The sequence below is a fragment of the Plecotus auritus genome, assembly GCF_963455305.1.
Source record: "Plecotus auritus genome assembly, chromosome: 2".
Taxonomy (NCBI): Eukaryota; Metazoa; Chordata; class Mammalia; order Chiroptera; family Vespertilionidae; genus Plecotus; species Plecotus auritus.
In genome coordinates this window covers 29,896,569-30,040,033 of record NC_137771.1, presented here as the reverse complement: position 1 = coordinate 30,040,033, position 143,465 = coordinate 29,896,569, and the positions used below count along the sequence as shown (strand labels likewise).

General features: G+C 45.0%; 6 protein-coding genes and 1 pseudogene across 8 annotated transcripts; 3 read left to right on the top strand and 4 right to left on the bottom strand.

Moving 5' to 3' along the window:
* Positions 1-6,400: 6,400 nt before the first annotated feature.
* On the bottom strand, positions 6,401-8,393 carry LOC308242708 (olfactory receptor 2A12-like; the record flags this gene model as incomplete). Its single annotated transcript, XM_080657110.1, has 2 exons — positions 6,401-7,350; positions 8,342-8,393. The coding sequence occupies 2 exons, from the start codon at positions 8,391-8,393 to the stop codon at positions 6,401-6,403; spliced, it is 1,002 nt and encodes a 333-aa protein (XP_080513236.1).
* A 14,453-nt stretch (positions 8,394-22,846) lies between these two features.
* On the top strand, positions 22,847-23,791 carry LOC308242266 (olfactory receptor 2A12-like; the record flags this gene model as incomplete). The annotated part of the gene is made up of 1 exon (XM_080656214.1): positions 22,847-23,791. One exon carries the CDS (start codon positions 22,847-22,849, stop codon positions 23,789-23,791), a length of 945 nt encoding a protein of 314 aa, XP_080512340.1.
* A 5,442-nt stretch (positions 23,792-29,233) lies between these two features.
* Positions 29,234-30,829, bottom strand: LOC308242707 (protein N-terminal asparagine amidohydrolase-like; annotated as a pseudogene). The gene is made up of 3 exons: positions 30,809-30,829; positions 29,788-30,256; positions 29,234-29,500 (listed from the first exon to the last, which is right to left on the bottom strand). The product of its transcript is annotated as a protein N-terminal asparagine amidohydrolase-like (transcript).
* A 31,068-nt stretch (positions 30,830-61,897) lies between these two features.
* LOC308242055 (spermine synthase-like) lies at positions 61,898-63,620 on the bottom strand. The gene has a single exon (XM_080655911.1). The coding sequence runs from the start codon at positions 63,413-63,415 to the stop codon at positions 62,318-62,320; it is 1,098 nt and encodes a 365-aa protein (XP_080512037.1). The 5' UTR covers positions 63,416-63,620; the 3' UTR covers positions 61,898-62,317.
* Positions 63,621-63,684: 64 nt separating this feature from the next.
* CFAP144 (cilia and flagella associated protein 144) lies at positions 63,685-78,871 on the top strand. Of its 2 annotated transcripts, none has more exons than XM_080655914.1 (5): positions 63,685-63,949; positions 66,620-66,679; positions 69,131-69,234; positions 72,378-72,527; positions 78,288-78,871. In XM_080655914.1, exons 1-4 carry the CDS (start codon positions 63,817-63,819, stop codon positions 72,486-72,488), a joined length of 408 nt encoding a protein of 135 aa, XP_080512040.1. In that variant the 5' UTR covers positions 63,685-63,816; the 3' UTR covers positions 72,489-72,527; positions 78,288-78,871. The 2 variants fall into 2 exon arrangements, with proteins under 2 accessions (XP_080512040.1, XP_080512039.1); XM_080655913.1 differs by having other exon boundaries at positions 78,130-78,768.
* Positions 77,869-85,884, bottom strand: EBNA1BP2 (EBNA1 binding protein 2). Its single transcript, XM_080655912.1, has 9 exons — positions 85,645-85,884; positions 85,474-85,557; positions 85,070-85,239; positions 84,401-84,524; positions 83,233-83,322; positions 81,323-81,398; positions 81,004-81,097; positions 78,268-78,430; positions 77,869-78,136 (listed from the first exon to the last, which is right to left on the bottom strand). The coding sequence occupies exons 1-9, from the start codon at positions 85,708-85,710 to the stop codon at positions 78,086-78,088; spliced, it is 918 nt and encodes a 305-aa protein (XP_080512038.1). The 5' UTR covers positions 85,711-85,884; the 3' UTR covers positions 77,869-78,085.
* Positions 85,885-86,303: 419 nt separating this feature from the next.
* On the top strand, positions 86,304-142,325 carry CFAP57 (cilia and flagella associated protein 57; the record flags this gene model as incomplete). Its single annotated transcript, XM_080655615.1, has 22 exons — positions 86,304-86,460; positions 89,263-89,579; positions 91,216-91,502; positions 93,988-94,195; positions 96,536-96,688; positions 97,641-97,780; positions 98,552-98,717; positions 100,822-100,935; positions 103,767-103,979; positions 106,108-106,281; positions 109,240-109,401; positions 113,349-113,504; positions 114,680-114,773; positions 115,389-115,579; positions 118,089-118,262; positions 119,254-119,412; positions 121,707-121,850; positions 126,995-127,111; positions 128,401-128,535; positions 128,612-128,755; positions 135,967-136,099; positions 141,940-142,325. 22 exons carry the CDS (start codon positions 86,304-86,306, stop codon positions 142,167-142,169), a joined length of 3,768 nt encoding a protein of 1,255 aa, XP_080511741.1. The 3' UTR covers positions 142,170-142,325.
* Between the last annotated feature and the right edge of the window lie 1,140 nt (positions 142,326-143,465).

The window sequence follows — 143,465 nt, the reverse complement described above, 5'->3', positions numbered from 1 at the left end:
CCCTTCCTCTCTGTAAAACATCAATAAAATGTATTAAAAAAAAAAAAAAAGATGTCTAGAAAAGCGCCAAATATCAGAAGTTAAACAACACATTTCTAAATAATTCACATATTAAAGAAGAATCACAAAGGAAGTCAGAAAATATTTTTAACTGACTGATAATGAAAAGACAACATGTTAAAATCTTTGAATGTAGCTATGGCAATGCTTAGGAGTTTAAGCACTTATATTTGAAAAGAAAAAAGGCCTTTAAAATATATTTTTTTTTTACCGAAATAAACTAAACAAAAAAAATCAATGAGATAGAAATGGACAAGCAGTAAAGAAAAACAATGAAACCAAAGCTAATCTTTGAAAGGTTCCATAAAATTGACAAACTCTAGTTAATTGGTAAAGAAACAAGAGAGAAAACAAATTATTAATATCAGAAAGAAATAGGAGATATCACACATGTCTTACAGATATTAAAAGAATAATAAGGTTATATTATAACCAGTTTTGTGCCAAAAAATGCAACAGCTAATGGACAAATTCCTTGAAAAATACAACATAGCAAAATAGACATGAGAGGAAACACAGAATCTGAATAGTCCTATGTGTATTAAAGAAATTAAATTCATAACAAACTTTTCCACAAAATAAAAAATAATAAACTGAATTTCATCAAAATTAAAAATATAATGAAAGACTCGTATCTAGAATAATAAAGAATTCCTACAAATAATTTCCACATATTTTTCGTATTATCTTAAGTCCTTTCTTGTTCTGAACTTCAGTTTCCTCATAAGACTAATAATCCAATCTCCTTCATAAGGCTGCTGTGAGAATTAAGTGAGTTTTGAGTTAATTACACAAAGCTCTTAGCATAGGACATGGAACATAATGGCAGTTCCATAAATGTTAGCTATCATTATTATAACCATCTCAATTATTACTGTAAGAGATCTGGAAAACCCAGGAGGCATGGCCACTGACTATTGGGACCATGTCATATCTACCAGCATGCCACAGTGAGGGCTCCCTGGTCGCCCCTAACTGCCCTCCCTGCAGGCCTGGTCACCCCTAAATGCCCTCCCCTGCAGTCCTGATCCCCCGCAACTGCCCTTCTCTGCCAGCCTGGTCACTCCTAACTGCCATCCCCTGTAGGCCTGGTCACCTCCAACTGCCTTCCCTGCAGGCTTGGTCCCCCCACAACTGCTCTCCCCTGCAGGCCTGGGTCCCCCAACTGCCCTCCTCTGCAGGCCTGGTCTCCCCCAACTGCCCTCCTCTGCCAGCCTGGTCACCCCTAACTGCCCTCCTCTGCAGGCCTGGTTCCCTCCCAACTGCCCTCCCCTGTAGGCCTGGTCCCCCCCAACTGCCCTCCCCTGCTGGCCTGATCGTGCTCCACTGCCCTCCGCTGCTGGCCATCTTGTGGAAGCCATCTTATGTCCACATGGGGGCAGCCATATTTGACCACATGGGGGCAGCCATCTTGTGTGTTGGAGTGATGGTCAATTTGCATATTACTCTTTTATTAGATAGGACTAGAGGCCCAGTGCATGAAATTCATGCAGGGGAGTGAGGGGGAGAGGAGACAGGGAGTCCCTCAGCCCGGCCTGCACCCTCTCACAATCTGGGACCGCTGTCACCAATAACCACTCTGCCTGCCTGCCTCATCACCCCTAACCACTCACCTGCCTGCCTCATCACCCCTAACTCCTCTGCCTGCCTGCCTGATTGCCCCTAACCCAGGGGTGGGCAAACTTTTTGACTCGAGGGCCACAATGGGTTCTTAAACTGGACCGGAGGGCCGGAACAAAAGCATGGATGGAGTGTTTGTGTGAACTAATATAAATTCAGAGTAAAGGAGCGGAGGGGAGAGCAAGAGAACCGGATAGAACAGCCGGATCTGGCCGGCGGGCCGTAGTTTGCCCAAGCCTGCCCTAACCACTCGCCTGCCTGCCTAACTGCCCCTAACCACTCACCTGCCTGCCTGATCATTACTAACTGCTCACCTGTGTGCCTGATCGCCCCTAACTGCTTGCCTGCCTGCCTCATCCCCCCTAAACCACTCCGCCTGCCTGCCTGATCGCCCCTAACCATTCACCTGCCTGCCTGATTGCCCTTAACCCCTCTGCCTGCCTGCCTGATCACCCCTAATCACCTCTGCCTGCCTGCCTGATTGCCCCTAAATGCTCACCGGCCTGCCTGATCATCACTAACTGCTTGCCTGTGTGCCTGATCGCCCCTAACCACTTGCCTGCCTGCGTCATCCCCCCTAACCACCCCACCTGCCTGCCTGATCACCCCTAACTGCTCGCCTGCCTGTGTGATCGCCTCTAACCACTCTCCTTTCTGCCTGATAACCCATAACCCCTCTACCTGCCTGCCTGATCGCCCCTAACTGCCTGCCTGCCTGATCACCCCTCACCACTTCTGCTTGCATGCCTGATTGCCCCTAACTGCTCGCCTGCCTGCCTGATCGCCCCTAACCACTTGCCTGCTTGCCTGATCCCCCCAACCACTCCACCTGTCTGCCTGATCACCTCTAATTGCTCGCTTGCCTGCCTGATCAGCCATAACCCCTCTGCCTGCCTGATTGTCCCTAACTGCTCACCTGCCTGTCTGATCACCCCTTACTGCTCGCCTGCCTGCCTGATCACCCCTAACTGTTTGCCTGCCTACCTGATCCCCACCCACCCACTCCGCCTGCCTGTTTGATCACCCCTAACTGCTTGCCTGCCTGCCTGATCACCCCTAACCACTCGCCTGCCTGCCTGATCACTCATAACCCCTCTGCCTGCCTGCCTGATTGCCCCTAACATCCTCTGCCTTGGCCCCTGCTGTGGTGGCTTTGTCTGGAAGGACATCCAGAATGACATCTGGAAGGTTGTTCAACTGTCCAGTCTAATTAGCATATTACGCTTTTATTATTATAGACTAGAGGCCTGGTGCACAAAATTTGTTCCCCAGGGGTGGTTCCCTCAGCCCCGCCTGCACCCTCTCCAATCCAGGTCCCCTCAGGAGATGTCCAACTGTCAGTTTAGGCCCGATCCCGCAGGGACATCCCTCTTGCAATCCGGGACTGCTGGCTCCTAATGGCCCGCCTGCCTGCCTGCCTGATCACCCCTAACTGCCTGCCTGCCTGATCGCCCCTAACCACCTCTGCCTTCCTGATTGCCTCTAACCAACTCTGCCTGCCTGCCTGATCACCCCTAACTGCTCCCCTGCTGGCCTGATCACCCCTAACTGCTCCCCTCCTGGTCTGATCACCCCTAACTGCCTCTGCCTCCACCCCTTCACCCGCGACCCAGGCTTCCCTACTCTGGCTGGCCACAGGCACCCGGGACCCAGGCTTCCCTCCCTCTGGCAAGTTGCAGGCTCCTGGGATCCTGAGTGGCTTCGCCCTGGCCCGGCTTTGTCAGGAAGGACGTCTGGAAGGTTGTCCGGAAGATGTCCGGTCTAATTAGCATATTACTCTTTTATTAGTATAGATAGCATCCTTGTCTTAGTACTTCTTGTCTCTCATCAACTACACTGAGACTTAGATTATCCATGCCTGCATCCACAGGACCTAGCATTAGGCCTGCCATACAGTAAACATCAATGGATGTTTGATGAATAATGAATGATGCCAACATCATGGCCAGCTTTCTTTTCTTCTGACAGGACAACAAATATTTTTCAAGTAATCTTTATTTCTTCCAGAAAAAAAAAAAAAAAAAAAAAGACAAAATATGCTGATTGTAGAAATTTTACAGACTAAAATATGACCAAAAATAAAAAAATTACTTATTATCTTACTACCCAGATGTATCCAGTGTTAACATGTTAATATACAGTTGACCCTAGTCAATTTTATAACACAGGTGTGAACGGCACGGGTTCACTTATACATGGATTTTTTTCCATTAAGTATAGTACATGGATTTTTCTTCCTTATGATTTTTTAAATAATATTTTCTTTTCTATAGCTTACTTTATTATAGGCATACAATATATAATACATACAACATACAAAATATGTGTTAATTGACTGTTTATGTTATCAGGAAGGCTTCTGGTCAACAGTAGACTATTAGTAGTTAAGTTTTTGGGAGTCAAAGTTATACATGGATTTTCAGCTCTGCAGAGGTCAGTGCCACTAACTCCTGAATTATTCAAGAGTCAACTACATATCCTTTCAGGCTTTTAAAAATGAATGTATGAATATTTTATAAAACTTGGATTAATCTTATATACACAATTTTAAATCTTGATTTCCCCACCTAACATTATATCATACTTTGCAATATAATTAAATATTGCTTCAAAAACATGATAGTACACAGTATTTGTTACATAATATTTACTAAAATTAAGATAGCTTATTTACAGCTGTTTCTAATAATTCTTTGATGAACACGCTTGTAGATAAAACTTTGCATTTCTGATTTTGTTCTTAGGACAAAGCCTTAGAAATAAAATTTCTGGACCCAAGTATATAGATCCTGTAAAGGTTCATGGTATATACTAGAGGCCTGGTGCTTGAATTCGTGCACCAGCTCTCCGACATCCCCTGAGGAGTCCTGGATTGCGAGTGGGCACAGGCCAGGCTGAGGTGCATGATCGGGGCCGGGGAGGGACACAATTGGTTGGCCAGTTGGGAAGGGACCACGGGAGGGCTTCAGGGCATGTCTGGCCCATCTTGCTCAGTCGGGATAGGCCAGACCCCAGCAGCAAGCTAATCTACCAGTCAGAGCGTCTGCCACCTGGTGGTCAGTGCATGTCATAGTGAGCGATTGAGTGGCCTTAGCATATCATTAGCATATTACACTTTGAATGGTTGAATGGATGACAGGAGGACTGGACACTTAGCATATTAGGCTTTTATTATATAGGATTGTTGCATGCTTTCCATTTGTTTATATTTTTATTAAATGAATATATGTAAAATTCTTAATTATATTAAACACATAAATGTTTAACCAATAGAGCCATAATTATTAGTATTATTACTCTTCACTTAACAAATATGTTGAGTGTGTACTATGTGGAAGACACTGCTTCTCTGGAAAGGTAGAACCAATGATATTCTTTTTAGCAATGAAAGTGTGGCTCAGTCTCACCAAATCCTTCCCAGCATTAAGTATCACCATTTTTCTAAATTTTGCTAGTTTGACAAATGACATTTTACTAATTCAATTCATGTTTATTAATAACAAAAGAAAATATTTTTCTCATATGATTATAGCTGAATAACAACATTTAATCCTTTTTACTTCCTCCCCTTTTTGTACCTGCCACTACTTCCTGCATTTTGCTATACCTAATTTATCAACTCTCCACTCATGGCAGTCAACTGGACAGTCATGGTCCCTGCCTCATAAAACTTGCTATCTAGCAGAGAACCCAGATGTTGCACCTCATGTCTTTATTATTATGAGGGAGAGGTATGGGATGGTTTGGAAGGCTAACTCACTCTGAAGGCTCAAGGAAAGGCTTCTTTGAGGAGCTGCAGTTTAAGCTAAGACCTGAGAATGAACAGTATAATGGGGTAGGATGGAGGTGGGATGGAGTTAATGGTGACAAAAGAAGGAATAGCTTATGTTGAAGCCCTGAAATGGGAAAGAGTATGGCACATTCAAGGCAAAGATGGAGTTCAGTTTACTGGGAATGAGGGGAGGAACACAGTGACCTGAGATGAGTCTGGGAAGGTCAGGGGGGGCCAGATTGCACCTGGCCTCAAGCCTTCCCAACTTATTTCCATATGCATATCTGAAGAAGCACACAAAGCCACTGCAATGACATTTCCTTGCTCTCCTCACTGGGCCAGGAATCCTCTGATGTCAGTGCCCTTGCCCTTCTCTCCACCTAACCTAATACTATGTGTGCAGTTTCCAGAAGGTAATGAGCCTTTTCAAAGATTCAGACACAGGCCATACCCCCAACCCCATTCCCTTTGTTTCAATAAAAGATTTTAATATCTAGATACCCATTTTTTGTTAACTACTAAGGCTCTAGAACAGCCTTGGGCAAACTACGGCCCGCGGGCCAGATCCGGCTGTTCTACCCGGTTCTCTTGCTCTCCCCTCCGCTCCTTTACTCTGAATTTATATTAGTTCACACAAACACTCCATCCATGCTTTTGTTCCGGCCCTCTGGTCCAGTTTAAGAACCCATTGTGTCCCTCGAGTCAAAAAGTTTGCCCACCCCTGCTCTAGAACAAAAGGGAACTAAAAGACTGATGCACCTGGAAGACATTTCCTGGTGTCCATCTATCAGCTAAATCATGGGCTAGCCCCCAAGGACCAGTATAGAGTTGAGATCGAGGCTGAGGGGAGTATGTACTGGTGCTACTGAGTCATGTGAATGAGTGTTTGAACATTGGCTGTACATCATAAGTCTTGTTTCTCTATCTCCATGCTATCCTCCCAGGGCCTCATTCTGGGTCCCTGCCCCAGCCTGTCACCTTGAGGAAAGCCCTCTTCACATCCTTGTTTCGGAGGCTGTAGATGATGGGATTGAAGAAAGCAGAGATGACATTGTAGAACAGGGCCAACTTTTTGTCCTCTTCTGGGGCAGCCTCAGAGCCAGGCTTCATGTACATGACCATGGCTGGCACACAGAACATGGTGACCACAGTGATGTGGGAGGCACAGGTGGAGAAGGCCTTCAGCCGCCCTTGGCCTGAACGGATCCTCAAGATGGCAATGAAGATATTGATGTAAATGACAAGGATAAGGGAAAGTGGAACCAGGATGACACTAAAGCCGAGAATGAAGTCTATCCGATCATTGACTGAGGTGTCTGCACAAGCCAGCTTTAAGATGGCTGGGACTTCACAGAAGAAATGGTTGATCTTGTTGGGGCCACAGTAGGGCAGACGCATGGCAAACACAGTGTAGACAAGAGCAGAGATGACACCCCAGAGTCCACAGAAAATGACCATTACCCCACACAGCCATGGGCTCATGATGACTTTGTACCTGAGTGGGTGGCAGATGGCCACGTACCTGTCTATAGACATGATGGCAAAAAGCCAGGATTCGGTGATGCCTAGCACCAAGAAAATGTACATTTGGGCTACACAGCTGGCAAAAGAGATGGTCTTCTTCTGGCTGGCCATATGTGCCAACATCTGGGGCACAGTTGTAGTGGTGTAGCTAAGATCCAATATAGAAAGGACGCTAATAAAGAAGTACATGGGTGTGTGGAGGTGCGAGTCCAGGCAGATGAGGATGGTGATTAAGCTGTTGCCCAGAATAATCAACAGGTAGGTCATCAGGAAAGCTGAGAAGAGCAGAGGCATGATCCTGGGACTGAAGGAGAAGCCCAGAAGGATAAATTCAGTCACATAGGACTGGTTAGATTTTGCATTGTGTTCTACTTCTAAAAAGAAAAAAAAAAAGGCACCAATTCAGACAGAGGTTTAGCTAAACTATGCACCAGGGTGAGGGCTACTGATGGGGTCAGGGTAGTGGTCAGTGTGATGAAACACCATGATCCTCCTCAGCATGACAGCCTATTTCACCCGCTCTTGCCTATTGCCACCACTCCCAGGAAATTTATGAAGAGAAAAGGGCTTTCACATCTGGTTTAGACTCTGTCTTTGACTCACCAGCAATTACCCATCTAAGCCTCAGTTTCCTCAGCTGTTAAATGAAGGCATTGGACTAGCTGATCTCTACTTCCCCTTAGTATCCTCTTCTCCTTAGTTAGGCAGCCAGATGTTTAGAAATAAATAGTAGCCAAAACCGGTTTGGCTCAGTGGATAGAGCGTCGGCCTGCGGACTGAAAGGTCCCAGGTTCGATTCCGGTCAAGGACATGTACCTTGGTTGCCGGCACATCCCCAGTGGGAGGTGTGCAGGAGGCAGCTGATCGATGTTTCTCTCTCATCGATGTTTCTAACTCTCTATCCCTCTCCCTTCCTCTCTGTAAAAAATCAATAAAATATATTTAAAAAAAAAAAAAGAAAGAAATAGTAGTGAACATACTCTATGAAATTTGGCAAATTTTAGTGTGAGAACCTACTTGGTCCTGTTGAAGACATCAATTTATTTTTCCACTCAAATTTTACCCAACACAGGTCATGGTGTGTTAGAAGGAATGCTGAGTTCTAAATCCTTGGCTCTATAATTTACTGAATAAATGACCTTGAGCAAGCCCTTTACCCAGCATTCTATCCCTTTGAGACTACTTCCTCGAGTACAAAATGAGAATAATGGTTGCTTTGTTACAAGTTTGCTGCAAGGATTGGGTGATATTTTGGCATGGAAAGCATCACACAGAAGGCCTAACATGTGGTCGATGCGTAATAAATGTTAGCTGCATTTCTGGAAGGTTCTCCACACACAGGACTGAGATTCAGGTCCAAATTACGCAAGGGAACATCCAGAGATACTCCATCATATACGATGACCACTGTTTTCATTCTCCCAGATGCCCACAGTCTGTTGCTTTTCATTCACATTCAAATGCTCAGTCTGAGCATTTCATTCACTTTTTTTAGCCTCTTACTGACTCTTAGGTCTTTCTCAACTTAAGTGCCCTGAGCCTTCTTTCTTCCTGAGGAATAGGGGGAGGACAGCCTTACTAAAGAGATGTCATGTGCATCATCAGTACTTAGGGAATGGGAGCAATCTCAGTGTTGTCAGTGTTATTCCTTTTCCAGTTTATCTGACTCAGCCTACTTGTTCTGCAGTCTGCTTGTTCTCCTTTGGAACATCATGAACTAGTCTTCATAAGAACCTGTGTCTACATTTAATGCATCAGATGGTTTCTTGACTTTGGCCAAAAGACTGAATACACTTTGAACTTCCTATATATGTTAGGTTTTTTTCTAGGACCTTCTCAGAGATTATTCAATAGCTTTCATTTAGCTGGCAGAAACTATTTTTATTAAATTCCTACCTTTCACCGAAGGTTGCATTGTCTCCCCAGGCTGGCCTTAGTTTCTGCGAAAAGTACAATGGGTTGGGCCTGGTAGTCTCGAAGGGAGAGAAACCACACAGCAGCATGGAAAGGGCTCGGGATTAGAGACAGCAGGTTCTGCTGGAATCCCAGCTCTGGCTTTATCTGCTATGTGACTTTGGGCTGTTAGCTCACTTGGTAGGCCTCAGTTTCTTTACCTGTGAAACAGAAATAAAAATACCTACTTTGAAAGCCACATTCTTCCTGGGAAGAAGAATTCCAACGATATAAGAATCTTCTACCTGAGGGCCAAGAATAAAAAAATGTGCTGCCATTTCTAACTTTTCTTTCCTTTTTTTGTTTTATTTTACACACAGCCAATGAATGGCTTGCTCTTTAAGAGTCTGATGATAAAGGGTGCTTGACCTGGTTGAACCACACACGAAGGCTGAGGGCAAGTGGAACACACTGTCTCTAAACCAGCGGCATGTGTCCAAGGGTGCTGCTCTGCAACCAGGACCCCTGGTGAGAAACTTGGGCTCCCTGAAGCCCTGAGTTCCCATCATCCTTCCCCCAACTCTCCTGAAAGTAAAACACTCTTCACTGGGAAGAAATTGCCTGACTCTCAGGTCTAGGAATCAGAAATCCCATGTGAGGGAAGACAAAGGTGACATCATTATCCACCATGATGAGCCTGGCCTCTGTACCTCCATTTGGGCAAAAAAAAATATAGAATTCAGCTTTTGGGCTGTACTTTACAATATACCTTGACACTCAGTCTCTCTTTGAGCCTCATGAGAGAGCCTCATGTTGACTCTGTGAGAAGTATAGGGCAGGGATCATTATCTTCATCTCACAAATGGAGAAAGGAGACTCAGAGAGGGAACATGTGGGAGAAACTGAATCTCACTCATTCTTCAGCTGCAGTAGGGTTTCTCACGAGCAGCAAAACCATAGCTAACCAAACCAGAACTCAACTTCTCTGAGTCCTCCATGTACTGAATGTTTTCTGGCTTTGATTCTCAAAAGGGAAAAGGAAATCATGAGGGCAAAGAATTTTTGGTTGGAAGAAATTGATGGCATCTCTAAGATCAATGCAGTCATACCAGCCAGAAACCTGGGGAAATCTCCTCATCTTCTTTCTCATCCCCATACATCCTATCTGTCCCCAGGTTCCATTGCCACCACCTCCAAAGTGCCTCTCATCCCCATCCATCCCCATACTTTCTGGTTCAGACACTGGCATCTCTCTCTCACTTGGATTTCACTTCAGTCCTCCAGCTGGGCCTTTGTCCAGCTCATCCTGGGCACTAGTTTGCAGAGCACTCTTTCTAAAACAAAAATGTGATGGAACAACTACTTCAATCTTTCAATGGCTCCCTTGCCTACAGGGCAAAGTCTAAGAAAGTTAGACCAATATCCTGGCTTCGCTCCTTAAAACCAGACCCAGTTTTGGTTATCAGACTCCAAGGCAGGCCAGGCACTTAGAAAAATCTCCAGCTACTGCAAGAGCTGAAGCAGAAAGCATCACAGTGGCCCAAGATGCCACATGCAGAGAGGAGACCTAGTAAGAAGATGGATCCCAGGTCAGCTCCTTGGACTCTGTCTGAGCTCAAGGCAGCAAGCCCACATTAACTTGGAAATTCCACAGTCGAGCACATCCCCACTGAGCAGCTCAGCTTGAACGTGCATGATTTTATTGTTTCCCACTGTAACCTCGTTACTTAACACAGAGCCTGGCACATATTAAGACCCAATAAATACTTACTGACCAGGAGACCCTGTGGAAAAAAAAAGAGAGAAAGAGAAAAGAGTATAGACATTCTCTCTTCCTATGCTTTTCCTTCCTGTTCTTCAGAGATGTGGAGAAAATGATGTGTGTCTCGAGGTCACAAGTCCCAGGAGAAATCAGGGCACAGGTTGTTTGAGGGAGGAAGGTTGAGAGAGTTGGCACCAATTGTCATGAATCTCTCTAGCATTTCTCTCAACTTCTATCTAAGCCAATAAATAATAATGTAAAATATTATTTTAAATAATAAATTCAACAATTTAATAACAATAATGTGCAATTATATATCATAATATAATTACTTTAATAATTCAATACATTATAGTATTATTGTTACTGCAAGAGCTTACTGTGTGCCAAGCACTATGATTTACTTTATTTTATCCCCATAACTGGGGTGTTGGTTGAAATATTTAACAATAAATGTGGGCACCCTCCAATCAGAACAAACACCTGTCAGAGGAAACAGAAGTTGTACCAGAATGCCTACAAGCTGACCATGAGCCTGCACAGAGCTACCCTGTGACGCAGGCATTATTGCTGTCCTCATTTTACACATAAGGAAAGCGGCGACACAACTTGCTCGGGGACACAGTGGTAGCTAACTGCAGTGCCTGTGCTCATAACCACCAGCTGACACTGTCTCTGAGTCTCTGTGAGAATGTGGTTGGACTGATCGCCTGAACACAGCTCCTCCCTCTTCCTCTGCCCCTTACTTGCTCACGTGCTTTCTCATTTCCTGCCTCCTCCAGGGTAGAAGCTGAAATAAAAGGGGGAAAGAGGACCGGAAATTGTGACCAAAAAGTGAAGTGACAGCTGACCAGGCCAAGCAGGTGCAAGGAGACAATAACGCCAGGCTGCTGGTGCCCACTCCGTGCACAGCGACACAGCCATGTGCTGACCCTCCCTGAGGCTGCTTGCCGCCCGCTGCCCTCCATACCATGGTCTGCTTCTTCACAGCGAGCTGCATGAGGGGAAGGTCAGAGGTCAGGCAGGTGATGCCAGAGCTGGCTCTTCCCCGTGGCCTGCCATGTCCAGCAGCCCCTGGAATTCTCAGTGCTGCCTGGGAAGAGAAGAGAGCATTGGTTCTGGGGTAACCGGGTGTATCCTCCTCTGAGGGCCAGGGGTCTGTCTGCTGGGCCAGGGGACAGATGGGGTGAGCCATGAAAGCCTGGCAGGATCCAGAGATCCTGGGAGACTGAAGACAGAGCAGGTGTACAGGGGGGTCTGAGGTGGCAGATCCCCACCTACAGGCAGCAAAAATGGACTAGAGCGTAGACCAGAGACCCAGACTGGGCAGAATAGAGACACAGAGGAACATCAGGAAGGATCAACGTACACAGATGGACACAGAGGACCAGCGTGGCAGGACAGAGTAGCACCGGACTGGAAAGAGATGGAAACTGAAGATAGAATCTGAGGGTCAGAGAGGGGCCTGGACCTGGGTCCAGGGAGCAGGTGCACCTCTGGGGCAGCTGCCGCCTTCACTCACCCACTCCTGCCAGAGCACACTTTACGTGGATTTCTGAAATGTGCAACCTCCCTAAGCACCCCATGCAGATGCTGCCTGCAGAGTAAGACCCTGCCCCAGTCCATGGCACTCCCAATCCTGGTCGCCACCTCCCAGCCTGTCCTGTACTGAGCTAAAAGCAAGTACTGGTCTCTGCTAACATCAATGATATGCTCTCTAAAGCTTCCCTCTGCCCCATGTCTGCCCCTCCACCCTCCCATTTCTCTCTTCTCCAGAATCCCATCTGCATTACAATGCAGCAGCCCTTACCTGGGCTATTTTTCCTTGTGAGGGTGTGTGGGGCTGTCTGAGTCGCCTTCTCGCCTCTTGATAAGCCCTTCTGCCCTGATCCTGCCCATCTTCCCCAAGCTGGATCCTCACCCTCATCCAATATCTTTAATTCCGGCTGCAGCCCCAGCAGACACTTCCCACTGACAGCACAGGGATGGCCCCGCCCTTCTGCTCAGCAAGAGCAACCTCTGGGGAAGCAACTGTGCACAAGAGACCCAGCAATTGTCATCAGACAGACTTTGTCACTGCGACCTGGTCAAGTCACGTAGGTTCCCAGAGCCTCAGCGTCCTCACTGTAAAACGGAGCTGTGCTCCCTATAGCATAATAATGCTGGCCATTTGGTTTGTTTTTATTTTGAGTAGTTATTATGGGCCAGATATTTGATATACACTAAATCCTCATAGCAGTACTATCCCTATTTTACAGATGCAGAAATGGAAGCTTGGAGCCTTAAAGAGGCTGTGCAGAGCTGGGATGCTGAACGCGGTTTTGTCTGGCCACACAGGCTGTGCTTCTACCCAGTGCTGAACCCGGTGTCATGATCTGGCACAAGCCGGACCAGAGGCAGGGAGACCGCTCGGGTGGGAAGAACAGAGATACATATGGAGGGGGAGGTCCAGACACAAGAGCAGCAACTTTTTAAAAAATATATATATATATTTTTTATTGAGTTCAGAGAGGAAGGGAGAGGGAGAGAGAGAGAGAAACATCAATGATGAGAGAGATCATTGATTGTCTGCTTCCTGCACGTCCCACACTGGGGATTGAGCCTGCAACCAGGGCATGTGCTCTGACCGGGAATTGAACTGTGATGTCCTGGTTCACAGGTAGATGCTCAACAACTGAGCTACACCAGCCAGGCAAGGGCAGCAACTTTTGAGGGCAGCAGACTCTTTTGGGGCTTCTGCTAGATCAGGGGTGGGCAAACTTTTTGACTCGATGGCCACAATGGGTTCTTAAACTGGACCGGAGGGCCGGAACAAAAGCATGGATGGAGTGTTTGTGTGAACTAATATAAATTTAAAGTAAACATCATTACATAAAAGGGTACGGTCTTTTTTTTTTATTTCAATAGTTTTATTCATTTCAAACATTTTAACACCAGCGTTGATGCTAATGTGCAGTGGTGCATGTTAACACAAATGCCCTGTAGCACGCATTTTTACAGGCGCAAGGGGGAGAAGCAAACGCAGCACAAAATGCATTTGTTTTGCCGCTAACACATGCGGTTAGTGGCCACGGTAGCGTTACTGATACCGCATCCGTATCAGCAAAAAAATGCAGCCGCAGCATGGCTAGTGTGACATGTCCTCCGTGTGTCTTTTTCCCTGCTGCGCGCGTCCGCAGTGGGAAAAAAAACTGCAGTGGATACAAGCCCTAAAAGCTGAAAGTTTTTGTTGTTTTATTAACAAGCAAGTCATTGTGATGTACAGAATGTGGGAAAAGGAAAAAATTGTGTTTGAGTAGAGCTCTTAATCTTACCTCAGAAAGGCTCTGATACTGTGCTCTCCAGGGGCGTGTCTCCCTACATCACCACGATAACATGTCTACGCATTCCCAGGGTGATGTCGGGAGACGCGTCCGCGGGCATTACAAGGAGCCTCTGGAAGATTGAGAGGTTGTTCCTTCTACTGAATGGGCGGATATAAATCCGCCCACTCAGAAGAAGGAGCTGCGGCCGTGTTTCCCCACGTTGCCATGTTAACACTGCTGCTGGTGAAGGAGCGGAGGGGAGAGCAAGAGAACCCTCCGCTCTTTCGGCTCCGCGGGCCGGATAGAACAGCCGAACGGGCCGGATCCGGCCCGCGGGCCGTAGTTTGCCCACGGCTGCACATTCTTCTGGGGTTAGGGAAGGAAAAGGGGAAAGGGACCGGCGTTTATTATACACCTTCATGTGCCCGACTCAGGCATCATTTCACTTAATTCTCCAACTGCTCTGTGAAAGAAGCATGTTATTTCCACTGTGTGGATGAGGACACTGAAGTTCAGAGGTGAAAAGACTTGTCCAAGGTCAAACAGCTGTTCGAGGCAGCTGAGATCCTGATCTAGGTCTGCCCGGTTGTAAAGTGCCTCCCACACACTTTGATTTGTGGGGGGGTAGTGGGGGGAGGGACAGATGGGTGGGCAGGTGACAGCCAAGACCACTCAAGTCCCTAGTGTGGGGATGGGGCCCCTCCTTCAGCTTTTCTGAGCCCCTCAAGTTGGACTCCAGTCTTTCTGAGAGTTCTGAGTTGTTCACGAGGCCTCTATCTGAGCTTTAAGGTTGCAAAGTCTGCGAGAGAAATAGAGAATCCTGCTTCCCAGTCTGGAGGCCATTCCCCTGTGGATTTTTTGAAACCCAGGATAATCTCTGCTGGAGTCTTCCCTGTTTTCTGAGCAAAGTAATCCATGTTCATCAGATAAAATTCATAATGACAGAAAGATAGAAAGAAGAACATAATTAACCTCTCTGGCCAGGGTGGTTCAGTGGTAGAGGGTCGGCCCACTTACTGAAGGGTCTCGGGTTTGATTCCTGGTCAAAGGCATGTACCTGGGTTGGCAGGTTTGATCCCTGGCCCAGGTTGGGTGCATGCAGGAGACAACCAATCAATGGGAGGCACATTGATGTTTTTCACTCTCCCTACTCCCTCCCTTCCACTTTCTCTGAAAATCAATGGAAAAAATATCCTCGGGTGAGGATTAACACACACACACAGAGAATTTAATTACCCTGTAGTTTCTCACATACAACAAAGAACATTTCTGTTACATTTCTCTTTTATTTTTTTCTATACCTAAATGAAAGTGGCTGCTTTCCTCACCCCACTGATATTATACTTCACATAGAATTTTAGTGTGACAGATACTAGTTGGTTGACTATTCATTTCCCCCTTCCTTGCTGATAAAACCATGTTCTTCCTGACAACACTTGTTTGGGGTAGTCAAGAGGTCATGAATGGTCCAAGCCCAAATGGCACTTCCATTTCTCCCTTACCCAGAATCCTTTCAGCTAAGGCAGTCATGGAACCTGGTCCTGTCCTGGTAGACAAAATGGGAACTCAGCTGAAGAGCTTATATGAAAATACTGATTTTCCTAACAAAAGGGATAGAGTGACTGTGATACAACCCCTTCCCCTAAGTCCTCTTTCTCTTACCAGGAATACAGACGTTGTGTCTGGAATCGGACAAGCCATCTCGAGTAGACCATGAGGAAGCAGGCTCAGAGAATCATGGGGGTTCCCTCACTAATGTTATCCAGCTGTGAACTAGCACAAGTAGTTGCTCACCTCAACTGCCTGTGATGTGGAGAAAATTAATTTCTGCATATTTAACCACTGCTAGTTGGATTTTCTGTTTTCAGCAGGAAAATCCTAACGAATTAAGCATTCTGCCTTAAAAAACAACAACAACAATATCATATGACGAGCATTTCACCCTGATCTCAGGTTTCAGTCTTTAGAACTGTGAGAAATAAGTGTTTGTTGTTTAAACCATCCAGTCTGTGGTATTCTGTATAGTTGCTCGTGCTGACAGAGGCCAAGATGGTAAGAATGCACAGAGCAAAACCCTAGAAAAAAGCACTGCCGAGAGAGAGAGAGAGAGAGAGAGAGAGAGAGAGAGAGAGAAAACATGAAAGCGCCCTGGAGTTCTGCAGGTGAGTACTGGTCAATCGGTGCATGTGTGTGAGGAAACCACTAGAGGACTGGGGAGAGGGGAAGGGGTGATTAGAAGGATAATAAGGGAATATTATAAATAACTTTATTTTAATAAATTAGATAACTTAGGTAAAACATTCAAATTCATTAAAAGATATTAAGTACCAAAGCTCATTTGAAAAGAAATAGATAACCTGTCTAGTCATATAGTTATTTTTCAAACTGAATCTGGAGTTGAGACCTTTTCACAAAGAAAAGTCCACACCTAGATGGATTCAGTCGTGAATTTTAGCAATTCTAAGGAAGAAAAGCTTGCAAGTCTGCATTAACTCTCCTAGAAAATTTAGGAGGAGGGAATAGTTCTCAACTCTTTCTGGGAGGCCAGCACCACTCTGATATGAAAACCAAAGGTATTACAAGAAAAGGAAATTGCAGACCCATATCCCTCATGAACACAAATGCAAAAATTCTCAACAAAATTTTAACTAATTGAATCCAACCACAATTTGGATATATATATATATATATATATATATATATATATATATATCTATATCTATATCTATATCTATATCTATATATATATTCCTCACACACCATGGCCAAGAGGAACGAGGTTGAGAGGCAGAAAAGCTTGCTGGAATGAAAACAGCTTCAAAGGGCACAGGTCTGGGTTCCAGCCCCATCTGGACCACTTCCCAGCTGTGTGACCTCAGAGGATGGTGGTGATGATGACCAAGGCGATGATTTCTCTTATTCCTTGAACACATGCTATGTTCAGTGTCATGTGCTTAAATACTTCACCTCACTTAATCCTCAGAACAATGTGAAGTTCATATTATTATCCAAATTTTACAGTTTAAGAAACTGAAGCTTAGCAAGGTCAAGTAACTTGCTTGATTTCCTAATAGAGACCAGACTGGGATTTGAACTCAGATTGGCATTGAATGAGACCACTGCTAAATGGTTGGCACAGCACTCTTAGACAAACTCCCTTACCTGCTTATTTATCTATAGACTAGAGGCCCGATGTACGGAATTCATGCAAGGGGCTTGGCCCTCGCAGCCCCGGCTTTGTCCGGAAGGTCGTCTGGATGGGTGTTCCGCTGTTCAGTCGTCCGGTCTCATTAGCATATTATGCTTTTATTATTATAGATGTGCAATCCCCTCTTGAACATGAAATCTCTGCTTCATGTTCAAGAGGTTCCTCCTTTTTGGGGGAGGAAGAAAATTACCACCACTGTTCCCTCTCACTTGCTTGAGGCATGTGTGGCCTGGGCAGGAGCCCTCCACTGCAATCCAGGCATCTGGGTTCCTGCCCCTGCTGCTGAGTGTTTTCTCCCCCTCCCCTACCCAGAGAAGAACTAGGCTGACCCCTAGGACTGCTCAGTTATTGCTGTCAGTACAGGACCTGCCATTGACTGAGCCCCTTCTGGTACCAGGACGTGTGCTAAGAACCTTACATGCACCTTCTTAACCCTCACAGCATTGTTCTCTGTTCTGATATGATGAAAGTTAGACTCAGAGAGGGAAAGTGACTTGCCCAAGGTCATATGGTGAGAAAGTGGTAGAGTCAGCATTCAACCACCAACCTGGCTTTTTTTCTTTCTGTATTGCACAACAAACCCTGGCTCTGTGTCTTGGGAGTTTCAGAACCCAAGTCTGGGTAAGGGGGTGATATAGAGAATAGGCAAATAGTCAAGAGAGGAAATACAGCAAGCTATATGACCATCCTGTGAAATATCTACTGCCTGTGCCCCTGGCTAGGGCTACCCCAGATCAGGTAGCTACCTGGCCCACAGCCCCTATATCTAGAGACCATAGAATGTCAAAACTCGGACACATTTTTAAGAGTGAAGGGGAGTATTTAAAACAATTACAGGAGCTAATTGATCTGCAACAGGAATAAACCAGAACTGTTTCATAAAAATTAAGATATGAGATCATCCTACCCAATCCCTTCCTTGACTGCCCTGCTGTCTCCCCACAGTTGGGGTTGACCACTGCGGCTGATATTTGTTAGACCTAAAAAATCCGAGTTGCATGAGTGAATGTGCTGTTTCTGGGGACCTAAGCAGTCACAGCCCCACACTCAGGGGAGGCAGCCAGTCCTGCTCAGCTCTGGACTTGCTCATCTTTTTGCTCCAGCTATACTAACAGGACTTGTTTGGACTTGGCCGTCAGAACCTGTCCTTTAAGATGACTTGCTGTGTCCAGGACCCCTCCACTTCCCAGGACTCATCCGTTCTTCACCTCAGGTCCCATCTAGTGACCCAGGCCCTAATCCTGCACGCAGACACTCTTTGGCCCTTGATTATCACTTGATCTGGATTCCTTATCACTGGCCTCTACCAAGGTAAAAGTATTCCCCATTGGCCTGAAGTCCCCCAGTTCCCAAACTGAACTTCACCTTGCCTTGAACTTGACCTTCGTCACCACACCCTACAGAAGTTAAATTCTACCTTGTATCTCTCATAGTTGGTCAGTGCCTTCCACCCATGAGGCAGGCTCTACCCAGTGAGCTCTGTCCAGCAGCAGTTAATGAGGCTGAGCCAGTCTCCTGCCTCAGGGATTCCAGAAGGAGCCAAGAGCGTACTTAGTTGGAGACAGTGTCCTCCAAGTGGGTCTGAGGAAGACTGTGCATCTGTCCTGGCCTTTGACCCCCTGGCTCCTACACAGCCTTATAGATGCCCTCCAGCCTGACTATACACACCCTGTAAACCAGTCCTGCACCTTGGCCATGGAGACACTGCAACAGAACCATTTGGAATCCGACTGATCTAGGTTCAAGTTCAGACGACACAATGTATCTGCTATGTGGTGTGAACAAGCCACTTAATTCTCTGAAACTCTCTGTGCCTCCTGATCTATCAAATGGCTTACTGACCTTGTTGTGAGGATTAATTGCCTGGCATAGCCTCTGATAAGAGTAAATGTTCGACAGTAAGTAGTTATGCTGCAGTAATAGGTTTGGTAGCATGTATATCATCATGAGGTGTGTGGCCTTGGATAACAGGTTTCAATAGTGGTAGTTATGAGGATATTGATAGCTATTGGCAGTATTTATATAATCTATAATCAAGCCATCGGTGTACCTCTACTAGGTGTGTGACCTTGAATAAAATGCTTGAGGACATAAAAGACACAGAAAGGTGCGTGGAGAGGACACAAAGCACATCTTAGTATTATCACCTTGTCACACAGAAATGTGCCGCTCGGCCATAGGACTCCTCCCTCCTCTAAGCCTCAGTGGGAAGAAAGTTCAGTCCCCGAACGGAAACCTCACAAGGATGTCCAGCTCATTTGCTCTCGGGGCCACTCCTGAAATGCCTTGGGGACATTAACTTCCTGGCTGTGTTTTTCATCTTCCCAGAGTCTCTGTGCTGCATTTACCAGCATGGACAGGGAAGCCTCAGGGCTTCTCAGGATTGGAAATCCACTCTCCAACCCCATTCTGATAAAAGAAGGCCCTGGGTCTGCCTGCTGGGAGACACACTTAGGAGAGGCGCACATCTCCCATGTAGGGCACCGTGCCAAGGAGCGGGGTGAACTGCTTTCTGCCACAGAGCACAGAGCAAGAGAAACCAGGCTGATGCTGCCGCAGGAGTGAAGGAGGCGACTCAAGCAGAAGAACAGGGTGCTGGTCATTTGCAGGTGAGACTGAGGGAGGGGATGGGAGAGTTTCCTTTCCTGGGCATCCCTAAGAATGGACAAAAGATCCCACCCTAGTCTCTGCCCACTCACTGGGGGAGGAGAGAAGGGTGTACCTGCCCTCGCTGAGCAGGAGTGGGGTCTCCAGCACACTTCCCCAGATTTGCACACATCCTTCTCAGGAGGACCCTCACCCCTGGTGCACCCCGATGAGCCATCTGCTCCCTTCTTCTTTACCAGAATTGCAGAGCCAGGGAAGGAGCAGGGATGCAATGGCTGATGGAGAAAGGAGAGTGGATATGAATATGGCATTTTCCTGGTATGAGGTTTTGATGTAATTGTTTCTTCATGGGTGCCTTTGAGAGAGTGGCAGAGTGCAGTGGATAAGAGCCCACCACCAGAGACCCGGGATTTAGACCTGGTCCTGCTGTGTACTAACTTGGCAGAAGGCAGAGCAGAATTTGGTGTTGAAGCAGAGAAAATTAGCACTGAAACAGGACTCCAAAAGCGGTCTGCTGATCCCTGTTAGATCTGTGGAGAGATCTAAATGAGGCAGACAGCCTCTGCCTACAACCTGGCTGAGAAAATAGTACATGAAATCTACAAGACCAGGCTGGTGGGTAAGGAGGAGGAAACCCTGAGCTGAGCCTTGAAGGTTGGTGGGATGTGAAGCAGAAGAGAGGATTATGGAAACATTCAAGCAGATAAATACTTAAGGAAAAGGTGGTGGAGATCTGCCTGGCATATATTCCAGAACTGAGAAAGGTGGCTTGGAAGGTCTTTGGCTCAGAGAGGAGGCCGCCCCAGCTGCCCAGACTGGGATCCTTTTGGCGGTTATGCTCTTAAGAACATGGCTCAGAAGTTTCAGAGGTACTGGTGAATCACAGGCTTGAAAATTGGTTAGAACCAGATGGGAAAGGCCTTAAATTCCAGCCTAAGGAGGCATGAGAAAGGGCATGAGAGATGAACTAGTACCTGCTGATGGGTGCACCAGGAAAAGAGGCCAGTAAGAGGCCACAGAAAATGTCCAGGTCTGGATTGTGAACTGGTGGGTAGGAGGGTGTGAGCAGCCCTATCATCCTGGATTCAGGGTTTGCCATTTGCACTGCTGACCAATCCTTATTTCTTTAAAGTGTCTCTTCTCAATGTCTAAGACTCTGAGCTTCCCTAGTTCTCCTCCTCCCTTGATAAATATGGCTTCTCTGGGACATTTTTTTTCATCCAATTATTGATGTTTCCTAAAGCTCAGACCAGGGGTCCTCAAACTTTTTAAACAGGGGGCCAGTTCACTGTCCCTCAGACCATTGGAGGGCCGGACTATAGTTTTTTAAAAAAAAAAAACTATGAACAAATTCCTATGCACACTGCGGGCCCAGGACGAGTTGGCTGCTAAGCAGGACAGGCAGCGGCACCCGGCGGGCCGGATAAATGTCCTCGGCGGGCCGCATGTGGCCCGCGGGCCGTAGTTTGAGGACCCCTGGCTCAGACCATCTTCTTTTGCCCGTACAGCCTCAGATTGTCACCATCATCCTGCAGCAATCAGTCCCCACAATCATGTTTTTAACCCTGTCTCCTGGAATCTCAGAAGCTTGAAAATGCTGTGACAGTTCCTCTCCCTTCCCTCTACTCTTCCTTCCACTCAGCTTCTCATGACCTAAATTGCTACCATTCACTGGGCACTTTCAATAAACCAGGTATATTTCATGTACTCTCCACTATGGAGGAGGTATTATAGATGGCAAACATGAGACTCTGAGAGGCTAAGTGACTTGCGAGTAGGTAAAAAGGCTTCAAGACTCAGGTGCATTGACCCCTGAATCTATGCTCTATGCACTCTCCTATGCTCTGATGGCATGTCTCCAGCTCCCAGAAGGCATCTCCTGCCAACACAATCCTGTTCAGCTGACTGCTCAGCTCCCCTTGGTGCTCATGGCATTGATGCAGTCATAGATTACAGCCTGGCATTACTGCTATCAAAGAATAGCAGAGCCAGAAGGGTCCTTTGGAGTGGTCAAGTCCAACAACTTCACTTAAACATGGGGCTTTGAAGTTCACAGAGAGCTATGGAGTTACCCAAGATCACACAGCAAAATCAGGGCAGAGTCAAGACCAGCCCCTCGCTCTTCTGATTTCCAGACTCATTCTACTTATACTAACCCCTTTTACTTGCCTAGTGTTTATATATATATTGCAAAATGTCTTGACCTACAGTATTTCATATGCTCCTTGCCATTCCTCTGTGCCATAGATGTGTTACCTCTGTCTAACAGATGATGAGACAGGCTAATGGAGGTGAAGAGACTTGCCTGAGGTCACACAGCTGGGTAAGTGACAACCACGGAACATTCAGGAAGAGCTGAATTTAAAATGTGGTCCTGGGTGGTAATTGTTAGGACTCAGAAGAGAATCCCACAGATATCTAAGCATAAGAAACAAAGTTCAGACAGGCCTTAGGGGCTGGAGGTAGCAAGTCTGGAAGCAGAATCACTCTCTCGGCTGCTCAGGGCTGTGAGGTCTCCTTCTCTGCTTCCCAGCATGCCTACTATTTTATCATCAATGCAAGACCTCCCTTTTTCTTCTCTATAGCTTCAGCTCCCCTGTGATTTTGAGTTACCATTGCACCAGCTTTGCATTGACAGTATCTTAGCCACCCATAGCCCACTGACAGACTTTTAGTGTCATAATTTTAAATTCTAAGCAGAGAATTGTCTTCCAGCTTGGGACAAGTGTACATCCTTAATAGAATTCGGCAGTGGCCAGGGGTTGGCTGGGTCCCCTGCTTCAAACATGGCCACCTGATGCCTTCTGTGGGTGAGGGTGGTTTCCAGGGAAGGGTCTATGGGCAGTCAGACAGCCTATATTCTATTAAGGTCCGAATCCAGAGCTTCTGACTTATTTCCCAGTGCCAGGACTGCCCTAGCTTCCTTTCCCTTTTCATCCAACTCAACAAAGGTTTAACCAAATCTTTTTTTGTGTGTGCAACTTTCTGTGCAAGATGCTGTGTGTGTGACTCAACTTCTATCAACTCTGTCCTCCCTCCCACAAGGCCAAGGACAGAACAGGGAAGTTCTGTTTGTCTTTAATAAGTAGATCACCATGCAGAGCCTTGGCAAAAAGAACTACAGCTCTGTATCCGAGTTCATTCTCCTTGGCTTCTCCAGTGAGTCACAGGTCAGAATGGCCCTGTTCACTTTCTTCCTCCTCCTCTACCTCATCACCCTTCTGGGCAATGGACTCATCATCACCCTGATCTACCTGGATTCACACCTCCACACACCCATGTATTTCTTTCTCAGTATCCTCTCCTTGGTGGACATGAGCTATGTAACCACCACCATGCCCCAGATGTTGGTTAATATGGTGTGTCCAAGGATGACTATCTCTTGGGGAGCTTGTGTAGCCCAGATGTTCATCTTCTTGGTCCTGGGCATTGCTGAGTGTGTCCTCTATGCCATTATGGCCTATGACAGGTATGTAGCCATTTGCTTCCCCCTTCACTACACCCTACTCATGAGCCGTCCCGTTTGTATCAAGATGGTCACAGTCTGTTGGTCCATAAGCATAGCTGGGGCCTTTATCTACACTGTCTTCACCATGCGTCTGCCTTATTGTGGTCCCTACAAGATTAACCACTTCTTCTGTGAGGTCCCTGCTGTTCTAAAGTTGGCCTGTGCGGACACATCACTCAATGACCAGTTGGATTTCACCTTGGGTTTCATCCTGCTTTTGGTCCCACTCTCCCTCATCCTGGCCTCTTATGTTCGCATCTTTATCTCCATCTTGAGAATCCGTTCATCCCAAGGGAGGCTCAAGTCCTTCTCTACATGTGCTTCCCATGTCACTGTAGTCACCATGTTCTATGGGCCAGCCATGATCATGTACATGAGGCCTGGCTCCTGGTACAACCCAGAGCGGGACAAGAAGCTAGCCCTGTTCTACAATGTTGTCTCTGCCTTCCTTAACCCCATCATCTATAGCCTCCGGAACAAGGATGTAAAGGGGGCCCTTCTGAAAGTGCTTGGAAGACAGATGGCTCAATGACCTAGGATCTTTCAGAGTTGTCCAGACTCATGATGGAGCTCATGTGGTTTCATAAAAATACATCAGTTCTGATCACTCTGAGCCTTCCTGAGTTTGTAAGCAGCTGGGAGAGGGTGTGGCCATCCCTAAACTGAAGATCTCATTGGTTGGAAAACTTTCAGCTGCCACCACCCAATGACTCAGTTAAATAGTGAAAGCAAAGGATTTCTTCTACAAAGACTATATCTTTATGGCTCAAGGCCATTGCTTTATTGCTTTATTGCTTTTCCTGGTCGTTTTTTTGCCTTTGAAAATTTATGTCAGTGCAATATGATCACAGCCAAATGTTTAACATATGTACATGCTTTTCCACAGTGTAAAGGATTTGGGGATGAAAATGGCATAAAGAGGAGACAGATTATGCAGGAAGACAGTCTTGCCTTACTGTCTGCCATGCATTTATAGATAATATTTAGCATTGCTTTTTGCACTAGATGTTATAAAATCTAAGCTACAGTTATTTTAGACATAGCTGTGTAACTGTGTGGCAAATAATTGATCTGGTCTGGACTCAGCTTGTGAAACGGAATCTGACCTGATTTACATTTTAAATCTTTTTTAAAGGATGAAATAATTACAGAGAAAAATTGAAGTGTTCTTCGAATATTACCAACTCCCCTGAATCAATCACTATGATTAAACCAACGTTTATTCAATGTATTTTTAAGTTTTTGCTACATACAATTGTATCAATGAACAATATAAAGAATTATTCTTGTATAAGTTTAATTTAATTTTTTTAATGGTAACATAAGGTCAGTATCAATCTGACAAAATTTTAATTCAACATCGTGGTTCTGACATCCACTCATTTGATAATAATAGGCCTAGCTTATTCCCTTTGACAAGCATTTGAATATACCACACTTTATTTATCTACTATTGAACACTTGTTTATTTCCAATTTTTCACTGTTTAAATAATTCTGCAACTAATGTCTTTGGACATTTTTCCATATATAAATATTTTTTCTAGGATTTATGTATATTGGACTTTGAATATTGTAGAATAAAAGGAAATTTAAATTTACTAGATACTCCTAAATTATTCTTCCAAGTAATTACACCAATCTACACCTTTCATTCCTATTAATACTTGATATTGTGTATATATCTCAAACATCCTAATTTTCTTGTCTATGGCATAGATGGAAAGTGGCAACATTATTTTTTGTTTCATTTGTATTTCCCTAGTTGCTGGAGAATCTAACTTCTTTTGATAAGATTGTTTGTAGTATTGTCAAGTGAGTATAGTGGGTTCTGAAGTCAGACTTATGTGTTCTAATCCCAACTCTACCTACCCTTTACTAACTCAGTGATGATGGGAAAGTTTCCTCTTCTGGTAATGAAAAGAAAATACCAGGTAGTATACACTTCAGAGGGTTGTTGGAAGTATTAATAAGATAATACATGTAAAACACTTATCACAGTAACAAATGTTAAGTGTTCAATAATATATTATTTGCCTTTTCTTGACTTGTAGTTTGTTATATACATTTCGGATATTAATTATTTGTCTATTATATGCATTGAATATGTATTCTTTTAGCTAATTATTTGTTTTTTCTTTTTAATTGCAAAAGTCAGAGACAAACAAAAGGAAGAAAATGAAAAATGACCATTACCTTAGACCTGGAGATAACTACTGTTAACATTTTAGTGTTTATATTTCAGAGTTTAAAATTTATTAAGTGCTTGTATTAATATTTTTGAAGCTATATATTATAATACAATTGTTAAACAATTTATTATTTGTTTTCATGATTTTAAAAATTGAATTATAAGGTATGTATTCTTATGTAACTTGATTTAATCACTCAACAATAGGTTTGGGTATGTATCCATGTTGGTTTATTTTTACTGCTGAAGAATATTTTTTCACTTTCTTTTGATATATAGTGTAGACAGCGCCTGGGAAGGCACATGGGCATTTCTTTAATTATTGTCAGCTGAATCCAAGGCGACAGGCAAAGCCGCGTCTTGGACACACATCTTACCAAAAAGGCGGATGTGTTATCAGCACTGACTCTTACCTTCGCCCAGGTGTCGGGGTAGTGGGACTTTGATATGTAAATCCAGTCAAGCACCAGGAATGCTCGGGCCTACTCAAGAATGCAAATAATCTCATTTTGTCTTGACATTTTGGTGAAACTTCCTGGTATTTGGGATATAAAATAAACTTGCTGGATTGGCTCTGGGTCATTGTCTCTCCAGCAGAAGAGGGCAGTGGTCCCACCAGGCTCCCAGCCTTTTCCTTCCATTTTATGTCTTGTCTCTTTCTTTCTTTTTTTTCTCAATCCCCAGCCGCCTCCACTCAGAACCGGTTCATCTCTCTTTCCATGCTGGACGTGGAAAAGGGAGACCCCGCCATAATATAGAATAGAATAATAACTTAATAAATAGAATTCTTAGTGAACTTATGAATTTTTTCTTTGTTTTTTCTTTACATCAAAAATTTCCCTGAGCCTATTAATTCATGAAGAAACACATGTTAGGATTAGTTCAAGGAATAATTTGACTTATAGAAATTTATGTTTTCTACTGAACATTTGCATTGTTTTGAATATGGATCATTTCATTACTCTAGATAGGAATAATTTGCATTGCTATAGTTTTCTATAACTTCACAACTACACCTGCAGAACTGTAAAATGACCTAGTCCATATAAGGTCAATTAAAGGAGTGCACCCCTATAAAGTCAGATAATCCTCAGAGGATCTGCTAGGCAACACCAAGAGGGCCTTTTTGCAAGTCTTAGATTATGTTTTTCTGACAATATTCACCCTTATGATCTTTTCTTTAAAATAAATCTTCATTGTTCAGATTATTACAGTTGTTCCTGGAAGTCTATTTCTTTCACCAGGTAGGGAAGTTTTCTGTCATTATTTCTTCAAATAGGTTTTCAATATCTTGCTCTCTCTCTTCTTCTGGCACCCCCATAATTCGGGTGTTGGTACACTTGAAGTTGTCCCAGAGGCTCCTTACACTATCTTCATATTTTTGGATTCTTTTTTCTTTTTCTTTTCCAGTTGGGTGTTATTTGTTTCTTCGTATTTCAAATCTTTAGTGTTTATATTTCAGAGTTTAAAATTTATTAAGTGCTTGTATTAATATTTTTGAAGCTATATATTATAATACAATTGTTAAACAATTTATTATTTGTTTTCATGATTTGTCTTGCAATCCTCTAGTCTGCTGTTGGATCTCTGTATATTATTCTTTATTTCAGTCAGTGTATGCTTAATTTCTAGTTGGTCCTTTTTTATATCCTCGAGGGTCTCACTAAATTTATTGGCAGTTTCTAGAAAATTCTTGGAAAACCTTATAACTGTGGTTTTGAACTCTATATCCAGTAGTTTGCTTTCTTCCATTTCTGTCATTTGTGACCTGTTTCTTTGTCTCCACATTTTGGCTGCTTCCCTGTGTTGATAGAGTGGCTTTGTGTGCTAGGTGTCCTATAGGGCCCAGTGACTCAGCCTCCCTAGTTACTTGAGGTGGACACTTTTGGTGCACCCCTTTGTGGGCTGTGTGCACAGTCTTGTTGTAGTTAAGCCTTGATTGTTGTTGGTATCACTGGGAGGAATTGCCATCCAGGCCAATTGGCTGTGAGAATCAGCTGTGTCTATGATGGGAGAACTTCTGTGCTGGAGACACCCTTATGGGGCAAGACTTGCTTCAGTGGGGCTTTGGAGCTCACGGAGTCTGCCCCCTGAGTGTGTCCCTTATGGATCTGAGGAGTTGTAATCTGGATGGTCCGACTCTGACCACTGGGTACACTGGCTCTTGGATCTTCAAGGAGGTGCTAATTTAGCCTCTGCCTGAGGCCACCCAGCAGGAGCTGCAGAGAGATCTGCAGAGTCCTCTTCTTTGTTTGGGGTTTGGAGGTGCCCAGATGAGGCCCAGCTGTGAAGCAATGCAAGCTGCTGTGGGGTCTTGGCCCTTCTTTTGGATGTTCTAGGTCCCTCTGACCCAGCTGCAGTTTGTTAGGTAATTTTAGGTTGCAAGGACCAGGCCATTCATATGCAAAAGCCTCTGGGCACAGCTTGGGTGGGGCGGGGTCTTAGGGAATTAACAGGGTGGAGCAAACAGCTATGGCTGATCCTCAGCCCTGCCTTAAGAGGCCCCTGGGTCTCAGTGTCCCTCAGTAATCGCTGCAAGCACCTCTGAGAGAAAGCCATCCTCGAATTCCGCCCACTACCAAACAGTCCAGTTTCTCCCCGTATGCGTCTGGGTCCCCAGAGTCTCGCCTGGAACTGGAGTTCAGAGCAGTCAGGAGATTGTGTTTCCCTCCCTATTGAAAAAGACAACCAAGTCCTCAGTTGCCAGCCCTTTCCACGCCCGCGCCTCCGTACCTCTGGACTTTACTTCCGCAACTCCTCTGAGTCTCAGTGTGCTTCTCTCTTTCCTTCTAGTAGAATTTCCACTCAGCCAGCCTTCCTGTGGTTCTGGATGATGTCCGTTTTGTCTTTTAGTTGTAGTTTTGAAGTGGTTGTGCGAGGCAGCAATTTCAGGTGTTTACCTATGCCGCCATCTTGGTTTCTCCCACCCTTATGATCTTAAATAATATTCAAATATTATCCCTAATCACAAAACAAAGCTGATCTTTGCAAACACATTTTAAATAGGATGAATAAAAAAAGAAATCTGCAGACAGATACTGCAAAGAGAGTCTTCCGAGCATTTTAATTAAAGAGACTATCCTAAGTGTAGCCAAAGGAGGGGGAAATGCCAGATTTTTTCAAAAGAGCTAAATGACAGCCAACATTCTTCTGAATAACAACAGTGGAAATGTGCTAAAAGAAAACAACTACCACACATGTTTTTCATTTATTTCTCTCTCTTTTTTTGCTAACTTAAATTATTTTGAAAGTCATTTGAAAGACACTAAGACTCCATAGATATAGGTTCCAAATTCATATTTTGTCCAACCATCATCACTGGTCTCTGTCATGCCAAAAAGTTGATTTATTTGGTAATTCCTATTGTTAGCTTCCTGGAGTAGAGATCTTTTCTCATAAGCCATCTTTTTTTATTATTATTCCTTTAAAAAAAAAAAAAAAAAGAGCAGAGCTTAATTTCCAGGAAATAGTATGTTTGTTGGAGATCAGTATTTAAAAAAATATCAAGGTAGATCTAATATGTTCAACAAAGTGGAGGGCTCAGCCAGAGAAGTGGGAAAGTTCTCTAGCGTTTGCTTATCATCTTTTTTCTAATTTATTGATTTTAGAAAAAGAGAGAAGCAGGGGGAGAGAGAGAGAGAGACAGAGAGAGAGCGAGAGAGAGAGAGAGAGAGAGAGAGAGAGAGAGATTTGCTGTTCCATTTATTTATGCATTCATAGGTTGATTCTTGTATGCACCCTGACTTGGAGTCAAACCCACAACCTTGGTGTATAGGGACATGCTCTAACCAACTGAGCTACCCGGCCAGGCTGTTTGCTTATCATCTTGCTGCCCAGAAATATACACGTGGAAGTGGCATTCAGGAATACAGTGCGGTACCAAGTTGTTCTCTCTTTGCATCTTAAATATCATCATTGGTCCGCCTAGTAAAGCCCATGGAGCACACAGCTCCTTTTCTGGACCCGATCTTGGAAGGAGGCTCTGTAAATTTCCAGTTTTAATGTTGACAGCAATGCCATACATTATTTTGAAGTGTTTTTCATTTTCTTCCTGGTCATTAAAAAAAAATTTTTTTTTTGTTAATTCTCACCCCAGGATATTTTTTCCAGTGTTTTTTTTTTTTTTTTTTTTTTTTAAAGAGAGAATGAAATGGAGGGAGGGAGGAGGAGAGAGATAGATAAACATTCATGTGAGAGAGACACATCGATTGGTTGCTTCCGACACAAGCCAAACCAGGGCCAGGGATGGAACCTGCAACCCAGGCACATGCCCTTAACAAGGAATTGAACCCCTAACCCTTCGGTGAGCAGGCCAACCCTCTAACCCTTGAGCAACACTGGCCAGGGCTCTTCCCAGTCATTTAATTCTGTCACACATAATGTCACTAAGTAAATGTCATCGTCTTGTCTGTCAAATTCACTAAGAAGTTGATGAGTAAGTTTTTGTGACTATGGCCCATCGTCACTGAAGCTGCCCACAAGGTGCACTTCCAGACTTCCACACTGAGCATGGTGGAAAGGATTGTGTGGAGTTCATGATCAAGGGAACCTCCGCTTTGGTGTCAGTTCCATCACAATGCATCAAGCAGGTAGCTCCATTACCTGTGTACCTCAGGACCACTACAGACAAGTGGTGGCATCATCAGAACCCAGATGGAGATGGGGCCATCCTTCAGGAGGTCACTGCAAGCTTTCTTTGCTGAACATACAGAAGGCCCTGGGGTCCCACTTGTTGAACAGACTGACCTCTGAGAAGTCTGGCTCTTTCTTCCAGAAGCAGGTGGGCTTGGATGAGATCCCCGGCAGACTGAGCCCCAGGGAGGTGGCCCCACGCAGAATTTTGTACTCAGCGAAATATCATTAAAGAATGACAATGAAATAAAGACGTGTAGAGTAACAAAAATTATGAACATGTGTCACCAGCAGGACTCCAGCAAAGAAAATTCTGAAGTATGAACTTTGGAGGAAGGAAAGTAAATGCAGATGGAAGGTCTGAAGCCAGAAGGAATAAAGAGCAAGGAAAGCCATATGCATCTGGGTGAATCTAAATGAACATGGTCTCTGTAAACCAATATTGATCATGTCGTATGGGGTTAACTAAGTAAATTAAAATGTTAAAAACAATAACCTTTATATCAGGAGTGGGATAAATGGAAAAACATTCTAAATTTCTTATATTATCTTGGAGGCCCTTCTCTACCCTCTCCATATATCAAACTCCTATTCGTCTTTCAGGGGTCACCTCAAGTATTGCCCCTCCTGTGAACTCTTACCCACACCCCTCAGAGAAAAAAGAGTCAGTGGGACCCTCTTCTGTGTTAGTACATAATTGTATGTGTACCATTCTCCACGTATTTACCACACCTGCATCCATCTCCATTTTCCCCTACCCACCCCCCAGTCCTTGGCCAGCATGGACAAGGGCAGGACCAACTTTGTTCATCTTTTTGTCTCCAGTGACTGGTAATGTCTGATACACCATTGGCACCTTTGAGTGTTTGTAGAATCTGTCAGTCGATTAGTGAAACCATGGCACAAACAGAGAGGAGCAATCCTGGAGGGCTCTCATGAAGGGAGGGCTCTCATGAAGGGAGGGCTCTCATGAAGGAAGGGCTCTCATGAAGGGAGAGCTGACAGGTAGCATGGGTGTGTCAGGGAGGAGCTGTGCAGGGCATCCTAGCTGTGTGAAGTGAGGTGTGTGTCTGGGGATCTACAGGTGGTTCGGGCTGCAGGGAGTTCAGGGTGTGAGATAGGAGAAGAGGCTGGAGGGGTGGGCAGAGTCAGCTCCCAAAGAACTTTGATGGTTGGACAGAGGAGCTGGGACTGAATTCCAGGGACAGGAACCATTGAAGGTTCTGGAGCAGGGGAAGGACAAAGCCAGAGCTGCAGGTTAGAAAAACGATTCCACCACCCGTGTGTGTGAACACTTGCTGCCTACAGAGCTTGGTTGTTGAATTCAGACCCTGCCACGTGGAAGGGAGATGGACCACAGACCTAGAGTCCCTGAGCTCTCAGACTGGGCAGCCAGGGAGAGCGCGTCCCAGGCTGGGCCAGGGAAATGCTGGGAAGGGAATAGCCCTCCAGAGGTAGGAGGGTCACTCTGGGGAGGGTCTGAGAGGGAACCTAAATCAGATTCAGCTGGACAAGACCCACCAAGTCCTGAGCGCCCCTGGGGCGGAGAAAGAGGCCTCCATGGCCCCGCCAAGTGCTGCAGTGGACTCCACGCTGGGGTCAGGATCAGCAGAGCAGAGCAGGGAAGAGAGAGACCATGGCATCAAGGAGAATGTGCCAAGCTCTCAGTGTGGCCACAAGAGTGGCCAGTCAGGAGAAGAGGGAAGGGACTTCATCCAGGGAGTACAGGGTTCAGCGAGGCTCCAGGACTCCGGCCCTGACTTCCTGCTACCCTATTGTGCCCAGGAGGCGGGCCAGTATGAGCCGGGATGGCCCCCCCTAAGGAGCCCTCCTGTCTCACAGGCCAGCTCTCACAGGCCTCTCCCCGCTGTGGCTCTCAACTTCTTGCCCAAGCCCAGTCTGGGTCCTGCAGGGACATATTGGGCCAAGTTCCAAATGTAACTCCACTCCACCTGGGCTGGCGGTAGGGCCTTCTCACACTTAGAAAGGATGGAGCCTGAAGTTCATCCCGCTCTCCAGGCAGGACTGAATTCACTTTGGCCAGAGGGGACCCCAGGTCGCTGCCACACTGTCTCAGGACCACAGGATGCAGGTTCTTTCTGTCACCTGTCAAGTCCTTGGTGCTATAGTCCTTAGGGAGTGAGGTGCCTCAGCCAGAGACTGGCCCCTTCTCTCCTGCTTGAGAAAAGCTTCTCACCAGGGGATTTGGAATGCCAGACAGAACACACCCTCAAAGGGCTGAGGCCTGAGAGGCCTCTGGGCAGTTAAAGACCACCATGGGCACCGTACTTTATAAGACACATATTAAAATGTACCCATATTCCACATTCAATATAATGAATGTAGCACTATGTAACTATATAGCAGGTTATATAATTCTATATCTTATATATAATCTTAACCATTATATATCTTATATGCATGAGTTTCCATTGACTTTGAGGTTGACTGAAATTATCTTAGAAAAGGAGGAAATGTTATTTTATGACCATTTGTTTCTGTTCATTTGTATTTTTAAACCTTTTGATTTCCCTTTTCCTCTAGTTTCTAATAAAATCCATTTTGGAAAACCACAGCCTGTCTTGGGTGATCTCAAGGAAGAAGGACTCTACTCTGTCCACTTAAGGATGAGAAAAATTAGAGCAGGGAGAGTGGGCCTACTGTTATCCCCAGATGCAAAATTTAGGTAGTCCAGAGGGAGGTTAAAACTCAGTGGGGAGTTTTGTGCTCTGTTCCCTCTTGCTTGGAGGGACCTTCCCCCAAACTCTGTTTATTCCTAATGTACAAAGGTACAAAGGTACATTGCTTTTTCCCAGGCTTCACCAGTCTGCAGGTTCATGGTACTGGACATCACCCATATTTACCGGCTTTTGCCTTTGCTTGCTGGTGCAGGAACTCCAGCATCCAACAAAGCAATCCCCATGATGTTCTAGGGACAGCTCCCATAAGCTCCTTGGCTCCTTCTTTCCCAGCCCCTTGCTGATGCACTTTCCTATGAAACTCCTTGCAAAAAAAATAAATTGTACTGGCCAGAATTACTTAACATGAATGCCTGTGCCTTCTGCAAGAAACCAAGGCTACAGGTTTACATTGTCCTTGAAGATATTATCCTAGGCCACTGGAAATGCTGGAAAAGGAACAGTCCTCCAGAGGTAGGAGGTTCCCTATGGGGCAGGCAAAGGCCTCCAGCTCTGAGGCCTCCAGCCATAGCGTTGTGTAAATAATGATGCAAAAGTAAAAGGCAGATAATAAAAGAAGATATATAACTGCAATATGCTTGCAGACATCTGACGAATATCATTAATATAGAAAGAGCTCTTATGAATTGGTAAGAAAAAGTCAAACACCCCAGAAAACTGCCAACAGATATGAACAGTTCATAAAAGAAATCCAAATTATCGCTTATAAGAAAATCCCACCAAAGACATGCACACTAAAATACCAACGAGATACCAGCTTTTCACCTTTGAAACTGGCTAAGAGTTTTTTAGCAATCAGGGGTGACCAGAAGACAATGAATCATGGACTTTCACACATTGCTGGTGGGAGTATAAATTGATCTTTTTGCCAGAGGATCTGGCTTTAGGTATCAAGAACCTTAAATACTGTGGCCTAATGTTTCCAGTGTTAGGACATTTTAGGGACTAGACATCAGAAGTGCAGGAAAAGTAATACAACAATTTTCATTGTGTTACTTAAGATATGGGAACATTGTAACCAAGTAAAAATACTCCTGTAATAGTGAATGACTTAAATATATTACTTAAATACATAGCACAGGGTGGGGAAAGTAGTTTTACAGTTATAATACAAATAAGTAATATAATAATTAATACATAATGCAAGAATAAACTGTGTTTTGCATACTCACAACTGTAAGTCTACTTTTCCCCCCACAGTGTATATTGAATATTTAACATATTTAAATTAAAAAGTCTAGAGTTTATACTACAGGTCTACTGAGACAGGTGGTATGATATTGTCCTTGCACTGTTGGCTAAATCTTTGTTCTCAAACTTAAGAGTACCTAGAAATCATCTATAAAATCACTTTAAATGCAAATTCTGATTCCATAGGTGGAGGGTGCCAAGACTGCATTTCTTAACCACTCAGAAGTGATGCTGGTGATGCTAATCCACAGATGACTACCTGATTAGCAAAAGTCTAAATCACAAGGGAGAAACATTTTGCATGAACCAATGACACCTGCATCCTGATATTCATGCCCTTGTAATCCCCTCCCCTAGAGTTTGGGCAGGACCTAGTGTTTCATTTCTCATAATCGCAATACCCCAAAAGTGAGGGGGCAGTACTTTTAATATTAGGCTGCAAAAGACCCTGGTTCAGCATTGCTCTCAATCTCTCTTGCTCTCTTGCTTACTCTCATGAAGCCAACTGCCATGTGGTGTGCTGCTCTAGGGAGAGGCCCACATGGAAGGAACTGATGGATGCTCTGTACAATAGTCAAGAAGGAAATGAGACCCTCAGTCTAACAGCCTGTCAGGAACAGAATCTTGGCAACAATCAAGTGTGCTTGGAAGCAGTCCTTTCCCAATCAAGCCTTAGGATATCTGCAGCTCCAATTGGTACCTTCACTGCAGCCTTGTGAGGGCCCATAATCCAGAGGACCCAGCTAACCACTCATATTCTTGATCCACAGAAACTGCAAAAAATATATATAACAAATGTTTGTTGTCATAAGCCATGAAATTGTGGGGGTAATTTTTTACACAGCAATAAATAACTAATGCAGAGGAACTGCTAAGAGTCATAAGGAAACTTTGGGGAATGATGATGATAATGATCTTGATTATGGTGATGGTTTGGCAGACACACACACACACACACACACACACACACACACACACACACGCACGCACTAGAGGCCCAGTGCATGAAATTCGTGCATGGGTACAGTCCCTTGTCCTGGCCTGCAATCAGGGCCATCTTCCCTGGCTGCCAGCAGCCGTCTCTGCCCCCCGCCAACATCCTCCTCCGGTTCCCCTATCGCCCAAATCAGAGCCTGCTGGCTGGGGGAAGGGACCAAGAGGTTGGCCAGCAGGCTCTGATCTGGCGATCAAGTCCTGCAGGCTGGGGGCAGCTCCTGTGTTGAGCGTCTGCCCCCTGGTGGTCAGTGCACATCATAGCTACCAGTCGTTCTGTTGTTCAGTTTATTTGTATATTACCCTTTTATTATATAGGATATATTTCAGAGCTCATCAAATTGTATAGTTTCATTATCTATTGTTCATTGTATGTCAGTATATTTCAATAAAGTTGAAAATGCAATATGAAAGTATCTGGGTGGGATATTTTCACTCCTTTATACAGATATCATTCCAGTAAAGCAAAGCTCCTTTCTTTAATGACATGAGGGCTTATGTGCCTTAAATTCGTACTCTAGTACTGGTTGAAAAATGACCCATATTTCACTTCCCTGAACTCTATTTTATATGATTCCCCTTTATTTATTTCAAATTGTTCTTACATTTTTCTTAAGTTGAGCTATAGTGGGGTCATTGATCTAGGAGTCATCATATGCCCACCACTTTGAATTTATTTTATGAGTCCAGAGCTCAATCACTCAATCTCATATTCATTTAGCAATAGAAAGATGATGATTATGCCAATTCTTGGCCAGGTCTTATAAACTGGTAATTAAACAATGAATTAAACGTATGATTTGCCTTCAGTAAGTCAGTCCACTGTCTGGTGTCTTCAAGCTTGAGAAACACCTACTGCCACAGCCTTCTGGAGGTTATCCTTCATCATCTCACTGAATCTAGCCCATTCATGTATCACATGTGCTCACTGATGTTGGAAAGAATTCAGATGGAAAAGTCATGTAGGCTGTGTCCCAGGTTTGTTGCTGGTAACCATGTTTCTGTGACTTCATTCTAGTGCTTTGCCCCCATCTATCACTCCTAGGAAAGCCCTCTTCACATCTTAGTTCCTAAGACTGTAGATGATGGAGTTGAGGAAGGCAGAAATGACATTGTAGAATAGAGCCAGCTTTTTGTCCTTTTATGGGGAGGCCTCAGAGCCAGGTCTTATTTACATAACCAAAGATGGGATAGAGAACATAGTAACCATGGTGATGTGGGAGGCACAGGTGGAAGAGGCCTTGAGTCACCCTTGGGCAGAGTGTTTCCTCGGGATGGCAGCAAAGACACTGATGTAGACAATAATGATGAGGAAAAGTGGGACCAACAGAAGGATGAAGCCCAAGATGAAGTTCACCTGGTCACTGAGATATGCGTCCACACAGGCTAATTTCAAGACTGCAGGTACTTCACAGAAGAAGTGATTGATCTCATTGGGACCACAATAGGGAAGAATTATTAGCAGATGTTACCCCAGAATCCACAGATGGCCACCATTCACCCACACAACAGAGCTCATGAAGACTTTATATCTCAGGGATGGCAAACGGCCACATACCTGTCATACACCACCATTGCAAAAAGCCAAGACTCAGTGATTCCCAGCGTCAGGAAGCTGTACATCTGGGCCATTCATCCAATGCAGGTAACGGTCTTCTTCTTGCAAACCAGATGACCAGCATTTGGGACACTGTGGTGGTGACATAGCCCATATTCAGAATGGATATGACTGAGGAAAAAGGACATGGGTGTGTGGAAGCAGGAGTCCATGCACATCAAGATGATAATAAGCCCATTTCCCAGAAGGGAGATAAGGTAAAGGAGAGGAAGACAATAGAATAACATTTATCTCTGTGTTAGTGGAGAATCCTAGAAGAATAAACTCAGTAAGAGAGCTGTGGTTTCCCCAGAGGAAATCTTGTGTCCCTCTCTTATTGCAGAGAAAGAACAGAACCATCATTAATAAGGTGAAATCTCCAAATCTAGTAGCAAAGTAACTGCATATTAGGACCCCTGCAAAGCTGGGGACCAAATTTTTTTAAAGGATTTTTATTTAATATGAAACAGCATGTTAATATTAATACTATTTAACCCCAATTTATTCTGAGAGCACAGATATAAATTCCACACTTCAAAATGTAGAACTTACAAAAGGAGGGTCTAAAACTGTGTCTTGTGTTTCATGAGTAGTTCATGAAGCTTATAAAAGATTTCAAAGAGGTCAAGGAAAGAACTGGGTAGTTGAGAATATTTGCTGTGAGTTTCATAACAAATGGGGATGTCTGCCCCCTTTGAAGCTCCTCCCAAAAGGGGTTCCAGTGGGACCAGTTGAATAGCTTAATGGGCACTCTGGAATATAAAGACACAGCTATCAGATATCTGACTCAAGCCAGAAAACAACTATTATTTGTAAATAAATTATATTCCATGAAGAGTCAACATCATGTGTTTCTATGGACCAGAGTTGGGTGATACATCAGAGAGAGAGAGAGAGGGAGAGGTGAAGGGAGACAGAGAGAGGGAGATATGAAATGCAAAGAAGAAAAAAGGAAGGAAGGAAGGAAGGAAGGAAGGAAGGAAGGAAGGAAGGAAGGAAGGAAGGAAGGGAAGGAGGAAGGAAGGAAGGAAAGGAGGAAGGAAGGGAAGAAGGATGGCAGGAAGGCAGTAAGGATGGCAGGAAGGCAGGAAGGAAGGAAGGAAAGAAGGATGGCAGGAAACTATTATTCTAGGATGCTATACTCAATGAATACATATATTTTTAAGAAATGAAAGCTGTTCACTCTCAAAGCAAAACAAAAAACCCCAGATAATTAATAATCAAAAGACTCACAATAAAAGAAATATTAAAGAACCTCTTTAGGCTGAAGGAAAATGATCCCTGATGGAAGTGTGCAATTGAAAGAATGAATGAACACTAGAAATAGTAAATGTGGGGGTAAAATGATAAAATACTGTTTGTTTAAAGCAACAAAAATAGCAATATTATGTAGAGCATTAAATTTATACACAGAAGTAGAATAATGACAAAAATAGCCCAAAGAGTAGTAGGAGGAAATGGACTTAAGCTATTGGAAGATTTTTGCATTATTTGGGAAAGGATAACATAAGTGAGACTGTAATAAGTCAAAGATGCATATTTTAGTCTCTAGATCAGGTGTTAACCCACTTTTCTGGAAGGGGTCAGACAATAAATATATTAAGCTTTGCAAGCAATATGCAATCACTGTAACATACTTTTATTTGTTTTTTAAACCTTTAAAAAATTCCAATCCTTCTTCCTCCCTCTCCTCTCTCCCTAGCCTTCCCTGTGAGTGGACGCTGCAGCGCCTTGGTCTCACTTTTTCTTATTTTCCTCCCCTTCCCCTTCCTTTTTTTTCCTCCTTTTTTTCACCTTCCTCCCTTTCACCATTTCCCAAATAAATAAATAAATTTTAAAAAGCTAATCCCTGTTCTGTAATGCCAAAGGAATAATAAAAAATAGTAAAACTCAAAATGTAATACAGAATATGAAGGAATAATTAAAAGTTCTCAGTTTATTTTTTAAAAGGCAGGAAAAGTGGAATAAAGAAACAAAGAACACTTGGAACAAATGGAAAACAAGTAGTAAGATGATAGACAACCTAATTATAACACTACTAGAGGCCCAGGGCATGAATTCGTGCATGGGTGGGGTCCCTCAGCCTGGCCGGTGATCAAGGGCCTGCCAGTGTGGGGGAGGGACCATGGGAGGTTGGCTGTGAGAGCACACTGACCACCAGGGGGCAGCTCCTGCGTTGAGCATCTGCCCCCTGGTGGTCAGTGTGCCATCTGTCGTTCAGTTGTTCAGTCATTCAGTTGTTTGGTCACTTAGGCTTTTATATCTATAGATGGTGGCAGGACAATGAGAGGTGATTGACACCTGTCCTCTCCAGTGGGGCAAACACATTTGTAATGTAGAATTCACACCTCTGATATATGTCTTGGGGGTGTGTGTGGACAAGTTGCAGCATGTAGGAAGATGTATTACAACATGGTAAAGAAATAAACCTAAGCTACTGGGTGACATTTTCTCTGCAAAAATTTCAGCTAGGGGGGATGCAGTGATCTGTCTACAGAAGTATCCAAAAAGCTGTGTTAAAGAAGATGGATAAGAATTGCTCCACAAAGCCCCAAATTTAGAATTAAGTGTAAATTTCACCAGAGTCACAAGCTTCAGATTGACTAGAGAAAACGTTCTGGCACTCAGAGCTGTTCATAGAGAGATGCAATGAACTTCAGGCTGAATCTAGCTGACCATATATGTCAGGGATGCACTGGGATCAACCTGGACTTAGACATAAAAGAACTACTGCTGAGGCCCATCCCACCAGGAAGGACTTTTTAATCTTCTCTGTCCTCATTATTATCTAACTTTACTTGTTCCCACAGCATTGCAGCAACCTGCCACTTGTGACTTCCATCCTCCAGTCCCCAATCACTCAGTCCTATAGCATTTGCTGGGAGCAATCTTAACAAGATAGCATTTTCTCTGTAATACCTGTCTAATTAAGTACCCACAACATGGTGCAGGATGTATGTGGGAAAGAGCAGGAGTGCTTACAGGGGAAGAGGCAGAGGGAGTGGGAACGAGGGATAGGTGATCAGGCTCCAAAAGCACACTCAGCCCCACCCTCCCTAGTGACTAGCAGGGAGCATCCCCGGACCGCAGGACCGCAGGTATCTTGGTCGTATGCATCTGCCTTGCTAACCCCTCCTCAATAACAGATCCTCATAGGAACTCCCAATTTCAAAGTGGTCCCCCAAATCCCTGCCTCCCTGAGATCGCTTTGCAACCCCCTCTTTCCTCTCACATATTCTAATGTCCTGTCAACCTTCCCCCCTTCCTTCTGCCACCCCCTTGTCTTGCCCACCTCCAAGGGTCCCACTGATTGGGAAGAGGACACGGGAGCGCCTAGCTGCTTCAGCCTCTCCAACAACAGTCCCTCCTCCTTTTTGTGTCTTTACTGGCAACTGAAGGCCAGATGCCTTGAGGGAGATGTACACATTAAGTCAGAAAAAGACAGAGAGGGAGATAAGAGCAGTCAGACAGAGATAAGTAAACAAAAAAGCAAGTCAACAATACAAAAGATCAACAAAACCAAGAGCTGGTTCTTTGAAAGGACAAACAAAATTGATGAACCTCTAACCAGGTTCACCAAGAAGCAAAGAGAGTGGACCCAAATAAACAAAATCAGAAATGAAAGAGGCGAAGTAACAACCTATCCCACAAAAATACAAATGATTATGAAAAAATACTATGAACAACTCTATTCCAACAAAATGGACAACTTAGATGAAATGGACATATTCTTAGAAAAATACAAGCTCCCAAAACTCAATCAAGAAGAATCAAAAAACCTGAATAGGCCAATAACTACTGAAGAAATTGAAGCAGCGATCAAAAACCTTCCAGCAAATAAAAGCCTTGGTCTGGGCGGCTTTACAGGGGAGTTCTACCAAGCATTCAAAGAACTAAAACCTATCCTCCTCATACTATTCCAAAAAATTCAAGAGGAAGGCACACTTCCAAGCTCTTTCTATGAAGCCAGCATTACCCTAATCCCAAAACCAGATAAAGACACCACAGAAAAAGAGAACTACAGGCCAATATCTTTGATGAACGCTAAAATCCTAAACAAAATTCTAGCAAATCGGATTCAGCTTTACATTAGAAAGATCATACACCATGACTAAGTGGGGTTTATTCTGGGGATGTAAGGATGGTACAATATCCATAATTCAATAAATGTGATACATCATATAAACAAACTGAGAGACAAAAATCACATAATCATATCAATCGATACAGAAAAAGCATTTGACAAAATCCAACACCCTCTCTTGATAAAATCTCTCAGCAAAGTGGGAATAGAGGGATCATACCTCAACATAATAAAAACCTTCTATGACAAACCTACAGCCAATATCATACTCAATGGGCAAAAACTAAACTCATTTCCCCTAAGAACAGGAACAAGACAGGGATGCCCACTTTCTCCACTCCTGTTCGATATAGTACTGGAAATGTTAGCCATAGTGATCAGACAAGATGAAGAAATAAAAGGCATCCAAATTGGAAAAGAAGAAGTAAAACTGTCCTTATTTGCAGATGACATAATACTGTACATAGAAAACCCTAAAGACTCCATCAAAAAATTATTAGACTTAATAAATGAATTCGGCAATGTAGCAGGATACAAAATTAATGCCAAGAAATCTATGGCATTTCTATACACCAATAATGAACTTACAGAAAGAGAGACTAAAAAAGCAATCCCATTTACCACTGCACCAAAAAAATTAAGATACCTAGGAATAAACTTAACTAAGGAGGTAAAAGACCTATATGCAGAAAACTACAGGACACTGAAAAAAGAGATAGAGGAAGACATAAACAGATGGAAGAACATATCGTGTTAATGGATTGGTAGAATCAACATAATCAAAATGTCCATACTACCCAAAGCAATCTATAGATTCAATGCACTCCCCATTAAAATACCAACGGCATATTTCACAGACCTAGAACAAAATTTCCAAAAGTTCATCTGGAATAAAAAAAGACCCCGAATAGCTGCAGCAATCCTGAGAAAGAACAAAGTAGGTGAGATTTCAACATCAGATATCAAGCTGTATTACAAAGCCACTGTTCTCAAAACAGCCTGGTACTGGCACAAGAACAGACATATAGACCAATGGAATAGAATAGAGAATCCAAAAATCAACCCAAGCCACTATGCTCAATTAATATTTGACAAAGGAGGCATGAACATACAATGGAGTCAAGACAGTCTCTTCAATAAATGGTATTGGGAAAATTGGACAGATACATGCAAAAAAAATGAAACTAGATCACCAACTTTCACCATACACAAAAATAAACTCAAAATGGATATAGGACTTAAACATAAGATGGGAAACCATAAAAATACTAGAGGAATCCACAGGCAGCAAAATCTCAGACATGCTGAAGCACTTTCTTCACTGATACTGCTCCTAAGGCAATGGAAACTAAAGAGAAAATAAACAAATGGGACTACATCAAAATAAAAAGCTTTTTCACAGCAAAAGAAACCATCAACAAAACAACAAGAAAACCCACTGCATGGGAGAAGATATTTGCCAATGTTATCACCCATAAGGGTTTAATCTCCAACATTTACAGGGATTTCATACAACTTAACAAAATGAAGATAAACAACCCAATCAAATAATGGGCAATGGACCTAAATAGATACTTTTCAAAAGAAGACAGAAGGAAGGCCAAGAGGCATATGAAAACATGCTCAAAGTCACTAATCATCCGAGAGATGCAAATCAAAACAACAATGAAATACCATCTCACACCTGTCCAAATGGCTATCATAAACAAATCAACACACGACAAGTGCTGGCAAGGATGCAGAGAAAAAGGAACCCTCTTGCACTGCACTGCTGGTGAGAATGCAGACTGGTGCAGCCACTGTGGAGAACAGTATGGAGTTTTCTCAAAAAACTAAAAATGGAACTCCCATTAGACCCAGTGATCCCACTTCTAGGAATATATCCCAAGGAACTAGAAACACCAATTAGAAAAGGATTTATGCACCCCTATGTTCATAGCAGCACAATTCACCATAGCTAAGATTTGGAAACAGCCTGAGTGCCGATCAGCAGATGAGTGGATTTAAAAACTGTGGTACATCTACACAATGGAATACTATGAAGTTCTTACCATTTGCAACAGCATGGATGGAACTGAAGAGCATTATGCTAAGTGAAATAAGCCAGTCAGAGAAAGATAAATATCATATGATCTCACTCACTTATGGAATATAATGAACAACATAAACTGATGAACAAAAACAGATTCAGAGACAGAGAAACATCAAACCTCAGAGGGAAGGTAGGGGAGGGTGGGGGTAAGAGGGAGAGATCAACCAAAGGACTTGTATGCATGCATATAAGCCTAATCAATGGACACAGACAACAGGGGGGTGAGGGCATGAGTGAGAGTATGGGAGGGTAATGGGGGAATAAGGACACATATGTAACACCTTAATCATTAAAGAAATTTTAAAAAAGAAATAAAAAGCATCCACATTGGAAAAGAAGAAGTAAAACTGTCCTTATTCACAGATGACATGATACTATACATAGAAAATCCCAAAGACTCCATCAAAAAACTATTGAACCTAATAAATAAATTTGGCAATGTAGCAGGATACAAAGTTAACACCCAGAAATCTATGGCATTTTTATACACCAATAATGAACTCACAGAAAGAGAAGAAAAAAAAAAAAAAAATCCCATTTACCACTGCACCAAAAAAATTAAGATACCTAGGAATAAACTTAACTAAGGTGGTAAAAGACCTGTACTCGGAAAACTATAGGACATTGAAAAAAGAGATAGAGGAAGACATAAACAAATGGAAGAACATACCATGTTCATGGATTGGTAGAATCAACATCATTAAAATGTCCATACTACCCAAAGCAATCTACAGATTCAATGCAATCCCCATTAAAATACCAATAGCATATTTCAAAGATCTAGAACAAACTCTCCAAAAATTCATCTGGAATAAAAAAAGACCCCGAATAGCCACAGTAATCCTGAGAAAGAACAAAATTGGAGGGATCACAATACCAGATATCAAGCTATATTACCAAGTCACAGTTCTCAAAACTGCCTGGTACTGGCACAAGAACAGACATATAGATCAATGGAACAGATCAGACAACCCAGAAATTGACCCAAGCCATTATGCTCAATTAATATTTGACAAAGGAGGCAAGAGCATACAATGGAGTCAAGACAGTCACTTCAATAAATGGTTTGGGAAATTTGGTCAGATACATGCAAAAAATGAAACTAGATCACCAACTTACACCATACACAAAAGCAAACTCAAAATGGCTAAAGGACTTAAATGTAAGACAGGAAACCATAAAAATCCTACAAGACTCCATAGGCAGCAAAATTGCAGACATATGTCATAGCAATAGCTTTACAGACACAGCTCCTAGGGCAATGGAGACTAAGGAGAAAATAAACAAATGGGACTATATCAAAATAAAAAGCTTCTGCACAGCAAAAGAAACCATCAACAAAACAACAAGAAAACCCACTGCATGGGAGAACATATTTGCCAATGTTATCACCGATAAGGGTTTAATCTCCAAAATTTACAGAGAATTTATACAAAGGAAGATAAACGATCCAATCAAAGAATGGGCAAAGGATCTAAATAGACACTTTACAAAAGAGGACATACAGAAGGCCTAGAGACATATGAAAACATGCTCAAAGTCACTAATCATCTGAGAGATGCAAATCAAAACAACAATGAGATACTATCTCACACCTGTCAGAATGGCTATCATCAACAAATCAACAAAGAACAAGTGCTGGAGAGGATGTGGAGAAAAAGGAGCCCTCCTGCACTGCACTGCTGGTGGGAATGCAGACGGGTGCAGCCACTGTGGAGAAGAGTATGGAGTTTCCTCAAAAAACTAAAAATGGAACTCCCATTTGACCCAGTGATCCCACTTCTAGGACTATATCCCAAGAAACCAGAAACACCAATCAGAAAGGATATATGCACCCCTATGTTCATAGCAGCACAATTCACCATAGCTAAGATTTGGAAACAGCCTAAGTGCCCATCAGCAGATGAGTAGATTTAAAAACTGTGCTACATCTACACAATGGAATACTATCTTACCTAATAATAGACAAACATGTAAATTGACTGTACCTCTGCTATGCCCATAGCCAATCAGAGTGAGTATGCAAATTAACCCAACAAAGATGGCGGTTAATTTGCATACATAGGTGCCCAGAGGCTTTCGGCCTGGGCAGGCCTGGGCAGGGGCAGAGCCTGCGATTGGAGGGAGCTGGGGGTCCCCTGCCCAGGCCTAAAGCTTCGGCCAGAGGCTTTAGGCTTGGGCAGGGCCCAGCCGGAGATTGGTGTGAACTAGAGGAAACACCTTTTCTGACTGCTCATTGGCTAAGCTTCCTGTATGCCACTGGTAATATTCTTAATAACTTGTGTAATAAGAATCCAAAAAGGTGATCTAGGGTTTTTTCACCACACTTCTGGAGAAAAAAACAAAGGTCCGCTGCTGGAGGGCTAAGAAATGTCATATCCTGCCCTAGCCGGTTTGGCTCAGTGGATAATACCTCGGCCTGCCGACTGGGTCTAGGTTCAATTCTGATCAAGGGCATGTACCTAGGTTGCAGGGTCCTCCCTGACTGGGGCCCAGGTCAGGGCTCATGCAGGAGGCAACCAATCAAAGTGTTCCTCTCACTTTGATGTTTCTCTCTGTCTTTCCCTTTCTCTTCCACATTCTCTAAAAGTCAATGGAAACATATCCTCAGGTGAGGATAAAAAAAATAAAGAAAGAAATAAAGAAATGTCATATCCTATGAAAGACACATCTTGAAAATGCCTAAAGAAAGTTGTCATTTTTTCATGGTGAAGGGACTGGAGTCGGTGTTGATGAAAGCACCTTGGTGGCTGTGGTGACTGGCAGTGGCTGCAGCAGCGGGGTGATGGGGCTGGTGCCTTCCCCTGATCAGCTCGGTCACCTCCCACAAAGGGAGGCCAGACTGCGGCTTAGGCCCGCTCCCCGTGGGCCTAAGTAGGACATCCCCTGAGGGCTCCCAGTATGTGAGAGGGGGCAGGTTGGGCTAAGGGACACCCCACCCCCAGTGCATGAATTTCGTGCACCGGGCCCCTAGTGCCACTATAAAAAAGAAGGAACTTTTACCGTTTGCGACAGCATGGATGGAACTGGAGAGCATTATGCTAAGCAAAATGGGCCAGTCGGAGAAAGATAAATATCACCTGATCTCACACATATGTGGGATATAACGATCAACATAATTTGATGAACAACAATAGATCCAGAGACAAATGGTAGGGGAGTTGGGGGGTTAGAGAGGAACCAAAGGACTTGTATGCATGCATATTAGCATAACCAATGGACACAGACACTGGGGCGGTGGGGGCTTGCCCGGGGTGAGAATGACTGGGGGGGGTGGGGTGGCATATCAATTGGGGAAGAAGAAGAAGAAGACATATATAAAACTTTAGACAATAATAATAATTTTAAAAAAGCGAGTCAGAGAGATAGAGAAGTGAGCAGAAGATCAAAGGCAGGAAGGGACACACAGATGTGAGGATTTACAGACAGTAGAGGGCGCCCCTGCCACTCTTTACCTGCTGCTGGGCTCTGTGTGAGCATGGGCCAGGAGTGTGAGGAGCTCTCCTTTGAAACTTCCGCCCAGGGGCCCTGATTCCCTGGGCAACACATCAGATGACTTCCCAGTGAGCTCCCAGCACCTCTGAATTCCCTGAGGTCTGAATACCAAGTGTGAACGCCATCACCTAGTACTAAAGACTGTATACAGCCAGTCTCCCTGAGCCTCCCAGCCAAGCCTCAACTGCTCCCCAAGGCCCTTGTTGCTCTGGGCAGGCCAGTCTTCTGCTTGTCCGTGCCCTCCCATACTCCATGTTGTCTCTGGATTCGTGTCAGACTGCATGGGTCCCTGATCTCACACTTACCCGCTGTGTGACTTCGGGCACGTTTCAAAAACCTGTTTGGGTCTTGAGGCCTTTGGACAGTAAAATAAAACCTGCTTAATAGGGTCTTAGGTGAAAATAAAATGAATCAATAAGTATAAAGCTTTTAGGACTGCCTGGCTTATCGTAAGTGATCTATAAAGTTATTACTCTTCCAATTATGCACCTGCTATGCTCCCCTCCTGAAGATCCTCTTCCCTCATATCTTCAAGTCTCCCATAAATTCCAGATTCACCTTCCTCAAGAAAGCAGCTAGGAATACTTTGACCCTCTCTGTCCTCCTGCTATGCATTACTCTCCATCACTCTTCCTGGGATTCCTGAGTGACCTGTGAAGAGCCCTTCCCTCTCAGGGGTCCAGCTGCACCCTCCAGCCTAATACAGCTGAATGACCTCTGTCTCAACATATACCAGCTTCCTTGGGCACTTCTACTATCTATCTTCCAACACACATTCCACATCTCTCCCCTGGGCCAGATCTGAAGAAAGATAATTTAGAGCCAAGAGGAAAATTTTACCCGTAAATAAGCACTTACAAACCAGTGTTTTCAGGGTGTTCAATGCGGTTTGCACCCAATGCAAGGGCTCTGAAGATGTAGCAGCTAAGTTTTTCCAAGGGAGTGACATTTACATTAGGCCTTTAGCATGCAATAAAATATTCTATAAGGAAAGGAATGAGAATCTTAGACACTGCAGGCAAACAAAGTCTGGGTAATATCAAAGTACACATAGCATGTTTGGGAAACAGAAAATTCTTCGGTGGGTTGATCTGAGAGTGTACATCTGAGTTGGAATTAGGAGAGAAGTTGAAGAGGAAAGCAGGGCTAGGTTTAAAAATGCTCTAAAACCATGATAAGAATCTAGTACCCTACCTGGGCAATGTGGAGCTCCTAGATAAAAAAAAAAAAAAATAGGTATAGGGTTGAATAGACATCTTTTCTAAGAAGATATACAAATGGCCAACAGGTATATGAAAAGTTGCCTCAACATCATTAATAACCAGGGAAATGAAAATCAAAACCATCATGAGATATCACCTCACACCTTTTAGAATGGCTATAATGAAAAAGACAAGAGATGACAAGTATTGACAAGGATGTGAAGAAAAGATGATCCTGGTGCACTGTTGGTGGGAATATAAACTGATGTCTCCACTAAGGAAAACAGTATGGAGGTCTCTCAAAAATTATAAAAATACAACAACCATTTGACTCAACAATTCCACTTTTGAGTGTATATTCAAAGGAAATGAAAACAGGATATTGAAAAGATATCTGTACTCCCATGTTTGATGCAGCACTATTCACAATAGCCAAGATATGGAAACAAACCAAATGTCCATCAACACTTGAATGGATAAAGGAGATGTGATATATTTGTCTTATTTCACTTAATGCCCTTAAGGTCCATCCATGTTGTTACAAATGGCAGGATTCTCTTCTTTCTCATGGCTGAGTAATATTCCATTATATACATATATTGTTATATATATATTGTTATATATATATAATGGAATATTACTCAGCCGCGAGAAAGAAGAGAATCCTGCCATTTGCAACAACATGGATGGTCTTTAAAGGCATTAAGTGAAATAAGACAAATAAGCCAAGAGGAAAATTTAGATCCGACTCATATGTGGGATCTAAAAAACAAAAAGAAAATTTTTCAAAATCATAGAAAGAGAGGATAGAGAAGTGGTTGCCAGAGTGGGTAAGGGAAATAGGGAGAGGTTGGTAAAAGGGTACAAAATTTTAGCTATTAGATGCATTAGGTCTGAGGAGCTCATGTAAAACATGATAACTATAGTTGATAAGACAGTATTATAGCTTGGCCCAGCTGATACGGCTTAGTGGTTAAGCACTGACCCAGGAAACAAGAGGTCACCAATTCAATTTCCAATCAGGGCTCATGCCCGGGTTGCAGGATCGATTCCCAGTAGGGGACATGCAGGAGGCAGCCAATTGATGTTCCATGTTTCTATCCCTCTCCCTTTCTCTCTCTCTAAAAATCAATAAAAACATATTTTTAAAAGAGACTATTATAGAATTGAAATTTGCTAAGACATTAGTACTTAAATGTTCTCACACACACAAAAAAAGATAAATATGTGAGTTGATGGATGTGTTAATTAACTAGCTGGAGGGAATCCTTCCACAATGCATATGTATATCAAATCACTACAATGTACATTTAAATATCTTATAATTTTATGTCAATTATACCTCAATAAAGCTGAAAAAAATTAAAGTATATATACCTTTTGACCTATTAGTAAAAATGTCATATTATTATGTTATGATATCATTATATCCCTCCACCTTAGGAAAAAGAGAACAAAATTACATTTCTGTATGTCCACATGTATACAAAGTTAAAGTATATATTTTTTTAAATCTGCAAGCAGACTTAACTTCAGGTGTGGAGACTAGTATTGAAGAGAGGATCAAAGGGGACTTTTACTTATCTATATTATTTGAATGTTTATAATGAGTGTATTAATGTTTATCTGATAATTAGAAAAAAAAATTAAAGAAATGACAAGTAATAGCAATGAAAACACTTTAGGGGATTCTGATGTAACCAGGCTATCACTGTCACCTTTAGGGACCTACTAGCTCTGATCTTTAGTAACTGACTTGCATGCCAAGGTTTGTTCAAGGTGGAGAAAAACTTCTCAGGCAGTATAGCCACCTGAATTCAAGGCCTGCCTTAAGATTGTGTATGTGGCTTTCCAAGAGCAATCATAGGCCCCTGACTTAGAGCCATGGAGAATTCCCCATGAGCTCTGCATTAGTTTGCCACTTCCCAGGAGGATATAAGAACTATCAATTATACAGAGAATTACACTCTTCTTATCCCAATTAAGCTAGATACACTATCTTAATCACTTTTCCTCCCCCTCCACCCCCGCTGTGAGTTTCCAAGTTTATTCCCCAGTTACTGAGAGCCACTCTTGGGTGCCTCTGCCCCAGAAGTCCTCCTTGCTAGCTATGGCCCAATTAAGCCACAGTTAAGAAGTCCTGGGAGGCTTGTTAAATTTGGTGCTTACGAATATGGAAGGAACATCATTAAAAACTTCAGCTTATTACTCAGCTGGGCCAATATCAGTGGCTAAGCAGGAAGATCAGAAGTGACTCAGTGTCCCTCAGAGGCATCTGAAAAAACTTGTTTTAACTTTTTTCTAATTTTATCCCAGGTGTGTGCACTAGCTACTAAGCACATACCCAAAGCACCTTCACTTCACCACCACCATCACCCTGTTATTTTCATCAGACATTACATCATCATAACCTCATCACCCCATTAGTGTATTCTCATTACCACTTTCATTCATCATCAGCTCCTAAGTCTCATCCTTTCTCTATTGCATTATCATTATCAGTATTACCACCTAACTCATCATCTCACCACCATCATCATCAGTATTATCATTATCCCCCTTATCACTGCAAAATCATTCATGCCTTTCACCATTAAGTATAATTTCCACTATAGAGTTTTCACAGATGTTCTTTCTCAGGTTAAAGAAGTCCCTTCTATTCCTACATAGGCTGAGAGTTTTTATGAGAAATGGATGTTGAATTTTGTCAATGCTTTTTCTATATCTATTGAGATGGTCATATGGTTTTTAGTTTGTTATTATGATGAATTACAGTGATTTATTTTCTAATGTCAAATCAACTGTGCATCCCTACAGTAAGTCCCACTTGGTCATGATATATTGTACTTTTGTGGTAGGCAGTTAGACAGACATGAGCAGAGTAAGGACGATAGGCCAGGTACAAAAGGTCACCATGACAGAAAGCCCTGGGTGCTTAGCAAAGGACCTCACCCTCAGGTGACTTTTCCTCCCCTAGCATATCATAGTCATGCAGTTTGGACCCCCTGACCTTTCCTCCCTAGAGATAACATCTAGCCTCAGCTGTATTTCAGCTCCAGGCCCAGAAAAGCAGCAAAACCAGACAAGCAATGCCAAGGCTGACCTCAGGACGAGCTGCATTGGGTAATGACCTCCTACCCTGGCACTCACCAATCAATCTGTGGAGACCCAGACTCTGAAAGGACACACCTGGAAAGCTGCTGAATATCCTATTGAGATCTTCCCCTGGGACCTCCCTTAAGATCTCCACCCTGAAAACCCTGAGGATGGAGGACACAGGGCAGAGAGCTTTCCCTTCAGAGAGCGCACCGAGCCTTTCCCTTGCTCCTCCTCTCCCACCCCTCCTCCCCCGTTCCCCAGGCAGATTACCATTACCTTCCTCACTTCTAAGTTCCCAGGGCCCTTCCTTTACCTCTATAATTGTTTCCTAAACCCATTTCTTCTGTGAATTACTTCTTCTACCTCTGTGATTTTCCAAATAAATGTTCTCATAGGTTGTCTGGGCTCTCAATTCTTTCCTAGTGAGAACTCAAGTGCCGAGGTTGCTGAACCCAGGTCCAGTCTGACCCCACCAGTCTAACACTTGGTGCTGTTCTTCCAGTCCCCAATAATATGATTGTCTGACCACTATGCTGTACACTATATGTTAGAAAAGTAATAATAAATGGAGAATTATATTAACTGAAAAAAAAAAAAAAAGAATTCAGTGTGTGTCCTGAATCTGAAGATTAATGAGTTTTACCATTTCTGGAACAGACTTATTTATTATCACTTCAAATATTTCTCTTCCTCATTCTCTCTAGTTTTTCCTTTATGTACTTATTAGACATGTTAGACTTTTAAATTTTGTTCTACATACTTCTCAATATTACTGTCATATTAAATGGTTCTGATCATCAAATTTTGATATGCAGGCCAGGGGGGCAGGGGCTGTTCACCAGCTAGATGTCCTACTGTGGAGTTAGATGGGATCAGGCAAGGGCCTGGAGGAGGGATGATAGTAGATAAGGATGGAATGAGCCAGATGGTCAGAATGTGAGCACGGTAAGCAGAATGTACCAGTCAACCGTAGAGTGCCCTTTCCCTTGAACCCAAGAGCAGGAACTAAAAGTGGGGAGATGAGGGCAAAAGGAGATTGGCTGGTGTTTTTCTGAAAGAGCCAATAGAGGGCAAGAGCAGAAAAATATAAATCCCTAGACCAGTGAGCTTCTCAGGAACCCAGAGCTTTGTTGCTTTCACTGTAATAAACTTCGCTTCCCTTTGCTTACCCCTCCCTTGTCTGGGAATTCATTTGTCAATTTCTCGAGACTCATGTCTCACTACCATTCAGCTCAATTCTGACACTATCTGCCCAGAGATGGCATAAGATTCCACAGGTAAAGTACTCAGTCCCACAAGACTGCACTCCACATCTGATGCCAATTGCTTGTCCAGGTTGTCACCTGTGCTTCTGACCCACTGGCTATAAATCAGAAGTTCCCACAACCCCCTTCTTGAGTTCAGTTAACTTGCTAAAGAGGCTCACAGAACTCAGAGGAACATTTTACTTATAAGATCACCAGTTTATTATAAAAGATATGTAACTCAAGAACAGCTATATAAGAAAGGCCACAAAGCTTCCAGGCCCTCTCCAGGCACACTACCCTCCAGCACCTCCATGTGTTCACCAGCTCAGAAGCTCTCCAAACCCGGTCCTTTGGGGCTTTTATGGAGGCTTCACTGCAAAGACATAATTTATTAAATCATTGGCCATTGGTGATTGATTTAACTTCTAACTCCTCCCCCTTCTTTGGAGGACAGGGTGGGTGAGACTGAAAGTTCCAACCCTACTAGTATAATCACATGGTTGATTCCTCTGAAAACCAGCCCCCATTCTTAAGTGCTTTCCCAAAGTCACTTCATCCATGACCACCCAATTGTAGTGGAAAGGGTTATCTTAAGTAATAAGACACCTATTTCACTTTTATGGTTCTGAAGGGATTTCAGGAACTAAGGTCAAGACACCAAATATAAGAAAAAGTGTTCCCATTGCTCTTATTGCTCAGGAAATTCCAAGAGTTTTCAGGAATTGTAGACAAAAACCAACTACATATGAGAAATATATTTGGGTCATCTGAATGGTCAAATATATGTTTCTTTTAAATCACAACATCACACGTTTTTCTTTTTTTTTAATCTCTTTGTGCTTTCTCTGATAATTCTCTCACATTTATCCTGTGGGGGCTAAAAATATTAATACTTTTCCTCCCACCTTCTAAGTTCTTCTGGCTGGGCTAATAACCAAATTAACAGGGACAGATTAACAGGATAAAATCAAAGTTTAATATATGTGCATGGGGAATTCACGTAGACACATTAATTCCATGAAAATTCCAAAAACAGTAGTGAAGCATTAGGTACATAAAATGTTTTTAGACAAAGGGGAGAAAAGAAGGGAGGGGAAACAGGGTATTAGATTTCAGAAGTGAAAATGGGCAATTTTTAGGGAGAGCAGAACACACATGGCAGTAAAATCCTTGCTAGGAAACTCAGAAACAATGGGACATAGTGGGTACCTACCTAACAGGCACTGCCTGAGCCCTCTTGTGGCTTTTGGTTTTGGGTTTTGTTTTGCTTTGATTTTTTGTTTGTTTGTTTGTTTGTTTTTTCCCCTCTTGTAAACTAGACTTAATTCAAGTTAGGCTAAGGCAAACATCCTAACATCTTTTGCCTGAAGCAGTTTTCTCTGTCTGAATCTTTCGGGCAGGAAAGGGGGGAGGGTCAAAAGTTTTTTCTTAATCTTTTGTTTCTTAATAAACAAGCTTAAAACCAATATCCTGAAAAGCAGCTTCAGGGTGACAGAATTTAGGTCCCTTCAGTTCTGGCCTCTGAAGCTTTAAATAATAAAATTTCCCATTCTAGAAGCTAAGTTGGTATATTGCCCCATATTTCATTGATTGGATCATTCAGTCCTATGAATAAGTCAGTTCAGTTAAATTGTTGAGTCTCATTTCAGGAGGCAGTGATGCAACTAACCTCCCAAATCAAGACCTATATTGTGTAAGCAAGCAATCAGGTAGTTAACCAGGGGTATGTCTATGAAAACAATAAAAAAGGCTAATTATCAGAGCAAATTATAAACCAACTAGAGGCCCGATGCACGAAATTTGTGCAAGAGTAGGCCTTCACAGACCAGGGCAGCTGCCTGGATCCCTCCCTCGCAGCTGCAGCGGCTGCCTCGATCCCAATCCTGTGGCCTCCTGGATCCCGCGGCTGCAGCCCTGGCTTCATCCCAGAAGGACATCCGGTCTAATTAGCAATTACACTTTTATTATTATAGATTTCTGAGTCTCTAAGGCTGTCAGTGGAGAAGAGATCTGGATGTTTCAGTTTCTTTTGCTGGGATGAAGGCAGGAAGTGACTATCTGACTCTTCTGGTCTGCAATTTGAATGTCTCTGGTGATGTCATCAGGTTCTCAGGAAAATGCTGCATGGCTTACACCACATTAGTCACTGAGATTATTTAAGCATGAGCAGTTGTGGCAATTTCTCAAGTCTTAGCTGCAAGACTCAGAGAAAAGGGTTATAGTTCTCAATAATTCCAAGTCAAAGGATGAGGGAACAATGAAATAGTAGTTCAAAGGGTTATAGCCAAATATTTAAGAAAACTAGAAAGATTCAGGATCCAGTCCAGATTATAGGTAAAAAAAAACAAACCAAAAAACTTTAAAGACAACTGATTGAACTACAATCTAATATCCACAACTACTAGTATATATTTAGTTTCTATTGAAACACAATTTCCCCCTAATTTTTATCAATGATGGCCAAATTAAGACTAATTTATTTATTGCATAAGTACAGTTTCAATAATTTTGGCTTGATTACTTTCATAAATAAAATAAGATTAATAGTTGATTATTTAGGCTTTCTTAAATTAGCTTTGCTGGAATCTTATAAGGAATCTCCAGATTGAATTTTTTTTTTTAATCCTCACCTGATGATATTTTTTCCATTGCTTTTTAGAGAGAGTGGAAGGGAGGGGAGGAGGGGAAGAGGAAGAGAGAGAGAGAGAGAGAGAGAGAGAGGAGACACATCCACTGGTTGTCTCCCGCTCATGCCTTGACTGGGGACAGGGAGTGAATCCACAACCCAGGTATGTGCCTTTGACCAGGAATCAAATTCAAGACCCTTCAGTACTTGGGCCAGTGCTCTAACCACTGAAAAACATGGCCAGGGCCTCCAGATTGCCTCTCAGCGTTAAGAAGCCAAGCCACATAGTTGCCACCACATGCTTTGCCTGCAATACCTATAGGTTTGGATGAATTCCTCGGGTTCTTAAGGTTCCCAAAATGTCTTGAGATTCTTCCTTTGCCACCTCTTAGGAAAACTGCCTTTGTTCCGTATCTGGAAACACTGCTGTGATGCATATAAGCATGGTACCAGGCTCTTTTCCCAAGGGGCTTTTATTGGCTTCCAAAGTCAGTCTTAATTCCTTAACACTTTCTGGTGACATCCAAGTCTATGCATATCTCTCAAACATGATATTCCAGTCAAAGCCCTGGTTAATAAAACCTGTCTCCAATTGTGTCCTGTTTTAAAAAGAACCTTTTCTTACTGAATTTATGCAAAAAACATTGCCATGAACATAATCATACTCATTAAGAGTTTCTAAATTCTGAAAGGATCAAGTAGAAAGAAAAATATTATATGCTTCAATATTGCTTACACAGATATAATTTACCAAATTGCTCTAAGAAAAAAAAACATGTTTCCTATATCTGGAAAACAAAAAAGTTAAAAATAAGCAATATTTTCAACAAAAAGGCATAAAATAATAATTATCCTCAGTTTAGTACCATATAATTAATTCTTATTTATCATAATCTTCTGCCAACATTTTATGAACCCAATTAATTCCTTGGAGTTCTATAAATCTTCATCCAGCTTAAAGGTATAACCTGAAAATTTATTCTCAGAAAACTCTATTTTAGAATAAGTCAGGATCCTTCCCATGGATCATTAAGATGAGACATATTTGCAAAAGCATCAAAGTAAAACAATGACTGTTTATAAATGACAAAACTTAAAATGACATGGTTATAGCCCTGGCCCATGTTGCCCAATGGTTAGAGCGTTGGCACACTGAAGGGTCACAGGTTCAATTTTGGTCAAGGGCAGGTACCTGGGTTTCCGGTTTGAGGCAACCGGTAGATGTGCCTCTCCCATTGGTGTTTCTCTCTCCCTTTCCCTTTCCCTTCCACTCTCTAAAATGGAAAAGAATATACTCAGGTGAGGATTAGCAACAACAAAAATGACATGGTTACAGATTTGATTATAATGCAATTGACAAAGAACGTTGCTTTTCCATAACATATAACACTAGAGGCCTGGTACACAGATTCGTGCATGGGTGGGGTCCAGCTGGCCCACCCCAATGGGGGGCAATCAGAGGCAGGGCCGGCTGGCCAGGGGGAGGGGTTGCGGGTGGTTGGGGGGACCAACTGGGGCCCCGATCGGCTGGTTGGCCACCGCAGTGCGCGCCATAGCGATGGGTCTTTCCAGTTGTTCCGTCATTCCAGTTGCTTGGCTTTTATATATATAGATAGAGTCCAAGGGGAGGGCAGGTGCTCTGCTGTGGATGCTGCAGGTGCCTCCGCTCCCTGGGGGTGTAGGGTGCGCAGCGGACCAAGCAGGGACAGCACCCACCTCTTCCGGAAGCCCCGGCACTATCCTGAGCAGAGCAGCACCCTGGGCCCTAGCAGGAGGAGAAGCATGTCCCATGGTTTCAAAAGGACCCCAGGTGCTAGTCTGCCTGGCCTGGTTGCAGAGGGAGCAGGCCTGAGGCCAGTGGTTTCTGGAACCGAGAGGGCCTACAGAGCAGAGCAGGGCCTGTGGAAGAGACTCAGCACCAGGTGCCACCACAGCCCAAAGCCCCGCGGCACCAGCCCAGGACGGCCCACACCAGGGCCCAGAGCCAGCTCCCCGTCAACCCCTGTAGCCTTAATAGAATATTAGAATATTCATCAGCATTCCTGGTGTGCTCTTTCAAGGGGTCATTAGTCAAAGTAGCTGGTCCTGAGGTAGCCATGGGCCACTTGTCTGGTTTTGCTGCTTTTCTGGGCCTGGAGAGCTGAAATACAACTGAGGTCTAGATGTTATCTTTAGGGAGGAAAAGGTCAGGGGTTCTAAACTGCCTGACCAGAGATATGAAAGATCCAGGATCCAAACCACATGACCAGTGATATTGCTAGGGGAGAATAGGTTACCTTGAGGGCAAGTTTCTTGTTTTCCCAGTTTTGCCTCTTGCTAAGCATCCAGAGCTTTCTGCCATGGTGAGTTTCTGTACCTGGCCCATTGTCCTTGCTCTAGGGTCCAACAGACAGAGTACAAGAGCAGATATTTCTCAGGTTTGTCTTCAGAAGTTGCTGAATGCCCTCTTTTCTAATCCTATGAATGATAACTTAATTTGTGTGGAAAATGACATGGAAGAAATTATTCAGCGGATTGAAAATGTCCTGGATGCACATTGCAGCAGAGATGTAAAACAGATGCTCTTAAAGCTTATAAACCTCCAGTCAGTAACTGGGGCAGAGTCCATGTAACCTCAGCATACAGAGAAGTAATACCTGAAATTATCCTATTTTATGAATGAACCAACATTTTATACATCTGATGGTGTTCCTTTCACTGCAGCTGATGCAGATTACCAAGAGAAATATCAAGAGTTACTTGAAAGAGAAAAAAATTTTTTTTTCCAAATTATGAAGAAAATGGAAGAGATTTATCAGGGGCTAGTGATCCATATTTGGATGATATTGATAATGAGATAGGCCCAGAGATCAAAGAAGCTTATGAAAAGTTTTGTTGGGAATCAGAGCGTAAGCAACAACAGTAATTTAAATTTCAATGTATCAGTTTTATAAAATCAGAATTTTGCTAGCAGTTTAGGTTATAGTGATAGCAGAACATAGGAAAATAAGAAAATGTGAAACACTTATGCCAAATTAAGGATGTTCAGTTATGTTACTAGTGTATGCAACTTTAATTTTGCTTAACACTATCTGCCAAAATAAACTTTATTTCCTATAACTTAAAATGTGTATATATAAAAAATAGTATGTTATACACAGTTAATTCCACTGTTTGGGCTACAATAAAATTGGTTCTGAAATAAATGAAACATTGAAAGTGAAGCTAGCTGGTTAGAAGTTTATCCTTTAAATTCAGCTTTTCTTGAGGGAAAAAGTCTTTGCCTGGAAGTACATATTATTGCAGAAATGTAGCATTCCTTTTTAAGATGTGAGTACATGGCTTGCATTCAGTTTTACATTTAGTGTCTCAATGAATTGGTTTTAAAATATGAATCGCAATCATAAAAATCTCTGGCATTAAAGTCTTAGAATATGTCATTAACTGATTTACATATCCAGGTGTTATTTGATATCAAGGACTTTTAAAATGTCATTAAAAGAAAAAGTTGAGCCTGGCTTGCATAGCTCAGTGGTTGAGTGTCAACCTATGAACTAGGAGATCACAGTTCGATTCCCAGTCAGGGCACATACCTGGGTTGCGACTTGATCCCCAGTATGGGGCATGTAGGAGGCAGCCAATCAATGATTCTCTCTACTCATTGATGTTTCTCTCTCTCTCTCTCTCTCCCTCCCTCTCCCTTCCTCTCTGAAATCAATAAAAATATTGTTTTTATTTAAAAAAAGAAAAAGTTGGAGCTCTCAACTAAATAACCAAGATTCTTCACTGAGGATTTATTGCAATTCAAAATTGTTCAATTTCACCTAACCTTATTACCCAAAAGCCAAGGACATTATTCTTCCCTATTTATATGGCTTTCTTATTTTTATTTGGTAGCATGAATTGCATTGACTTTTTTACTAGAGAATTTTGCTAGATCTTTGTCACTCAAGTTTTCATCTGGTTTATAATTGATACATCTGGAGGATCACATTTCTAATACTTTTACTATAATGTGGTACCACCTCAGTCCTATTTTTACCTAATGTCAAAAATCTTCTTCCAACTAACTAAAAATAAAACTTATGTACAAAAGGATTGCTTGTAAATATGCAGGTAAAAAGTTCTGTTTATAACCCACGCCTTTACATTTGGTATACCTACAGTTAGCTTTCTCACTTTTCTGCTTGCTTGTTCAGTCTGGATTAAAATTAGACTTTGAAAATAAAATGGAAATATTTTTATTTGCTCTGGAAAAAAAAAAAGTACACAGAAAAAAATAGGGGGCCAATGGGGCTTATGATTTGGGTGGTGCTCAAAGGAACCAGGAGTTTTAAGGGGAGAGAATTCCTATAGGCAAAATAGAGAGGGAGGGTGCAATAGCCCCTAAATCATCTGACATAAAGTAGGCATCTTGAATAGTGAGTAAGAAAGCCAAAAGCTGCCACTAGGCATCAGGAATGGGCAGCCATCCCATGGGCTTTGGCCCTATGTTTCTAGTACCATCTTAGGGTCAGGCAATAAATCAATCTAGGAACCACAGGCACTAACCAAAAAGTACACTGTAAAATTCTGCTCTGAAGCACCCTTATAACATCCTGTTTAGAAATGTAAGGAGGTCATGCTGCCTCTCAGTGCTCTGTGCCATTTTCTGCCTCTTCCTACATGCCCCCTACTGTTAGATTTTTGGCCCAAGTTCCGGTCTGCTGCCTTGCTATACAATTCCCTCTCTGGCTTCAATTTCCTCCTCAGTCATAATATGGACATATTATCTCTTCTCTGATGCCTCGTATTCATGGAGTGATATAAATGATAGGAAAGGCATTTGAAAAATGTAGTAAGTTAAATAAATGGAATATTGAGTTCTCCCTGCTTTTCCAATCCTGCCTCAGATCCATGCTCCTGGGTTCCAATATTCTAACTCTATCTTAGCCCTTTGATCAATCTTTGCCAACTGAGGGGCATAGGTACACGTTTTCCAAGGGAATGCGAACAAGTATTATAGCCCCATTTCCACTGTTGTTTTCCATGATCACTATAAACTGGGACCATTCCTCTGGTTTTATGGGGCCTCCCTGATTTGACCAATGGATAGCTGTGTGCATGTCATAATGGGCATTATGCCACAAGATGAGGCGAGGGCTAGCATGTGAGATAACTGCAGGCCTAGGTCGGAGCTTATGTGCAGTCCCTCATTTTGACAAGATGAATAATATTTTGGGAAAATGAGAAGCAAGCTACCTCGAATTTCTTCATCTCAACTCCAGCCTCCTTATGTTCCTAAAAAAATTCATCTTCTAAGCAACCTTCCTAAACTGGATCCTAATTCTCCTGGCTCTACTCCCATGTGGCACTCGCCTCTTTGTATTTTCTGCCCTACCACTCTCCCTCCTCTGAATAGTGAGAACTCTTTCCACTACCCCATCCATGTTATTTACCTACCCAGTTCTTATGTGCCTTCCAGACTACCCACTTTCCCCTCTGTTCATCATGATCTCCTTTCTTCTTATTCCTCTATCTTTGCCCTTACTCCTCCCAACTAGCCTCTCTTTCTAGTATGTTGGTCTCTGCTCCTCGCCAACACTCCAGCTCGCTCCCCATCCAGACCTCCTAATTCATAAATATAACCCGAGAGATACTTTCCCTACTAGAGGACAGTTCTGGTGCAGTTCAGGATTTCTAGGACAGTGGATTGCATTAGCCTGACCTGGTAGACATAAGGCATTCGAGATGATGGCCTACCAACATTCATCTTAGAGGGTAAGCTCAATTACTTACAGGAACCCCCGTTTTCAGCCATGACCGATCTTTAATCTTGTTTGTCTGTTGTCCTCATCCTCATCCAATCAATCATCTTCTGATGTCCAAGACACCTTTAAAAAATTTTTATTTCCAGAGTCTGTTTCTTTCCTCGTTTACCTGATCAGTCAGCCTGCAGAGGCCTCTACCTTTGCCATTAGCTTCTCCATGGAACTCAGTCTGTGACCACAGAGAAAACAGCAAGAACAGTGAGGAGTGGAAAGCATCTAATCTGATCTTTAGAAGAGTAAGTACAATAGACTTACCCCAAATTAAACTGAATACAAGAATGGGTGGCCCCTGAGAACTCACTCACAGGGCACAAAAGTCCCTTTCATCCATATTTAAGGACTCAAGGTTCTTTTAGGCTGGTTTCTCTAAAATGCCTTTTATTTTCTTTTTTGAATCTTAAAATTCTTGAACCTTGGAATTCTATAAAGTTCTGCTCTTGAAAAATGCCTACTGCAATAAAGGTACCCTTCCATTGTGTTTTCTTCACAGCTCTGAAGGTGGAGCCTCTCTCAGTCTGCTGCCTGCACTCCAGACTGTGGCAGGTGGCAGAATCTACGAGGAAAGGACATGTACAGAAGCTGCCCAGATGACAGTATCAGAAGAATACGTGATATGTATTTTTTAAAGTACTCTCCTCAAACTGATACATAGTTTCCATGCAATTTCAATCAAAATTCTAATATACAGTTTTGGGTAACTTCACAAGCTGACCATAATTTATATGGGGAAAGTAAAAGTGAAACAGAGGAGCTATGACTCGCACCTCCTGTCATGTTCAACACTGTGTCCCCCAGACCTAAACACATCCTGGAGCACACTGTGTCATGAACGAATGAGTGCATGAATGAATGAAGGAAGGAAGGACACACTGGGGGAGAGCACAAGCTTTGGAGTCAGATGCTTACTTTTAAAACCAACGGTGGCTCCTTTCTTTATGCTAGGCCTGTTTTTTGTTCTTTTAAAATAAACTATATTATATAAGGTATCTAAGAGTAGTCAAATTCATAAAAGAGAAAGTGATAGTTGCCAGGAGCTGGGGGTAGGGAAAATGGGGAATTGCTGTTTAATGGGTATGAAAAAGTTCTGGAGATGTTCTCACACAATGTGCATACACTTAACACTACTGAACTGTGTACTTGAGAATGGTTCAGATGGTAATTTTTATGTATATTTTACCACAATTAAAAAATAAACTATAAAGTCCCCCAGTTACTTAAGTTAGGAAAGGGTTATTCTGTCTATATTATGACATGATCATCTGGGCCAGAATGTCTTCTCAGATATGAGACCCCTGCTGTTTTGTGAGATAGACATAGAGGTTGGATTCTGGGCATCAGCTTTAAAGTGAGAGAGGTTTCTTAGTTTCATATTTTTTTCTCATTTGTAATTTTAATCAATGCATTGCTAATTCATTCCTTTTTAACTATTTCTTATAAGCATCAAATTTATATATATATATATATATATATATATATATATATATATATATATATATATATATTTAATTGATTTTAGAGAGGAAGGGAGAGGGAGAGAAAGATAGAAACATCAACGATGAGAGAGAATCACTGATTGGCTGCCTCCTGCACACACCCCACTGGGGATTAAAGCTGCAACCCTGGCATGTGCCCTGACCAGGAATCCAACAGTTACCTCCCTGTTCATAGGACGACACGCAACCATTGAGCCACACCAGCTGGGCATAATCACCAAATTTTAATGTCTAAGTTAACTTTTTGGGAAACATCATAGAGACTTTCCTCCAGAACAAAACAATGTTCATTCCTCCAAACAATCAAAGTCTAACAAAACAAAAAACAAGAAAAGCCCATGCATTTTTAAAAAGTTAACAAAATCACATTCTAGGGGTTCATTGCGCAGCCTTCTTCAAACTGTCTCATTATCTTCAGCTGGCTTTCATAAACAAAAGCACCCTAGCTCATAAAAATATACATTTTCCATTTGCTTTTTTAAATTAAAAGTAATAATTAGACAAAAAAAAAAAAAAAAAAAAACTTGAAGAAATTCACCAGCAATTGCCTGACTCCATTCGATGGCATGTGCAGCATATGAAGGTCAGGAAGGCTATTTGCAACATACAGAATAAGGGCATATCGATCTTCAAGGTTGAGCTTTCTTCCAAACAGTGTAAAATACCCACAACTCCAAGTATGAAGGGACACAGACCACTTCCTTCGAGAATTCCACAGGGCAGTAGAGGCATCCAAGCTGTTGTTCATAGAGTGAAAGGGCTTCCGTCAAATTGACACAGTTCCCCTGTGTAAAATATTTCCCATCCTGCTTCAGTACTCTCATTGAGAGGTCAAGAATCAGTCTGAGAAACTCCCATGTAGAATCTTGCTCCGGAGATGTGGAGATTGGAACAGCGGTCAAATCATTAATCACATAATCAAACGTTCTGCCTTCTTTGGCGTACCTCTTCAGTACCGGAATACAGTCTTCTATGAGAACCTGATAGCAGTCTCCTGTAAGACTGTCCAAGACGTCGCCACACGTTTTTCGCATGTATTTCTTACATCCATCAATCACCATTTGGTCAATCTCTACCATAGTGGCCATCTTTGGTTTCAGTTTGACTATTTCACATAAAATGCCTCCATCCCCGCCTCCCAGGATCAGTACCTCTTTGCCCGTGTAATCCTCTTTGCCGCTGCCCATGATGGCATGCGTATAGACCCAATCGCTCTCCGCCAGATTAACATCCCCACTCAGGATGAGAATATTTCCATACTGCTTCGAGTGTAGAATTTTAATGTTCTGATAAGGTGAATCTTCATCATATACCACTTCATCGATGTCGTACTCAACCAGGCGGCCATCAGCAGTGGGCCAGTATCTGTCGATGGCCCCTCCTCGAACTATGGGTGGCAATCGCTTCACCTTCCCAGGGCTGTCCTGATTCAGTTCTTTCATTCTTTCTTCCACTTGGTTCAAAAGACTGTCAACTTCCTCGGCATGCGCATCGCCATCGTAACTCTGAAGGTCCAGCGACACCAATCCGTGTGGGTAAATTCTCAAGTTGGCAAAGCTGCCGTTTGTGCTGATGTAGGTCGCTAAACAGCCATGGTCCTGCCAGGTGTGCAGCGACTCCGTCATCCCCTGCTCCTGGAACACGGGCCGGAGGGCTGCGAGAACGGTCTCGTCGCGGGCTCGGGCGCCCAGCAGGAAGTCCAGGGTGCGGTGCCGCGCGGCGGCCATCCTGCGGCCCGGCCAGAGGGAGCGGCCGCCGGCGGGACTCCCTGACGTGGGAGAGGGTTCTGACCCCTTCCAAAACCTTTTGTAGTGAATGACTGACCCAGGTGAGTTCCAGTCATAAGTCCATTACCGCCCGCCTCGGCCGCTGCAGGGAGAGTCCTTTTCCGGTCGCATCAAGGGGCGGTCCCCGTCACCAGGCTACGTCCAGAGAAGTGGCGGAAGGTGAGTCCGGCGCCCCGAGGGGGCGTGGCTTGGGGAAGATTCCAGGAGGCGGGGCGGGCGGGCGGGAGTGAGGTCTGCGGGCGGAGAGTCCAGGACGCTGTTGCCTTGGAGACGGCCAGGGACGCCGCGAGCGTCGGGAGGCGGTGAGAGGAAGCCGGGTCAGACCCAGCCGGGCCAAGGCCATGGCCGGACACCAAAAGGAAAAGGTGATGCTAGACGAGGTGCGTCACAACCAGATCTTGCGGGAATTGTTCCTCAAAGAGTTACGAACCCAGAAACTCTACACGGAGTATCACGTGAATCCCCTGCGCAAGGGTGAGGGGTGCCGCGGGGTTGAGGAAGGGGAACGAGGGGGGCGCTGGGATGAGGCCGGGAGTACGGGGTGTGGGGGGAGGGGAGGAGGAGCAGCCCGGGTGCGGGTCAGGGGAAGGCGGGGTTGGGGCGGAGCACCATAGGAGAGGCCTTCTCTGCCTCACCCCCATGCCTAGACTTCCGGAGTTAGGACTTTTAGCTGGGAAGAGGGGTCGGGGGTGTCTCCCCCCACATCACATCAGATATATTAGATATGTTCGTTTAATTAGTCATGATGAAATATTTTTGTTGTAAAAAAAGTTGAAAGGCTTTTTATAATTTTGTTTTTGAAATATTCTATTTGGCAGGATTTTATGTATTTTGTTTTGCCTGTAATTTTGGTTTGTTTTTAATGAGCAGAAGTTTGAGGTGTTTGTTTTTTTTTTTTTTTCAGGTTTCTAAATTGCCTTAGACTTTTGGAAAGTTCAGAGGTAGTACACTCAGGGCGCATAGTGTCCCCTTGATAAAATGGCCCTACCTTCACTTTGCACATTCCTGGGTGGTCCTGTAACATCAACTCCCCCTGAATGCCATTGAGGCGCAAATGGAGCCCAGACCCATTTGCCCAAACACTTCCCAGCTCCCCCTTCCCCGGGACAACCCATGGGTGCCTCAAATTCACCAGTTCCCCAAATAGGCACATCCTGCACCCCCTCCCTACCTGCTGCTATTCCAGAATATCCTGTCTTAGCAGAAGTCACCACAACCATTTGCTTTCCCAAGTTAGAAGCCTAGGAGTCATCCTCAATCACTCTCTCCCTCACTCCACATCTCAGTCCGCACAGTCCTGGTGATTAACATTTCTTTCACCCGCCCCTCCTGTGTTCCTTCCTCAGTGAAACACACCATCCTGCACATGGAGACATCGCGCCTCTCCTCACTTCATTCTGCCCTCTAAATAGTGCCTGTGTCTGCCTCTCTCTCCATGCTCATCCCCAGGCCTCAGCAGAGCCTCCTCACTTCTGCCTGGCCTGATCCGATGGGCTCCTAACTACTATTTCCTTCCAAGCTCCCCTCTCCTCCAACCTTTACACTGCTGGCTAGAGAGCTATGCTAAAACGCTAATTTGATCCTGCCATCCCTCTGTAAAATCCTCCGTGGCCCCACAGCTTCTGAGCTGAGGTTTGAACTGATCTGTGGATCTGGCTCCGTTGCCCACCAGCTTCATCCTCACTCTCCTCCCCACCCATACACTCTTCCTTTGAGAAATATTTCAGTGCCTACTCTGCACCAGCCACATGCTCCCTTCTATCCCATCTTCTAAATAAATGGATTTCCTAACACATCCGGTCATTCCCAACCTCTTTACCTTTATAAAAATGGTTCCTTCTTCCTGAACTTCTACCCCAACTTCTAGACTAAATTACTCTAGTCCACTGCAGCTCAGCTCCATAGAGAAAAATGTAATATCATTTTTAACTTGAAAATTGTATATATTTAAGGCGTATTACATGATGTTTTGATATACATAGTGAAATGATTACAACAGTCAAAAAATGTCTTCACTTTTTTTACAGTTTAACCTGGTTTTCCAGTGGAGTCCCTAACCACTAAATTCAAGATAACAAATTAATGTCCAATTTTGTTTAAGTTTGGTCCGTTCCAACAATTTAAATAATCCCTCAGGGGAAAGCATTGCTCTCCTAACTCTGCCCCTTGAAAACATGATGAATATGGTCCATTGTGGTGCAGTGAGAAAATACTAGAACTTGTATTTATGTTTACTTTTATGTAGAAAAAAAGAAATTATGCTTTATCAATATACTGATAATCTTAGGGATGTAGGCTCAAGAGTTTTTTACTAGGAGTTTGAGATAATATCACTTTGGAGACCACTGGTTCCTTCTGGCCTCTGCTCATTTCCTCCCACTCTCTACCTAGCTCCCTCCTCTTGAATTACTCTGGCCTTTTAGATGTTTCTCAAACTCACCAGGGTCACTCTCAGATTCTTCCCATATCCTCACCCAGCACAGTCCCTCACTTTATGCAGGACTCTGCTTTAACGTATCTTCCATCCCCACCCCACCACCAACTCTCTATCCACAGAACCTGCTTTATTGTTCTGCATCTTACTTGGATTTGCCTGAAATGGTTTATTTATATATATCACCACAAATAGAATGGAAACTCAGGGAGTATGGGAACCTTCCCTGTCTCCAGGGCACCAGTAACTACCAGCTGAGTAGATGTCTTTGGATTCTGTATCTCTGCTATCATGTGGCCTCACTCCCTGTCTAACCTTGTTTGACTGATGGGTGTGTCTGCATCCCTGAACAATAATGTTATCCAAGAGAATGGTCTGCAATGATGAAAATGTACTGCCCAAAATGGTAGCCATTAGCCACATGTGCTATTGAGCATTTGAAATGTGCCTAGTGTGACTTAGGAATTAATTTTTAATTGTATTTAAGTATTCAAATTCAAGTAGCCACCTGTGGCTGATGGCCACTGAACTGGACAGTGACATTCTAGACTGTGAGGTCCTTGAGGGCCTTATTCCCTCATGTCCAGCACAATATCTGACATGTGACAGTCACTGAGAAAATACTAAGTGGGTATCTGGCCTACTGTGGGTCTTAGAGAGGGCAAGGATTAGTGTTTTAACGTGAACTTGTGATGCTATTTTCTCTCTAGTTCACACAATCGCCAGAAAGCCCATGTCTTGGCACGATAACCTGGAGGAACCTGCAGATGGTAGGTCCTGGGGTTTGAGAACACCACTGAGATAGAACAAAGGGAGGCAGATGGCTGCACACTCCTCTCAGGGGGGTTTCACCTTGGAGCAAATAAGAATCCTCTGCTTAGATCATCTGAAAACTGGGCTCATATAACCTAGCTCATGAGAGGTGGACATATTCCACCATAGTTCCAGTTTAATAACTTTCAAGCCAACAAACATGTTTCTATTGACCGTAACATTGCATTCATTCATTCATCAAACATTAGCTGTTATAAACACAAATTTTGGAATCATATTTAATTCAAATCCTGGTTCTGCCGCTCATGAACTGTGTGACTTTGGACAAAGAATTTTTTTTAATTTAATTTATTTATTTTAGGAAGAGAGAGAGGAAGGGAGGAAGGAGAGGGAAGGGAGAGAGGGAGGGAGGGAGGTACACATTGATTTGTTGTTCCACTTATTTATGCATTCCTTGGTTGATTCTTGTATGTTCTCTAACTGGGGGGTCGACCTCACAACCTTGGTTTACCATGACCACACTAACCAACTGAGCTACCAAACCAGGGCCTGGGCAAGATTTTTATACCTCCCTGAGCTTATCTCTTAGGGTTGTTGTGAGGATTAAACAAAATACTTCAAATGTTTAGAACAGTTTCTGGTACATGGTAATCAGTAATTGTAGATTCATGTAATTATTTTCATTATTACTAAGTAATAGTCACTATGTGATAGTACTATGTGATGGGGCTGGGGAGGAGATCTCATACCATAGTGAAGAAGAGACGAATAGGTTAGAGACTAGGACTGGGATGGCAACAGCATGGGAAACAGGTGCCTAAGTCAGGCAGTGGAGTTTTGGAAAGTCTTCTTAAAGGAGGTGGTAACAGGGTGACGAGGAAAGACATTCCAAGGTACATGGAAAGGCACAGAAACGAGACACACCACCATGGCCCTAGAACTCGGTAGTTTGTCAGGGCCACAACATATAGGTGGACACTGGCCATGTGTGGGAATGAGGGAAGAGAAATATTTTATGGAAAGCTGCTCTCCTTCCCCTCTATGTTCTTAGAGTAGAACACGATAGAGAAAGGATGTAGGACATGCAGGAGGATGGGGCGGGAGATGTGGGGTGGGGGAAGCATGAATGATCACAGAGCAGAGTGGAGACAGACAAGTAACGTGAACTATCAAAAGAGCACAATTAAAAAGGTATGGTTCTTATCTGTAGTGAAGACACCAGCCTAGGTAAAGGACAGGAGCTGGGGACTTGTAGCAATGAGAAAAATAACAGTAGTGAGGTCTTGAAAGCCAGGCAGAAGTTTATTACTAGCTCCCTTTTGCTAAGGATGAGCTTGGTTGGATGCACAGGCTCTTCATGCACACTCCTTCAGTCCATTCCCAGTCACCTTGCTGAAGTGGGTATTTGCCTCCCATTTTACAGATGAGTAAAGTGAGACCCAGAGAAGTTAAATCCCTTGACAAGCTAATAATAGAATATCCAGAATGTCCCACTATAAACCCCAGTTTCTTCCTGATGTCAAACTGCCTCTCTCAAATTGAGATTTGATAAGGTATGAATTAAAAATGAAAATTCTTTGAGTCCTTAAGCTGTGGAGCTACAAATATACCTGGTGTTGGCAGCCAGACTTATTTCAATACGAAAGGATTTGACCTTACTTTTTTTGTTGTTGTTTTTTGTTTTTAATCCTCACCGGAGGATATTTTTTCCCATTGATTTCTAGAGAGAGTGGAAGGGAGGGAAGAGGGGGAGAGAAAGAGATACATCGATTGGTTGCCTCCCGCACCTGCAACTGAGGTACGTACCCTTGACCATGGAAATTGAGCCCACGCCCCTTTGGTCTGTGGGCTGACGCTCTAACCATTGAGCAACCAGCCAGGGCTGACTTTACTTCTGACAGCCCTCCTCCTCACTCTTTGGCCCACAGCTACATTGTCCAAATCCATTCATGCCTCAGGCCTTTGTTCTTGTGCAGGCAGTGGTGTACTTTTCCTCTGCCTCTCTCTCAGGGCTGGGTCCTGCCTGACACCCAGAGAGGCATCCTCTAAAGATCCTGTGGACTTCGCCAGCTGACCTCTGTGAGCCCCTTGGACTGCCCCCCTCTTCACAGTTCACCTCACTGTTTGCCACCGTCGCGTGTGCTTGTGTACTTGTACATTGTGTCCCCTGTCCCCTCTCCTAGACTAGGGGCTCCAGGAGAGCAGGGACCATGTCTGTCTCACTCTGCTCTCCCTCCAGGGCCCAGCCAATGCCTGGCACAGTTTGTGCTGCACATATATTTGTTGAAAAATGAATGGAGGAACCAGACACCCTTGGCATGAGGCCTACGCAAGCCTCCGAGCCCAGGTGCTCTGCCTCTAAGGAAGGAAGTGTCCGGAGTGAAAAGGGCACAGGACCAGGTGTCGTTCCCAAAGACTGACTTTCTAACTCATGCCCCATCCTCCAGACAGGTTTCTGCATCTTATTCACCATGCTGCCCAGGGGCCCAGGAAGAAATACCCAGAGACACAGACCGAAAGCCAAGAATATGGATGGTTCTCAGAGCCCTTGGTAAGTGTCTCCTTTACTTAGGAAGCTCGGAGGCAACAGAGGTTGGGGGCTGAGATAGCAGAGTATGGACCTGATGCCTGGCTTCGAACTCTGGCTACCATTTGCTAGCCGTGTGACGTTGAATTAGTGACCGAGCTATTAAATGAGGTAGGATTTGTAAGGTGCAAAAACAGTGCCTGCCACATAGTAAGTACTGTGTGAAAGATGGAGTGGGCCAGGGTCATGCACCTATGGCTTGAGGCCATAATGTACCAAAAGAAATTTTATGCCAGGCACCTGGGTGCAGGTGGGCCGAGTCTGAGAAAGGAATAGGCGGAAACAGAAGGGAGAGAAAGGTTTTTATTAGTCCTTGCTGGCTGCAAGCCATTCTGCTGACGTGAGGGTCCGGTCCGTCCTGGGCTCCTCCCTGTGCCAGATGTCTAGCTGTTATCTAGGCTATGTGGTGTTCAAGGCTGCAAGCTTTCTGTAAGATATCTGCTAAGCACAATACGTTTTCTCTGCCCCGTTTTATTCTCTTTAACCCTTTCACTGTGTAAGTGTTGATTGAACAAAGGTTGCTGAAAACAGACTGCCTGAATTTGCTCTGCCAGTAATTAGTAGGCTGGTCTTGGCCATGTCACTTAACACCTCTAAGTTCTCTCCCCGTCCCTGTAATGTGGGAATGATGGCAACAGTACTCACCTCATTGGATTGAAAGGTTCCCACTACCTACAAGGAGCCTTTAGCACATCATCACCCTAAATGACACAGGGCTTCTGTTACTAAGGGAAAAATGTAGACTTTTAAATAGACATCTCGAAGAACTTCTTGCCAGTCTTGTCTTTTAACTCTGCTTATGTCTCCATCACATAGAGGTTTTGTTTTTTAAGTAGGCAGTGTGCCAATGTTTTGTATTATAGTTTCTGGGTTTTGTGTCTTGCTTAGGAAAACCTTCAACATCCTGAGTTACAAAACAACTAATTTTTCTTTTACATTTCCCCCTAAATGTTGTGCTTGTTAACACGAGGATTTTAGTGCATCTGTGTATTTTGTCGGTGGCATGATGTTCCACAGCTGTATTGGAACTTCCTTCATGGCCTCAAAGGTGCCATGAGCTTACACACCGTGTATCTCCACATGTGCTGCTCCTGCAGCCCAGCTCTGGACCCCCAGAGGACGCCTTGGGGAAGTCCTACTCATCCTCGACACAGCTCAGGAGTCGCCTCTTCCGTGAAGTCCCACTAAGGGATTTCTGCCCCCCACTGGCAGAATTGGGCACTGCCCCAGTGCTTCTGCAGCACCCTGTGCCTCCTGCTATTACAGCTCAACTCAGTTCAATGTAACATGCTGGCTCTGGAGCCAGACAGCCTGAGTTCAAATCCCAACTCCACCACTTTCTAGCTGTGTGAACTGAAACTCCATTTATTTACTGTCAGATGGGGATAAAAAATATCAATACTTGATGGTTTGATATAAGGATTAACCAGAAATGTACATAAAGTGCTAGGATAGTACCTAGCACATGGTAAGTGCTCAATAACAATGGGCTACTATGCTGTCAGTGATGAATAGAAAAGAAGGCACATGGCCCCACCAAGAGCCATCAGGTGCGTCCCTTGGGCCCTTGGCTTATTCCTGGTTGTCCTTGTCCACTGAGTAATTATGTAGTTTACACCCTTCCCACCACTCCCCATACCCGGTCCTTCTCTTATTTCTATATGGGGGCCTGGCCTTCTCCACCGTTTCTACACTCCAGCCTGGGGCAAGTGGCTCTGCCGCAGGAGGACTGCATGGGCATGGGATGAGTGTCTCAGTAAGTCCGTTCTGCCAGTGAGGAGAGAGCTAATAGCTGAGCACTTGCAGCAGCTCCTCTTCAGACACGGGGGCATCGCCTCGGAGAGAGGAGACTTCGGGAGGCAGGGTGGGGGTTCCAGCGGGAGCCCCACCACTTTCACAGTGAGTCTAGAGGGAGAGGCCGGGGAAGAGACAAATGTTCAAAGGGAAGTAGGGGGGGATGTGTGCATGTAGACAGGGAAGGGTTCACTTACAGTGAATAAAAGAAGAGGAGGATTTGAAGGAAAGAAGGCGAATTAAAAACCATCCAAGTTAGATAATTTTGCAACTTCTAGAAGTATTACAAAGCACAATAATTTAGCTCATTGTTCTTTGTTGTTGTTTTTTAAAGATAAAGGCCTGGCTCCCGTGGGTACAAAGTGTGCATGTGGAAATGTATCTTTGACAAGCACATCTCACAGCAGGCTCACCATGCAATGACAGTCACTAGTGTGACTGCTGTGGCCAGCCTGCCCTGCTCAACCCACTTAGCCTTGTAGATAACTGGTTGCGTGGGCCCTCACATCAGGTCTCCACCATGGAGTTGTGAAGGGTCTGCAAATAAGCTAACATATTCATCATTATAAACTGGAGACACTGCCACAAGATGGCGCTGGTGGCATAGTAAAGTATACCCCAATACCATTACATTCATTGTGCAAGCATAAAGTTAATTACGCGGGAGTTTCAGAGTGATGCACTGGAGGGCAGAAAAGGTTTGATCGGCCCCAAATTCACTAGGGCTCCCTGTCCCCTGGCAGGACCCCAGCCTACACAGGAAGAGAAGTCCCACCCCCAATAATAGAACACTGGGGAAGCACACTCAGTGAATACGGTCAGCCTCTGATCTCCTAGTAACTTGTGCTGAATGAGAGTCCTTTAGGTTAATTGCACAGTGGAGCTTCTGTACCATTTACATGCCAGAGTTCTCACTCTTACTGAGTTCTGGGTGTAATTACAACACATTCATTCATTCACAAATATGTACAGAGTCCTTAGTGTGTGCTGCATACTGTTCTAGGTGCAGGAATAAGCAGTGACTAAAACAAACAGCACCTGCCCCCCTGGAGCTCACGTTTCAGTGGGGGAGAGTCCATAGGCCTCCAGCTTAGGCAGCGGAAAGAGGAGGGCAGCAACTTTGCACAGGATATTCTCCTTCAGTCCTGCAGCTCTTTTGATGTCAGTGTTGTCTACATTTCGCAAACTGGGTTTCGCAAGGAAGAGAACCAGGGGGTGTGCATCAGCAGAGTGGGCCTTGATTCAAGTCCAGGCCCATCAACTTCAAACCCTTCCCACCGGCTGCTCTCTGACACTTACATTCTCCTGTCTAGGTCAACCCAGAACGTGATGACGCCAGGCTGAATCACTTCAAGGTCTACAATGACATCACTCTGTACAAGGCTAAAATGTGGAGTTTGGGAGAAGATGATCGCCACAAGTAGTTTGCCAGCAGTGGTGTCTGCCCACCTTTCATGTCCAAAGTATGTGCTGCCCAGATAAACAAAGGTCCTTCCTTTAAAGCCTAACCTTCTCCAGTCTCACCATTTTCCTTTCTGCCCATGTCCACTGGTTCAAGTCCTTAACCTTATAAACTAGTCAGAGAAGTTCCATTAGAGATGGAAAACTAACTGCAAAAACATCTCCTCTGCCTTCCCAGACCCTAGTAAAGGAAATAGATACCAAAAGTATGAATCCACAACAGAGAGGAGAGAACATTGGTAACCAAGAATACTGATGGGGAGCTAGAAAGCTGGTGAAAGGGTGTGAGCCACCAGGTGCAAGCTCAGTGGGACACCTCTCAGCACAGAGCCCATGTCCCAGTCCTCCTTGGACCCTTAGACAAGGCGGGTGTGAAGCAGGGAAATGACTGTGGATGTTGGTGAGGTGACTCTTGGCAGCCTCTAGATCAGTGGTTCTCAAACTGTTCTCAACCTTTAATGGCGCGACCCTTTAATACAGTTCCTCATGTTGTGGTGACCCCCAACCATAAAATTATTTTTGTTGCTACTTCATAACTGTAATTTTGCTACAGTTAATGAATCGTAATGTAAATATGTGTTTTCCGATGGTCTTAGGCTCTATAGCAGCGGTTCTCAACCTGTGGGTCGTGACCCACAGGTTGAGAACCACTAGCAGGGTCGCCTAAGACCATCGGAAAACACAGATATTTACATTACGATTCATTATTTTATGGTTGGGGGTCACCACATGACGAACTGTATTAAAGGGTCGCGCCATTAGAAAGGTTGAGAACCACTGCTCTAGATAGATCTGAAATGGGGGCTGCTCACCGGTAGGCCCACTCCAGCATCCAGGCAGTTAACATCTCCCACGCTGGAGGGTTATTCTTAGAGAAATGTGGGAAGCCCAGCGTTCAGGGAACTTAAGCACAGAATAGGACGGAGGTATGAAAATCTGAAAGGGAGGATTGAATCCCTAGCCCACACCTATACTGCATTTTGCCCAGGGTTTGAAGTTAATGGAATCCTCTCTGGAAAAATAAAACAGCTCTAAAGAAAAGACCCCCACACGGACCCATTTAAAGGTCCTTTAGAAAAGAGCCAGGGAACGGCCAATCTGGAGCACGTGGAGGTGTTGGGAGAGTGGTGCACCCAGGGAGGACATGGAGGCTCCATGCTCCCTCCCCACCCTAGCCTGTAATTATGCTGCAGTTTCAGAGTGAGGCGCCCTGTCTCTCTCCCACTTGGCTGCCGAAAGGGTGAAGCCATCTACTGCTGCAATCACTCCTGCTCTGGGAGCCTTACACTGCCAAGTGAGAGCCTGCAAAGCTGCGTGGCCTCCCCCGGGAGACACCTTCATACACTGCCATGGACTAGGCTAATTATTAATGCCCGTGTGGCGATCTAGAAATGGGCCAATATCCTTTTGCTACAAGGCAGCAATTTTCAACCTTTTTCACCTCATGGCATTTTCCCTTAGGCACACATAATTACTAAAATTCTGCAGCACACCAAAAAAGGTAATTTTTGCCAATCTAACAAAAAAATAGGTATGATTTTGATTCGTTCACACCAGACAGCTATTGATGTGTTGACTGTTGTCATTTTTTAATTTGACAACCTAAGGGAAAGTTAGGTACTGCATGTTTTAAAAATTCTTGTAGGACACTGGTTGAAAATCTCTGCTCTAAGGGATCCATGGTCAAAGACCTGGGGGTGACATGGAATCACAGAAAGATATTTCCTTTCTCTGGTTCCTAACACAGAGCTCCTAAACCCCTAGCAGTTTCATATGTAATAGCAGTGACAGGAATGCTTTTGTTGTAACGAGTTGACTCTTGGCAGCCTCTCTAGGTAGATCCGAAATAGGGGCTGCTCACCAGTAGAACTAAGCCTTGCTTAGAACCTTGGAACTCTCAGTCCCACCACCAACTTCTGGGGAGAGAATAAGGGTTGAAGATTGGCTTTCTCACTAATGGTCATGATTTAATCAGTCATGCCTACAAGGTGAATCCTCCATAAACCCTGCTAACTGCAGGGCTTCTATGTGTTTGCGAACACTTCCTGGTGCTGGGAGGATGGTGGGCCCAGAGCGGCATGGAAGCTCCTTGCACAACCCCCAACATTTAAAAAAATGTTGTCAAAATTCATTAAGGTCACTTTGCATGGTTCCAGTAAGTGGTCACTTTGTGGTCCTGCCCTACTGTGCAAAGGGAAGATTATGTCTTTTTAGAGAAGCCTGTGTACAAAGTAACAGTTCTCTCTCTCTGGTGATATTGGGAAGGTGAAAGCAGATGAAATGTGGCTGCTCTATTTAAAGAAACACAAGCAGGAGCACCATGAGCACTTTCACTTTCAGAGCTAAGGACATTATGATGAAAAGAATCTGGAACCTACTCTTACAATTTACATCAGTTAGTCCACTTTTTATGCTTTCCTCAAAATATATTCATGATTAATTTTTCAATTTTTGTCAAACTATTAAACATCTTGTTAAATGCATAAGAAAACGAAAACAAAACATTGAGAATCAAATGTTTCTTGTAAAAAAAGTGCTTGCCTTTTTTTGTTGTTGTACATGACATGGAGCAGGCATCATTTCTACACCCCAGCAAATTGCCTTGCTTGTTTCTAAATTTGGTTTCCAACATTTCATCATTTCTACTTTCAATGTGACAAAGTATCTCCTAGAGTCCCTTCCATATTTTTGCCAGTGTCGCTATTTCTGGGACACCTTCATCGCCTTCCTCATTATGTCCCCAGTGCTTGCTGCACAGCCACTCTGGAATGACAGCAGAGTCCCCACGCCCACCTCGGCTGACTTCAACTCCATTTGCATGCTTTTCAAATTTTGCTTCTAGCCTTATCACTTTCCATTTCTTTACTGCACTTTCATCTTTGTTCATCAATTCTCTCAATTATCTACTTTTGTAAAATGCCATGTAGGTTCATTGCTGGGCAAAACAGAGGCAACAATTCCACACATTGCTTGTCTGTGCGGTGACCAATCACCTAGACTTTGTAATCGTTATGCATCTCATCTGTAATTCATGAAGTGACTTGGGACTGAAAGGCTAATAGAAGTTACTACTTTCTGCAAGTTCTCACAGTTAACAATACTTTGACAACTGAAATTTGAACAGCGTTGCTGAAAAACTATTATTTAATTGCACTTGATAACTGAAACCCATGGATATTGGAACTGAACAACCAAGAACAGCCGATCCTGGGTACTGGGGACTGCTAGGTTGCTACCTTGCATTGCATGAAGCAGTATTCTAAAGAACATGAGGAATGACAGTGCTTGCACCCTGATTACACTTTGAGGGCCGAAATGTACATAGCAGTAATAACTTACTTTTGGCCTTACCTTTGTGAAATGCTGTTAACCTATGTTCTTCTTTCTTAAAACTCCCAACATTTTCCAAACATAATTCAAAGTTTCTAACGAATTCTAAGGCTCCGTGTTTGAAATCCTATGCTTTACCCCATTTGCTAATATTGTACAGACAGTAAAAAACAAGTCGGGGGAAATAATTTCATCTTCTGAAAATATGGCCTCTTTACTCAGAATTTTATGTGAAATTAGTTTACAAAAGCTAAATTCACTATTTTTGTACTAGAAACACAACATGAAAAGGAAAAAAAAAAATGCACAGAGAGCGGTTCAGGGAATCCCAAGGTAATAGAATGAAGGGAACAGAAAATATCTCTTTTCAAAACCGAAACTGTAATTCATCTTCTGATTGAGATGACTGGAGCCCACAGCTATAGAATGAGAGTAAAATGATGAGAGTCAATTAGAAACAAAGAACTCTTGGGTATAAACTGAAAAATGAATGCTAAAGTAAGTATTCAATAAAATGATCAGAAAAAAAGAATCAAAGTAATCTTCCCCCAAAGGAGAATTTAAGTATAAACACAAACTTAGATCATCAGATTTCAACATCTGACTAACAGAAATTGCAGAACAAAGAAAATAGGGGGAAGCTATCCCTTATGAAATTTACCAGAATGGAAGAGCGCACATTCTTCCAAACACCCTATTCAAAGGGGCCACCAAGGCATGGCCAATGGCATTTCAGATGACAGGATGAAAAAAAGCTTCCAGAGACAAGAATGAGAACTGGAAGGGCATGGCCTTCTCAGTGGCAACACTGGAGCCATGGGACAAAGAAGCATGCCTGCAGCATTCTCAGGGAAAGGCATAACCACCAAATTAAAGGCAACTTAAGAAATGCAAAGAGGTAGGAAATTCACCTCCCACGTTCCCTTTCTTAGAAAGATACTAGAGCAAGGAGGCCTGGGCTGACACAGGAGTACAGATGCCAGAAGCCAATTCCAGCATGTCAGCAGGGCTGAATCATCTGGAAATGGCTAAGGGCATTTCCCCAAACCTGAAAAGGATGCATAAATGATTGCTTGCTGCCAGACAGCTGAGGGCATTTCAATCTACATGTTATTGCCTCCTACTGGCCAAACACCTGAACAACCTTAGGCAATTCTTCCAATCTGACAATGGATTCTGTATACCAAACCTTACCCTTTGATATGTATATCTTCCTTGCTTTAGGACAATTTGTGTTAATAAAAAACAAGGGGTCCAGAGAGACAGGAAAAATTGGTTTCTTTAGCCAAGCTCCTCTGGCCCCCCCAAATGCCTTCCAAAATTACGTTTTGTCTCTGGACTCTTAATTTACACATAGCACCTTCTCCAGGTTCCTGAACCCCTTGCAGATGCCAAGAAATACACACCAGCATTATACGGGATCCAGTGGATTCAACCTAGAAAGTCTAGAAAAGGGATAAGGTGACAGCTGTATGACAGACAGACCTGGGTTACAGCGGGAAAATTATATGGATAAAATGAAACGTCTAGAAAGAAGTTAACAATATAGAAGGAAAATTTGGTTCACAAAAAAATAAATAAGGTGACAACCCAAGAAAAAAACAAAACTGTACCACAAAGGAAATATTATCATAGCTCATCTAGCTCTCCAGTAGTTGCTAAAGGATATTAATGATATAAACACTGATAGGTGATTTATCTCAAATCATGATGCAACTATTTGGGAGGATGGGTGGGTGTTAAATCTTCATCTATCATAAAAAGAAGACAACTTGGACTCAACGTCTAAATTATCAATAAATAGAGGTGTTATTTAATATGTAAAAGTAACTTCTAAATCTTTTTAGTTTTAACTGTGTTTTCACCCAAGGGTGTATGCTTCTTTGATAATTTTTTTGTTTATTGAAAAATTTTTTTACAAAAAGGAACCCAATTGTATTGTGAAATCCCAAGTCTTCATCCTTTTTTTTTTTTTTTCAATTTTTATTTTTTATTATATTTTATTGATTTTTTACAGAGAGGAAGGGAGAGGGATAGAGAGTTAGAAACATCGATGAGAGAGAAACATCGATTGGCTGCCTCCTGCACACCCCCTACTGGGGATGTGCCCGCAACCAAGGTACGTGCCCTTGACCAGAATCGAATCTGAGACCCTTCAGTCCGCAGGCCAACGCTCTATCCACTGAGCCAAACCGGTTAGGGCATTCATCCTTTTTCTTGAAGATGTTGCTTAGCGTGCTCTGCTCTTCATTTTCTCTCTTGTCCGTTTTCCAGGTCTCTTCTACAGAAAAAGAAATACCACATGTGGTCACATGGCAGCCTGTCCTTCTGCCCATGGTCAGGATGCAGAGAAAAAGGATGGAGCGGGTGGGTGTGAGTCCAGCCCCTCACCTGGTCCCCAGGCTCACTTACATTTGATCCTTTCTTTCCAGGCCTCTTGAGGCCCTTGCCATGAGCTGTCTTGGCCCGGAAGCTGGATACATCATCGTAGCTCTCACGAGTGTTCCACTTGCTGCCTTTCTTCTTACCACCAAACCCAAACTTCTGGTTTTTATAGCGTCGTTTGGCATTGGGACTGGGAAAAAAGTGGTTTTACATGTTACCCTCAGCCCTGCAAATCCTGATCAATCTTATGCCCCAACAACACCCTCAGTATTTTGTCTGTAAGTAGACATTACTGTCCCCTAGAATCTCATCATTGGCCCTACATTCCCACTCAACAAACTCCCCAGGCAAGCTCATCTATTTACAGGTTTAACCACCAGAGCAGGAAAACAAAGCAAGGACCAGGAAAGCTTTGAAAAGCTTCCTTATTTTAACTAAATCTTGGTAAATCATCCTCATTTGTTTCTACTCCTCTCGGGGATATATACATGTAGTTAACATTCAAATGTAATAAATCTTAAAACTGGTCAGCCTCTCTCAAGACTATCATTGACACAAGAACCACAATAATTTTTTTAAAAACATGACTATGGGGGATATCTGTAAAACTTTCAACAATAAAGATAAATTTAAAAAATAAAATAAAATGTGACTATGACCTGCACATTATTTTGAGGAAAGCCCATCAGCGTCTCCCCGCTGCTTAATGGCTAAAACCCAGGCTTCTCAACAAGACAATCTCTGCCTCTGTGACTCGGCCGGGTCCCCTCCAGCTATGTCTTGCCACTCCTTGTCTCACACTGTATTCCCAGTGATACCAAATGCTTGCTGCTCCTCACAGGCAAACCTGCTGTTCTCATCTCTAAGCTTTTGCTCATCCATGTTCTTCCACATTCCCCAAACCTGAGTCCCTCCTATTCTGGTTAATTCTTACTCATCTTTCCGACTAAGCTCAGGGGATCCTCCTCCAGGATCATCACCCTGGGCCTGGTTCCCACGAATGCATAAAAGTGAACTAAAAGTAATAATAGCCAATATTATCCCTTTTAATCTTTGTAACAGCATGAGGCACACACAATTTTCTTTTTCATAGAAGAGGAAATTAACATTTAAAAAGATAAAATAACTTGCTGACAGCTACCCTCCCAATGAGGGGCAGAGTTTGGATCTGAACCCTCAACCGTACTCTTAACCATCACACTGTTTTATTAAACAACAGGGGCCCGGTGCACGAAATTCGTGCACGGGGGGAGTGGGAGTTCCCTTAGCCCAGCCTGCGCCCTCTCCCATTGGGGACCCCTTGGGGGATGTCTGACCGCCGGTTTAGGCCTGATCCTGTGGGGATTGGGCCTAAACCGGTGGTTGGACATCCCTCTTGCAATCTGGGACTGCTGGCTTCTAACCGCTCACCTGCCTGCCTGATCTCCCCTAACTGCCTCTGCCTGCCTGCCTGATCGCCCCCAACTGCCTCTGCCTGCTGATCACCCCTAACTGTCCTCCCCTGCCAGCCTGATCTCGCCCCCAACTGCCCTCCCCTGCTGGCCTGATCTCGCCCCCAACGGCGTTCCCCTGCCGGCCTGATCTCGCCCCCAAAGGTCCTCCCCTGTTGGCCTGGTTGCCCCCAACTGTCCTCCCCTGCCAGCCTGATCGCCCCTAACTGCCTCTACCTCAACCCCCACCACCGTGGCTTTGTCTGGAAGGAAGTCAGATGTCTGGAAGATGGCCGGTCAACCCGGTCTAATTAGCATTATTACCCTTTTAGTAGTATAGATAGATTATATATGGTAGGATTGCTTAAGTGGGGGGGAGGGGCAGGGAAGCCTTTTTCAGTAGGAGGAGATGCTCTTGGAAGACAAAAACACATAATCCCTATATCTGGACTGATAGCCAGCCATATGCACTATACTACCAAACCAGTCATGAAAATATTGAAACGCTTTCTTACACCGTACACCAAAGGGCTGTTGCCCTTAAAACCCCTCCTCAGCCCCAACCTTAGGTTCTGCCTTCGCAGTTCACCCAGATTAGGCTCTGATTGGTCGGTTTCTATGTCAGGCAGCGTCAAAAGCTCCGCCTCCTAGGCAGCCATTGGCAACTTGCACTTCACCCAGATTTGGTTCTGATTGGTTGGTTTCTATGCTAGTCAGCGTCAAAAGCTCTGCCTTCTAGGCAGCCATTGGCTCCTAGCACTTCGCCCAGATTTGGTTCTGATTGGTCGGTTTCTATGCCAGTCAGCATCTCCAGGCCTATCTCTGGGCCTGATCAACAGCCCCCCAGGAGGCCCAGAGAGAAAACAGAGGTGCCGCTTCAACAGCTGATCAACAGCTGCCACGGAGGCTGGGGATCAGACCCTGCCTCTCTCTGCAGGCCTCTCTCTGGGCCTGATCCGCAGCCCCCTTGGCAGTCAGTGCTGGGTCACTGCGCTGGCACTGGCTGCAGTCAGTGCTGGGTCACCAAGGCAACCCAGCACTGACTTCCAGTGTTTGGTTGAGCCTTGGTCGTTACAGACCCTGGCTCTTTATATATACAGATTCACTCAAATGTGCAAATCCTTAAATCACCTGACTTTAATATTCAAAGACTGATATGGCTGAAAGGACCATCACAAAGCCTGATAAGTCTGGGTCGCAGGCAACAGTGCCACGCTCTGAGCCCTGCAGTTGCTCCTATGGCAGCCCCTGCCATACTCGTGAACTGCTGCCCAGCACACACCACAAAACAAAACAAAACAAAACAAAACAAAACAAAACAAACACTTCATACCCCTTCTTCATCTGCTGGCCTTTAGCTCCTCCCTTTGAGCTCCGTGCAACAGGTTTCTGATCTCCGTCAAGGAAATCCAGTTTGTCCGAGAAGCCTAGGAGTGAACTGTATTTGATTAGTGCCATCGCATTTTAAGAAAAGCTTAAACTTCAAAAGAAGATTGTTGCTTACTGGATTTTAAGAGGTACATATTGTTCCCCAAACCCTTCCCAAACCCTACGTCCAATAGCTCCAAATTAATCAACTCTCCAGAGCACTGGGTGTCAGAATTAGCAGGGACCCTGCCCCCCCCGTATCCTTAGGAGAGAGAAATACTGACCTTTCTGATATTTCTTAATGGCATTCATCATGTGTGTTTTCTCCCGCTGCCTCTTCTGGAGAACCTCTGTTTGCACCTGGGACATGGACGTAGGCCTGTTACACCCACTCCAAACCATCACAGCAAGTGCCTATATTCTCCCAGTATCAACATTGTGATAATACCACCACTACTGAATGTTTACTGTGCGACAAAACTATGCGAACACTCAAGTTTAACAACCCAATGAGTCAGAAATTCTGAAACATCCCTGAAACTAAAGCACAGAGATAAAGTCACTTGCCCCAGCCACAGCAGGAAAGCGGGGAGCTGAGGTTCACATGCAGGCAGTCTGCACTCTTCCCCCAATACACAATCCTGCCTATAAAATTGTAGCCAATCCTGTTTAGGTCCACATCCGATTCTCCCCATTAATTGTATCTGGGTTAATTAAATACCTAACCTACTGTTGCTAGGCACGAAAGTACCAACAAGAAAAAAAACAATCTCCCCAAAAGTCAGAAAAGAAAAGCTTTAAGGACAAAAGGAGATGCTTTTACTCTAAGGCAGGTTTCTCAATCTCAACACTACTGACAGTTCAGACAGGAAAGCTCTCTGCAGGGGGACAGACAGGCTGTCCGGCGCACTGTGGGATGTTTAGCAGACTCCCTGTCCTCTACCCATCAGATGCAGTTGCACATTCCCCACCAAGATGCAACCAAAAATGTCTCCAACATTGCCCAAAAACCCCTGGGAAGCAAAATCATCCCCAGTTCAGAACTAGTACCCTAAGATTCCTCAAATTAGAAAGAGTGAGCTAATTAGCCTGAGTTTTTCATTGCTTTTGATAATTTGTGTTAAAACCAACTGCCCATGTTTTTGAGCTGATCTCAGCCATTGATCACCAGCTCAATGTAATAAATCCACAGCTGCCTGTTTGCAAAGGACAGGATGCTAATCTACCCTCTACTGTTACTCCACTGAGGATCTACCAGTGAAATGATTCCCAAGGAGAAGAGCAGCTCAATACCCCAAATCATAATGTTTATGTACAAAATATGGACAAAGTCTTAACACCCATGCTGAATCTCCTCACACACATTTCTTCCCACACCCCTAACTTTAATTCCTATCATCTCTTTAAGTGACCATGAAATAAAGAAGAAAAACTAAAAGAAGTTTCATGGTATGCCTGCTTCGGTTTTACATTAGAACTCAAGGCAGTCATAGTTCAAACTCGCAGGTGCCATTTGCTTTTTCTGACTGAATGACAATCCATATGATTTCTTCAAGGACTTCACAATCATGTAGGCCAGTGATCATCTGAGAGTCTTTTGGGGGAAGGGAAGAAAACATACACAGATTCCCAGATACTAAAACCTAGAAATCTGTTTTGAAAAATTTTCCCAGGTGATTCTGCTATGAGATTGGGTTTGGAAACCACTGGTCTGGACCCCCCAACTCTTCACTGTATAGCAGTGCAAACTGGAGAGATAAATGATTTGCTACAGTTATCACACTACCCCATCAAGGAAAGACTGTGCTCATGAATACTAGCACACACACCCCACTATGAGATAACAAACACAAGCCCTAGCCAGTTTGGCTCAGTGGATAGAGCATCAGCCTGTGGATTGAAGGGTCCCGGGTTCAATTCCAGTCAAGGATACATGCCTAGGTTGCAGGCTTGGTCCCCCAGTAGGGGGCATGCAAAAGGCAGCCAATCAGTGATTCTCTCTCATCACTGATGTTTCTATCTCTCTCTCTCCCTCTCCCTTCCTCTCTCAAATCAATAAAAATATATTTAAAAAGAAAAAGATAACAAACACAAGATCGAACACATACAGGTCATGGAACCAAATCAGACGGTGGCAATCTGACCTGACACACACACTCGGCATCATTCTATCCTCTGCCACTTTCCTTCTTACCTTCTTTCCGTATTTCCTAAGTGCTCGAAGTTGCTTAGCCTTTTCTGACTTCTCCATGGCGGCCTGTTTAGCCTGCAGCTTTTGTCGAATCTAAAACACAAAATGTTGTCAGCTTATGTTATTTGAATCTGGGATGACTGCTCTTTTGGGTGCCCTGGAGCAGGAAACAGATATTCCCTGTTCTGCAAACTATGGAGCTCAAAGAAACCTTGTAAATAATCTATTCCAAGACCTGGGTTTTATACATGAGGACAATGTAGCCCACAGACTGAGCACTTTGCCCAGTATACCGAATGTATCAGTGGTGAAGCAAGAACTTGAAAGTAACCGTCCCACTCCTGGTGTGCCATCTGCTCCATTACACAAAACTGCCTGCTTACAGTTTTGCCAAGAGAAACTAACTTCTGCCCATCCCTACTGTCTACCGACTGTTAAAACAACATGCAGTCCTAGTTCCCTTCTCCAATATACCATATACATATTAAAAACATCAACAGATATCAGGCACGTAGCCTTTTCTATCAAACATACACATTCCAGTCAAAGGATAAGCTGCTGTCAGTGTGAATGTACAGAGATGTGTCTGCGCTCATCTCTAGACTGGTTTCCCTAAGTACCTCCAAGACAAGAGCTCCCTAAAATCCGGCTTGAGACCCAAGGGAACTAACTATTCAATTCATCTTGGACTAAATTTTGGCAATTCTTTTCCTCCCAAAGTCGAACAAGAACCAGTTCTACCTAACTCTAAATTATACTGCATCTGAGCCATATATGAATCCCTCATTTTACAGAAGCGAAAACTGAAGCCCAGAGAAAATGAACTGTCTACAAGTTGCAGCACTCCCCCCTAGCAAAGCAGGACAAGATCTGTAATTTTTCTACGCGCCATGCCATGATCATGCCAGCTAGAAAATGGACCTCATTTCTTCCAGTACTTTTCCTCCCCTTAGTTGTTTAAATTAGTAAAAAGTCACCCTTATATTTATCTAATTGGTGGTGACTGGCATGAGTCTGAAATAGACAATAGAGAGAATAATTGTCCTCTGATAATCAGTTCCCTATAATTAGGTTTAGTCTTTTTTTAAACATTACAGGAGATTAGCCAGTTAAATATATTTGAAAGTACAAAGCCTCAGCTTTCCAGGAAAGAATATCTTCTGTTTCTTACCTTCTGCATCTGCTGATCAGACTTAGCCATCTCTGCGAAATAATCAGTGGGCCGCTTAGTAGGGACTTTGAGCTGATGGAGCCGAGGCAATACTGCAAGCACTGCAGCCTGGGCCTGACGGTAGCTGAGGATATAGAACAAAGCGTGAAATAAGCTAGGCAGGCGGAGCCTTACATTCCTTCTCACTCCGTTTCCTGAGTTATCCAAGGTCAGCAGGACCCTCAACATCTGACCTCCACCAGCAAGAAGACACACACAAACAAAAACTGTAATAAAACCTCATTAACTTGGCATCTGGAAGAAACTTAACTGTACACTCTTTTATAAGGGGGGGGGGAGAATAAAAAGGGGGGCGAGGAATACTGCTGAAAATAAAGTAGTAGTTTCAGAGAATGACCACTCTAAAAGTACCTATCAATTTATAAACTAATTAGGAATTCTTATGTAGTCACTACATAAGGACCTTCCATAAGAAAACTTTTGTTCTAATAATTCAATACGCACACACGCAAATAAAACCCTCACAACTTTAGCTCTTTTTAGTCAAAAGAAGATTTCCTCCCTGCTCCTACCCTTACGATAACCTCTGTGAAGTACAGGCTCACTATTGCCCCCTCCCCCTGTAGCACAGGGACCACAACTTCTCCCTACATTTGAAAACAAACATACAAGCTCATCTCCCGCTGGAAGTCATCTTCGGGATCAACAGCTTTCTGATCCTTGTTCTGAGGTGTTGACTGAGGTCCACTGATTTCTGGCACCGGACCGAGGGTGACATCAAGCCTTTCAACCCATTCCAGATCCCGCTTGAATTCTGCCAAACACTGCTTCAGGCCATTCTAAAAAATTCAGACACTGAGCTCCTGAGAAGGGAACCCTTAATATGTCTCTCCCAAGCCCAGGGTGCTAGGCCCACGGACAAATTGCTAACTCCCATACCCCAAAACGTAATCGACCCTCTTGACAACGCACAGGTTGTATCCTTCCTAGGACAAGAACTCAGCCACCCAAGCATAACAGTTCCTTGTGCTCATCTCACGTCCCAGTACCCCCGACTTGGCGCCCGAGCTCACCACGTTGTTCACGGCTTTTTTCGGACCCTCAAGCACGACATTGAGGCCAGGCTTCAGAAGCCCTTGGGAAAACGCATCCTGCAACTGCAGGGCACGATCGGCGTCAGTACAGGGGAGTAAGGACGTCCCTCTCCCCACTTGCCCAGCCACGCAAGCTCGGCTGACACTTACCTCTCTGTCTGTGACAAGAGATTCTTCAGAATCCGAGTCCGAGCCGGAGGGCAGGGGAGTGTCCATCTCGCAGCACGCACGTCCTACACCTACCAGATGTCCAGGGTAGGCCCAGGCCCGTGCGGCTGGGAGAGGGCGCCTTTCGCCGCTGCCGCCTGCCTTCAGCCCTCTACACTCACTCCGCGGCTCCACGTGGACGAGAACGGCTCCAGCGCCCGCAGCACACCGCCGCTGCAGAACTTCTAGATCAGACTTCCGCTTCCGGCCGCGGACCTACACTTCCGGTTTTCCGTTGCTATAGGAACCGCTCTGGCGTCGGAAAGTGCCCGGGTTGTTTGGGATCCGTAGGAAAACTACCCCTAAATACACGAGTGGTCTGGTGACTTGGAGGAGAAGCGTAAGGTGGGAAGGGGTACCCGGGGGTCGTCCAGAGGAGCTAGAAGCAGCTAGAGCGCAAAGGAAAGGGGAGAAACTAAGCCGCGGTGGGGTTGAGGGTGAGGGGTGCTGGGGGTGGGGGGGATGCGACCCAGCAGGACTCCGGGGGCGGGGCGGGGGCGGGGTCAGGGGTGTGTCCAGGGCGGGGCGGGGCGGGGCGGGGCGATACGCTTCCCCAGGCTCACCTGCTGCGCTGGGTCTTCACAGAACTCTGGCCAGGGATCATGTCGGCCGTGGTAGCACAGTCGCTGCATGCTTTTGGTCTTCGATCCCACGTGGCCAACAATATCTTCTTCTTCGATGAGCAGATCATTATATTTCCTTCAGGGAATTACTGTGTGAAGTACAATATGGATCAGAAATGGCAAAAATTCATTCCAGGTAAAACCCTTTACATCCTGACACATTAACCTTATGTGGCAAAAATAACCTCATAATTCCAACACGAAGATTGAAAGGAAAGTTTCCGGGCCAACTCACCTAAACGTATAGTTCTCTAAATGTAGACGAAATACATTTAAAAGCACTTTTTCACTGTGATTTAATGAAAAAATTATTTTAATGAGTCTCTTTTCATGCTTCTTCAATATCATTATCTTTGTCATCACCTAGGCCAATTTTTGAGTTGTCTAACAGTTTTCTAGAGCATACCACCCTCATTCCAGCACCTTTTGAATTCATGTGTGATGAGGACACTGGAGATTTTATCCCAAGTCACAAATATAACTATTAGTATAGTGTTACATTGTTTTTGTTTATATTGGTCCTGCTGATGATATACATGATCTCCACAACTTAATCACTTATTTCCTTTTCCACTCTTTGTTGCATATAGTGTGACCATATACGTGTAGCCCATGTAAGATATAGTTTTGTTTTTGCTATTTACTAACTTTATATAAATGGAATCATAGTATATGTGTTTGATGACTTGCTTCTGTTGTTCAACATCAGGCTTTTGAGATCCTGAATATTACATGCATCTTGAGTTCATATTATTGCTACATCTATGAATCTAATGTCTCAAATATATCTGTCCATTCCAGTGTTAATGGACTTTTTGGGAAACAACAGTTTTTTGGTATTACAAATCCTGCTAGTATAAAATGTATTGCATTCATATATGCTTGTCCACTTGTGCAGAGATTCTTCAGGGCACACAGCCAGGACAAAAATTACTGGGTAATATGGTAGTACCATTGTACACTCCCACCAGGAGTACATGAGACTTGCCATTCCTCCACAACCTCACCGACCCTTGGTATTGTCCAAATTTCTATTTTTTTGCTAATCTAGTGATTGAGAAAGGGTATCTTATTGGTTTTAGTATTATATTTCTCTCTTACTAATGAGGATGATTTTTTTTCACGTGCTTATGGGCTATTCCTATTTAGTCTCCTATGAAATGCCTTATTCATCACTTTTACCCTTTTTTTCTATGGGAGTTTTTGGGTAATTTTCTTATTGATTTTTGGGCGCACTTTCTTTATGCCAATCCTATGTATTGCAAATAGTGTCTCCCAGTTTGGGGCTTGTGTTTTCTCCCTCCTTATGGTATCTTGATGGACAGAAATTCTTAGTTTTCATGAAGTTCATCAACATTTTCCTTTTTTGCGTCTTCTTCAGGAATTGTTCCCTAACTCACGCTTATGAATATGTTCTCCTGTATTATCTCCTTTATGCTTTATACTTTTGTCTTTCACCTTTGAGGCTCTTAGGGTGCTGAGTGTGTTAGGAGAATAGCAAGGAAGCCAATGTGGCTGGAGTGGAGGGAATGGAGGAACAGGGGGCGAGAGGTGAGGCAGAGAAGTAAGGGGAGCAACCTCACAGAGGGCTTTGTAGGTCACAGGCTCTTACTGAGTGCAATGAGAAGTCATGGGGGGATTCTGAGCAGAGAGAGTAGCATGATCTGACTTATGTTTCAACAGGTTCATTTTGGCCACTGGGTAGAGAATAGATTTAAGGAGGGACAAGGGAGGAAGCACGAGACCAGTTGAGAAACTATTGCTACAATCCAGGTGAGAGAAAATGGTGTCAAGGAGCAGGTTGTAGGTAATAGGAATGGTGAGAGGAGATCAAATCCTGGGTATATGTTGAAAGTGGAGGTAACAGATTTTCTCAGAAACCAGGTGTAGGGTGGAAGAGAAAAAGAAGAAGCAAGATTTCTGGCCTGATTAAGCAGAAGGATGGAGTTGCTGTTAAGTGAGAAAGAGATCTTAGCCATAAAGCACAGTAGACACCGAGCCTAGGACCCAAGACAATGTCTTAATTTTAACTTATTTTAGAATCAGGAAGAACGTATAATAATAAATATGTCATAATGAATCTAGCCTGGCTATATTTCTCTTTATACCAATGCAATCACAAAATATACTTTTTAACATTCTTTAATGGAGGAAGGGGCTCCTGAAAGCAGTAGTATCTAGGGCCCATGAAAATCATAACGTGATTGCATTTCCCAGATAAAGAGTGTGCACTTTAGTGTTGCCTCAGGTGCTGCTATGTAGAGGACCATAACTTGCATTCTCATGATTGTTATCTCATGGTTGCAAGGTGACTGCTGTAATTCTAGATATCACCCCTAGATTCCAGGGAAAGGGGGAGAGAATGTATCCATCCCTGGTTTTCTGGAAAGTACACGCTTTACCATAAAGCCAGTCCAGCAAACTTCTGCATCTATCTCATGGCCAAAATGTCACACAGATCACCTAACTGCAGGGAACGCTGAGGAATCCAGTAGTTAGCATCCCAGACTTGAGAGCAGAGGAAGAGTACTGAGTGCTGCCCACTCAAGGCAGAAAGGCTATGTAATATGACCCTATTCCACTGCCCTAGACTTCCCTAATAGTGACCAACCCTGGCTCCCATGAGATGCTCCAGCAATATTCCACTTTCTCACATCCACACATTTTCTCTTCCTGCCACCTGCCCCACCCCTTCCCTATGCCATTTTGTCCTCCAGGAATTGATCCCTGACTTCTCCTCCTCCCTTAGCCTCAGGGAGGTGCCCATCCTAGTTATTGGTATAATACCCCAGACATAGTTGTACCAAGAAGCTTCACAGGTTGACAATTACCTATTTCTGCACTTTTCTCCTATTGTGTCAGCAGTGCCTACCACTATGCCTGGTTCACATTGAATCTTGGCGATCTACCCTCATTATTCCGTTTTACCTGTTTGCAGGCTCAGACAAGAGTCAAGCCATGTTAGCCTTGTCCATCAGTCCCAATCGGCGATACCTCGCTATCTCTGAGTTGGTGCAAGAAAAACCTATCATCACCATTTATGAACTGTCATCCATCCCTTGCCGGAAGCGTAAAATCCTTAGTAACTTTGACTTCCCAGTTCAGAGATTTACTAGCATGGCTTTTTCTCCAGACTCCAAATACCTGTTGGCTCAATCATCACCTCCAGAGTCCAACCTTGTCTACTGGCTATGGGAAAAACAGAAAGTAATGGCCATCGTTAAAACCGACACTCAGAACAACACTGTCTACCAGGTACCTCCCAACGTAACAAGTATCGTGCATATTATAAAAAATAGCATGAGCTGTATTTTATTGAATGTTTTCTATGTACTAGAAGTAGTGCTAATTTCTTAACATGCATATTTAACTTTAGTCTCACAACAATTGTATATGGTATTCATAATTATCCCTGTTATACTGATGAGGGAACTGAGGCTCCAAGAGGTTAAGTTACTCATGTAAGATCGCAGAGGTATTGAATGGCAGGGCCAGGGAGTCCAGTGCCTGTCTTCTTTACTCTGGCCTAGAACTGCTCTCTGGGCACAGGTTCAGCCCAGAGGTGAAGTGATCAAACTCGCTCTCCCTTTCTGATTCTGGCCGCTTTTCAGCATCATTGCTAGGCAATGGGAAGATTTCAGGGAGTAATGTGAAGCGGTAGATCTTTAAGAAGCTGTCAATGAAATTGTAGTTATATGGGGAGCAGAGTTTTCTACTGTGGTTTGAAGGCAAAATAAAGAGCACCTGTTAGGAAGCTGGTTCACATGCTAAGGCAGTGGGTCCCAAGGAGTTTTGTCTTGGTGCAGTCAACCCAGTGTAGGATCTAGAACTCAGTTCTACAGGTTTTCAGGGACTCGGCTCTATTTAGTGGACTCAGTCATTCTCACAAGAGGCTAGTGCAGGGGTCCTCAAACTACGGCCCGCGGGCCACATGCGGCCCGCCGAGGACATTTATCCGGCCCGCCGGGTGCCGCTGCCTGTCCTGCTTAGCAGCCGACTCGTCCCGGGCCCGCAGTGCGCATAGGAATTTGTTCATAGTTTTTTTTCATCGGCCCTCCAATGGTCTGAGGGACAGTGAACTGGCCCCCTGTTTAAAAAGTTTGAGAACCCCTGGGCTAGTGCATAAACCAGCACCTCAAGACCAGAGCACTCACATCATTTATCCAGTGTATTTCCACCCTGGGAATAGAGAACTTGGAAGAGAAATTGGCAATTAGAAGGCTCCTTGGTGATCACAGAATCAGGGAGAGCCGAGTGTTGTTTCCTCCAGGCCCTAGCGAGGCCTGTGCAGCATTCCCATTCAGAGCAGAGAGCACCTTTGCTCCAATAGACTATTTCAATGCACATTAATTAGGTGTTCACTGTGAACCCAGCACTGGGAATACAGAGATGAAAAAGCCACAGCCCCTCAAGTTGCTCACCATCTAATGGGGGTGACAGGTTGCCTGCCTGTCACTGTCCGTGGGGATGAGGAGGGTACAGATAAAGGAAGCTCCGTTGGCAGGAGACCACATAGCAGTCCCTGACATTTGGTTCTTTCCCCTGCACAGGGCACATAAACCTGCCAGACCCTCCTGTTTCTGTGTTTGCAGCTGAGCCTTCATTCCTTTTTGTTGACACAGTGCTTGGCCATTGTCAAGACCTGCTCATTTTGCTTTTGGCCTTTGTAAAATGACTTTTGTAGGTTTCCTAGTTTAAAACAACTGGCCCCACAAATATAATGGATATGGATCTGTGCTCTTATTAAAGATGGTGTTAAAATTATATGATTTAGTGATATTTCAAGGGTACTCTGAGTTACCTGGAATAAATATTAATTGGCAAAATGGGAAGTAATTCCATTAAGATTAGTTTTATAAAGCTTTGTCTTTCCTTCTTTCACACTATACAGGTGAGCTTCAGTCCTCAGGATAACACGCAGGTGTGTGTCACTGGAAATGGGATGTTTAAGCTTCTCCGCTTTGCCGAGGGAACCCTGAAGCAAACCAACTTTCAGAGGGGAGAACCCCAAAACTACCTAGCCCATACCTGGGTGTCTGATGACAAGATTGTCGTTGGCACCGATACAGGCAGGCTCTTCCTCTTTGAATCTGGAGATCAGCGCTGGGAGACAAGTATAATGGTCAAGGAGTCCACCAGTGAGCTGAAGAACCTGGAGATGATGCAGGAATCAGAGAGGTAATGGCACCCCTCCGGGCTGGTGCTCCTGTAAAAATATACTCCTCGTAGTAATAGCATCACATGAAAACCAGCATTCTTTAAAAACCACTCATTACCTCTCTCCCTTAAAAATCAACTCTTCATTTTCCCTCTGCCTTTCTAGTGTTCATCCATATTCAAGCACAAATTTGACAGTTATGACCATAGCCTAGATACATTTATTTTTATTTTTATACCTAACCTCATTTTTTAAGCATTTTAGTATGACTAGTCTTCCAAACTACAGATTTTCCAAATTATATTTTCTAATGGCTGCCTAATTTACTGAATCAATGGAATAAATGTCCACCGAGCACTTGCAGTGTGCCAGGCATCTTGCTAGGTGCTGGGGACACAGATCCCCCAGGACCTTGCAATTCAGTAGGAGGCAACAGACCAACAAAGAGGTGGCAAGGAAATGTCAACAGAAGCATATGGGCTAAATTAGAGGTTCAGGAGGGAGCTATCAGTCTTACCTCTGCCAATAGCCTCTCACCCATATCGGACTGTACCATCGTATGTACTAGGCACTGCCTCGAACACTTTATATATATTCTCATTTGAGTCTTACCCTATATAGTACATATTATTATCATGCCCATTTTATACATAAGGAAACTGACACTCAAAGAGGTTAACTGGCTCACCCAGTTAGCACTGAGAAGTGGCAGGGTCAGGATTCAAACCCAGATCTGTCTGACTCCAGAGCCTGAGTCCTCAACCATAACAGCATACTATAGTTCCTTCTTCCTCGATAACTTTCAGTCCACCATTTTCACCATTCCTGCCAATGATATCTTTTCTGTTGTGATTTGCTTAAGAGCTTTCTAATAAGTTGCCATGCCCTCCAGTTTTCTGAGTTCACAGTCCTTCAATGGGTCCAGACTTCTGAACGTGGTCCACATGTCTGCTACTCTGCCCCTTCTTTACTCTAAAGCATTGGCCCTGCCCTCTACGGACCATGCATGCCTCATGCATGCTCTTGCTTCTGAGCTTGATAATGTGTAGTTCCCCTGCCCCCCTTCACACCCCACTCCCATGGATACATACACATGTGTGACGTACTGTTGCTCGTTCTTCAGATCTTAGCTGGGAGGGCTTAGCCTCTGCATATCTCTGGTCAGTGCACCTTCCCTGTAACTGTCCTCAGAAAATCTTTGCTACCTGTTGACTGGCTGTTCCCATCCTACTGACCTACCCCCTAACAGTACTATCACATGTGCTCTAGAACAGCGACCGCTGCTCTAGACTATAACCTTCTAAAGGCAGAAACTGTATCAATCTTATTTACCACTAGAGGCCCAATGCATGAAATTCATGCAAGGGCTCGGCCCTCACAGCCCCTCGCAGCCCTGGCCAGCCCTCGCAGCCCCAGCTTCATCTGGATGGTCATTTGGCTATTCGGTCTAATTGGCGTATTAGCTCTTTATTATATAGGATTATTTCACAGAGTTGTTACCACCATATAATAATAAAAGCATAATATGCTAATTAGACTGGACAGCCAAATGACCTTCCGGACAAATTTCCAGATGATGCTGGGGCTGCGAGGGCTGAGGCAAGCCGCCTTGGCTGTAAGGGCTGAGGCAAGCCACCGTGGCTGCAAGGGCCAAGCCCCTTGCATGAATTTCGTGCATCGGGCCTCTAGTTGTTAGATGAATGAATGAGAGGAGTAGAGAGAGAGGGAAGGAGGAAACGGATACCTTGATGCAAATCTCAGCTCTTCTACTTACTAAGTGTGTGATTTTAGAAAGCTCAATCCCTTGAGCCACTTTTTTCTAAACACCAAAATGAGGATATTAATAATATGCTACTAACTAGAGGCCCAGTGCATGAAATTCATGCATGGGTAGGGTCCCTAAGTCTGGCTGGCGATCAGGGCCAATCTGTGGGATGACTGGCGGCGTGATTGAGGGGGCCCCTGCTGGCACCCACCTTGGCCAGCCTGGCACCGCCCGCTTGCTGGCCCCACCTGCTTGCCAGCCAGCCCCACCACCCTGATCACCCCACCGCTGCTGCCAGTTGCCTTTCTCTGTGGGGCGACCAGTGGGGCGATTGAGTGGGAGGGGTGCCCTGCTGGCACCCACGTTGGCTGGCCTGGGGCCTTTGGGCTGGGGGCAGCTCCTGCATTTAGCATCTGCCCCCTGGTGGTCAGCGACTGGTCATTCCACCATTTGGTCGATTTTCATATTAGGCTTTTATTATATAGGATAATGACAATAATAATAGTGACCACACAGGGTTGTGAGACTACCAAATAAATGTGTAATCTTCCAGTCTTCCTTTGGAGTTTGTGTAGCATTCCCAGGGCAAAGGGTAGTGTTTTGGCAATGAGAAAGGGGTTCACACTGGGTGTTTCTCCCACACCCAAGACAGCCCTTCTTTCTCATCCCTAGCAGAATTCCTCTCCTGAGGATTGTCTCTGTAAACTTTACATGTTGTTTTTTTGTTTTTTTTTTCCTAGCTTGATCGAATTTCCAACACTCAGTTCCCCAGTCCCTTCCTTTGAACAGATCTTGGAGACCAATGGCCACAGCCAGCAGTCCATGCCCCAGGTGTTTGCCATTGCAGCCTACTCAAAGGGATTTGCCTGTTCTGCTGGGCCAGGGAGAGTTCTACTGTTTGAGAAGATGGAAGAGAAGGATTTTTATCATGAGAGCAGGGAAATCCGGGTAAGGAGAGAAGGAATAAGCAAAACTGGGGTCCTACTGACATTTGTTCTCCAGCAGCAGAGCACTGACAAGGAGTTTGATGGGGAGAAGGGGGTGTAGCACTGATCAGCAATGGGGATTTGAGCAATTTGTCCTGAGGAAGTTTTAGGATGGGTTGGACAGAATTAGGGTTTAGAATTGGGATGATCTGGATTTCAATCCTAGGAGAGAACTTTGGCAAATTCTATTTCTCTTTGAAGCTTAGTGCTCCCATAAAAAATTATATTATGACTAGAGGCCCATTGCACAAAGAGATTCGTGCAATAGGCCTTCCTTCCCTTGGCTTCCAGCACCAGTTTTCCTCCGGCACCCGGGACCCAGGCCTTCGCTCCAGCTGGAGTCTGCCGCCTTTGCTGCAGGCTCCAGCCAGAGTCTGCCGTCTTCGTAGTTGCTGCAGACTCCAGCTGGAGTCTTCCATCTTCATCTTTGCTGTGGCCAGAGTGCCACTCCTGTAGATCCCTTCGCCCCCCGCCCTCCCTCTCAAAGCAGGCATCCTGCCCCGCCTGGCCACTCTGCAGCTGGAACAGCTGGGTGGCTGCCATCTTTCTCCTTCTAATTTGCATATTCCCTCCTGATTGGCTGGTGGGTGTAGCAGAGTGATGGTTAATTTGCATGTTTCTCTTTTATTAGTGTAGATGATACATGTTGATATTTAATGTCCAGCATACTACCACGCACACAGTGAGCATTTAGTAAATGTGTGTGGAATAAATGATACACACTGTTTTGAGGAGAGAGCATATCTAGTGTGGGAAGAACCAGGAAGGCTTCTGGGTGTTTGATTATAATTGTTGAAGAAAGGCCTTAGAGGATGGGTAGCACTTAACAGAAAGAAACAGATTAGGAATTCCAGGTGGAAGAAACAAATTAAGCAAAGGCACCACTGACAGGGAGTGGGTGGCGTACTGGGGATACCTGTGTTCCCCAATAGAGAGGGACTGACGTCACTTGAAGGGAAAAAATGAGAACCCATGTGGGTGAAAGATCTCCAGCCTGAGGAGTGTGTGTCAGACAGCCTGTTCCTGAGTGGAGAAGCTTATGCTCAAGAACAGTGCTCTGCCTGCGAGAGAGGGTGGGGCCATTGCAGGGCCCTGGACAGGAAGCAGCTAAAAACACATTGAATGAGTTAGGCGTTACTCTGCTGCTTAAGATGAGCATCTAAATCTAGCAAAACCTGTGTGGGAGACAGCAATGGGGCAACACACACAAGGTCCTAGGTCTGCAGGCTCCCATTCTACTCCACACAGCATAGAGCCGTGGTCGGCAAACTGCGGCTCACGAGCCACATGCGGCTCTTTGGCCCCTTGAATGTGGCTCTTCCACAAAATACCATGGCCTGGGTGAGTCTATTTTGAAGAAGTGGTGTTAGAAGTTTAAGTTTAAAAAATTTGGCTCTCAAAAGAAATTTCAATCGTTGTACTGTTGATTTTTGGTTCTGTTGACTAATGAGTTTGCCGACCACTGGCATAGAGTGTCACACAAATGTGACAACAGAGGGAACTATCAGGTGCTATGGGCACATTGAGGGAATATCAATGGCCACTCAGCCCAGCGCAGTGCAGGTCAGGGGCTTCTCAGAGCCTTCATTGTCCTATGGAGCAGAGGCAGTTGACAATGTGAAGAAGGGTGAAGAACTCCAGGCAGAGGGAGGGAAACAGGAGAGCAGACCCCAGGGAGGCGGTGCTGCCATCACAGCTGCAGGCTCTAGGAAAGTCAAAAGGAAGAGAGATGGTATGTGCAGGCCAACCTTCCAAGAAGCTTGGTTGTTAATAGAAGAAAAGCAATAGCAGGGAAAAGGAAACTAATTTTATAATGTCTACCTGGGAAGTACAGCCCCCCTCAAAGACTGCTGGCAGGAGCTGTGTGACCCCTTCTCTTTTCTCTGCCCTGGCACTTACCCATATGAAAGAAGGGCTGTCACCTTCCCCTCTGCCGCCCTGAAGCGCATGCATGCTGGTATCCTCGGTGCAGGTGGGCGCCTGCCCTGGGGTACACAACATATCCCAAGTGAATACAAGAGTGGGAGTGAGTGGGAGTTAGACTAGCACTTGTTTTCAGAGGAGATCTCAGCTGGGCATGTGCAGATCGATCATTTTTACGTATGTCATTGTCTTATTATTCAGCCACTAATCACTTAAAGGTGAATACGAAACCCACAGAAACAGGCAACTGAAGCCCTCTCTTCCCCACCTCTGAGGGGGACCAGAACCATGCTGGTCTGGGAGTTCTAGTTCATTACACCTGAGAGGACCCACCGATGATGCGGGCACATCACTGATAGCCATCTTGTGTCGTGGGCAGATTCCTGTGGACCCGCAGAGCAACGACCCGAGTCAGTCTGACAAACAGGACATCCTCTGCTTGTGCTTCAGCCCCTCAGAGGAAACCCTGCTTGTCAGCACCAGTAAGAACCAACTCTACAGCATCACCATGTCCCTGACAGAGATCAGCAAGGCAAGTCTTTCTCAGCAGCGTTTCTTCCAGACCTTTCTCATCTGTCTTCGTAGCAGAATTGGTCTCTAGTTTTTTTCTTGATGCCTTTGTCTGCTTTTGGTCTCAGGGTAATACTGGCCTCATAGAATGAGGTGTAGAGATGAGGCTGAAGAGAGAGAATTGTTTTGTTTTTAAGATAAGCGAGATCTAAGTGTATTTAAAAGCTAACAGGCCCATATATCAAATCATGTTGTATATCCCAAAAGAATACAATGTTATATGTCAGTTATATATCAGTTTTTTTAAATGTGCTATCCAGTAGAGCATTTTGAAAGTACCACACATCAAATGAGTTTTTGAAAGTTTGGGAACTGCTACTTAAAAGTTACTGTGTGACTTCGGATAAATTTCTTGGGATTAAACCTCTCTGGGCATCACTTTCCACATATTTTCAGCAGGAGGTTGTAAGACATAGCCTCTTTTTCTTTCTTTCTTTTTTTTTTTTTTTTTTTTTTTCCTTATCTGGCTGTTTTGCTGGGCTTATACGGCTGGCAATATGTTTTTTCAAGATGATGTTTTCAAACAGATGCCTCAACAATCAAAGCAGACCGTCAGGCACTTAGTTACAATAACAAAGCTTAATGTCGGCAGTATCTAAGGAAATAATCAGAGGTACACAGACTTACCTGCAAGGAAATTAGTCTAGTTATTCCCAAGTAATAAAAATTGGAGACCCCTTAAATGTCCCCACCGTAGAGGAATGGCTAAATTAAAAATTCTGGTATATTCTTGAAATAAAATATTTTATTGCCACTGGAATAATATTTTTAAATAATATAGGCTTAGGAAAATATGCATAATATTAACACGATTGGTTCCCAGTCTGATAATGTCCTTGGATAGTATGAAAGCTGAAATGCACAGCCAGCCTTTTGGGCACATTGCTGGATCTCATTCTCTATGATTTCTCCAGGGGGAGCCTGCCCACTTTGAGTATCTGATGTACCCATTACACTCAGCATCCATCACCGGTCTGGCTACTTGCATCCGCAAACCCCTCATTGCCACCTGTTCTCTGGACCGATCCATTCGCATCTGGAATTATGAGTCAAAGTAAGGAATGCAAAGTCTTTGTTACTTCAATATGCAGGATTTGGGTTGTTAAATTTTTCATGTGAGTTATTTTAGAGAGTTTTAAATTTTAATTACTTAGAAGCTTTCAGTTGGGAAAAAAAAATTTTTTAAGTCAAGTCAGTCAACCTGCCTTCTCTTTTCGCTCTGACATGAGCTAGAAAATTACTTTGTGCTTTATTAAATGCTTGCTCCATGCCAGACACTGTGCTAGACTCTAGGGACTCCAGTATCTCACCTTCTTCCATGACCTCCTATGTCCTTCCAGCTCTCCTACCCACTGACTCCCACTAGATCTGCTTTTGACCGCAGAGAGCTCGCCAGACTCTTATTTATCCTTTTTTCCCTCCTCATTGCCTGCAACCCCCCTCAACACCCTAGTGATATTTTTTGCCTCCTGGCATAGCTTCCCTGAGAATCTATGACCTAGATTGGCCCCATGCTATAATTTCTTTGTTCTTGTACAAAGTTGCTGGGGCTGCTGAAAGATAAAATGTGAAATCCTTCTGATTTGGGAAATCTAAATGGAGCTGCACATTCAACATCACTAGATAAGCCCCTGATCAGTCTCCCTACTTGCCATACTCATTGCTCCTATCTTCCAATAATCAAAATCTAGAAAATAGGGAAAGCAATCATTGCAAGCAACAAAGTATCTCAAATGCTATGATAAAAATACATACCAGATACAGGGGAGGGCTCAAGGGATTTAGCAGGCTAGACTTATAATTCATTAATTGACCTTTCCCGCAGCACTCTGGAACTCTACAAGGAATACCAGGAAGAGGCCTATACAATCAGCCTTCACCCATCTGGTCACTTCATTGTAGTAGGGTTTGCTGACAAACTACGCCTCATGAATCTACTCATTGACGATATACGTTCATTCAAAGAATACTCTATCAGAGGATGCAAAGAGGTAAAAACTGCTGGAGATAAGTGTCCAGTTTCTTGGAAAGCCAGGGCTGAAATATCAACTAACACACTCTAGGGAGGTGGGACCAAAAGGTGTCTTAGAAAACTTTAGTGGCTTTAAAAAGAAAATAATCCAGTTCTTCTCCCAACAAACTTATTGAGTGTTTGGCTCTATTGCCTTTTTCTTATTCTCACCAAAATATTTAATTGAGCCCAGCCTTGTGAGATCCCACCTGTAATAGGTCCTCTCTGTGATTGTGGAGTAATACAAAAGCATTGGAAAAGAAGACTTCCCACAGAATCAGAGTCACAGCTGGGAAGGCGAGGCTGGAGACTGGGAGAAACCCTGAAATCAGCAGAGAGGCAGTAAGCAGTCCATCAGCTTTCCCGGAGGTGACCTGCAGGAACAAGACGGTGGTCCCAGGAATCACTTCCCTACTCTGAAACTTCTACAGACAAATGAGTGCTCTACTCTGTGAACAGCAGCTTCATACTTAATGCACATGGCAGTGAGCTACAGGAATAGTTGTCAGCCAATTCTCAGTATGTTTGTACCTTGCCCCAATTCCCACCTCCACACATGGTTTCAGCCTGAACTCTTTAAATACACACACACACACACACACACACACACACACACACACACACACACTGAGTGGCCAGATTATTATGATCTCTGAACGCATAATAATCTGGCCACTCAATATATATATATTAGAGGCCCTGTGCATGAATTCATGCATGGGTGAGATCCGGCCAGCCTGACCAGGGGGAGGGGACATGGGCAGTTGGCTGGCCTGCCTGCTGGTCAAACTCCTGGTCGAGGGGACAATTTGCATATTAGCCTTTTATTATATAGGATATACACTAAGTGGCCAGATTATTATGCGTTCAGAGATCATAATAATCAGGCCACTCAGTGTGTGTGTATATACACACACATACACACTGAGTGGCCAGATTATTATGACCACCTGACATTTGTAGGCAAATTAGCCATACACTGCATTGTATGGGATATGGAAGCCGAAGGCCTGTTTGAACACCTTTGCTGTCTGCAGTTACCAAGATAAAACGTCTCCAGTTCGCATAGGAACACAAGGATTGGACAGTCGAGCATTGGAAAAAAGTCATGTGGTCCAATGAATCACGTTTCCAGTTGCATCATGGAGATGGCAGAGTGAGAATTTCACGGAAACAGCATGAAAGCATGCCCCCCACATGCATGAGTACAACCCTTCAAGCTGGTGGGGGCAGTGTTATGGTTTGGGGCATGTTTTCCTGGCATGATTTGGGCCCTTTAATTCATGTGGAACAATGTCTGAATAGCACAACATACCTAAGTATCGTTGCTGATCAAGTTCATCCTATCATGTTGATGGCGTATCCCAATGGAGATGGCTTCTTCCAACAAGACAGTGTGCCCTGCCACGGTGCTCATATTGTGCAGGAGTAGTTTCAAGAACATGAGGGAGAATTTACCTTGCTTAGGTGGCCCCCACAATCACCAGATCTCAATCCAATTGAGCATTTGTGGGATGAGGTTAAAAGAGCCATCAGGCAGCTGGTTCCACAACCATCAAATCTCACAGAACTGGACAGTGCTATTCATCAGGCATGGTGTCAGATTCCTCGCATCACCTTTCAACATCTCATGGAGTCAGTGCCAAGAAGAATCGCTGCAGTATTGAAGGCAAAAGGTGGCCCAACGAAGTACTGATGGGGTGGTCATAATAATCTGGCCACTCAGTGTATGTGTGTGTGTATATATATATATATATATATATATATATATATATTTCCCCCATTGATTTTTTAGCAAGAGTGGAAGGGAGAGGGAGAGACAGAGAGAGAAACATCAATGTGAGAGAGACACATCAATAGGTTGCCTCCCACACACGCCCTGACTGGGGATGGGGATCAAGCCTTCAACTGAAGTATATGCCCTTGACCAGAATCAAACCCAGAACTGAAGGTCAACACTCTATCCACTGAGCCAAACCAGCTAGGGCTCAGCCTCAACTCTTTGAGAAAGGGAGGATTTGACGGTAACGGAATGAGACTGCTCACTTTTTCCATGCTTGCTCTCTGGCTGTATTTCCTTGTAGAGTGCCTTTAGCAATGGAGGTCACCTGTTTGCTGCAGTCAATGGAAACGTGATTCATCTTTTCACCACCACAAGCCTGGAGAATATCACAAATCTGAAAGGACACACAGGGAAGGTAAGTCTGTGTGGAGGAGCACAGAATCCAGCATTATGCTAGCTAGCCAATGGGGAATAAGTGATGAAAAGAGAAGGAATAAGTGATGAAAAGATTCCTTTTCTCTTGGAGCTCATTATCTACTTGGGGGAAGAGACAATAAAACAAATGCACAGACAAATTTAATTACTAGTTGCAATAAATTCAATGAAAGGAAAACATGAGGTGTTATGAGAGGAAATAATGAAGGAATTGGCATAATGAAGGAAACTGGGTGTTCACAAAGGCTTGGTCCTAAAGGAATGGGTAGGGATTAACCACACAGAGCTGGTGGGATAGTCATTGCAGATAGGGCTCCAAAGACACTGAGGTGGGCGATTGCATTGTGTGTCAGAGGAACTGAAATGTCTGTGGGGCTGGAACATGGGTATCAGGATAAAACTTGGGGTGAGCTGAGATTGGAGAGGTTAGCAGAGTCCCAACTACATGGAACCTTGTAGACGTTTAAGGATTTTTATACTTTATCCTTGTTCCTCGAAATCACTGAGGACTCTCAGGGCAGAGAATGATATGTCCAGATTTGCATTTTAAAAGCTTACTTTGGCTACAGAGTAAAGATGCATTTAAAGAAATAAGGATGTCTACATGATAGAAGATAGTATTTTGGGCCAGGGTGGAGGTGGTACAGATAGGAAAAGTGGATGAATTCAAAAGATATTTAGGAAGTAAAACCAATGGTTAATGAAGACAGAGTGGATATGGGGCATGAAGAAAAGGGAGGGGCCAAAGATTAAAAGGGTTAAGAAGATGTCAGCAAATGAATTTGGAGAGAAAAAGCAATAGAAAAAGAAAGGCATTCTAGACTCGAGGATGTGTTACAGATGATAGAATGGGAGTATAAAATAGGATGGTGGCTTGTGGTTTCTATGGCTGGCACATTGGGCACACTTGAAGAGTGATAGGAGAAAGAGCTGGAGAAACTGTCTGTATCATAGAGTGTTGTATGCCAGGCCAAGGAATTGGACATTGGTCTGTAGGTGATGAGAAACAACTGAAAGGATTTAAGAAAGGTCATAATGGGTTCAGAAAGGTAATTCTGCAGATGGTATTGAGGTTGACTTAGACAGGAGGAAAGTTGAATGATGGAGACCAGCTAGGAAGTGAGGATGAAAGATGAGTTAGGAACTAAACCATGGCTTTAGTAGTAGGGACAGAGAGAAAAGAAAGATATTAAGTCCCATTTGGACATATTATGTTTGACATGTCCAGGAAGTATTGAGGTCAGGAAAGAAGTCAAGGCTGAGAATTAAGATTCCGCGGATTAGGGTGGAGTAGATTAGATCACCAGGGGCCTGTGTGGAATCTGAGAAGAATCTTGGGCAAGAGACAGATGTCCAACGTTTAAAGGATTGTTAAAAGAACAGAAAGACTCAAGTGAAGGTACAAAGAGAACCTGGAATCAGGGACTTGTATCAAAGAGGCCAGGGAACTAGTTCCAAAAGGATAAAGCGGTCACTGGCATGGAATGTCAGAGAGAGGTCCTGCAAAGACTAAAAACTGACCACTGACTGTAGCCATGGAAGTGCTGTAAATACGAGCGTTACTGAGAGCTGCTTTGCAGTGGGGTTGGTCTCTAAGCGACTGTGGAGATGGTCACCTGATGTTGTACACTGTGTCCTGCTCCAAATAAAGTAGTCCCCTCAAGCAGAGCTAGAGAGCTCTTGTTTTATGGCCTGACCATCCCCTGGGCAGAATCCCTGCTCTACTTTTTCAGGAGTGACACCTTCAGTCTGAGTGGCACTTGCAGAGGGGAAGGGATGGAAGCTCCTGGTCTTTTCAGCTCTCCCCTCATGATTGGGAACCAACATCCTCAGACCCTCCATATTTTTGGCCTCCTACACTTGGAGTAGAGCTTCCACCAACAGTGGGGACTGGCTGGGGGAAGGGAGACCAGTCCTCTTGGCCATGCCTGCCTAGAATAGAGCTTCTGAGTAGGGATAAGAAACACTAGCTGTCTGCCCTTCCCAGGGTGACACCGTAGCCAAAGACTGAGATCTGGAGGGAGAGGGAGCCCCATCTTTTGGGCACACCTGCCCAGAGTGCACAAGAATAAAATTCTTGGAGCAGAGGAAGGTGAAGGAGCAGGTCATGGCTCAAATGCCACAGATTGTTCTTACTGAGGCTGAGTAGACTTACTTGAAAGAATGTTTTTACATTTGCTCTATACCCTTAGGACAGTGGTCGGCAAACTCATTAGTCAACAGAGCCAAATATCAACAGTATAACTATTTAAATTTCTTTTGAGAGCCAAATTTTTTAAACTTAAACTTCTTCTAATGCCACTTCTTCAAAATAGACTCGCCCAGGCCGTGGTATTTTGTGCAAGAGCCAGACTCAAGGGGCCAAAGAGCCGCATGTGGCTCGCGAGCCACGGTTTGCTGACCACTGCCTTAGGACAATTTCCAGAGACTTTAAATAATTGCTTGTATTATTTTTAACAGTTATCTACTATTTTTGTAACTTCCTGTGAATATACAATTATTTCCCCCCCAAAAAAGTATTTTATTAAACATAGTCATAATTGAATAGTTGTAGCATTATAGGAACCATTATAATTTAGTCTTGCCATTCTAAGGTAAAAAGGACATGGGAGTATTTCGTCTACCATATTTTGCAAGCATCTTGGCAAACAGTATTAGTATTCTGTTTTGTGCTTACTGGAGGGTGCGTACCAGGAAAGGACATTCTGCCGCAGTCTAGTGGAACACGTGAAGAGTTCATACGCCTCTTCCATGTGAGGGCCGTGCATGTGTGTGTGTACCCTTCACTGAGCATGTCTTCATCCCCTGCAGATTCGTTCCATTGCGTGGAATGCAGATGACAGCAAACTGATTTCTTGTGGCACAGACGGTGCTGTATATGAATGGAATCTGTCCACAGGAAAGAGAGAGACAGAATGTGTGCTCAAGTCCTGCAGCTACAACTGTGTAACCGTCTCCCCTGATAGCAAAATTATCTTTGCTGTTGGATCTGACCATACCCTCAAGGAGATCGCCGATTCTTCCGTGAGTCTGCCTGCCCCTGCCCCGCCTCTGAGCTGCTGCACTGACCTGCAGGGGGCAGCCCCTACCGTTACAGCAGAAAGAGGGTTGTGAGAACAGGGTCTCTTCTTCATGGAGTCACACCTGGCTCCCCATTCCTTTTCGGTCATCTCGATTCTTGTTACTTCTGGAGTTTTCTGCCCAGTGCCCTACCTGACTGGGCTAAATTGTAGGGCCCTTTTTCACTTGGATTTTGCTTGCTATCTAGACCTTCTCTCCACCCTCCAGGCATGGAGCTCTGCAGCATTTCGAACCTGCACCCTTACTCTAGATCAGCCCTTACTTTCCTGGGGTAAAAGCAAAGCTGTAGTTATTGCTGTCACCTAGGCTTGCCACCGTATTCATTTGAGACCCCCCCAACTCTGAAATGGTGGCAACAGCTCCCAATAGTTGAGGGAGGAGAGAAGAGCCCAGCAAGGACGCCTCCTACTCATGTGGCTGTGTCCTTCTCCAGGAGCCCAGCAGCTGCTGGTCTTCATTGATTTCTCTCGCTTTCCTTTGGTGCTCGTCACTCTCCGGGTCCTGATATCTGGGGAAGGACAGAGACACCACGGCAGCAAACTGACCTGAGGCAGGTTTCCCCATGATCGAAACAGCTTGGAGCAGGCTGCCTCACCACTGTGCCCCAGGTAGCTTAGTCCTCGTTCTGTGGTGGCTTTCACAGTGCGGCACCAGAACAAAGCTCTGGTAGGGCAGAGCCATGGTTCTCCCTTCTTGATATGCCTACCAGCCAGCATCCACTGCACGGCCCAACGCAAACATTTGATCAATGTTTGGTGGGTAGGCACATGGGTGGGTGTGGGGGTGATTTAATATGTGCAGGAATGAGTTCCTTGATAGTATAGCTTTGTTTATGTAATGGACATGAATGAATGCTTGCTGATTGCATTTATGATCCACATCCTGTTCTGCATTTGAGGTGCATGGTAATATAGCAGCCAAGGGCAAATACTCTGGAGCCCTATGCCACTTTCTAGGTGGGTGAGTTGAGGCAAATAGCCTACCATTTCTGTGACTCTATTTCAAGGGTAACAGTTACTCCATCAAAGGGGTTTTGTGAGGATTTAATGAGTTACAACATATAAAAGCCATAGAATGATGCTTGGCACCTAGTAGGTGCTGTTTGAAAGTTTCCCTTTATTAGTGTTATTCCTAACTTGTAGAACTGTTTATCATCAATCAAGCAGCCAAGAAATATTTAGTTTGTGCCTTTTATGTGCTAAGCACTATTGCAGATGCTGTCAGAAATAGGAGACCCTTTTATTTAAATCCTCACTTGATATTTTGTCCATTGATTTTTAGAGAGAGTGGAAAAGAAAAGGAAAGACAGAGAGAAACAGCAATGTGAGAGAAACACATCAATTGGTTGCCTCCTGCACGTGTCCTGACCAGGACCCTGGCCAGGGAGGAACCTGCAACCCAGGTACATGCCCTTGACCGGAATCAAACCTGGGACCATTTGGTCCGCAGGCCGATGCTCTATGCACTGAGCCAAACTGACCAGGGCGACACATATTTTTTTTTTTTAAATATATTTTTATTGATTTTTTACAGAGAGGAAGGGAGAGGGATAGAGAGTTAGAAACATCGATGAGAGAGAAACATCGACCAGCTGCCTCCTGCACACCCCCCACTGGGGATATGCCCGCAACCAAGGTACATGCCCTTAACCAGAATCGAACCCGGGACCTCTCAATCTGCAGGCCGACGCTCTATCCACTGAGCCAAACCAGTCAGGGCGACACATATTTTTTTTTAAAAAATAAGTTTTTATTGGTTTCAGAGAGAGGGAGGGAGAAGGAGAGAGAGACAGAAACATCTATGATGAGAATCATTGATCGGCTGCCTCCTGCATGCCCCCTACTGGGGATTGAGCCCATAACCCGGGAATGTGCCCTGACCGGGAATCGAACCTTGACCTCCTGGTTCATGGGTCAAGGCTCAACCACTGCGCCATACTGGCCGGGCAGAGACATATTTTTTAAATATAGAACTTGCTCTAACATTGCTATTAGAGGAGAGGAAGAGAATGACTTGGGAAACTGGGGACATGGCTCACCCCTCACACTGAACAGAGCTGTCTTTTCTCTAGGTCCTTCGGGAGATACCAGCATTTGATGTCGTCTACACAGCCATTGTTGTCTCTCACTCGGGGCGCATGATATTTGTGGGTACCTCAGTGGGAACCATACGTGCAATGAAGTACCCTCTGCCTTTGCCGAAAGAGTTCAATGACTACCAGGCCCATGGTGGTCCTATCACCAAGGTGAGAGAGTCCCCCTCTCTTCAGGGGCCCAGTCCCAGAACCAGCTGTCAGTAGATCCATTTGATCCTGTCCCCACATACTTTCTTCACCCCATCAACCCTGCAGTGTCTTTTCTGTCTTCTTATTCATTTAGCCATCCATTCAATAGACATTTATCGGCTATTAATATTCTTTGTTTAACCTAATCACAGAAATTTATCCTAGGAAATAATTGGATGCACCTAAAGATTTATGCACAGATTGTTCACCACAATATTATGGATAATAAAGGGCCGTTTGAGAGATGCTGGAGGTGCCTCACCCAGACCTCCTCTCCCCGGCCAGGGCATTCCTCCCCGCTCTGAGTGTTGGCTGATGACAGCTCTCCATCTCCTCCACAGAAGTGCCCTGGACTAAAAGGAGTCATAGCCCAGGAGATGAGCCCTCCCCCATCCTGAGACCTTCCTGGGGTAACAACATGAGCTCACATTTGTAAATTGTCCCTTCATTCTCTCTTCTAAAATAGCAGTGTTTCTATTTACATGGAGTTCTGAAGAACAGGCCCTGGGAGAATGTGTAGCTCCTTCCCCAACCCCTCTTACTCCAGATTGAACACCACCAACACCTGAGGCTTTTTATTAGGTCCCAAATTCGATTGGCTTGCCTTAGACACTATCCTTACTAGGAAAGGATTTTTCCTTATAAACTGGAACATTCCTGTATTGAGCCAGTTCTTGTTCCAAAGCAAATTCCTATGACATAGTCCCTCCCACCTTCCCTTCAGATCTACTAAGTTTTATGGATAAGATGTTTAGTTTTCTGATTATAAAAGCAATGCATGTTTATTTTAGAAATAAAAATCCTCATAATAATATCATCATTAATAATTGGGTGCATTTGAAACGTCTACTCTTTTATGTATATAGTGTGTGTGTTTTACAAAAATTGAGTTTATACTATATATACACTCTTTTGTAGCCTTTTTAAAAAACTTAATGCTATTATAAGCACTTTGCTATATTCAGTATTTAAATTGTCCTCAAAAGCATGATTTTAGTAGCTACACAAATACTTTTTCATGTGATGAACCATAACTTATTTAATTCTTCTCTTATAACTGGGTATTTAAGTTACCTTATAAATGCTAATGAGTATCCTAGTCTACAGATTTCCAAGGGCATCTCTGATTATTTCCTGAGGCTAAGTCCCTAGAATTCCTGAGGGCAAGAGCATGGCCATCTTTAAGGTTTTTGACACATGCTGCTGATTGTGGGAAGATATTTTCAGAGTTGGCTCTTTCGTTTTTTGTGTTTTATTTTGAAACTAGTGGCCTGGTGTACGAAATTCATGCACTCGGTGGGGGGGATCCCCCAGCCTGGCCTATGCCCTGTCACAGTGTGGGAGCCCCGCGATCCATTGCCCTAAAGAGGTAGGCCCCACCCACCCATCCGGGGCTCCTCGATGGATTGCCCCAAAGAAGTAGGCTGGTGCCAGGGGAGACCGGGGGCGGGCCCACAGCGGAGGCCTCCCTCGGTGCGCACCTGCCTAACTCCCAGTGCCGGCGCCCAGAGACAGAGGCCTCCGCTGCCACCCTGCCTCCAGGCCAGGCCCGCGGCGGAGGCCTCCCTCTATATGCGCCTGCCTAACCACCCCCCCTCCACGGCCCTGCCCCCATCCCCAATGCTGCAAGGCCCTGCCCACACATACCTGCTGTGCATGCTGCCTGCTGAGCGGTTGTGATGTTATGGCATCTCAGACAATTTGCATATTCCTCTATTATTATATAGGATAATAATAGATGCACAGGAAATTTTAAAGATAGCATAGAGGTCCTGTGTACCTTTCACCCAGTTTCCCCTAGTAGTTACATCTAAACTGACAATAGTACAATACCAAACCAGAAACTTGACATTGGGACAATATGTGTATGTAAGTCTCTGCCATTTTATCTCATGCATAGATCTATGTACCCACCACTGCAATCAAGATACAGAACTAAGCCACCATCCAAAGAGCTCCCTCATGCTGCCCTTTTATAGTCACCCCAGCCCCCTCCCACCCCCAGCCTTAGTCCTTGACAACCACTCTTTTGTTTTCTATTTCTAACATTTGTCATCTTGGGAATGTTACATAAATGGAATCACATGTATGTGACCTTCTGAGAGTGGCTTTTCCCTTTCAGCCTAATGTCCTTAAGATCCCTCTAAGGTATTTCATGTCTCGATAGTTTATTCCTTCTCACTGCCGAGTGGCGTTCCACGGTAAGGCTTTGCCATAGTTTTCTCAACCATCATCTATTGTAGGACATTTTTATTTCTCCCAGCTTTGGGCTACTACAAATAAAGTTGTCTGAACAATTATGTACAAGCTTTTGTGTGGACCTAAGTTTTCATTTCTCTGGGATAAATGCCCAGGAGTACCATTGCTGGATCATATTGTAAATATATGTTTCATTTTTTAAGAGCCTGTCAGCTATTTTCCATTCCCACCAGCAGTGCACGAGAGAGTCAGTTTCTCCACATCATTGCCAGCATTTGGTGGTGTCACTATTTGTAGTTTAGCTGTTCTAATGGATGTGTGGTGATATCTCATCATGGTCTTCATTTGCAGTTCCCTAATGGCTAATACTGTTGAACACCTTTTTGTGTCCTTATTTGCCATCTGTATGTTCTCTTCTGTAAAATGTCTCCATATCTTTTGTCCACTTTCTAGTTGGATAGTTTGGGCTTTTTACTGTTGAGTTTTGAGAGTTCTCTGTACAGTCTAGATAATAACTGACTCTTAAAATTCCAAATCTATAGTCTGGCTCCTTTTATTAATTACCAGGACCCCGTGAGGGCTTCTGTGTCATTCTTACCCAGCATTGCATCTTCCTCCCCATGAGCTGTGCCTGGGATTGCATGCGGGGAGGCCTTGCACAATAGCCAGTCCTGTCATCCAGGGCCTCAGAGAGCCTCCTCTTCGTGGTCTTTTTCTCAGATGTTGCTCACCTTCGATGACCAATTCCTGCTGACAGTCTCTGAGGATGGCTGCCTGTTCACCTGGAAGGTCTTTGATAAGGATGGTCGGGGAATCAAGCGAGAGAGGGAGGTGGGCTTTGCCGAAGAGGTGCTCGTTACTAAAACAGACATGGAGGAGAAGGTAAGAATTGGATCTGATGAAGAGGGATGTGGAAATTCCTTGCAGATTGCGTCCAAACTCCTGGGCTGGCATTCGAGGCCCTCTACAGCATGGCTGCACCTGTGCCCAGAGCTTGCTGCACATTCTCTGCCCACATGGCCATGCTGCCCTCCTCACTGGCCCTTGGTCTGTTCCCACCGCACCTGCCTGTCATTCTGCCACATGGTCATCTTATGCTGTGCCCTGGCTTTTCTCTTCCTACTCTTTGAGGGTGGGAACCATGACATACAATTCTTTTGTATGACCAACAGTTTCTAGCCCCTGGAAGGCAATCAATAAATACTGATAAAACTGAACTGACACACTCAATATCCCAGTTGTATCTGTGAAATGTAATAACTGCTAATATATGAAACCTTTTTTTTAAAAAAAGGAGGTATTTATAAAACATTCCTGAAACCCATTCCTCTTAATAAAACAATAAAAGTAATAGCCAACATTTTTTTAGTTTGCCACTAGGCACTGTGCTAATTATAAGCATTTTCTCATTTAAAACTCACTAGTATCTATGAAGAAGATACTACTGTTATTCTCCCATGTTTCAAGAAATGGTTTCAGAGAGGTTGAGTGATGTGTCCGAAGTCACTGAGCTAATAGGTTGCAGGACCAGAGTTCTGATTCAGATTTAGTCTAGAGTCCATTCCCTTTATCCCAAAGGGCCTTCCCTCCTGTTCATGTAAAACTCCATCCAGACGTGTTTTGAGGGCTTCGAGTGCATAGCTGTGCCTCACTCCCTAAGGGAGGAGCTGAATGGATGATAAACTCAAGAGGCTTGCGGCAGATGGGAAAACTATGCACTTGGTGCTGTTCACCCAGAATCCAAAGTGCATTTACCGAATACCTACTGTTTACTAGGTGCTGGGGATGCCTGTGTGAAACAGGCATGACCCTGTGATCAGGAAACTCACAGTCAAATGAGGGGTGGAGACAAGTAAAACCATCAGATCAGCAATGCCGAAATGGCCCCAAAGCAGGATGATGGGACCCTCGCATTTTCTTTTTCTGGGGGTCCCTCCTGGAGCTCCCTGGAACTTTCTGCAGGAAAGGCACAGTGGAAGGGGAGGAGGGGGAGAGCCTTTGAGAGTTGGAGTCTGACCTTCTGCAGGCAGGCAAATAGGTTTCCTCTTCCTTCTCTGTTTTCTTCTCTCGTCCTCCCAGAGGGGAGGGGAAGAGACTAAATAGGAGACACCAGCCAGCACCGAAAGTCCGAGGTTTCTGGGCTGCCGCCTGCCCCCTCCCCCAGCTGGGAAATGGTGTATGCACCGCTCATCCCGAAACTCCCTTTGTCCACAAGACCACGTTCTTATTATTCCTGTGAGCCTCTCTGACAGCTCCTTCCTGGCTCTTCCTCCTCCTGACCTTTAAAAGTCACATTCCCAGACTTCCCAGCTTGCTTGCTTGCTTTCTTTTTTTTTTTTTTTTTTTTTTTTTTTAAATATATTTTATTGATATTTTACAGAGAGGAAGGAAGAGGGATAGAGAGTCAGAAACATCGATGAGAGAGAAACATCGATCAGCTGCCTCCTGCACACCTCCCACTGGGGATGTGCCCGCAACCAAGTTACGTGCCCTTGACCGGAATCGAACCCGGGACCCCTCAGTCCGCAGGCCGACGCTCTATCCACTGAGCCAAACCGGTTTTGGCACTTGCTTTCTTTATATTCTATGACAGTCGATGTCACTCTCTCTCGGGCCATGATTTACCCACTCATTCAGCCATTCATTTATTCATTCATGCAGCTGGTATTTACAGAGGTGTCTGCTGTGTACCAGACACTGTACTAAGGTCTAGGATCACAGAAATGAAGGGCAGAGAGGGCCCTTTAACTTACAGCCTGGGAGGAAGTATAGGTGAAATTTAAAAAGGGAATTAAGGGTGTATTGGGCGTTATGAAGGCACAATGCTGTGGGGGCACCGGGGAGGAGACCCTGACCCAGGCCAGGTGGTACCAGAGGAAGTGAGCCTTGGATGGAGCCTTCCAGAACAAATGGGGAAGGATCTTAATACGGAGGAATAAGTGTGTGCAGAGGGATGACAGAGGGTTACTCTGGGGAAGATTCTCCTGGCTGGGGGTGGTGCGGGGGGAGGTAAGGGGATGGCACTGGAGAAGAGAGGGAGTGCGGGAGTGGGGTGCAGATGCTGCAGAGAGATTGTGAGGGGCCTTTTATGCCCTGATTTAGACTTCGGACATTGTTCCTAAGGACCCACGGATGGACTTGATAGATTTGTGTCTTGGAGAGACTACTCTGCAGCAGCATAGAGAAGGGACCGAGGAAGGACGATGAGCAAGTACTTCATGTCAAATACCCGATCACCCCACAATAAATGTAGTCCCCTCGTCCAAGGCAGATCCCCGGGGTCATTTATTCACTTGATAAACATTTTTTAGTGCTGACGATGTTGTGGTCCTGTGCCAGGCTCTGAGGATAAAGCAGTGAAGCAAGACAGGCCAAATGCACCCACAGAAACCGTCTAGCCAGAGAAACAGTCATCCCCAGTCCTCTCACCTTCTCCTCACACCTTCACCCACACCCAGTCAGGCCCCACGTTCCCTAAAATCTCTCTCGAATCTTTCCATTACTCTCTGCTCCCCCTACCCCACCAATAATCAAGCCTCTGCCATCCCCACAGGCCTGTGCAGTACCCCTGCCTTCAGTCCTCTGATCTAGCCCGTGCTGCACGCTGCCATCAGAGAGGTCTTTCTAAGGCCAAAGTCAGCTTAATCAGGTTAGACAAGGGCCTTCGGAGGCCCTGTAGGTAAAATCAAAATTTCTTAGCACGGCTTACAGGGACCTTGATGGTCTGACCCAGTCTCAGCCTCCTCGCTCACCCTCGGCCTCCTATCTCACCAAATCGCATACAGTGCCCTGACCAGGCATCCTCCCTCTTACCTTCCTGACTTTGTACATGCAACTTGTGTCATCTCTTGTCTCAGCACCTCCTGTGTGCCAGGTTCACACTAGTCCACTGGCCAGGAAGTAGGAAAAACAGACCAGAAGAGATGAATGGGGGTGCACACACCAGTGTTCTCGCCTCCTCTGTCATCAACATTAACTCTTTTTTAAATGAGGGGGTGTGTAGTGCAGTATTTTTATAAAACTGTGGCAATGGCAAATACTGTGGATTGGAAGAAGACATTAGATATAGGAACCAGGAAGTTGGAAAGACTTAGGACTTACATTAAAGTATTAACAGTGAGGCCAGGCAAAGAATAACAGACCCTGAGAGGGACAAATGAACAGTCCTCGGAACCGCCCAGCTTTGGGCACTTATCACAATTCATAATGCTGTGTGTATTCTCTGACTGTAAGTTCCATGGGGCAGGAAGCATGGCTCAACAAATGTTTTCGGATGCCTGCTAGGTGTTGGGCACTGTTCTAGGTACTTGGGATATATCAATGTATAAGGCCAACAAATATCTCAGACTTCTTGGAACTTAATTCTAGTGGGGGAAGAAGACAAAGACAATAAACAAAATGATAAAGTATATATTAGAAAGTGCCAAGATGTAAGGAAATTATTTAAAGGAGGGCAGAGTTGGGGGGAAGGGTGGTCATGAGTACTGGGAATGAGAAGGGGAGAGTAGAAGGATTAAGTGGTGTGGTCCACATAGACCTCACTGAGCAGGTGCCATTTATTCATGTTTGCAGGAGATGGTTATTAGCATAATGCCTGGCACACAGCAGGGCTCACTGAATGTATGTTGTGAGGGTAGAGGAAGAAGCTCATATGTCTCCTAGTCTTTAGTCTGTGTGTCTTGTGGGGGATGATGACAAGTTCTAGTTGAAGACACTTGAGTTGGAGGCTAAACAGAGGTGTCGGTCTCAGAGAGCTCAGGGCCACAGGTATAAATAGTCCAAGTCACTCTCACTGTCAGTGTTCTTGATCCTGTGTCCTTCTCCCAAAGGCTCAGGTCATGTTGGAACTGAAGACTCGTGTGGAAGAATTAAAAATGGAGAATGAGTATCAATTGCGACTAAAGGATATGAACTATTCTGAGAAGATTAAGGAGCTAACTGACAAGTTCATCCAGGAAATGGAGTCCTTGAAAACGAAAAACCAGGTCTGTTTGAGAGACAAAACCAGCAACCACAAATATCAAGAAATCTTCTTTTCACTCCCATGTACTCAAGGTGAAACTGGTATATGCTCATGCAATAAGATCCATGACAATGTGTGATTTGAAAGCATAGCTGATAACATCAGAAACGATTATGAAAAAGTGCTAAGTGAAAAGCAAAATATAAAACTCTATAGTGAATATTATTAAATTAAATAAATACACATGGAACAATTTTTTAAGAAAATAGTTAACAGTGTGATTATCTCTGGAAATTGGAATTATGAGTAATTTAAATGTTCTTTATACTTTTATATAATTTCCAAATTATCCTCAATGAGAATATATTACCTTTATGGTCAAGAGAAATTTATTTTAAAATAAAATAAAAAGGTCACAAGGAAAAGTAAGTATAGAAAGAAAAAAGCTAGCAGAATACTGATCTCCGGATTGTCAGTAGGTTAAATAAAATTAGTCTAAATGGTCTTCCTCTGGTTAGATTTGGTCCAGGACTCTCTCAGAATAATTTCTTTGTTCTGCACTCATCTGCCTGGCCCTTCATCCCAAACTCCCTATTTTTAGCTCAAGGGATATTTGTTATTTTAAGTTATCTCTGTGGGTCACACAGTTTGGCAAAAAAACAAACAAAAAAACAAACCACACACACAATCCACACCTGGCTGTTGATTTTATTATTTCATTCACTTGGTCATCACACTGATTTGGTGCCCTCCATGAGCTAAGCACAAACTTAGGTGCTGGAGATGGCACCGCCCTGCCTGTGAGGAGCTTCCTGCTCTGTGAAAGGAAACACTTCCTTAGACGCTGACACATTAACATATCCAAGGATTTTGTTTAAAAATGTGCTAACAGAGAATTCCACTGAATCCTTACCTTTTTCACCCCCAAATGCATTTGCTGCATGTCCAAAACTGAACTCATTAAGACCCACTTAGTAGAAGCATATAAATAGTGAAAATATAGAACTTTCAGACCAGAATGTAATGTAAATAAAAAGTGGTAGCTTGGTCACTGCTCATAGAACAGCGCTTGGAACAAAACACGGGCTTGGGAAATGTTTGTGGGCGAAGGTGGACGTCACTTGTAAAATGTGTTCTCACCTCAGCAGTGCTTTCAGCAGATGTGTAGAAATGAGAACATTTGACCCTGTGTTTTAGGTTTTAAGAACAGAAAAAGAAAAGCAGGATATATTTCATCGTGAACGCATGGATGACCTCCTGGACAGACAAACCCGGGAACTGCAGGACCTGGGTGAGTCCACAGTGGAGGCCACATGGGCAGAAGGTAGCAGATGTCTGAGAGTCCCCAGACCCGGCAGAAGTCCTGGATGGTGAGGCTTTGTCTATAAACAGGCTGCCTTTATCCCCTGGAACTCACCGTGGTTTTCACTCCTGTGTATTTTACTCATTCATTAAACACGGATTAAACACAAGCCAGTAGGAGATACTGAAAAGTGCAGGTTTGGAGCCTGATCTACTGTCCCAGACTCGCCAAGTACTTGCTGGGAGCTCTGGGGAGTCACCTAACCTCGCCAGGCCTCAGTTACTCCTCTGTAAAATGAGGGTACTACTATCTATTTTGCACACTCAAAATAGATGTTTCTTCTTAGCCCTGAACCCACAAGCATCCCATCTGCATTTTCCTCAAACCCTTGCTACCTAGGCAGCAAAGTGGAGAGGGTTTGGCTGCCTAATGAGATGATGGAATTGTGGTCAGGAGAGGAAGACAGGCGGGCTCTGGATCTTGGCTTTGGAGGCAGATGTTCTAGCTGGTGCTGGAAGCGGGTGGAAAGCACCCAAGGCTCCTAGGTGTCCCTGAGGTTGGTGCCACTGTCTCACCTTAAACACCTTCCTTGCTTCTCTTCAGAATGTTGCAACAACCAAAAGTTGCTTCTGGAGTATGAGAAGTACCAGGAATTGCAGCTCAAGTCCCAAAGGATGCAGGAGGAGTATGAAAAACAGCTTCGGGATAACGATGAGACCAAGAGCCAGGCCCTGGAGGAGCTGACTGAGTTTTACGAGGCCAAACTACAGGAGAAAACCGGCCTTCTGGAAGAGGTACTCACAGGAAGAACAACCCAAGAGCTGTGGGAAGCCTCACCTGACCTCCTCCCCCAACTTCCTTTCAGCGTGTGTGCCCTTCGACCTCTGTTTCATACATTTGTTTGTCTGTAGACCAGGGGACTCACTGAGCCAGGGGGTGCTCTGGTTTTGAGACTAAAATTCCTTGGACGGACTAAGTGCATGCCTATTTCTATCTTAGCTGTACCCTCAAGCTTTAAGAATTAGGGACACCTTTCTAGAAGAAGCTTATAGAACCTGGAGAGGAACAAGGGCCCGGAATGATGGGGAAGGTGGCTGTCTGAAGCCCCTAAATAATGTCTATGTCTTACAAAATGAAGTCATTTCTTTGCTGGCTTAGCAAAGACAAAGAGTGTCTTGTTGGTTTACCAGCCTGAGTGCTGGGTGACCAAGAAAAATAAAACATGAGGCCTGGTTCTCAGCTAGGCGAGAGAGCCGGTCACATTCATGGCCACTCATAAAGGTGTGCACACAGATGAAGGGCACCGACCACACTGGCCTGGGAGGTCAGGGAAGGATCGCAGGAGCTCACGTGATCCAGGGGGAATGTAAGTTACATGACCAGGAGCCTGGGAAACGCAGGAGTAAAGGGCACCCAGGCAGAGCAATGGGGTAAATGCTCAGGCAGTGTGCATTGCCAAAATACCTAGTTTCCCAAGATGAAGAGAAAATTGAGAGAGGCCAAATGGCCTCCTTTTGGCATGAAATGGTGGCAGGTGGTGTGCTGAGAGTGAGGGGCAGGAGAGTCATGAGGTATGGAGTAATTTTTGAAGAGAACGAGGCAGAGCTCTGCCTCTAGGGATATTGAATCCACCCAGAGGGAAGAGAGGCTGGCCTTCCTCCTGCACCTCCCACACTGATCACAGTGCATTTCTTCTTTTGAGTCAATAAGATTTCAACTCAGAACTTTCCTTGGAGCCTCCACCTGGCACACCATCTTAACTAACCTGGCTGGGCTGCTGTTATGCCTTAGCAGCATCTACCAGGAACAGAGCAGGAGTTTGTGGGCCACTTAGAACTCAGGCAGAGCTGGCCTCGCCAGGCTTCTCCCTGGCACGGGTGCGGTAATGTGCGATGGGCAAAGAGAAGCCTTTCTCAGGAGGCCACTGAGCCCAGTTTTCAAATCATCTTGTCTCTCTCAACCCTGGAAACACACAGTCCAGGGATGGCACATGCAGCCTGGGAGAGTGAGTGCCAGGATCGGCCTGGGAGGAAAGCAGTCAATGCTGATATAATTGGAAATTCCACCTCTTGGTGGCAGCGAGCAACGAGAAGTCATGCCCTAGTCACTTGCCGAACTCCACCAGGCAGAGCTCGTTTTCCCAGCATCTGAGCTCTCTGGGCTTTTACTCATTCAGCACCAATTATGGACCCGATGCTGTGCTGGCTGTTCACAGTGGTGAGCAGAGAGATGTGGTCCTGCCATTGAGGAGCTTCCATTCCAGTGGAGGACTCTGTCAAACAGGCAATTCCAGTATAGCCAAGTGATGGCGGAGTGGCAAGAAATGATGGCTGAGTCAAGAGCTAGGAGAGAGTCGAGGGAAGAGGGCTGAGACAGAGGGACAGCGTGTGCCAAGCCCAGCAACTGAGGAACATGCACGTTTGGGGGAACTGAAGTTAGGTTACTCTGGCAAGAGCTTGGGGCGGGAGTGTCAGCTGAGGCTGAGAGTGAGCTGGTGCTATAACTCGTGCACAGTCTTGTAGACCCACCTCAAGAGTCTGGACTCTATTCTGAGGACAAGGTGAGCCATGCAAGGCGTTCAAGTTGGCGGTAGCATGATCAGGTGTGCGAGTTAGAAAGCTCCCTGTGGGTAGAGAGTGGGAACAGATGGGAGGGAGGCATGACTGGAGATGGCAGGCTGGTTAGGAGGCTGAGACAGCAATCCGGGCAAGTGGCTTGGGCAGTGGTGGAGGCATAAAGGGAAGTGGATGGATTCAAGAACCATGTGGGAGGTGGAAAATCAGGGTTGATTAGATTAGAATCTGGAGGGCAGAATTAAAGGTTCACTCATTCATTCAGGTATTTTCTGCAAACCTACTGTGTGCTGGTATGTGTTGTACACTGGGAGTTCAGTGGTGGGCATGATCAACAGGGTTTCTACCCTCGAGGAACTTATATCTAATGGGAGAGACAATCAAATAATTTCACAAGTGTCCCAAGTTCGGTGAAGGAAAGATAGAGGAGGCCTGGGTGTCCATGTGAAGGCTAGAGGTAGAAGAGAGTTTGGGGGTGTTGGTAAGACAGTGGTTGAAGTGATGGGGCCGGAGGCCTAATCTGGTAGGAAAAGAAGGGAAGGTAGAAGGACAGACAGGAAGAATATGGAAGCGTCAAGGGACCCATGGCCTCCGTTTCCATTTCTATAATAACCTCAGTCTCCCATTCCCCATGTGGGGCCCCTGTGCTCATCTCGCCCCAGGCTGTCTTATCACAAGGTGTCCTGCGCCCCTTCTCCCTGAGCACACACTCTCCCTCTCTCTGAGCCAGGCGCAGGAAGATGTCAGGCAGCAGCTTCGGGAGTTTGAAGAGACCAAGAAACAGATTGAAGAAGATGAAGACCGAGAAATCCAAGATATCAAAACCAAGTATGAGAAAAAGCTTCGGGATGAAAAAGAGTCAAACCTTCGGCTCAAAGGAGAAACGGGCATCATGAGGAAGAAGGTATCGGGCTGTTCCCTCAGAGGCCTGGCGGGGCAAGGGCAGTACTGTAGGGAGAGCGAGGGGCGGCGGGTGGACGGGAGTGGAGCCTGCCTGAAGGGCCTCACCTCCAGCAAGTGGGTTAGGAAAGGAGTGTGGCCTGGTGACAGGGTTCTCTCAGCTCGCCATCAGGCAGACAGATCCTGATCACGTCCTCCAAAGGGGTAACCATCGGGGCTTTCCCTTCTCTTCCCAGGGATAGTGAGGTTCACGGTGGCACTGATGGGTGCACTCTGGGTGTTCATTTATTGGCCAGTAGGATTTAGTCATCAGAGCTACCCACCCCCCCCCCCCCATAGGAATGGAAATGAGGTCTTCTGGAGGTGAGACGGCTGGCATTCACGAGGAGGTGTCCTCAGGCTCTTGGTGCAGGGAGTCCTGGGTGGCTCCAGTTTAGACTCCATGGGTGGGAGAAGGCTTGGGGGTGTAGGATGCTTAGTTTACAGGGCATGGCAAATGTGTTTAGCCACTGATGGTTGGGATGAGGAGGGACTGAATTTATAGATCCTCATAGAATTGCCACGGTTTTCCCAAAATGTGTAGTGATAGAGAAGACAAGTAAGCAAGCCTGCGTTCCTTCCTATTAGAAATCACGCTACTACTAGTCAGTCCGGGGGATCATCATGTCTTCCCTCTTGGACGTGGCTAAGAAGACTCACCAGTTAAGGCTCAGTCTTTGTGACCCCGATGAGGCATGGATTCCAACCTTTCAAGGCTGGTGTAGTCATGGAAAACTCTGGGTCCACTTGGGGAGCTGGTCTCGGGAGCCTCCCAATGAAGACAGTCCATCATCACATAAAGGGGTGGAACTGGATCTTATCCAAACTACATCCTCCGTTTGGCCTGGGAAATTCCTGACTGACCCAAATTCTGATGGGAGCTCTTTACATTCACAGACAGTTGGGAGGAATGGAGACTGTTTCAAAGCCTTTGTTGTTGCCATTTGTATCTTTAGTTCAGCAGCCTGCAGAAGGAGATTGAGGAGCGAGCCAATGACATTGAGAGCCTGAAGGGAGAGCAGATGAAGCTGCAAGGAGTCATTAAGTCCCTGGAGAAGGACATCCTGGGCCTCAAGCGGGAGATCCAGGAAAGGGATGAGACGATTCAAGATAAGGTGAAGGCTCCTCTCCTGTCCACCCTCAACTGCAGCCTAGATGGACCCTGTCAATGAGGACAAAGTCCAAGAGAACATATTTATTTAACTCGATGAGGGATAAGCAGTCAGTAAAGTACCTACTGTGTGCTTAGCACTGGGCTAATTGCTGTAAACACATCACATTGAATTTTCCCAGCAACCCCAGCGGCCATGAGCAACCCAGTTGTAAAGCTCAGGAAACTGAGTTCCAAGTGGTTAAGTATCTTGCCCAAGACCATAAGTTAGTAGGTGACAGACTTGGGATAAGAACTTGAGTCAGCTGACTGCAAGGCCCCTGCTCTCCGCTGCTCCAGGTATCCTAGGGGGGCCATCCCCATGGACTGGGAGCAGCTCATCTGCCCCATTGCCCACTTGGAGCCCCTGGTCAGAGAGGAACTCCCTGGTGTTGGCCCCATAATTGCTGGGCACCCCAGAAGACTTGTATCACATTTTAGGATACCCTTTCTCACAAAACACTTAGAAGACAGACCCATTATATTTTGTAAAATATACCACCTCAATATCCTCCTGATTTTATATCATCCTCCTCCTGAGCAAATCCAGGCTCTACCGTTACTGTCGCATGTTTGAGAACGCACGGGCTTTTGCCTAGTTAGCTAGGTTCCAACACAGGCTCTTCTATTATCAGCCAAGGGATCCCAGGAAAGTTCTCTAAGCCTTTGTTTTCTCACCTGTGAAATGGGGCCCCTTGGGGCATCTGATGGGATGAAATGACAGTTCCTGCATGTGATTTCTACATGTGAGTGTTTATGTATATATCTGGGCATTTTTTAGAGGAGGGTTTAAATCTCTCTTCAGATTCTCAAAGAGGGTGAGGGGTTGACAAGAAAGAGGTTATACCTTCTGACCTAGAAAATTACATCAGCCTCCTGACCAGTCTAAAGGCCTTTCTTCCCACCTCCTGCCACCACACTCTGTAATTATGTCACTCTCCCTCTTAAGATTCTTCCCTAGCTCCCCATGGCCTATGGCAGGGGTCAGCAAACTTTTTTCTGAAAAGAGCTAGGTGGTATAGTGTACTCTTTGCAGGCAGTATAGTCTCTGTCACAACTACTCAATTCTGCCATCCAAATCAGCCATAAACAACCCATAAATGAATGGGCTTGGCCATGTTCCAATAAAACTATGGAAACAGGCAACAGGTCAGAATTGATCTGAGGCCCGTAGCTTGCCAACTCCTGGCCTCCTGGATAAATTCTGAACCTTTTATCCAACATGCAAGACCCTTGCCTCCTTCACCTACTTCCCTCCAGCCTCATTCTTCACTTTCCCCATGAACCACCGCCTTATTTTCAGCACCCTCAATACACACGCACCTTCCACGCCTTCTTCTGCAACACCTGTCACCGTGCAGGGTACATTGGTTGACACACCTGCTTCCCCAGCTAGTGTTTTCTCCTTAAGGGCAGGGTCTGTGTCCTATTTTTATTTAGTATCTCAGACCTTAATAAAAGGTCTTCGTTTGGTAAATGTTTGATGGATAAATAGACATAATTTTTGTGACTGTTGCCTTGCAACAAATTACCCCAAAACTCGGTGGTAAAAGCCAACAACTCTTTTATTATGCTCACAGGTTTGGTGGGTCTGGAACTAGACATGACGGCTTGTCTTTGTCCTCAGTGTCTGGGGCCTCGCAGGGCCTCAGTCAGGGGGACGAAAGCAGCTGGGGGTGGGAAGATCAGCATATAAGGTGGCTTCTTCATCCTCATGCCCAGCCCTTAGCGGGGACACCTGGGAGGCTGGGATCAGCCAGGACCATCCACCAAAGCACCTAATGTGTTCCCTAGCCTGGAGGTCTCAGTGCAGTGGGGCTGCTTACCTAGCACATGGCCTCCCCCAGAGAACCGGTGGCAGCTGCTTGGCCTTTTCTGACCTAGCCTGGGAAGCCACACAGCATCATGTGATCTACATGCTGTGGGTTACAAGCGAGCAAGTCCAGCCAGATGCAAGGGGAGGAATCAGATCCTACCTCCTAATGGAGGAGCATAAGGTCGTATTGTACAAGAACATGTGGGACGAGAAATGCTGTCGAGGCCAGCTTTGGGAAACAGTCAGCCACAGCCTGTACTTGAATGAGTGAGCAAATGCACGCAGTCCTGGCACAGAAGCCAAGGAGTCAGAGCCACAGCGAGGAGAGCTGTCCGTGGCCTTGCCTCCTCAATCAGGGGGGCACAGGATGGATGTTCTTTGTCTAACAGGATCCCATATCCCGGGCCTCCTGACACCTCGCTTTTCTCTCATCTCACCGGCAGGAGAAGCGAATTTATGACCTGAAAAAGAAAAATCAAGAACTAGAGAAATTCAAGTTTGTGCTAGACTACAAAATAAAGGAGCTAAAGAAGCAAATAGAACCTCGAGAGAATGAGATCAAGGTGATGAAGGAACAGATTCAGGAGGTGAGAAGGCATCTGCCACATCCTGCCCTCCCCAAACCATAGCCACCTGTCCAACTATTCCTGGCTGGCCTGGAGGGACAGAAAGAAAACTCTCCTCACAGACCCTCCTTGCTCCCACGTGTGTGCAGCCTCCACTCCTCAGAGGATGCCACAGAGAAGGCCCAACCGGGTGTTCAGTTGTGCAAGGGCGAAATGCATTGGGATTTGGCTTTCGCCGGTCCTGGGGGTGGACTTTGGCCCTACCAGCACCTCAAGGTGCGTGCTCTGAGCCCTCTAAGGGAAACCGCAGCTTTGGGGCCTTAAGCCACCAGGGGGCGATGTGTACTCAGCCACCAGGCTTGAGCACCGGAAAGTACACCCCTCCAACATTGTTTTCTCAGACTGGAAATGTTGGTTTGGGCCCTATGTAAAGCCATGTTTGGACTTCATCTGATAGGAATGGGAAGTCATCAAAGGCTCTTGTGCAGGGGAGTGGCATAATTAAGTGTGTGTTTTGGAAAGCAAACAGGATGAAGGTAGCTAGGAGATTAGAAGCAAGAGCAACTAGAAGAGGGCTTCTGAGAGTCCATTGAGGTACAAGTGTCCCATGATCCTCCCAGGGGCTTAAGGTAGAAGTGTAGAAGTCTTCTTGGTCCTTCCCTTCCCTTAACCCCTATATCCAATCATCACCAATGCCTATCTGATCAATCTCCAAAAGATCTCTCAAATCCAATCCTTCTTCGTTTCTGCTGCCATCACACTGGTCCAAGCCTTCGTCATCTCTGGTCTGGACTTGACTCCAGCCTCCAGTTCACTCCCACATAGAGGCCACAGCGAACCACAATGGTGTCCCATCCTATCTAAAATAAACTCCGAGCTCCCTACTGAGGCCCAGGAGGCCTCTACCTGCCTCTCCAGCCTCATCTCCAGGCTCCCTCCCCTTCTCCAGCCCACAGGCTTTCTGACAGTTCTTAGGGTAAGCCAAGCTTTTCCCATCTCAGGACCTTTGCAATGCTGTTTCAGAGGTTCCAGGTCTTCACATGACTGGCTTCTTTTCATCTTTCAAGGTCTCAGCTTATAGGCCACCTCTTCAAGGAGGCCTTTCCTGACCACCCTATGCAAAATGACCTCCTGCTCCCCCTCCATTTTCTCTAATTGTACTGAGCAAGGATAACAAGTAAAAGGGTGTCAGAGAGCATTGATGTCCCAACTAGAATTGGATGCACAAGAGTTATGGTGGAGAAAGCAAAGCCCTTTCTCTAGGAGGCCCAGGAAAGAAGCCAGGCATGGGATCAGTCCAGGGCTAGGGCAGTCCAGAGAACATATGTCCTTTTGGCAATGACTTTCTCCCTGGCCTCTGGGATAAGGAAGGATGTCCCCAGCTGACCAGAGAGCTGCCTCCTCTGGGCCTCCTGCCATTCTTGAATGACTTCAGGGCCCAAAAAATGGTAGCCAGAGAATATGAAAGAGAGAGCAGAGGTCCCCCTGCCTGGAATCAATGTGCTGCAGGCCCCTGGAGATCACTGCCCATTTCTCCCTCCTCATTGCCATTTTTGTCAACTGTATTTAAGACTTAGTTGGTTACTTCCCACCCCAACATACCTGAGAGCTTACTCATTTCCCTTCAGTAACTGCGCCAACCATGGCATTGATTCTTGGCAGGGGATGTGCCCGAACCTGGGGAGTGATCAAACAGAGGCCCTCCTACCCCACCCTGGTACCAGTTGCTGCCAAGGCTGATAGCTGGCCTGACTCAAAGGACCTCGCGGATTACCTCTGGACGGGGTGGGGGTTGGGGGGCGTCAGAGACACATTTGGGCTTCTCTGTCTATGCAAAGTGCTTTCAATAATGAGGATAAAGTTCTTCTAAAACCTGCCCTTTTGTGTTCACAACGTGAGTGTGGCTCATGAGGACCTGCTGATGCCCAGAAGGTGGCCAGGAGCCTTGAAATCTGAGCAGAGGGCCGGAAATAGACTCGAGGGGCTACTCCATCCAGCCATGAACAAAACCAGTGAATGTCCCAGCCCCCTAAACAGCGAACCTCTCTATTAACAGGAACACTAGGGTCCACCAGATTTCATGTGAAAATGAACTTCACTTCTCCCTTTTGGGAGGAATTAAATCAGCTGAGAGCTCAGCTACTGCTGGTTTCACTCTAATCAGAAGCTCCAGAGAATCCAAGATGGCGGCGTAGGTAAACACCTAAACTGCTGCCTCGCACAACAATTTCAAAACTACAACTAAAAGACAAAACGTCTATCACCCAGAACCACAGGAAAGCTGGCTAAGTGGAAGTTCTACAACTAGAAGGAAAGAACAAACAGCATTGAGAGGTGCACAAGGGCTGAAAAGCTGAGGTTCGGAGGTGTGCGAATCGGGCTGGTGACGGGCAACTGGGAGCACTGCTTTTTCAGCCCGAAGGGAGACAAGCTCCTGATTACTCCAAACTCCAGTTTCTGGGGAGACGCGGGGGACCCAAACTCCTACGAGGAGAAGCTGGACTGTCTGCCATGGGGTCAGAAAGTGAGGGAGGCTTGCTTGCAGGGCTGCGCGCAGGAACAATTGTTTATTGTGCTGGGGCCCGGGACGCTGGGACACGGTCGGAGACTCGGAGACGCAGAGCCGGCTTACTGGCAGCCATCACTGTTTGCCATGCCCTAGCCTAGGCACGCCCTGAGACCCCGCCCTGTACAACCTACAAACCCACCCAAGCTCCAAGCAGCGGCTTTAGCATATGAATGACCTGCCCTATCGTAGCTTAACCTAGCAAACTTGCAGCCCTGGTCAGACAGCTCCAAAACCTCCAAACCCCAAGCAAAGAGGAGAAAACTGTAGTTCTCGCTGTAGTGCCTGTTGGGTGGCCTCAGACAGTAGCTGACCTGCACCCCATTAGAGATCCAGAAGCCAGGGTACCTAGTGGTCAGTGTGAGACACCAGATTTCAACTCCTCACATCAATAAGTGACACATTCAAGAAGCAGACTCAGTGAGCACCAAAGCCCCACTGAAACAAGTCCTGCACCATAAGTGTGTCTCCAGCACAGCAGTTCTTCCATTATAGACACAGCGGGTCCTCACAGCCAATTGGCCTAGAGGTCAATTCCTCCCAGTGTACCAACAGCAATCAAGGCTTAACTACACCAAGACTTTGCACTCAGCCCACAAAGGGGTGTACCAAAGGCGTCCACCTCAGGTGATTGGCGAGGCTGAGCTACTGGCCCCTATAGGTCACCTACCACACAAAGCCACTCCATCAACACAGGGAAGCAGCAAAATGCGGAGACAAAGAAACATGTCACAAATGAGAGAAATGGAGGAAAGCAAACTACTGGACCACATAGAGTTCAGAACCACATTTATAAGGTTACTCAAGAATCTTCTAAAAACCGCTGAGGAACTTAGTGAGACCTTTAAGGATCTTAATGAGAATGCCAAAAAAATTGAAAAGGACCAGTCAGAAATTAAGCATACACTGTCTAAAATAAAGAATATACAGAAACTCAACTGTAGATCAACGTACCCCAAGAATCAAACCAAAGATCTGAAACATGAGGAAACAAAAAACACCCAACCAGAAAAACAAAAAGAAAAAAGAATCCAAAAATATGAAGATAGTGTAAGGAGCCTCTGGGACAACTTTAAGCGTACCAACATCTGAATTATTGGGGTGCCAGAAGAAGAGAGAGAGCAAAATATTGAAAACCTATTAGAAAAAATAATGACAGAAAACTTTCCCTACCTGGTGAAAGAAATTGACTTACAAGTTCAGGAAGCACACAGAACCCCATACAAGAGGAATCCAAAGAGGACCACACCAAGACACATCATAATTAAAATGCCAAGGGCAAAAGACAAAGAGAGAATCTTGAAAGCAGCAAGAGAAAAACGGTTAGTTACCTACAAGGGAGCACCCATACGACTGTCAGCTGATTTCTCAACAGAAACTATGCAGGCCAGAAGGGAGTGGCAAGAAATATTCAAAGTGATGAACAGCAAGAACCTACAACCAAGATTACTCTACCCAGCAAAGCTATCATTCAGAGTTGAAGGTCGGATAAAGAGCTTCACAGACAAGAAAAAGCTAAAGGAGTTCATCACCACCAAACCAGGATTACATGAAATGCTGAAGGGTATTCTTTAAGAAGAGGAAGAAGAAGAAAAAGGTAAAGATAAAAATTATGAACAACAAAATGGCATCAAATACATACCTACCAACAAGTGAATCTAAAAATCAAGTGAATAAAAAATTTGAAGAACAGAATGGACTGGTGAATATAATAGAATCAGGGATATAGAAAGGGAGTGGACTGACAATTCTCAGGGGGAAAGGGGTGTGAGGGGTGCGGGAAGAAATTGGACAAAAATCATACACCTATGGATGAAGACAGTGGCGGGGGGGGGGTAAGGACATGGGGTGGGGTGGGGAATCAGGTGGAGGGGAGCTATGGGGGGAAAAAAAGAGGAACACCTGTAATCTGAACAATAAAGATTTATTTTAAAAAAAAAAAAGAAGCTTCAGACGTCAGTCACATCTTTGCTCACTACAACTGCAACAACTAATAAATCTTTCAGAAGCTCCTGTGGTTTCTTCTTTTTCTTTTGAAGATGGGACACTCTCCTCAGTTGTACTTTTCAAGACCTTTTCAACAGAGCGGTGAGGCAGAGGTTCCTCCTCAGCTTCCTCTTTCCTGTCTTATGCCTTTAGCTGGGGATGCCTACATGCTAGTCCCTCAAAACTTTCTGCTTTAGAATAGATTCTGATGAGTTGTGGCCCCCGAGGGTCAAGATTCACTCACACAACGTCACAAGGTAGGAAGGAAGGTGCTTCCCTGTAGGACCCTGCCTCCGAGTGGAGTTGAGGTTCCAGAACTTGAGAGTTATCAGTTTATAAGGAATGTAAGTGAAGAAGGTAACCAGGCAACTAAGAGGGGAAAATTAATGGCCCAGCTGTAGAACATGTGATTTGGGTTAACATGTCAGCCAAGGGGGTGGGGGCTTTAGAGGAAATAAGGAGTAAGAAGAAAGGTTTTACTCCAGAGGACAGGTGGGAGCTAGAAAAGACATGTCCTGGTTATCAGGGAAGACATTCCCACAGAGAGACTTCGGTTCAAACCTAATTTTCATTCTCTCACTTTCTTATTCCTACTCTTCCTTGTTCTCTACAGATGGAATCTGAACTGGAGCGTTTCTTTAAGCAGAACACGCAGCTGGAGCTGAACATCACAGAACTGTGGCAGAAATTACGAGCCACTGATCAGGAGATGCGCAGAGAGAGACAGAAGGTGTGAGGATTTTCAGCGTCTGGCGGTTCTTGGATTCAGGATCTGGCACCTGCCTGCTGTGGGCAGCTGGCTTCTAAGAGGCAGAGCCAGCCCACTGCTAAGACACATTCCCATTTTAACTTGCATCCTTGCTCACAGCCCTGCCAGATTGCAGGCCCATGCAAATTCACATGACTGAACCCAGCTGAGACTATGCAATGACTTTGGGTAAAGTGACCAGAGGGTGGGAGACCAGTTTCGTGTGCACGCCCTCAGCGTTGGCTTGTTTGTCCTGGGAAGGAGCATGCTCAGAGGCATTTGTAGTCAGTGCTTAAGGCCTTGACTATCAAATCGATGCTGCGGCTGGGAGGACCTCAGAGATCACCTATTCTAGTCCCTATTTGTAAGAAATAAGGAAAGCAGTGCCAGAAGGATTAGGAAGTTAAGAAACTTCACCTGGCACCCATAGTTCATACAGAGCCAAGAGCCAATACTGGGAGCCAGGTCTTCTGGCCCTGGGCCAGGACTTGGCTGCACTTTCACCCACTGGCACAGGGCACCCTGCAGTGCTGCTTGGATCAGACTGGATTTTTCCATTCCCCACAGTAAGTATTGGCTCTGTACTAGGTAATGCTAGAAGCTGCTACAGAGCTACAAACATGAACAGACACAGATCCTGCCCTTCACAAACTGAAAAGGTTGACAGGTGATTTGTGGCATGTGCATTATAAAAGTTATAAATGCACAGTGGAAAATCGTGGAATGTGAATAAAGGGCTATGGGAGCCAGGAGAAAGGAGGGACTAGCTGTGTCAGAGGTAGGGGAAGATGGGTATCAGAGAAAGCATGATGGAAGAGGGGTGGGAGGTCTAGCCCAATTTTGTCAGATTTTTCCCTACCCACTCACAGCAGCCCTCAGGAAGGATAAACCCTGGGCGAGCTTTTGTAATAAGGGGGCCTGGAAGCCCTGGCCCAGGGACCTGCAGGCGAGAATCGATACTCCAGTTTGGCTCAGGAAGGAAGAAGGGTGACTACTGGGCTTCCTCTCATCTTTTAAGGCCCATGGTCCTGAAGGGAACCCAGAGCCAATACAGGAATCAGTCTGTGTTGGCCTCTTAAAGCTGACGCTGTTCAGGCCAGGTGCGCGGAGGTTTAGTGCCTCCACTTCTGGGCTGTGTGCCCATCTAGGTCTGTGCCCAGTGTGGTCCCAGATGTGGTGCCTCCTGTCCCTTTCTGCTGCCATTAGCCTGCAGCCCCCGCCCCAGGGGAGTCCATCCCTTCAGCGCCAGAAGTAAGCGCCTCTGATTGCAGGAGCGGGACTTGGAGGCGCTGGTTAAACGGTTTAAGACGGACCTTCATAACTGCGTGGCATACATCCAGGAAGCCCGGGCCCTGAAGGAGAAGGTCCGAGGTCTCTTTGAGAAGTACGTGCAGCGGGCAGACATGGTGAGCTCTGCCTCCCTCCCCGCCCTCCCCTTCTCTTCCAGTCTCCCCTCGCTCAGAGGCCCCTGTGCCCCATCAGGTGGAGATCGCAGGGCTGAACACAGACCTGCAGCTGGAGTACAGTCGCCAGCGGGAGCACCTGGAGCGAAACCTGGCCACTCTCAAGAAGAAGGTGGTCAAGGAGAGTGAGCTGCACCGCACCGATTACGTCCGCATCATGCAGGTACCTGCACGCTCCGGGTCAGCTCCCTCAGAGGCTCAGCCATCCCAGATGAGAGAGCCTGACAAGGGCCCCTCGAGATCACCCAATACTCAGGGCTCCCCAAGGGTCCAGGGGACCCACTAGCTTTCCCTAAAACATTATCTTTGACTCCTCTCCTCTGACCTCCCAGAGCTCGTCCTGGCTGTGACATGGCCCAGAGCCCGCCAAGGAGGTTTCCTAAGCATCTCTATGCCCAGACATGCCCCCCAGTGCCCAAGCATCCCCCCAACTTCATCTGTTTCTTTTTTCTGCCCCATCTTTATCTGAAGCACTCCTGTGTCCTGCCTCACTCCTCTTGTTGCCCCGTCCCCTCTGGACCTTCATCCCCGTAATTTTAGCTCTCCTGAGTCACACTCTCCTTTTCCTTTCCTCTGTTTCCAACTCTTATGTCACCTACTTTGTCTGCTGCTTTTTATTCTGCTACTGGTATCACATGGTCCCTGCTGGCCAAGTTCTCTCCTCTGAACACGCCTGTCTCCACCCACCTGACTTTTCTGGTGCCTCAGGTCCCTACGCTTATCTCTTGGGTGCAGAGCTAACCACACCCACCAGAAGAGTTGGCCTCACTCTGATTTAATGAGCTCTCCACACCCACCTCCTGGATCCTCCATAGTCTGTGCAGAGAGCCTGACCCCATTACTGCCGCCTCCACGTAAGCGCGTTATCAGGATTGCCAGGCCTTCTCCTGCCAGATTTCTGTTTGGGTATCAGTATCGTCTGAGGCAATTAATATGAATTAATCAGAATCCCTATATAAGGCACATACCTTTTAATGCTTATATGTCTTTAATGCCATAATTAAAACACTGGAATGGGGATGGGCTGCAGTTGGATTGAAACAAACCAGTGCCCAGCCTGGCCCGCCCACACACCGCTGGGCAGAGGGCACTGCAGTTCAGGCCAGGCCCAGGCGCGGTAGGTCTCGTGCCACCTTACAAACAGCCCCGGTTTGAAAGCAGCCACACCATCAGTAACCACTGCCCCACGGCAGGGCCCTGAAAGCAGTCAGAGGCCCAGAGACAGGAGTGGATCATTGGTGGGACCCTTAGGCACGAGCAGCTGACACCCAGAGCCATGGCTAAGGGTCTCAAGTGCCCCCACGCGTGAAGAGCCCACCAGGGAGTGCAATGTGCTGGGCAGTGGGGCAGTGGGACTGCAGGAGCAGCTGTCAGCAGGGGACATTGCTGAGCTCTCAGTGCACAGGCCTGGGGGCGGGGGGGGGGGGGGCAAGGGGTGAGGTGCCTGTCTCCATGCCAAGCAGAAGCCCAAAGTAAGTGTCAGTCCAAGGAGAAGAAGGAAAAGGAAAGGAAGTGAAGACCGCAGGCCAGCCAGGAGCAAGCATCACCTGAGGCTGCTCGGGGTGGGCATAATGTCCTCTTTTGCTCCTCACTACCCCAGGTGCTGTGTGCCCACTCCTGCTGGGCCAGGGTGCAAGTCGGAGTAGAAGGAGCAGAGGGATCCGGGCAGGGCTCCTGCCCAACCCTGCCACTCCCCAATGACAGGCAGAGGGAAATCCCTGGAAGAGTGTTTTCTTGAGCAGCATTGTAAACCCACGTGCCCCGGAGCCCGCAGAAGTGCCCCAGGCAACTGCAGGGAGCAAGAGGGGAACCGGGAGGCAGGGTCCCCACCCTCAACCAGGGAGGCCCCCTTGCTTATTACAGCAGGCTCTGTACACTTTTGTTTGGAAGATTTTTTTTTAAAGGAAAACTTTCAGAACCATTGGTCTGGGTTTTAAAAATTGTTCCTTTCTTTAATCTTGAGTTGAAGGAGAGGGGCCGGGCCAGGGTCAGGCAAGGTGTCGGGCAGGCACTGAGGCTGGGCAGACCCCGCTTGTCCTGCCTCAGCCACTCTTGTGGGGACGCCATGAGTAAATTCCTTAACGTCTTCAGGAATGCCTTCCCTGTCTATAAAATGGGGAAGAAAACACCAACTTCAGCGAGGTAATGCGAGGTTTGAACGAGAGAACTAATAGGATGCTTTCGGCACTGGCCAGGTCCAGAACAGGTGCTCAAAAATGCTCTTTCCTTCCTGTCCCCCGCGCAAGAGATCTATTTACAAACCAAGGAAATCCCGAGGGAGAGCCTGGAAGGCTACCACACGGACCAGGGGTACCTGTGGGCTGAGAGGACAGGAGAGGGGGCCACTCAACTGACCCCAGAGCCCCCAGCTGGTGGCCTGGATGCCTGATGCTTTGGTAAGGAGCTATGTCTGCAGGTTCCAAGGCCCTGACACTTCAGTCAAAAAAAGGCAAGGAAGGCCAGGGCGGACATGGCATCTGAGAGAAACTCATTAGAAAACAGAAAATGAGGTCACTGTCTCATTTGCATGTTCAGATGGGAGCATGGGGCCTCCCTACTCATTCTCCAGCACACTTGCAGATATGAAAATAAGAGTTGCTATGGAATACAAATATCTAGGACACATACTTTGCCCTTTCAGTATACATGCTTTGAGGGCTTCTTACATGGCAAGTTCTGGCCGTCCATGGAGGGTTCCAGGATGAGTGTGATAGTGTGCCTACCCTCAGGGAGCTCATCGTAGGGAACTCTATGCCAGGGAGCATGAGCAAGATACAGTAAGCACTGCTCCACACCGTGTCCCCAGTGCTGTGAGCTCACCACGGAGGTGGGCTTCAGTTAGGGGACGCGGCATTTGAGCGGGCCATGAAGGATGAGTAGAGAGTGGACTGGGAGCAAATGGGGAAGAGCCTGTCAGGCAGAGGGCACTACCCGAGGACAGGCAGAGAAGAGAGAGGCCTGTGGGATGGTTGGAACTCAGGAGCCCACAGACCTTACTTTATTGCACAGTGTGGGACCAGGGAGAAAGGACCCACTGGAACAGTATGTAGTTTAGGGTCCCATTGAAAGGGCTTTCCATGCCACACCAAGAAGCATAAAGCTTATCTTACAAGCGGTGCCATCTGAGGTTTCTTAAGTGGGCAGGGGTATTACAAAGGGGTTAAGTCCATTGGCAGGTGGAAAGGCTGGTGGGGAAAGGCGGCAGGCAGGAAAAGCCATGTTCAAGGAAGACGAGAAGGACTTGGAAGGGGAAAATGTCAAAAAGACATTTCAGAGTAGGAATGATTAATAGAAATGTCAGATTACACGTGAGAAGGTTGAAAGAGGAGCAGAGAAATGTCTCATTTGCGCAATTAGGCAGATGGCGAGACCTGTGGGTTCCAGAAAAATGCCACCAATGCAGGGCTTCCACGTTCACAGAATAAATCAGTCTCCTGTTCTTTCCACCCAGCCACATTCTTAAAGATGTCAACTCAGGAAAAGCCAGTAGGGGGTGCTATAGGCATTCTTTCCCTTCCCTGCCCACCGTGGGTGTTATAACTGCCAGTCTGTTCCCATCTGTGGCTCTCTGGCGTCAGTCTCCACAAAAGGCAAACCTGGCCAGCTTGATACAGCCCCTTTATGTAGAAGGGTTTTTATATAAACAGACTTTAGCATCCCCCGCCAGTCTCTCTTACATACCCAGTGACTTGGCACCTGGTGGGCCTGGGCCAGCTTTTCCCTGCCAGAGTTGCTGAGTGGGGACCTGGAGAATTGGAGGGCTTTTGTGGGCCATCCTGACTGAGGAGGGATCAGGAACAGAAGGTTCAGCAAACTGTTGTGTCCACGTTTTAAATTCACAAAGCTACTCAAAGCTTATACAGGCATACCTTGCTTTATTGAGCCTCACAGACACTGTGTTTTTTACAAATTGGAGGGTTGTGGCAACCCCGCATCAAGCAACATTATCAGTGCCTTTTTTCCAATAGTTCAAATGAAGGTTAGCATTTTTTAGCAATAAAGTATTTTTTACTTAAGGTCTATACATTGTATTTGACATAATGCTATTGCACACTTAACAGACTACAGTGTGGTGTAAAAATAACTCATATGCCCTGGGAAGCCAAGAAGTTCATGCGATTTGGGTTGTGTTATTCGCTTATTGCGGTGGTCTGGAACCAAACCCTTACTATCTCCCCGAGGTATGCCTGCCTGCACAGTTGACTTCAGTGTGACCTCTGGACTCCTCGGAGCACGAACCACCCCAGAAAGTACTCCTTAGGGAGCCAAATCAACCCTTGAAGTTATGATTACTCTTATTATTTTCATCAAGTATTTAGTGCCTCATCTCCTGCTTGCTCCCTCTTGACTCCAGGCCTGAAACACTCTTCCCTGTCCCCTGCCACCCCATGGAGCCTTCCTCACATGGGGTGAGCACCCCTCTTCAAACTCCCAGGGCATCTCTTGGCATTGGATCCAAGCTGGACCTCCTGTGTCTGGCACCATGACCAGTGCATAGTATAGGCTCTTAGGAACTCGTTCTTAAGTGATTTTTTATGAATGGATGAGTGAATAAATGAATGAATGAACGAAAGAACAAACACAACAGGGGAATCAGGCTGCATGGGTCTCGGTCACACTCTAATAAGGACTGAGCCATGTCCTGGAGGTTCATTAGGTGACCAGCATCATGGAGGTGTCCAAAGCTGATAGTGGGTCAGAAAGAGGCATTCACACCTAAAGGTATCAGGAGCCAGATGTCCCAGACATGTGACAGGGTTGTGGAGGGTGGAGTGGGGGAGAAAACTAGGGCAGGGTCCACTTGGGGCCATTAGAGTAGCAGAGGGGAGAGATGCTGAGAGCTGGTTAGGAATCATAGCAGGAAGGATAGACACGACATTCCGTTCAGACACAAAATCCACAGGGTTCAGTGACCAAATGGATGGAGATGACCAAGAAGAAGTAACTACAGAAGTTTATGAAGAGGACTGGGGAAATGGTACCCTCAGCCTCTGATTTTTATTCTGATGACTGTTATTCTGTTGAATTAGGCAGGAGAGTGAAGCTGAGCGACACCAAGTGAGAGCAGTGGAGAGCCCCCGAGTGTGCGAGTGGCCCATGAGCTCACTGCAGCGCTCCGAGCCTCCTCTCGGTCTGCTCTCCCCCACCTGACCTTTACCCCCTGGTTTATAATTTCCTCATTAGTAGGAATCTTGTCTTATTCAACTTGGTATCCACTGCATTCGTTATTCATTTGCCTACCCATTCCACAAATATTTATGGAGCACCTCTTACGGGCAAGGCAGAGTCCAAGGTCTTAGAACCCCATAAATACTAGTACACATTTAATTGATTGTGTCATGATACAAAGTCAGCATAGAGAAGTTTGGTGGGGAGAAGCGGGGAGGGTTGGCAGAGACTTTCACTGGAGAGCATCTGGGAGGAAATGTGGCCGATTCATCACCCAGGCCTGGGTGGGTTAAAAAGGTAAAAGATCAGATGGAGAAAAGCTGCTGACTGTATACAAAAACAGGCACAGGGCCTTGCCTGAGAACAGGCGGTTGGCAATGACTGGGCACCTCATCCATGAGGGAGGGAAGAACAACACTGAAATTAAGTGATACACTGGAAATCGGAAGGTATGTTTGACATGCTTAGACAAAGAGGCTCTGGGGGGAAAGACTATGATGGGGTGTTCCTCTTGGGCTCCACGGGCATGTCCCCATAACCCAGAGGTGCTGTCAGAACTCAGTGAGAACAGTGCTTGGGATCATCCCATTCTCTGGGCTCAGACTCCACACTCACAGTGTCCCATGTGGAAGCACAGCTTGTTCCCGGCACAAGTCTGTTGCATGTAGGTTTGGCCCGCATTGACTTCTTTGGTAGTCAGACCTCCAAGGCCTTGCTACCCACTGATGGCCTGGCTCACAGACCAGTGGCAGCATCTCTTAGGAGCTCGTTAGAAATGGAGAATTTCAGAACTAGCTCCAGACCTACCGAGTCCGAAGCCACATTTAACAGGATCCTCAGGTGATTCCTTTGTGTGATCAATGGGAGGTGCCGCTGTAGACAAGCCAAGTACTTGGGGCTGTGGACTCAGAGCAAAATGGCCAGTGTCTCTCTGGGCCTGTGGTGAAGGGGACACCTCCGCAGAGCCACCCTTGCTGCCCTCGTGCCTAGTATGAAAAGGAAGGCAGTGATCTGAGGTGTGGGAAGGGAAGAGTGTTCCTAGCGGCAGAGCCCCCACCACCTGGCGCCCAGTAGGCTCTTCATCCTCACTCCTTGCCACTCCCCTCTCACTTGGTGTTCCAGGATGCAGAACTGCTGCTAGTCACCCACCTGCCGTGTCCTACTTCTGTGCCTCTCTCTTGCTGTTCCAGTTGTCTAGGACCCCCTTACCTTCTCCTTGCAGTTTCTTCACGCCTCAGCCCACGGACCTATTCCTAGGAGTCCACCCTGGTCATTCAGACAGAGCTAAGCACCTGTGCTTTGTGCCCCACTCCTGCATCTCAGCAGGGCAGCCACGCATTGCACTGTGCCAGGTCCCCCACGAAACTTAACCTCCTCAAAACCAGGTCTCACTTTCTGTATACCTCAGGGTCAGCGCAGTGCCCGGCACATAATTGGTACTCATACATATGGGATGGGTGATGCATGGATGGATAGGTGGGTGGATGGATGGATGGGTGGATGGATGGATGGATGGATGGATATCAAACACAAGAGAAGTGAACTTCAGGTGGATGTTGCAAATGTTAATTATCCACATACTTTTCTGGGTTCCTAACTAAACAGTATGCTGTGGGGGGCAGAAACCATGTCTTTTTCTGTCTACATCTCAGGGACATGGCAGATACCCTATAAACATAGGCTCAACAATTAATGAAAAAAATGAATAAAGGACAGCACAGTACTTAAGAGCTTGTAACTCTGGAGCCAGGCTGTCAGGCTCAGAATCCTGACACGGTCACTTACTATCTATGTAATTTGAGCAAGTTACATAACCTTTCTGTGCCTCGATTGCCTCTTTTGTAAAATTGTGATTATAATAGAATCTACTTATTATGCTTCTTCAATGCATTAAATTCATATGAAGTTCTTAGAAAAGTGTTGTTGTCGCTGTTGGTGTTGGAAAGAGCCTGGATGGATGGAAATTGTGTGTACTGTCTGTATCTAATGTTGCTAGAGTCCACCTGAAGGTAAGTTAGCTAATGCCTCAAGAGGCTGAGCCATGAGCTAGGATGAAGACTCATACCCCAATAGAGGCACCAGATAATTAATCTGGGTTCAGGACCAACCCCACCCATTCCCCACACCCTCGGCCCCTAGCCAGGGCATGCCCTGTGCCCACTGATCACTCATCCATAGTCACTCTCTTTTCCTCCTTTTATGCAGGAAAATGTCTCCCTCATCAAGGAGATTAATGAGCTCCGCAGGGAGCTGAAGTTCACCCGCTCCCAGGTGTATGACCTTGAAGCAGCTCTGAAACCGACCAAGAAATTCCAACAACAAGAGGCTCTAGAAACAGGTACTGTCCCCAGTGGCTAAAGGAGATGGACATTGGGACAAACAGACCAATGGCAGCCATGGGCAGGTCACCCTTTGGCTTCCGAGGTAGCCTCTCCTAAGTGTCCTCCTGTATCAGGTCACATCCACCCCACGGCCTTCTAGGAGCCTCTCATGCCACACACCTGCTCTCTAAAGGATCTGTGAGGACCTACCACATTCAAATATATGCAGGTCCAAAATCCTTAGAGTTAGCCACAGTGTCAGAATCTTTCAGATCTTAGAGCAGCGATTTTCAACCTTTTTTCATCTCATGGCATGCAGAAACTACTAAAATTCTTTGGCCCATCAAAAAATATATACTAGTATATTTTGCTGATCTGACAAAAATAGGTATAATTTTGATTTATTCACACTAGACAGCTATTTTGTTGGCTTTTGTCATTTCTTTTATTTGACAATCTAAGGGAAAAGAGGTCAGTGGCCCTGACTAAATAGTCAGGTATTGCATGTTTTAAAAATTCTTGTAGCACACCTGTTGAAAACCATTGTCTTAGAGCATACTGTATTGTGTATATTACATGGCAGCCCTAGTGTTTCTTTTGTGAAACAGCTGAATGTTTACACTACACTTCATAATTTTAAAATGCACTTCATTTTTAGAGCTTTGTGCCTCTTAGAACTATGGATAAGGGATGGAAGGCCTGAATAATTAAAGACACATAAAAAATCAGAGACTATTTAAAGGGAGAGGGGGAAATGATATTAGAAATTGTAAATGAGTTATGACTGTAATTATATCCTAAAGTTCCTCGGAATTTCTGACAACCAAGGCAAAAAGGGAAACAAAGAAGTATGATTATTTACATAGTTTTCATTTATGGGTAAAGGAATTTTCTTTTTCTGGAGAAAAAAACCTTTCCCTGGCACTAAATTGCATGAAAAGCTTATCACATGGATGCTAATGAAAGAGGTGTTGAATAATATAATTGATAGTCTATAATTGTAGGTTTTCAGACAATTAAAAAAACATTCTTCAGGTGTCCATTTCTTACCTGGACAGTCAATAAAAACCAAGAAGGTAAGGCATTTCTGTGGAAAATTAAGCCAACGTGGTTCAAGTATATTATATTCTGGTGGTTTACATTCAGGAATAAAGCTTAGAAACCTTGACAAAACATCCCATTGCTGAGGACCGGGTCTTTCAAATATGAGTTGTCTCATGTACTGTGGTTATATAAGATACTATCATTGGGGGAAAGGTAGTGGAAGGATACAAAAGAACTCTCTGTACTATTTTCACAACTTCTTGTGAGTCTTAAACTTTATATATATATTTTGTTGTCTCCTGTGTCCTTGTCATTAGAGTTGATGAGAAATTAACACAATAGCAAACTCTCTGAGTAGTACCTGAGTGGCACTATCAGATCTAAAGAATGACATAAGAGCACATGTATTACAAAGACCAGGCACTTGACAATTGCAAAACTTCACTTTAAAAAACATTTCGGCCCTGACTGGTTTGGCTCAGTGGATAGAGCGTCGGCCTGTGGACTCAAGGTTCCCAGGTTCGATTCCGGTCAGGGGCATGTACCTTGGTTGCAGGCATGTCCCCAGTGTGTGTGGGGGGGTTTGTGCGGGAGGCAGGTGATCGATGTTTCTCTCTCATCGATGTTTCTAGCTCTCTATCCCTCTCCCTTCCTCTCTGTAAAAATTCAATAAAATATAAAAAAACACACGAATATGCCTTAGAGCCCTAGCAAATAATTCATTGAGACATCCTCAGGATGAGGTGTGATATATCTATCTATGGTATTCTTATTAAAATCATGGAAATTTTCAGTCATATTCAGAAATTGAGAGAAAAGTCTAATGAATCCATCCCCCAACTTCAACAAGCATCAATTTCTGTCACTCTTGCTTCATGCGGTGTCCCTACCCCTCAGTAATTGCCCCCACACCCACCATGGATTATTTTTAAACAAAGCAAACATCATAGCACTCATATAATGTAGTTTTCACATGGGAGATATTTATAGTTCATAACAGTTGGTGACATATATTACCAACTGCCTGCCTTGATCATGAACAGCCTAAGTCAAACCTCTGATTTTGAACATGGGCCCACCAAGAAAGGTTAACTCAAAATTTACACCTTCAAGTTGTTTAAGGAATTGACCATTTTGGTTGGCTTTTAAGAATTTTTTATCCAAACAGGAGAGGTTGCCTCTCCAAACCACCATTTTAGTTTTAGCAGCATTTATTATTAAGTTTTTATTCACACAATTAACAGGTCTGCTAGACACCTGCTTGTTTTCAATTATTAAAACCATATCATTAGAACTTCTAATTAAAGATGGTTAATTGAAAACCTACTAAAATAGCACAAGTAAACCATAAGATCTTAAAAAAAAAAACACAAAAAAAACCAAAAGGAAACAAGAGACACAAAAATTTGAAAGCTGAAAATGGATACATGAGTGGTAACTCCACTTCATAGGCACAAGAAACCTGACTCCTAAGCCAGGTTTGGTTGGGAACACTAGAGGAAACCTAATCACAGAACCCTCAAAAGGCTCAGAAATTAGCAGAAGCTGACATCTCTGGAAGTGGGAGTAAAGTGGGCCTGAAAACAAAAGGGACATTTTAAAAAAGTTATTTGATCTGCCCAGTGTCTAATAGAATGGTTAAGATAGACTCTCACCATCCCTAGTTGGTTTGGCTCAAGGGATAGAGCATTGGCCTGCGGACCTAAGGGTCCTTCCTGGGTTAGATTCCAGTCAAGGGCATGTACCTCGGTTGCAGGCTCCTCTCTGGCCCAGGCCCTGGTCAAGGCACTTGCAGGAGGCAACCAATTGATGTGTTTCTCTCACATTGATAGTTCTCTCTGTCTTTCCCTTTCTCTTCCACTCTCTCTAAAAATCAATTAAAAAGTATCCTCAGGTAAGGATTGAAAAAAAATGATAGACCTTCAACAGGGCCATCATCTCTAAATGTTAGCCTCCCAAAGAAAATAAGAGGAGATTTCATGCAAAGGATCAAAAATTCCAATTGCAAAATACAAAATCAACACACAAAAATCAGTTGCATTTCTATACACTAAAAAAACATAACTTTTTTTCCTTTTTCTATTTTTAAAAAACAATTCACTGCCAGCCCAGTTCTTCTATCATTGTAACTTTTATTTTTATTTATTTTTTTAAAATAAATCTCTATTGTTGAAAATATTACATATGTCCCCTTTTTCCCCCCATTGACCCCTTCCAGCACCCTCCCAACCCCTCACCACAGGCCTTCAGCACCCCATTCTCTGTGTCCATGGGTTATGCATATATGCATACAAGGTCTTTGGTTGTTTATCTCCCCCACCTTCCCTCTGAGATTCCGCACTCTGTTCCATGCTTCCATGTCTCTGGATCCACTCCATTCATCTGTTTATTTTGTTATGTAGATTCCACATGAGTGCGATTATGTGATACTTGTCTTTCTCTGACTGACCTATTTCACTTAGCATGATACTCTCCAGGTCCCTCCATGCTGTCTCAAAGGGTAAGAGATTCCTCTTTTTTACTGCTGCATAGTATTCCAAGGTATAAATGTACCACAGCTTTTTGATCCACTCATCTCCTGATGGGCACTTGGGCTGTTTCCAGATCTTAGCCATTATAAATTGTGCTGCTATGAACATAGGGGTGCATATATTCTTTCTGATTGGTGCTTCGGGTTTCTTAGGATATATTCCTAGAAGTGGGATCACTAGGTCAAATGGCAGTTCCATTTTTTGAGGAAACTCCATAGTATTTTCCATAATGGCTGCACCAGTCAGCATTCCCACCAGCAGTGTACTAGGGTTCCCTTTTCTCCACATCCTCGCCAGCACTTGTCATTTGTTGATTTGTCGATGGTAGCCATTCTCACAGGTGTGAGATGGTACCTCATTGTTGTTTTGATTTGCATCTCTCTGATGATTAGTGACTTTGAGCATTTTTTCATATGTCTCTTGGCCATCTATCTGTCCTCTTTGGAGAAGTGTCTATTTAGGTCCTTTTCCCATTTTTTAATTGGATTGTTTGTCTTCCTTCTGTTAAGTTGTGTGAGTTCCTTATATATTTTGGATATTAACCCTTTATCAGATGTATCATTGCCAAATATATTCTCCCATACAGTGGACTCCCTTTTCTTTTCGTTGATGGTTTCTTTTGCTGTGCAGAGCTTTTTATTTTGATAGAGTCCTATTTGTTCATTTTCTCCTTAATATCCTTTGCCTTAGGACAGTGGTTCTCAACCTTTCTAATGTCGTGACCCTTTAATACAGTTCCTCATGTTGTGGTGACCCCCAACCATAAAATTATTTTCGTTGCTACTTCATAACTGTAATTTTGCTACTGTTATGAATCGTAATGTAAATATCTGTGTTTTCCGATGGTCGCGACCCACAGGTTGAGAACCGCTGCTGTAGAGCCTAAGACCATCAGAAAACACAGATATTTACATTACGATTCATAACAGTAGCAAAATTACAGTTATGAAGTAGCAACGAAAATAATTTTATGGTTGGGGGTCACCACAACATGAGGAACTGTATTAAAGGGTCGCCGCATTAGAAAGGTTGAGAACCACTGCTTAGGAGATGTATCTGTAAACATAATGCTATGAGAGATGTCTGAGATTTTGCTGCCTTTGGTTTCTTCTAGGATTTTTATGGTTTCACAACTTACTAGTACATTTAAGTCTTTTATCCATTTTGGGTTTATTCTTGTTTATGGTGTAAGTTGGTGGTCTAGTTTTTTGTTGTTGTTGTTGTTTGCATGTATCTGTCCAATTTTCCCAACACCATTTATTGAAGAGACTCTCTTGACTCCATTATACGCTCTTGCCTCCTTTGTCAAATATTAATTGAACTTAATGGCTTGGGTCTATTTCTGGGTTCTCTGCTCTGTTCCATTGGTCTATATGTCTGTTCTTATGCCAGTACCGGGCTGTTTTGATTACGGTGGCTTTGTAGTGTAAGGGGAAAGTACTTTCCTTTTTTTTTTTTTTAAGTACTTTTCAATGTAAATGTCTTTTGGCTCCTTGGTTAAGTCCATTGCAAAGTATTTTATTCTTTTTGATACTATTGTAAATTGATCTAACTGGACACAAAAGAGAGTGAATGTAAAAGGATCCCATTTGGTAGGTAAGAAATAGACTTGTCCGGGAAGAAAGGTCCAAGAACAGGTGCCTTGAGCACAAGGCAGTAAGAGAGGTCATGATGGGAGAATGGAGACCCCATGTGTGCTAAGGGAGGGGAAACTGCAGGAGTGGGTGCTGACACATCGTGGAAGCCAAGAACATTCCTGCTGAGGGTCCAGCCTGTGAGGCTAGGTAATGGATGAGCCCTGGACCCTGGTGGACACCAGCGTTGCCCAGGATGATGGCAGCATCTGGGGATGACTGGGGACGGGAGAGTTAAGGGAAAGTTCTCAAGGAACATGAGCGAATGGCCACACCAGGAGGGGTAGAGAGGGGTCTGTCTCCAGGAGCAGGGGTTTTACCTGAGGAGGAGCACTGGAGGTTTAGAAGCCAAACAACTTCAACAGGAGAGCGCCACCCTGACTGGGGTGGGGGATGGGAGAATGAGCAGCCTGCACGGGTGGGGCCTCAAGGCCAGCAGCCTGGGGCTCAGGAGAGGTGCTGGGCTGAGGTCAGCTCAGCATTTGGCTATCACTCTCAAGTGTGTCTCTTCACTTCTCCATCTTGTATCCCTAGCATCTGGGATTGAGCAGGTGCTCAGTAAAACTTTGAGGAGGCAGGGAGGGAGGAAGGGAGGATATGCTGCTGTCCAATGACAGGCCCGCATTCATCCTGCTCTGTCCCTTACAGGGCCCAGTGAGGTCACACACCGCGCCGCTCCCACCATGAGACTGAATGAGCAAGAAGAAACGGGGAGAATTATTGAAATGCAACGCCTAGAAATCCAACGCCTCAGAGACCAGATCCAAGAACAGGAGCAGGTCCCAGGGTTCCACCCCATCCGTGGAGTTCGGCTTCCTTCCCTCGAAACGAGGATTAATTCTTTTGGCAAGGCGGACGCCGAGGTGCCCAACAAGTGACTCCCTCTGGTGAGCCACCTCCAGCCACACTAGAGGAAGCGCTGCGCATCTGTCCCCAGGCCGACTCTGGGCTGCAGTCCCTGGGGCACTCACCGCACCAGCCTTTCTCCTGCCCTGGGAATTTGAGACTTGGTCAGAATAAAGGTGTTTGTCCACAACTGTGTCCAACTCTTTGCTTAGCCAAGGAGCTGGGGAAGGAAGAAGGGAAAGGGGGGACTCTGAGGACTGGGGGTGTCTCCAGCTCATCCAAAGCCACCTCTCCCTATGGAAATCACACCGAACTTGGAGCTGGTTCCTGCCACCACGTTCCTCTCTGGGCCCCACAGATGGGCTGCCTGCTCCCAATTTAAGTATCACTGCCGCGTGTCTGACCTGGCTTTCTCCTCTGCCAGCCAGAACAGGACCCGACACAGCCTCCTTCGTCTGTTCTCCTTTATGAAACCTAAGGAGGTTTTCTGAGGATTTGTGTAAAGATCAGAGTAAAAGAAAGAACATGGTTGCCGAAACTGGTTTGGCTCAGTGGATAGAGCGTCGGCCTGCGGACTGAAAGGTCCCAGGTTCGATTCCGGTCAAGGGCACGTACCTTGGTTGCGGGCACATCCCCAGTGGGGAGTGTGCAGGAGGCAGCTGATCGATGTTTCTCTCTCATCGATGTTTCTAACTCTCTATCCCTCTCCCTTCCTCTCTGTAAAATATCAATAAAATATATTTAAAAAAAAAAAAAAAAAGAAAGAAAGAACATGGCAAAGTTCCCTCAAGTGTCCCTCATCTGCTGACCCTGCTGTTAGAATTAGAAGCAGAGCCCCACCCTTATTTCTCTCACGTCCATGCCACTCTAGACTTGTTCCCCAAGGTCCTACCTCCCCCTGCAATTCTGGGGGACACCTCTTTCTCTGGGCCCCATACCAGGTACCCAGCCACACATACCAGAAAAGGTCGTTTTTATGCACTAAAGAGCAAAGCAGTATACCCAGACGGCCGACTTCTCCCACCTGCGGAGGCCAGACACCCTGCTAATACCCTGCTGGTCCCTGCTGCCTCTTAAACCTGTGTCCCCAGGGCATCTCCCCAGCTTCCCCGATCTGCTCTGGGCACTGCTCTTGGGTTAGTTTCCTCAGTGAGCACCGAGGCATGGCTGTCACACGTGGCAAGTCTCTCCTGAGGGCTGGGAAGAGCAGAAAGAAGGCACAGGGCAGAGGCTGTAAAGCAAAGTGTACACGGGACTCTCTCTCCTTGGCAATTCCCCACCCCCACCCAGCCCACACCTGTCACAGTGGCCAGCTTATCTCCTCCAGA

What these genes read in the sequence shown, in the direction of transcription:
- LOC308242055 (XM_080655911.1), bottom strand. Translation starts at nt 63,415, where the DNA reads ATGGCCGCCGCGCGGCACCGCACCCTGGACTTCCTGCTGGGCGCCCGA.
- CFAP144 (XM_080655914.1), top strand. Translation starts at nt 63,817, where the DNA reads ATGGCCGGACACCAAAAGGAAAAGGTGATGCTAGACGAGGTGCGTCAC. An exon ending in CGTGAATCCCCTGCGCAAGG is followed by an intron (nt 63,950 to 66,619) that starts GTGAGGGGTGCC and finishes TTTTCTCTCTAG; the next exon opens with TTCACACAATCGCCAGAAAG. An exon ending in CCTGGAGGAACCTGCAGATG is followed by an intron (nt 66,680 to 69,130) that starts GTAGGTCCTGGG and finishes CCCATCCTCCAG; the next exon opens with ACAGGTTTCTGCATCTTATT.
- EBNA1BP2 (XM_080655912.1), bottom strand. Translation starts at nt 85,710, where the DNA reads ATGGACACTCCCCTGCCCTCCGGCTCGGACTCGGATTCTGAAGAATCT. An exon ending in AAAAAGCCGTGAACAACGTG is followed by an intron (nt 85,240 to 85,473) that starts GTGAGCTCGGGC and finishes TGAATTTTTTAG; the next exon opens with AATGGCCTGAAGCAGTGTTT. An exon ending in TTCCAGCGGGAGATGAGCTT is followed by an intron (nt 84,525 to 85,069) that starts GTATGTTTGTTT and finishes CTATATCCTCAG; the next exon opens with CTACCGTCAGGCCCAGGCTG.